Source organism: Tasmannia lanceolata, unplaced genomic scaffold (genome assembly GCF_043159265.1).
Source record: "Tasmannia lanceolata isolate RefF3 unplaced genomic scaffold, GAP_Taslan_0.1 ptg000013l, whole genome shotgun sequence".
Classification (NCBI taxonomy): Eukaryota; Viridiplantae; Streptophyta; class Magnoliopsida; order Canellales; family Winteraceae; genus Tasmannia; species Tasmannia lanceolata.
In genome coordinates, this window is record NW_027518690.1 from 5,239,347 (window position 1) to 5,383,525 (window position 144,179).

The 144,179-nt window shown below is 39.6% G+C and overlaps 7 protein-coding genes, 2 long non-coding RNA genes, 1 other non-coding gene and 7 pseudogenes across 16 annotated transcripts; 7 read left to right on the forward strand and 10 right to left on the reverse strand.

Annotated features, from left to right (window-relative positions):
- Nucleotides 1-879: 879 nt before the first annotated feature.
- LOC143890618 (nuclear pore complex protein NUP96 pseudogene) lies at nucleotides 880-5,936 on the reverse strand (annotated as a pseudogene).
- An 8,502-nt stretch (nucleotides 5,937-14,438) lies between these two features.
- Nucleotides 14,439-19,496, reverse strand: LOC143890620 (nuclear pore complex protein NUP96 pseudogene; annotated as a pseudogene).
- A 3,140-nt stretch (nucleotides 19,497-22,636) lies between these two features.
- On the reverse strand, nucleotides 22,637-24,736 carry LOC143889593 (uncharacterized). Its single transcript, XR_013254862.1, has 3 exons — nucleotides 24,604-24,736; nucleotides 23,391-23,699; nucleotides 22,637-23,188 (listed from the first exon to the last, which is right to left on the reverse strand). It is a non-coding gene; the product is annotated as an uncharacterized LOC143889593 (long non-coding RNA).
- Nucleotides 24,737-28,886: 4,150 nt separating this feature from the next.
- On the reverse strand, nucleotides 28,887-34,173 carry LOC143889592 (alanine--glyoxylate aminotransferase 2 homolog 1, mitochondrial-like; annotated as a pseudogene). The gene is made up of 9 exons (XR_013254861.1): nucleotides 33,671-34,173; nucleotides 32,714-32,944; nucleotides 31,948-32,111; nucleotides 31,217-31,385; nucleotides 30,895-31,075; nucleotides 30,290-30,514; nucleotides 29,536-29,649; nucleotides 29,339-29,425; nucleotides 28,887-29,139 (listed from the first exon to the last, which is right to left on the reverse strand). The product of XR_013254861.1 is annotated as an alanine--glyoxylate aminotransferase 2 homolog 1, mitochondrial-like (transcript).
- Nucleotides 34,174-36,289: 2,116 nt separating this feature from the next.
- On the reverse strand, nucleotides 36,290-48,887 carry LOC143889594 (phosphopantothenate--cysteine ligase 2-like). 3 transcript variants are annotated; one of them, XM_077393857.1, is made up of 11 exons: nucleotides 48,732-48,868; nucleotides 48,167-48,458; nucleotides 47,808-47,964; nucleotides 47,269-47,392; nucleotides 47,137-47,181; nucleotides 46,937-47,022; nucleotides 45,529-45,581; nucleotides 45,321-45,380; nucleotides 39,395-39,517; nucleotides 37,946-38,065; nucleotides 36,290-36,763 (listed from the first exon to the last, which is right to left on the reverse strand). In XM_077393857.1, exons 2-11 carry the CDS (start codon nucleotides 48,167-48,169, stop codon nucleotides 36,518-36,520), a joined length of 1,017 nt encoding a protein of 338 aa, XP_077249972.1. In that variant the 5' UTR covers nucleotides 48,170-48,458; nucleotides 48,732-48,868; the 3' UTR covers nucleotides 36,290-36,517. The 3 variants fall into 3 exon arrangements, with proteins under 3 accessions (XP_077249972.1, XP_077249974.1, XP_077249973.1); XM_077393859.1 differs by having other exon boundaries at nucleotides 39,395-39,496; nucleotides 48,732-48,866; XM_077393858.1 differs by lacking the exon at nucleotides 48,167-48,458 and having other exon boundaries at nucleotides 48,732-48,887.
- A 594-nt stretch (nucleotides 48,888-49,481) lies between these two features.
- On the forward strand, nucleotides 49,482-49,553 carry TRNAW-CCA (transfer RNA tryptophan (anticodon CCA)). The gene has a single exon. It is a non-coding gene; the product is annotated as a tRNA-Trp (tRNA).
- Nucleotides 49,554-56,038: 6,485 nt separating this feature from the next.
- On the forward strand, nucleotides 56,039-66,869 carry LOC143889595 (Mitochondrial transcription termination factor family protein). Of its 4 annotated transcripts, none has more exons than XR_013254864.1 (3): nucleotides 56,039-56,138; nucleotides 62,782-62,896; nucleotides 66,378-66,869. XR_013254864.1 is itself a non-coding variant. In XM_077393860.1 (2 exons), coding segments are annotated over exons 1-2 (1,551 nt in total). In that variant the 5' UTR covers nucleotides 56,050-56,227; the 3' UTR covers nucleotides 66,379-66,869. The 4 variants fall into 4 exon arrangements, 2 of the variants coding, with proteins under 2 accessions (XP_077249976.1, XP_077249975.1); XR_013254863.1 differs by having other exon boundaries at nucleotides 56,049-57,777; XM_077393860.1 differs by lacking the exon at nucleotides 62,782-62,896 and having other exon boundaries at nucleotides 56,050-57,777.
- A 2,840-nt stretch (nucleotides 66,870-69,709) lies between these two features.
- Nucleotides 69,710-71,117, forward strand: LOC143890621 (malonyl-coenzyme A:anthocyanin 3-O-glucoside-6''-O-malonyltransferase pseudogene; annotated as a pseudogene).
- A 3,928-nt stretch (nucleotides 71,118-75,045) lies between these two features.
- On the reverse strand, nucleotides 75,046-76,047 carry LOC143889596 (ATP synthase delta chain, chloroplastic-like). Its single transcript, XM_077393862.1, has one exon. It carries the CDS (start codon nucleotides 75,971-75,973, stop codon nucleotides 75,224-75,226), a length of 750 nt encoding a protein of 249 aa, XP_077249977.1. The 5' UTR covers nucleotides 75,974-76,047; the 3' UTR covers nucleotides 75,046-75,223.
- Nucleotides 76,048-79,863: 3,816 nt separating this feature from the next.
- On the reverse strand, nucleotides 79,864-82,203 carry LOC143890622 (malonyl-coenzyme A:anthocyanin 3-O-glucoside-6''-O-malonyltransferase-like; annotated as a pseudogene).
- A 3,810-nt stretch (nucleotides 82,204-86,013) lies between these two features.
- Nucleotides 86,014-87,624, forward strand: LOC143890623 (malonyl-coenzyme:anthocyanin 5-O-glucoside-6'''-O-malonyltransferase-like; annotated as a pseudogene).
- A 3,108-nt stretch (nucleotides 87,625-90,732) lies between these two features.
- LOC143889375 (malonyl-coenzyme A:anthocyanin 3-O-glucoside-6''-O-malonyltransferase-like) lies at nucleotides 90,733-92,082 on the reverse strand. Its single transcript, XM_077393541.1, has one exon. It carries the CDS (start codon nucleotides 92,080-92,082, stop codon nucleotides 90,733-90,735), a length of 1,350 nt encoding a protein of 449 aa, XP_077249656.1.
- A 9,140-nt stretch (nucleotides 92,083-101,222) lies between these two features.
- LOC143890624 (malonyl-coenzyme A:anthocyanin 3-O-glucoside-6''-O-malonyltransferase-like) lies at nucleotides 101,223-102,584 on the reverse strand. Its single transcript, XM_077395324.1, has one exon. It carries the CDS (start codon nucleotides 102,582-102,584, stop codon nucleotides 101,223-101,225), a length of 1,362 nt encoding a protein of 453 aa, XP_077251439.1.
- Nucleotides 102,585-104,856: 2,272 nt separating this feature from the next.
- LOC143890625 (malonyl-coenzyme A:anthocyanin 3-O-glucoside-6''-O-malonyltransferase pseudogene) lies at nucleotides 104,857-106,195 on the reverse strand (annotated as a pseudogene).
- A 19,021-nt stretch (nucleotides 106,196-125,216) lies between these two features.
- On the forward strand, nucleotides 125,217-126,801 carry LOC143890715 (uncharacterized). The gene has a single exon (XM_077395396.1). It carries the CDS (start codon nucleotides 125,314-125,316, stop codon nucleotides 126,454-126,456), a length of 1,143 nt encoding a protein of 380 aa, XP_077251511.1. The 5' UTR covers nucleotides 125,217-125,313; the 3' UTR covers nucleotides 126,457-126,801.
- Nucleotides 126,802-129,875: 3,074 nt separating this feature from the next.
- Nucleotides 129,876-137,405, forward strand: LOC143889597 (uncharacterized). Its single transcript, XR_013254865.1, has 3 exons — nucleotides 129,876-131,618; nucleotides 135,859-136,293; nucleotides 137,023-137,405. It is a non-coding gene; the product is annotated as an uncharacterized LOC143889597 (long non-coding RNA).
- A 1,541-nt stretch (nucleotides 137,406-138,946) lies between these two features.
- On the forward strand, nucleotides 138,947-140,092 carry LOC143890627 (uncharacterized). The gene has a single exon (XM_077395325.1). The coding sequence runs from the start codon at nucleotides 138,947-138,949 to the stop codon at nucleotides 140,090-140,092; it is 1,146 nt and encodes a 381-aa protein (XP_077251440.1).
- The last annotated feature ends 4,087 nt before the right edge of the window (nucleotides 140,093-144,179 follow it).

Consider the following 144,179-nt stretch of genomic DNA (forward strand, 5'->3'; position numbering starts at 1 on the left):
TATCTACACATATGTGTAGGAACCGTTTTCTCATATATATATATATTCTCAGATATATATATATATATATATATGAGGAATGATAGATACAAGGGAGCCCTTGCATAAAGAGCCGCAAAAGGGCTCTTGATTGGATCCACGTTATCAAATGCAACTAATTTTATGTTTTCAATTGATTTTAAAATGTAACTTAAAATGACGTTGATCCAATGAAAGGCTCTTTTGCTGCTCTTTATGCAAGGGCTCCCTTGTATGTATCATTGCTCTCTCTCTCTCTCTCTCTCTCTCTCTCTCTCTCTATATATATATATATATACTTTTTTAAGCTTAAAATCTTGGGTTGAGTCGGGTCAGGTTTGGGTTGGCAAAAAGAGTTTCTCAGCTCAGGTTGAACCTCGTCGGGTTGGAACTCAAGTCGGGTTCGGGTTGAGCAAATATTTCATCGGGTCAGGTTCAAGTTGGCCTCAACCCGACCCGAGTTGCACCCCTAGTGTGTCCGTGTTTTTTTTTTTTGCCGACTATCTCAGTCGAGGGATCTTTTCCCTTGTTTTAATAAAATTGCTTTACCATCCCCCCAAAAAAAAAAAAGTGAATCTTCCCATTAAAGATATAGTTATTACAATTCCAAAAAAACTCTTGCCATGATAGCTAATTGACATAGGGTATCCCCACTCGAATTTTTAGGGTGGGACTATTCCCTACGCGCACCCATAAACCACGCGCGCATCGGGTACGCGCACCCATAAACCAGGCGCGCATCGGGTAAGCAGATTTGAACTCGTCAATGGGCCCGGGGAGCATACCCATGACTTTAAGCCAAAGAGCCGCACTCCTGCGGGTTCACTTTTGCAGCCTCTTTTCCAAGAGAAAAGTGGTATTTCATTCTTCTGTCATGCCAAAATATTTGTCCACTGAGTCAGGTGCAGTTTGTCCATAACCATTAAGCTTTAGTAGTTCCCAACCTATCTCAACATTAAATTTAAATACCCAACACTTTCAAGGCAGCTGAAAAGGTTATCCGGGTTCGGTAAATTACTAAATAATGTTGAAGTCATTATTGCTGCATGTTGAAATATTAGTTTATTAAATAATTCAGTTTACTAACTAAAACATCTTGTACCTACAGGAAACAATATACAAAGATTTAGGCTCTGTTCACTTGCCTTCTTGAGAAAGGAAAGGAGAAGAAAGTAAGCCAAATTTTCCTGTAATTGGACATGATTTGACATTTTCCGCCGTTCACTTGTTTTCTCAGGAAAGCGGAATTACACAGGTGAAAAATATAAATAATGACGTAGAAAACCAACTTTCTTGCACTTTTCCTCTAAATTTTCTCACCAAAAGGATGGAAAAATCACTTTCATGAGAAAACCACTTTGCCTACATACTTTCTTTTCCTTTTTCGGCCAAGTGAACAACGGAATTTTCTCACAGTTTCTTTTCCTTTCTTTTCCAGTATTCCACGTCAGATTCTTTCCCTTTCTTTTCTTTTCCTGCAGCTAGAAAACAAGTGAACAGATTTTTATCATATAATGGCATATCCTTGCTTCCACCACAGCTTTTTATGCTCCAATAAGAACAATAGCGAGTGTTTTTTCTTGAAGAACCATGATAGAGGGATCTTAGATCTTTTGGAATGGTGGGTTAAGCCTTTTATGTGTTATTGTACACTAGAATCTCTTCGGTTGGAAGGAGATCTCTTCGCCTGGTTACTATTCTGATTTTACATCTAAATTCATTTGTTTCTCCCCAAGTTGCTCCATCCATCCTAGATGATATGCATGTTTGGAACTACAACTCATAAAGAAGAATTAAGAACTGATTTTTCAATTTCCTTCACAATTGATCTGTTCACAACAAACTAATTTTTCTTTTACCTTTTTTTGCAGGAATGCAGGCATCATGCGTAGATGAGAAAGCACTAAACATAGTTTTAAGAACCCCAAAGGCTTTCTCTTCATTAGCATGGAGAAGCATAAGATAATATGCGAAGTCAAATCGATCACCTTGGCTCCATTCCGGGGCCCCTTCAAGTGGGCCCTCATCAATGTAAACTGGGACTGGATATGGAGCTCGTCTTTCGTCGAGAAGCTGCTGATAAGTCTGAATAATTACAGGCAATGGAGTATCAGGTGGTAGTTGATACCACATTAATAATCCTAAGTACCGTTTCCAATCAAGTTCTGAATTATGAAGGGCACCTTGAATATTACCAGCGAGTAACTCATATAATTTCAACCTATCTTTCTCAATGAAGTTAAAGTCCATTTCATTCATTCTCCACAGTTCGAGCTGCCGTCCCACGTCAGACCGATTAACCATCGACCCGCCTGCTTGACTTAGCAAACAAGCCATTCTAACATCTCCTCTAGATGCCGCCAATTCCACGGCCGCGTCCAGCTGTCGTCCACTCATGAGTAAAAATATTTGTTTTAAATCATTAGACTCATTTAAACAGCTTGCCTCTTGTTGTACACGGTGGCAAACACTCTCTTGCAACCAATAACTGAACTCCGCTCTGCGAACAAAAGGGTATGCCTCTGGGTCTATGTCTAAAAAATCATCCTTATTGTCGTGCATCATATCCTCTTCGTCATCAAGGTCTGTAGGTTTCAAGTGATTGTTTATTTCCTTTTCTGAAAAGAGAACCTTTATCAACTCCCAAACCGTGACTTGGTGCATCAAAAGCATACGAGCAGATGTGGATAGCCCAGAAATGTCGAGCTGGCTCTCAACAATCCCAACATAACCCCGGCAAATCTCTGAAAGCATTAAGCGATTGGATAAAAGCTTTCGAAGCTTTAATTTGAAGGACCCAACTTCAACATCTAAGGTTTCATGGTTTATTGACTTGTGGAGACTCAACGTAGAAGCAAAACATGAATTAACAAGCTCCTCTTTTACTCTGTTATTTTGATCTCTAGCCACTCTGTCAATCGCAACTTTTTCTATATTTATCACAGAAGAGAGTCCATTTCCCATATTCGTACTGCCTACAGGTGTACCAGAATGAACAAGGACACCATTTGGTCCCCATCCAACACGAAATGACCTTCCCATGAACAGACCAGCATCAACTATGTTATTAGAATGGCTATTAGATATAGGAGTCTCATGCTTTAAGTCCAGTTTGAAACCTTCAACTTTAGTTGTTCTCAGTGGCAAGCCATTGTGTTGCCCGGTCATGAGAATGGTTCCTGGTGGACTCAAGTCAGAACTGTTTGTATTGTATTCAAGCAAAGCTTGCGGTGATATCCGCATAGGAGACGGACTAAACTTATTGCTAGAATTCCGAGAAGAATACTGTAAAGCAGGCCTATGAGCTATACTTTTCGTATTCGAGCTGGTATCTTTCCTAATATACTCCTTACCAAAGGATTGCTTCTCATGTGAAAAAGGACCATCAATATCTTCATCCTCCTCCTCCTCCTCCATGGGAAACATTAACATTCTCATTTCATGCATTTTGACAGGATCAAGGCCAAGATGAGCGGGAAGAGAGTGAGATAAAACATTTCCCGTGGGACCCGGTTGAGGTTCCTCATCAACGTCCACTTCCTCAACGCCACCTGGCACTGCAGGCTGCTGAACCACAGCATCATCCATGACAATATCATCTTCATCATCTTCGCTCAATCCAAATCGGCTGAAATGGCGAACCACGAATTTCCATTCACCATTTGATGCATTAAACGAAATAAAATTGGCACCCTGTTTTTTCGTGCTGCTCCTCAATTTCTTCACTAGCTTATTAAGTTTCGCTCCATCGGAAACTGAAAACCTTATTTGAAGTATCAAAGTCACTTCGGCAGCCTTGTTAAGACCCTGACCAATTACAGGCTTGTTGCCTTCATCTGTGTATACTGTGATGTCGTGTCTATTGAACTTGACAATCTGATCTAAGTCCAACCATCTAACATCGGTTTCTCCCAAAAATTTAACATACCCATAACCCACCCTTCCAACCGTAAAATTTGGAACTCTTTGGCAATAATTTTGTTCAATTAGCTCTCCAGCAGCAAGCTCTTTCAGAGAAGGTTTCATAAAATAACCAGGAGAACGCAAAACAGGTAATGAAGCTTTTAAGTCGTGTGAATGTGAATCCACATTAAGACAAATCTTCCTTTTCTTGAACTGAGATGTCATGTTAAAATCGGGTGTGCCCTCATCAAAGTCATTCCAAGAGCAATCGTGGCCTCTAATACTATGGAGCTCATACTTGAATCCTAATCACAAAGAATCATTTTGAATGAATAATTAGTAACATAAACAGATGAAACTCTAAACACCAAATTTCAATAGCTGAATTAAGGGGAAAAAAAAGCCTAACCAAACCTTTCTGCCATTAATTCAGAATTTCATGGTGCAAAACAAATTATTACAAGAGAAACAAATAGTAAATTTCTTCTTGCAGTTCATCAAACACAATTGTTAAAACAGACGACAGCAGTACAAATTTGAAACCTGCGTAATTATTTTTTTTATTCCATGGAAGCAATGCAAAAGTATCAAATGAATCAAAGTCAAATAGATTCGTTTTGAATTATGCAAATTGGAAAACAGAATGTGACGAGTTAGGAGTTTCGGAGTGTCATATCAAGCAAAAAAGTAAAAACCCGTCTCAAAACTAAGATCTTTTTACAAAAAAAAAAAAAAAAACCTACAACAAATGCGAGTGCAGACAGATAGACCCTAAGGCCCTCTTTGGATGGCAAGAATTTTGGGGAAAAGTTTGGAAAGGAAAAATATTTCTAAACCATATCTAACAAAAGGTAAGAAACTAGAACCCCTTCTCAAAACTAAGATCTTCTTATGAAAATCAAAAACCCTAAATCAAATGCGGACAGACAAACCCTAAGGCCCAAATTGGATGGCAAGAATTTCGAGGGAAAGTTTGGAAAGGAAAAATATATCTAAAATTTCCTACATTTAAGATAATTGGAACAATCCCTACTCAAATTTTATTCAGAGGGACTTATAATTTATGATAATATTCTCCAAATTAACCTAAATCATATCATTTTTCTCTAAATCATGGAAAGAAAGAAAAAATCTTAAGAAATTTTTTCATCAGAAATGTTTTTCTTGCAATCCAAACAGGGGGGGTAAAAGATAGCCTAAACCCTAATAGTGGGCAGAACTCCAAAAGCCATTGAGAACGAAACAGAATGCAAAGATCTCCAGTAATACAGCTCAAAATCGTGGAAAGAAAAAAAAATTCTCAAGAAAGTTTTTCCAACGGAAATATTTTTCTTGCAATCCAAACAAGGGGTAAAAGATAGCATAAACCCTAATAATAGTGGGGGCAGAACTCAAAAGGCCATTGAGATTGAAATAGAATACAAAGATAACAAGAAATGAAGAAGAAATTTCATGGAAATGAAAAGTAAAGTAGAAATCGATCGTAGCATTTCATATAAAACATGAAAAATTCAAATGCGAAATTAAAACAGCGAGAACTTTGTAAAGAGATTGAAGATTTACCAGATGGAGAGAGTGTAGAAACTGATGCCATTGACAAAACGAGGTGAAAGATAATGAGAAATTTAGGGGTTTAGGGTTTTGGGTTTTAGAAAGGGAAAATCCCCAAGAGCTGAAAAAAAAAAAAAACAGGAGGGAGAGGCAAAGAAAGAGCTTTGAAGAGCTGAAAAATGGAGCCAAAAAAAAAACCCTAATAAATGGAGCCAAAACAAAACAAGGAAAAAATCGAGAGAACCTTTAGAGCATTCTTTGAGCATTGCGTATATCTCATCATCACTGTGATTTTCAGCGATCTCTTTTATACTTTGGATCGTTTTTCTGACGCTGTTTGGAATGGAAACCCTAAAACCAGAGCTCATGTTTGGGGAGAGAATAAAAGAGGGCAGATTTTGGGGGTTTTGAATTGATTTTAAAGCAGAGTGGAGAAAAAAGAAGAGGGGAGCAGATTAGCAGAAGAAAGACTGAAGACAAATTTCCTCTAAGAGTTGGGGTTTTTTGGTAATTTTCCATTTATCTTTTATAGTTCTATTAATTTTGGGAAATGATATTTTAGAATTCAAGTTTTTAGTTTGAAAACAGTGTAAAAAAAAAAGATCTGCTACTCCGGGTCCGCTTCTTCTCTTGTGTCTTAGCTACAATTTTGAAGAAAACTCGGATTCTAAAATCTGACTATCTTAAGGGCCGTTTGGATACGTGGATTTTAGAATCTAGGTTTTTAGTTTAAAAACAGTATAAAAGAGGGTTCATGATCAAGCTTATGTATGCTCTCCTGACAACGTTTCTTGGATATTAAGTGAGAAATTCAGGTTTTATAAATCTCTCTTGCATCTTGAGATTTCTAGAGCCTGGAAATATGGGAGGATCTACTACTCTCTTACTGATGGAAAGAAGGGCGAGAGGTCAAAAGCAAGTAAAAAACAATGGCTTGTCCGCTTCTTCTCTTGTCTCTTAGCTACAATTTTGAAGAAATCCCGGATTCTTAGGGTGTGTTTGGATATAGGGATTTTGTTTCTTGAAATTTTTTTCCCTCAGCCCATGTTTGTTTTTTTATTTTGAGAATGGATTCTTGGTCCAAAACTGATTCTTGGCAAACAAAAAGGGGGTGTTTGGGTCACATTTGTAGAATCATTTTTGGACTTAAATGGAACCTACATCCTAACTAAGATGCACATTGATATTGATAGGATGTATATTTGATTTGAATCCCAGATTGATTCTAAACTGAGAACCAAATGTCCATATCTGCCACTGATCACTTTTGGACTCAAATTTGATTCTCAAGATAAACAAACAAACAGGTGAATGATATCTACGAGACCATGTTTTGATAGTAGGACGAAATCACCTTTTGTTTTACTCCTTTTTAACCAAACTATCACAATTCCTTAAAAAGTCCTCCCTATATAATTAGGGAAGTGTAAAATAACAGTTGTTAGCCTTGCCGTCTTCGCCAACTAACAGAAATTAGAGGATTCCAGTGTCCCCTATGGTATGCGCCTTTGGATTGTCTGAAATTTTGGATAAGATTTTGAAGAGTGATAATTTGAGAAGTCGAAGATTTCTTATAGTTGATCATTTGTGCAATGTTATCAGAAGCATGATAGATGATAGACCATATTTTTATTCATTGCAGGTTAGCTAGCGAGGTGTAGATATGCGTATTAGCTCCCTTTGACATCCTGGGTCTTTCCTCTTAGATTGGAAGAGCTAGTTGAAAGTTAGGTGTTAGCCCCCTTAGCCAAAAGAAGAAAAAGACCTTTTGGAACTTGGTCTTTTTAGCTACTCTATGGGCTAATGGAAAGAACTCGAGAATAATCGAGTGTTTAAGGGTAAAGTTAAAGGCTCTCAAATCATTTAGGCCCTTTTCGTTTGAGATTATGACAACCGATGGTGAGCCCCCATTATTTTTTACTCCAACAATCGGTTTGGGGGCTCACCATCGCCCATCGGTTACTATAATCTCAAACGAACAGGGCCTTAAAGGTGATTATGCTCATCGATAGATGGATGAGAATGATTAATTGCTTCAGAGTTTTGTGTCCGGCTACACCCTTAGATGTTTCTGGAAGAACATACGCACCAACGTAGAATGGCTGGCTAGAAAAGATGTGATCAGAACTAGAGAGGAGCTATTTTATCATCTTCTTCATTGAACCCTTGACATTGTATTCTTAATTAGTTATTTTTTTGTGTGCACTTGAGTAGCAATGTTTTTACTGTGTGTGTGTAATTGGGGTGCAACTTGGGCGGGCTCAACCCGAACCCGACGGGTTCAACCTAATAAGAAGTCGGGTTGGGTTTTCTCAACCCGGGTTGAGTTCGGGTTAGGGGTGTAAACGAGCCGAGCCGAGCCTGGCCAGGCTCGGCTCGGCTCGTTAAGCTCACAAGTGAGGCTCGGCTCGGTCAGGCTCGCGAGCCTTACCGAGCTCGGGTTATATTATGTTCACACCCCTCATCTTCCCTGGACAGCCCTACTAGTGTAATTTGACTACTTTTTTTACAATATGGGGGGTGGTCCTAGTAACAAATGGGGTTCCAAAAATGAAGTGACATATTTTGCTCCCCCCTTTCACTCCATGGACAACCCTTTTAATGTATATATTAATATATAATATATATATTTAAATATATTAAATTCTTAACGAGCCTTAACGAGCCGAGCCGAGCCTGGCCTAACTCGGGCTCGGCTCGTTAAGGATTCGAGCCGAGCTCGAGCGAGCTTCAGAGCCCGAGCCAAAATTGACACCCTTAGTTCGGGTTGAGGGCTTTGGTAACCCGACCTGAGTGAACCCGACATTTTTAATATATTTTTTTATTTTTAAGCTTAAAATCCCAGGTCGGGTTCGGGTTGGCAAAAAGGGTTTCTCGGGTCGGGTTGAACCTCATCGGGTTGGAACTCAAGTCGGGTCGGGTTCAGGTTGAGCAAATGGTTCCCCGGGTCGGGTTCAAGTTGGCCTCAACCCGACCCGAGTTGCACCCCTAGTGTATCTGTGTTTTTTTTAGCCAACTACCTCAGTCGAGGGATCTTTTCCCTTGTTTTAATAAAAATTGCTTTACCATCCCAAAAAAAAAAAACAAGGTGAATCTTCCCATTAAAGATATAGTTATTACAATTCCCAAAAAAGCTCTTGCCATGGTAGCTAATTGACATAGGGTATCCCCACTCCAATTTTTAGGGTGGGACTATTCCCTAAGCGCACCCATAAACCACGCGCATCGGGTAAGGACAGGGGATTTGAACTTAAGCACAGGGGATTTGAACTCGCGTCAATGGGTCCAGGGAGCATACCCATGACTTTAAGCCAAAGAGCCACACCCCTGCGGGTTCACTTCTGCAGCCTCTTTTCCAAGAGAAAAGTGGCATTTCATTCTTCTGTCATGCCAAAATATTTGTCCACTGAGTCAGGTGCAGTTTGTCCATAACCATTAAGCTTTAGTAGTTCCCAACCTATCTCAACATTAAATTTAAATACCCAACACTTTCAAGGCAGCTGTAAAGGTTATCCGGGTTCAGTAAATTACTAAATAATGTTGAAGTCATTATAGCTGCATGTTGAAATATTAGTTTATTAAATAATTCAGCTTACTGACTAAAACATCTTGTACCTCCGGGAAACAATATACAAAGATTTAGATTTTTATCATATAATGGCATATCCTTGCTTCCACCACAGCTTTTTATGCTCCAATAAGAACAATAGTAAGTGTTTTTTTCTTGAAGAACCATGATAGAGGGATCTTAGATCTTTTGGAATGGTGGGGTAAGCCTTTTATGTGTTATTGTACACTAGAATCTCTTCGGTTGGAAGGAGATCTCGTTGCCTGGTTACTATTCTGATTTCACATCTAAATTCATTTGTCTCTCCCCAAGTTGCTCCATCCATCCTAGATGATATGCATGTTTGGAACTACATCTCATAAAGAAGAATTAAGAACTGATTTTTCAATTTCCTTCACAATTGATCTGTTCACAACAAACTAATTTTTCTTTTACCTTTTTTTGCAGGAATGCAGGCCATTTATTTCCAAGAACCAGTTCTTTGTTTGATCCCATGGCTACAAATCCAACTCGTCTTTCGACTCCCAGTCCCAATAGGCCAATTCTCACATACCTGAGAGGGCATAATCCAAGGCATCTACAAGGAAATCTGCATTGTACAGAAATAAGTCATGTCCAAAGCACATTTTATATCAATTGAATCTAAAACACTGTCCTAGCGATCTCAACTTAGTACATTCCTCCTTTGCACTTTGGGTTTAACAATGATAGATATAAGGGGCTCACACTTCTGTTAAGCACCTTATGTAGCACAGGGAAACGGTAATTTTATAGAGAGTGACAGAGTGCACCTGCATCATCTTTGGTGAAGCACATGGTGGTTTTATTCTGAACACATTTCCATGTAGCCCACCTTTCCCAACCAACACTCCCAGATATTTAATCAGGATTAGATATGTTAAGGAAAACACCAAAAGAATAAGGGCAAAAAAAGGAAAGTATTAAATGAGAACGCAGTAAATTTCACCCATATCTTATACTCTTACCTTTCAGTTTCTCAAACAAAACAGCTGTTTCAACCTTGGCAGGTGTCTTATCTTTCCTATCAGTGACAAGTTCTATCCCCACCATTAAGCCCCTGCCTCTCACATCTCCTATGACTGAAAAAGGGTAAAAAAAATGAAGTGCTCAAGAAATCCATAAGGGTAAATCAACCCAATGATGCATTACTACATTGGGTTGTATCTTATAAGCATTGCTAACAACTCTAGGAAAAAAAATTAAGAATTGATGGATACTAAATGTTTCTATACTCAACTCAACTCAACTAAGCCTTTGCCCCAAACTAGTTGGGGTTGGCTAAACTAAATGTTTCTATGCATAAAATAATTTAAGAACTGATGGATACTAAGCATTGCTACCCACAAGAATCTCATCATTCATTGCACTATAGAGCTAAACTAATAGGTTAAGCACTTTAAAGTTTAAAGTATAGGGAAATTTCAGTAAATTGTAGAAGACAAACAAGAAATAAAATGTGTTTTATCTATCTTAATACATGGCTATTCAAGATCAAATACTCAACAACTAAGCTTGAATGTATCCAAATCTAAGGCCCTGTTTGTTTTGGATATTTAGAACCGATTGCGAGTCCAAAACTGATTGTTGGACTCAAAACCGATTATGTCACCTATAAGAAAAAAAAAGTCAAATGAAAAAAAGTCCAGTGTGAAGGTCAGTTTATCTAAAAGGGTCAAAAGACCAGTGTTTAAAAACTTCTTGACTCGGCAAGGAACTCACCCGAGTCGACTCCTTTTTACCTCAGCCGCATTCCGCGTTGCACCACATCCGCATTCCGCGTTTTGCCCTACAGAGTCAATAAACTCCTTTGACTCTCCCGAGTTATGACCATGTAAACCGTGTCAACCGCATTCTTTGCCGCATCCGTGCCGAGTCGACAAGGATTTTTCTTGGCCGCGTTCCGCGTCAAATCCGCATTTTTAAACACTGCAAAAGACTAATAAGTCAACAGGAGATGCCAAAGGTCAAAGATGTTTACTTTCATATTTTTGCTGAAGATCTCTTAAACGCCCAATTAAGTGGGACCCAACATCGGCACAATGTAATTGCCGCTTCTCCTTGTCAAGAACCTTGAGCACTGCAAGTCCTCCAGCAGAACAGACCGGGTTCCCACCAAACTATCACAATTAAGTAGGACGAAATCACCTTTTGTTTTACTCCTTTTTAACCAAACTATCACAATTCCTTAAAAAGTCCTCCCTATATAATTAGGGAAGTGTAAAATAACAGTTGTTAGCCTTGCCGTCTTCGCCAACTAACAGAAATTAGAGGATTCCAGTGTCCCCTATGGTATGCGCCTTCGGATTGTCTGAAACTTTGGATAAGATTTTGAAGAGTGATAATTTGAGAAGTCGAAGATTTCTTATAGTTGATCATTTGTGCAATGTGATCATAAGCATGATAGATGATAGACCGTATTTTTATTCATTGCAGGTTAGCTAGGGAGGTGTAGAGATGCGTATTAGCTCCCTTTGACATCTTGGGTCTTTCCTCTTAGACTGGAAGAGATAGTTGAAAGTTAGGTATTAGCCCCTTAGCCAAAAGAAGAAAAAGACCTTTTGGTCTTTTTAGCTACTCTATGGGCTAATTGAAAGAACTCGAGAATAATCGAGTGTTTAAGGATAAAGTTAAAGGCTCTCAAATCATTTAGGCCCTTTTCGTTTGAGATTATGACAACCGATGGTGAGCCCCCATTATTTTTTACTCCAACAATCGGTTTGGGGGCTCACCATCGGTTACCATAATCTCGAACGAACAGGGCCTTAAAGGTGATTATGCTCACCGTTAGATGGATGAGAATGGATTAATTGCTTCAGAGTTTTGTGTCCGGCTACACCCTTGGATGTTTCTGGAAGAACATACGCACCAACGTAGAATGGCTGGCTAGAAAAGATGTGATCAGGACTAGAGAGGAGCTATTTGATCATCTTCTTCATTGATCCCTTGACATTGTATTCTTAATTAGTTGTTTTTGTGTGCACTCGAGTAGCAATGTTTTTACTGTGTGGGTGGGTGTGTAACAGGGGTGCAACTTGGGAGGGCTCAACCCGACCGACGGGTTCAACCTAATAAAAAGTCGGGTTGGGTTTTCTCAACCCGGGTTGAGGGCTTCGGCAACCCGACCCAAGTGAACCCGACATTTTTAATATATATACATGAGGAAAAGGATTGTACGCTCGAGTGCCCAATCACATGGGTCCCACATTTTTTGTGGTAATCCAAAGCATTCATTTGCAAGGCATAGATAGGGTGTGTACCAAAAATTAGCTCCAATGAATCAGCCTATCCCCTCCAAAAGTGGAGGGAAAAAATGGGCAGATTTGTGGACACACAGTGTCTGTCCATTTTGACCTCTACAAATGGATGGATTAAGATGATCCTATGGAGCTAATTTTTGGTACACACCCCATCTATGTAAGGGCCTTTCAAATGAATGTTTTGGATCGTGCTAACAAACTGGGCCCACATGTGATTGGGCACTCGAGCGTACCATAAGCTTGGTAGACTCGAGCGTACAATCATTTTCCTATATATATATATATATATATATATATATATATATATATATAGAGGAAAGTGTTTCTACTCGGCCGAGTAGAAAAGCTTATCTACTCCACCCTTTAAAAAGTACAGTGGGCCCACACATTGTGGATGATCCAAAGCATTCATTTGATAGGTCTTAACATAGATAGGGTGTGCCCAAAAAATCAGCACCAAAGGGTCATCCTAGCCCTTCGTTTTGTTGGGCCTTGTAGAAACAGAATGGACGCATCTTACACAGTACGTTTATATGCGTCCATTCTGTTTCTACAAGGCCCAACAAAACGAAGGGCTAGGATGACCCTTTGGTGCTGATTTTTTGGGCACACCCTATCTATGTTAAGACCTATCAAATGAATGCTTTGGATCATCCACAATGTGTGGGCCCACTGTACTTTTTAAAGGGAGGAGTAGATAAGCTTATCTACTCGGCCGAGTAGAAACACTTTCCTCATATATATATATATATATATATATATATATATATATATATATATATATATATATATATATATATATATATATATATAGAGAGAGAGAGAGAGAGAGAGAGAGAGAAAACGGTTCCTACACATATGTGTAGAGAGTTCTCTACACACTAGCTTAAAATAAAGTGGGGGCCCACATTGTTTGGGTGATCCAAGCCATCCATTTTAAAGGCCCTCACATAGATAGGGTGTCTACAAAAAATCAGATCCATAAGATCATCCCAACCCTACGATTTGTGGAGGTAAAATGGATGTCTTTAAACCTTCACAAATTAGTCTATTTTTTGCCTCCACAGTTTGAATGGTTAGGATGATCCTATGGATCTGATTATTTGTGGACACCTTATCTATGTGAGGGCCTTAAAAATGAATGGTTTGGATCACCCAAATAATGTGGCCCCCATTGTATTTTAATCTGGTGTGTAGATAACTTATCTACACATATGTGTAGGAACCGTTTTCTCATATATATATATATTCTCATATATATATATATATATATATATATATATATATATATATATATATATATATATATATATATGAGGAATGATAGATACAAGGGAGCCCTTGCATAAAGAGCCGCAAAAGGGCTCTTGATTGGATCCACGTTATCAAATGCAACTAATTTTATGTTTTCAATTGATTTTAAAATGTAACTTAAAATGACGTTGATCCAATGAAAGGCTCTTTTGCTGCTCTTTATGCAAGGGCTCCCTTGTATGTATCATTGCTCTCTCTCTCTCTCTCTCTCTCTCTCTCTCTCTATATATATATATATATATACTTTTTTAAGCTTAAAATCTTGGGTTGAGTCGGGTCAGGTTTGGGTTGGCAAAAAGAGTTTCTCAGCTCAGGTTGAACCTCGTCGGGTTGGAACTCAAGTCGGGTTCGGGTTGAGCAAATATTTCATCGGGTCAGGTTCAAGTTGGCCTCAACCCGACCCGAGTTGCACCCCTAGTGTGTCCGTGTTTTTTTTTTTTGCCGACTATCTCAGTCGAGGGATCTTTTCCCTTGTTTTAATAAAATTGCTTTACCATCCCCCCAAAAAAAAAAAAGTGAATCTTCCCATTAAAGATATAGTTATTACAATTCCAAAAAAACTCTTGCCATGATAGCTAATTGACATAGGGTATCCCCACTCGAATTTTTAGGGTGGGACTATTCCCTACGCGCACCCATAAACCACGCGCGCATCGGGTACGCGCACCCATAAACCAGGCGCGCATCGGGTAAGCAGATTTGAACTCGTCAATGGGCCCGGGGAGCATACCCATGACTTTAAGCCAAAGAGCCGCACTCCTGCGGGTTCACTTTTGCAGCCTCTTTTCCAAGAGAAAAGTGGTATTTCATTCTTCTGTCATGCCAAAATATTTGTCCACTGAGTCAGGTGCAGTTTGTCCATAACCATTAAGCTTTAGTAGTTCCCAACCTATCTCAACATTAAATTTAAATACCCAACACTTTCAAGGCAGCTGAAAAGGTTATCCGGGTTCGGTAAATTACTAAATAATGTTGAAGTCATTATTGCTGCATGTTGAAATATTAGTTTATTAAATAATTCAGTTTACTAACTAAAACATCTTGTACCTACAGGAAACAATATACAAAGATTTAGGCTCTGTTCACTTGCCTTCTTGAGAAAGGAAAGGAGAAGAAAGTAAGCCAAATTTTCCTGTAATTGGACATGATTTGACATTTTCCGCCGTTCACTTGTTTTCTCAGGAAAGCGGAATTACACAGGTGAAAAATATAAATAATGACGTAGAAAACCAACTTTCTTGCACTTTTCCTCTAAATTTTCTCACCAAAAGGATGGAAAAATCACTTTCATGAGAAAACCACTTTGCCTACATACTTTCTTTTCCTTTTTCGGCCAAGTGAACAACGGAATTTTCTCACAGTTTCTTTTCCTTTCTTTTCCAGTATTCCACGTCAGATTCTTTCCCTTTCTTTTCTTTTCCTGCAGCTAGAAAACAAGTGAACAGATTTTTATCATATAATGGCATATCCTTGCTTCCACCACAGCTTTTTATGCTCCAATAAGAACAATAGCGAGTGTTTTTTCTTGAAGAACCATGATAGAGGGATCTTAGATCTTTTGGAATGGTGGGTTAAGCCTTTTATGTGTTATTGTACACTAGAATCTCTTCGGTTGGAAGGAGATCTCTTCGCCTGGTTACTATTCTGATTTTACATCTAAATTCATTTGTTTCTCCCCAAGTTGCTCCATCCATCCTAGATGATATGCATGTTTGGAACTACAACTCATAAAGAAGAATTAAGAACTGATTTTTCAATTTCCTTCACAATTGATCTGTTCACAACAAACTAATTTTTCTTTTACCTTTTTTTGCAGGAATGCAGGCATCATGCGTAGATGAGAAAGCACTAAACATAGTTTTAAGAACCCCAAAGGCTTTCTCTTCATTAGCATGGAGAAGCATAAGATAATATGCGAAGTCAAATCGATCACCTTGGCTCCATTCCGGGGCCCCTTCAAGTGGGCCCTCATCAATGTAAACTGGGACTGGATATGGAGCTCGTCTTTCGTCGAGAAGCTGCTGATAAGTCTGAATAATTACAGGCAATGGAGTATCAGGTGGTAGTTGATACCACATTAATAATCCTAAGTACCGTTTCCAATCAAGTTCTGAATTATGAAGGGCACCTTGAATATTACCAGCGAGTAACTCATATAATTTCAACCTATCTTTCTCAATGAAGTTAAAGTCCATTTCATTCATTCTCCACAGTTCGAGCTGCCGTCCCACGTCAGACCGATTAACCATCGACCCGCCTGCTTGACTTAGCAAACAAGCCATTCTAACATCTCCTCTAGATGCCGCCAATTCCACGGCCGCGTCCAGCTGTCGTCCACTCATGAGTAAAAATATTTGTTTTAAATCATTAGACTCATTTAAACAGCTTGCCTCTTGTTGTACACGGTGGCAAACACTCTCTTGCAACCAATAACTGAACTCCGCTCTGCGAACAAAAGGGTATGCCTCTGGGTCTATGTCTAAAAAATCATCCTTATTGTCGTGCATCATATCCTCTTCGTCATCAAGGTCTGTAGGTTTCAAGTGATTGTTTATTTCCTTTTCTGAAAAGAGAACCTTTATCAACTCCCAAACCGTGACTTGGTGCATCAAAAGCATACGAGCAGATGTGGATAGCCCAGAAATGTCGAGCTGGCTCTCAACAATCCCAACATAACCCCGGCAAATCTCTGAAAGCATTAAGCGATTGGATAAAAGCTTTCGAAGCTTTAATTTGAAGGACCCAACTTCAACATCTAAGGTTTCATGGTTTATTGACTTGTGGAGACTCAACGTAGAAGCAAAACATGAATTAACAAGCTCCTCTTTTACTCTGTTATTTTGATCTCTAGCCACTCTGTCAATCGCAACTTTTTCTATATTTATCACAGAAGAGAGTCCATTTCCCATATTCGTACTGCCTACAGGTGTACCAGAATGAACAAGGACACCATTTGGTCCCCATCCAACACGAAATGACCTTCCCATGAACAGACCAGCATCAACTATGTTATTAGAATGGCTATTAGATATAGGAGTCTCATGCTTTAAGTCCAGTTTGAAACCTTCAACTTTAGTTGTTCTCAGTGGCAAGCCATTGTGTTGCCCGGTCATGAGAATGGTTCCTGGTGGACTCAAGTCAGAACTGTTTGTATTGTATTCAAGCAAAGCTTGCGGTGATATCCGCATAGGAGACGGACTAAACTTATTGCTAGAATTCCGAGAAGAATACTGTAAAGCAGGCCTATGAGCTATACTTTTCGTATTCGAGCTGGTATCTTTCCTAATATACTCCTTACCAAAGGATTGCTTCTCATGTGAAAAAGGACCATCAATATCTTCATCCTCCTCCTCCTCCTCCATGGGAAACATTAACATTCTCATTTCATGCATTTTGACAGGATCAAGGCCAAGATGAGCGGGAAGAGAGTGAGATAAAACATTTCCCGTGGGACCCGGTTGAGGTTCCTCATCAACGTCCACTTCCTCAACGCCACCTGGCACTGCAGGCTGCTGAACCACAGCATCATCCATGACAATATCATCTTCATCATCTTCGCTCAATCCAAATCGGCTGAAATGGCGAACCACGAATTTCCATTCACCATTTGATGCATTAAACGAAATAAAATTGGCACCCTGTTTTTTCGTGCTGCTCCTCAATTTCTTCACTAGCTTATTAAGTTTCGCTCCATCGGAAACTGAAAACCTTATTTGAAGTATCAAAGTCACTTCGGCAGCCTTGTTAAGACCCTGACCAATTACAGGCTTGTTGCCTTCATCTGTGTATACTGTGATGTCGTGTCTATTGAACTTGACAATCTGATCTAAGTCCAACCATCTAACATCGGTTTCTCCCAAAAATTTAACATACCCATAACCCACCCTTCCAACCGTAAAATTTGGAACTCTTTGGCAATAATTTTGTTCAATTAGCTCTCCAGCAGCAAGCTCTTTCAGAGAAGGTTTCATAAAATAACCAGGAGAACGCAAAACAGGTAATGAAGCTTTTAAGTCGTGTGAATGTGAATCCACATTAAGACAAATCTTCCTTTTCTTGAACTGAGATGTCATGTTAAAATCGGGTGTGCCCTCATCAAAGTCATTCCAAGAGCAATCGTGGCCTCTAATACTATGGAGCTCATACTTGAATCCTAATCACAAAGAATCATTTTGAATGAATAATTAGTAACATAAACAGATGAAACTCTAAACACCAAATTTCAATAGCTGAATTAAGGGGAAAAAAAAGCCTAACCAAACCTTTCTGCCATTAATTCAGAATTTCATGGTGCAAAACAAATTATTACAAGAGAAACAAATAGTAAATTTCTTCTTGCAGTTCATCAAACACAATTGTTAAAACAGACGACAGCAGTACAAATTTGAAACCTGCGTAATTATTTTTTTTATTCCATGGAAGCAATGCAAAAGTATCAAATGAATCAAAGTCAAATAGATTCGTTTTGAATTATGCAAATTGGAAAACAGAATGTGACGAGTTAGGAGTTTCGGAGTGTCATATCAAGCAAAAAAGTAAAAACCCGTCTCAAAACTAAGATCTTTTTACAAAAAAAAAAAAAAAAACCTACAACAAATGCGAGTGCAGACAGATAGACCCTAAGGCCCTCTTTGGATGGCAAGAATTTTGGGGAAAAGTTTGGAAAGGAAAAATATTTCTAAACCATATCTAACAAAAGGTAAGAAACTAGAACCCCTTCTCAAAACTAAGATCTTCTTATGAAAATCAAAAACCCTAAATCAAATGCGGACAGACAAACCCTAAGGCCCAAATTGGATGGCAAGAATTTCGAGGGAAAGTTTGGAAAGGAAAAATATATCTAAAATTTCCTACATTTAAGATAATTGGAACAATCCCTACTCAAATTTTATTCAGAGGGACTTATAATTTATGATAATATTCTCCAAATTAACCTAAATCATATCATTTTTCTCTAAATCATGGAAAGAAAGAAAAAATCTTAAGAAATTTTTTCATCAGAAATGTTTTTCTTGCAATCCAAACAGGGGGGGTAAAAGATAGCCTAAACCCTAATAGTGGGCAGAACTCCAAAAGCCATTGAGAACGAAACAGAATGCAAAGATCTCCAGTAATACAGCTCAAAATCGTGGAAAGAAAAAAAAATTCTCAAGAAAGTTTTTCCAACGGAAATATTTTTCTTGCAATCCAAACAAGGGGTAAAAGATAGCATAAACCCTAATAATAGTGGGGGCAGAACTCAAAAGGCCATTGAGATTGAAATAGAATACAAAGATAACAAGAAATGAAGAAGAAATTTCATGGAAATGAAAAGTAAAGTAGAAATCGATCGTAGCATTTCATATAAAACATGAAAAATTCAAATGCGAAATTAAAACAGCGAGAACTTTGTAAAGAGATTGAAGATTTACCAGATGGAGAGAGTGTAGAAACTGATGCCATTGACAAAACGAGGTGAAAGATAATGAGAAATTTAGGGGTTTAGGGTTTTGGGTTTTAGAAAGGGAAAATCCCCAAGAGCTGAAAAAAAAAAAAAACAGGAGGGAGAGGCAAAGAAAGAGCTTTGAAGAGCTGAAAAATGGAGCCAAAAAAAAAACCCTAATAAATGGAGCCAAAACAAAACAAGGAAAAAATCGAGAGAACCTTTAGAGCATTCTTTGAGCATTGCGTATATCTCATCATCACTGTGATTTTCAGCGATCTCTTTTATACTTTGGATCGTTTTTCTGACGCTGTTTGGAATGGAAACCCTAAAACCAGAGCTCATGTTTGGGGAGAGAATAAAAGAGGGCAGATTTTGGGGGTTTTGAATTGATTTTAAAGCAGAGTGGAGAAAAAAGAAGAGGGGAGCAGATTAGCAGAAGAAAGACTGAAGACAAATTTCCTCTAAGAGTTGGGGTTTTTTGGTAATTTTCCATTTATCTTTTATAGTTCTATTAATTTTGGGAAATGATATTTTAGAATTCAAGTTTTTAGTTTGAAAACAGTGTAAAAAAAAAAGATCTGCTACTCCGGGTCCGCTTCTTCTCTTGTGTCTTAGCTACAATTTTGAAGAAAACTCGGATTCTAAAATCTGACTATCTTAAGGGCCGTTTGGATACGTGGATTTTAGAATCTAGGTTTTTAGTTTAAAAACAGTATAAAAGAGGGTTCATGATCAAGCTTATGTATGCTCTCCTGACAACGTTTCTTGGATATTAAGTGAGAAATTCAGGTTTTATAAATCTCTCTTGCATCTTGAGATTTCTAGAGCCTGGAAATATGGGAGGATCTACTACTCTCTTACTGATGGAAAGAAGGGCGAGAGGTCAAAAGCAAGTAAAAAACAATGGCTTGTCCGCTTCTTCTCTTGTCTCTTAGCTACAATTTTGAAGAAATCCCGGATTCTTAGGGTGTGTTTGGATATAGGGATTTTGTTTCTTGAAATTTTTTTCCCTCAGCCCATGTTTGTTTTTTTATTTTGAGAATGGATTCTTGGTCCAAAACTGATTCTTGGCAAACAAAAAGGGGGTGTTTGGGTCACATTTGTAGAATCATTTTTGGACTTAAATGGAACCTACATCCTAACTAAGATGCACATTGATATTGATAGGATGTATATTTGATTTGAATCCCAGATTGATTCTAAACTGAGAACCAAATGTCCATATCTGCCACTGATCACTTTTGGACTCAAATTTGATTCTCAAGATAAACAAACAAACAGGTGAATGATATCTACGAGACCATGTTTTGATAGTAGGACGAAATCACCTTTTGTTTTACTCCTTTTTAACCAAACTATCACAATTCCTTAAAAAGTCCTCCCTATATAATTAGGGAAGTGTAAAATAACAGTTGTTAGCCTTGCCGTCTTCGCCAACTAACAGAAATTAGAGGATTCCAGTGTCCCCTATGGTATGCGCCTTTGGATTGTCTGAAATTTTGGATAAGATTTTGAAGAGTGATAATTTGAGAAGTCGAAGATTTCTTATAGTTGATCATTTGTGCAATGTTATCAGAAGCATGATAGATGATAGACCATATTTTTATTCATTGCAGGTTAGCTAGCGAGGTGTAGATATGCGTATTAGCTCCCTTTGACATCCTGGGTCTTTCCTCTTAGATTGGAAGAGCTAGTTGAAAGTTAGGTGTTAGCCCCCTTAGCCAAAAGAAGAAAAAGACCTTTTGGAACTTGGTCTTTTTAGCTACTCTATGGGCTAATGGAAAGAACTCGAGAATAATCGAGTGTTTAAGGGTAAAGTTAAAGGCTCTCAAATCATTTAGGCCCTTTTCGTTTGAGATTATGACAACCGATGGTGAGCCCCCATTATTTTTTACTCCAACAATCGGTTTGGGGGCTCACCATCGCCCATCGGTTACTATAATCTCAAACGAACAGGGCCTTAAAGGTGATTATGCTCATCGATAGATGGATGAGAATGATTAATTGCTTCAGAGTTTTGTGTCCGGCTACACCCTTAGATGTTTCTGGAAGAACATACGCACCAACGTAGAATGGCTGGCTAGAAAAGATGTGATCAGAACTAGAGAGGAGCTATTTTATCATCTTCTTCATTGAACCCTTGACATTGTATTCTTAATTAGTTATTTTTTTGTGTGCACTTGAGTAGCAATGTTTTTACTGTGTGTGTGTAATTGGGGTGCAACTTGGGCGGGCTCAACCCGAACCCGACGGGTTCAACCTAATAAGAAGTCGGGTTGGGTTTTCTCAACCCGGGTTGAGTTCGGGTTAGGGGTGTAAACGAGCCGAGCCGAGCCTGGCCAGGCTCGGCTCGGCTCGTTAAGCTCACAAGTGAGGCTCGGCTCGGTCAGGCTCGCGAGCCTTACCGAGCTCGGGTTATATTATGTTCACACCCCTCATCTTCCCTGGACAGCCCTACTAGTGTAATTTGACTACTTTTTTTACAATATGGGGGGTGGTCCTAGTAACAAATGGGGTTCCAAAAATGAAGTGACATATTTTGCTCCCCCCTTTCACTCCATGGACAACCCTTTTAATGTATATATTAATATATAATATATATATTTAAATATATTAAATTCTTAACGAGCCTTAACGAGCCGAGCCGAGCCTGGCCTAACTCGGGCTCGGCTCGTTAAGGATTCGAGCCGAGCTCGAGCGAGCTTCAGAGCCCGAGCCAAAATTGACACCCTTAGTTCGGGTTGAGGGCTTTGGTAACCCGACCTGAGTGAACCCGACATTTTTAATATATTTTTTTATTTTTAAGCTTAAAATCCCAGGTCGGGTTCGGGTTGGCAAAAAGGGTTTCTCGGGTCGGGTTGAACCTCATCGGGTTGGAACTCAAGTCGGGTCGGGTTCAGGTTGAGCAAATGGTTCCCCGGGTCGGGTTCAAGTTGGCCTCAACCCGACCCGAGTTGCACCCCTAGTGTATCTGTGTTTTTTTTAGCCAACTACCTCAGTCGAGGGATCTTTTCCCTTGTTTTAATAAAAATTGCTTTACCATCCCAAAAAAAAAAAACAAGGTGAATCTTCCCATTAAAGATATAGTTATTACAATTCCCAAAAAAGCTCTTGCCATGGTAGCTAATTGACATAGGGTATCCCCACTCCAATTTTTAGGGTGGGACTATTCCCTAAGCGCACCCATAAACCACGCGCATCGGGTAAGGACAGGGGATTTGAACTTAAGCACAGGGGATTTGAACTCGCGTCAATGGGTCCAGGGAGCATACCCATGACTTTAAGCCAAAGAGCCACACCCCTGCGGGTTCACTTCTGCAGCCTCTTTTCCAAGAGAAAAGTGGCATTTCATTCTTCTGTCATGCCAAAATATTTGTCCACTGAGTCAGGTGCAGTTTGTCCATAACCATTAAGCTTTAGTAGTTCCCAACCTATCTCAACATTAAATTTAAATACCCAACACTTTCAAGGCAGCTGTAAAGGTTATCCGGGTTCAGTAAATTACTAAATAATGTTGAAGTCATTATAGCTGCATGTTGAAATATTAGTTTATTAAATAATTCAGCTTACTGACTAAAACATCTTGTACCTCCGGGAAACAATATACAAAGATTTAGATTTTTATCATATAATGGCATATCCTTGCTTCCACCACAGCTTTTTATGCTCCAATAAGAACAATAGTAAGTGTTTTTTTCTTGAAGAACCATGATAGAGGGATCTTAGATCTTTTGGAATGGTGGGGTAAGCCTTTTATGTGTTATTGTACACTAGAATCTCTTCGGTTGGAAGGAGATCTCGTTGCCTGGTTACTATTCTGATTTCACATCTAAATTCATTTGTCTCTCCCCAAGTTGCTCCATCCATCCTAGATGATATGCATGTTTGGAACTACATCTCATAAAGAAGAATTAAGAACTGATTTTTCAATTTCCTTCACAATTGATCTGTTCACAACAAACTAATTTTTCTTTTACCTTTTTTTGCAGGAATGCAGGCCATTTATTTCCAAGAACCAGTTCTTTGTTTGATCCCATGGCTACAAATCCAACTCGTCTTTCGACTCCCAGTCCCAATAGGCCAATTCTCACATACCTGAGAGGGCATAATCCAAGGCATCTACAAGGAAATCTGCATTGTACAGAAATAAGTCATGTCCAAAGCACATTTTATATCAATTGAATCTAAAACACTGTCCTAGCGATCTCAACTTAGTACATTCCTCCTTTGCACTTTGGGTTTAACAATGATAGATATAAGGGGCTCACACTTCTGTTAAGCACCTTATGTAGCACAGGGAAACGGTAATTTTATAGAGAGTGACAGAGTGCACCTGCATCATCTTTGGTGAAGCACATGGTGGTTTTATTCTGAACACATTTCCATGTAGCCCACCTTTCCCAACCAACACTCCCAGATATTTAATCAGGATTAGATATGTTAAGGAAAACACCAAAAGAATAAGGGCAAAAAAAGGAAAGTATTAAATGAGAACGCAGTAAATTTCACCCATATCTTATACTCTTACCTTTCAGTTTCTCAAACAAAACAGCTGTTTCAACCTTGGCAGGTGTCTTATCTTTCCTATCAGTGACAAGTTCTATCCCCACCATTAAGCCCCTGCCTCTCACATCTCCTATGACTGAAAAAGGGTAAAAAAAATGAAGTGCTCAAGAAATCCATAAGGGTAAATCAACCCAATGATGCATTACTACATTGGGTTGTATCTTATAAGCATTGCTAACAACTCTAGGAAAAAAAATTAAGAATTGATGGATACTAAATGTTTCTATACTCAACTCAACTCAACTCAACTAAGCCTTTGCCCCAAACTAGTTGGGGTTGGCTAAACTAAATGTTTCTATGCATAAAATAATTTAAGAACTGATGGATACTAAGCATTGCTACCCACAAGAATCTCATCATTCATTGCACTATAGAGCTAAACTAATAGGTTAAGCACTTTAAAGTTTAAAGTATAGGGAAATTTCAGTAAATTGTAGAAGACAAACAAGAAATAAAATGTGTTTTATCTATCTTAATACATGGCTATTCAAGATCAAATACTCAACAACTAAGCTTGAATGTATCCAAATCTAAGGCCCTGTTTGTTTTGGATATTTAGAACCGATTGCGAGTCCAAAACTGATTGTTGGACTCAAAACCGATTATGTCACCTATAAGAAAAAAAAAGTCAAATGAAAAAAAGTCCAGTGTGAAGGTCAGTTTATCTAAAAGGGTCAAAAGACCAGTGTTTAAAAACTTCTTGACTCGGCAAGGAACTCACCCGAGTCGACTCCTTTTTACCTCAGCCGCATTCCGCGTTGCACCACATCCGCATTCCGCGTTTTGCCCTACAGAGTCAATAAACTCCTTTGACTCTCCCGAGTTATGACCATGTAAACCGTGTCAACCGCATTCTTTGCCGCATCCGTGCCGAGTCGACAAGGATTTTTCTTGGCCGCGTTCCGCGTCAAATCCGCATTTTTAAACACTGCAAAAGACTAATAAGTCAACAGGAGATGCCAAAGGTCAAAGATGTTTACTTTCATATTTTTGCTGAAGATCTCTTAAACGCCCAATTAAGTGGGACCCAACATCGGCACAATGTAATTGCCGCTTCTCCTTGTCAAGAACCTTGAGCACTGCAAGTCCTCCAGCAGAACAGACCGGGTTCCCACCAAACTATCACAATTAAGTAGGACGAAATCACCTTTTGTTTTACTCCTTTTTAACCAAACTATCACAATTCCTTAAAAAGTCCTCCCTATATAATTAGGGAAGTGTAAAATAACAGTTGTTAGCCTTGCCGTCTTCGCCAACTAACAGAAATTAGAGGATTCCAGTGTCCCCTATGGTATGCGCCTTCGGATTGTCTGAAACTTTGGATAAGATTTTGAAGAGTGATAATTTGAGAAGTCGAAGATTTCTTATAGTTGATCATTTGTGCAATGTGATCATAAGCATGATAGATGATAGACCGTATTTTTATTCATTGCAGGTTAGCTAGGGAGGTGTAGAGATGCGTATTAGCTCCCTTTGACATCTTGGGTCTTTCCTCTTAGACTGGAAGAGATAGTTGAAAGTTAGGTATTAGCCCCTTAGCCAAAAGAAGAAAAAGACCTTTTGGTCTTTTTAGCTACTCTATGGGCTAATTGAAAGAACTCGAGAATAATCGAGTGTTTAAGGATAAAGTTAAAGGCTCTCAAATCATTTAGGCCCTTTTCGTTTGAGATTATGACAACCGATGGTGAGCCCCCATTATTTTTTACTCCAACAATCGGTTTGGGGGCTCACCATCGGTTACCATAATCTCGAACGAACAGGGCCTTAAAGGTGATTATGCTCACCGTTAGATGGATGAGAATGGATTAATTGCTTCAGAGTTTTGTGTCCGGCTACACCCTTGGATGTTTCTGGAAGAACATACGCACCAACGTAGAATGGCTGGCTAGAAAAGATGTGATCAGGACTAGAGAGGAGCTATTTGATCATCTTCTTCATTGATCCCTTGACATTGTATTCTTAATTAGTTGTTTTTGTGTGCACTCGAGTAGCAATGTTTTTACTGTGTGGGTGGGTGTGTAACAGGGGTGCAACTTGGGAGGGCTCAACCCGACCGACGGGTTCAACCTAATAAAAAGTCGGGTTGGGTTTTCTCAACCCGGGTTGAGGGCTTCGGCAACCCGACCCAAGTGAACCCGACATTTTTAATATATATACATGAGGAAAAGGATTGTACGCTCGAGTGCCCAATCACATGGGTCCCACATTTTTTGTGGTAATCCAAAGCATTCATTTGCAAGGCATAGATAGGGTGTGTACCAAAAATTAGCTCCAATGAATCAGCCTATCCCCTCCAAAAGTGGAGGGAAAAAATGGGCAGATTTGTGGACACACAGTGTCTGTCCATTTTGACCTCTACAAATGGATGGATTAAGATGATCCTATGGAGCTAATTTTTGGTACACACCCCATCTATGTAAGGGCCTTTCAAATGAATGTTTTGGATCGTGCTAACAAACTGGGCCCACATGTGATTGGGCACTCGAGCGTACCATAAGCTTGGTAGACTCGAGCGTACAATCATTTTCCTATATATATATATATATATATATATATATATATATATATATATATATAGAGGAAAGTGTTTCTACTCGGCCGAGTAGAAAAGCTTATCTACTCCACCCTTTAAAAAGTACAGTGGGCCCACACATTGTGGATGATCCAAAGCATTCATTTGATAGGTCTTAACATAGATAGGGTGTGCCCAAAAAATCAGCACCAAAGGGTCATCCTAGCCCTTCGTTTTGTTGGGCCTTGTAGAAACAGAATGGACGCATCTTACACAGTACGTTTATATGCGTCCATTCTGTTTCTACAAGGCCCAACAAAACGAAGGGCTAGGATGACCCTTTGGTGCTGATTTTTTGGGCACACCCTATCTATGTTAAGACCTATCAAATGAATGCTTTGGATCATCCACAATGTGTGGGCCCACTGTACTTTTTAAAGGGAGGAGTAGATAAGCTTATCTACTCGGCCGAGTAGAAACACTTTCCTCATATGTATATATATATATATATATATATATATATATATATATAGAGAGAGAGAGAGAGAGAGAGAGAGAAAACGGTTCCTACACATATGTGTAGAGAGTTCTCTACACACTAGCTTAAAATAAAGTGGGGGCCCACATTGTTTGGGTGATCCAAGCCATCCATTTTAAAGGCCCTCACATAGATAGGGTGTCTACAAAAAATCAGATCCATAAGATCATCCCAACCCTACGATTTGTGGAGGTAAAATGGATGTCTTTAAACCTTCACAAATTAGTCTATTTTTTGCCTCCACAGTTTGAATGGTTAGGATGATCCTATGGATCTGATTATTTGTGGACACCTTATCTATGTGAGGGCCTTAAAAATGAATGGTTTGGATCACCCAAATAATGTGGCCCCCATTGTATTTTAATCTGGTGTGTAGATAACTTATCTACACATATGTGTAGGAACCGTTTTCTCATATATATATATATTCTCATATATATATATATATATATATATATATATATATATATATATATATATATATATATATATATATATGAGGAATGATAGATACAAGGGAGCCCTTGCATAAAGAGCCGCAAAAGGGCTCTTGATTGGATCCACGTTATCAAATGCAACTAATTTTATGTTTTCAATTGATTTTAAAATGTAACTTAAAATGACGTTGATCCAATGAAAGGCTCTTTTGCTGCTCTTTATGCAAGGGCTCCCTTGTATGTATCATTGCTCTCTCTCTCTCTCTCTCTCTCTCTATATATATATATATATATATATATATATATATATATACTTTTTTAAGCTTAAAATCTTGGGTTGAGTCGGGTCAGGTTCGGGTTGGCAAAAAGAGTTTCTCAGCTCAGGTTGAACCTCGTCGGGTTGGAACTCAAGTCGGGTTCGGGTTGAGCAAATATTTCATCGGGTCAGGTTCAAGTTGGCCTCAACCCGACCCGAGTTGCACCCCTAGTGTGTCCGTGTTTTTTTTTTTTGCCGACTATCTCAGTCGAGGGATCTTTTCCCTTGTTTTAATAAAATTGCTTTACCATCCCCCCAAAAAAAAAAAAGTGAATCTTCCCATTAAAGATATAGTTATTACAATTCCCAAAAAAACTCTTGCCATGATAGCTAATTGACATAGGGTATCCCCACTCGAATTTTTAGGGTGGGACTATTCCCTACGCGCACCCATAAACCACGCGCGCATCGGGTACGCGCACCCATAAACCAGGCGCGCATCGGGTAAGCAGATTTGAACTCGTCAATGGGCCCGGGGAGCATACCCATGACTTTAAGCCAAAGAGCCGCACTCCTGCGGGTTCACTTTTGCAGCCTCTTTTCCAAGAGAAAAGTGGTATTTCATTCTTCTGTCATGCCAAAATATTTGTCCACTGAGTCAGGTGCAGTTTGTCCATAACCATTAAGCTTTAGTAGTTCCCAACCTATCTCAACATTAAATTTAAATACCCAACACTTTCAAGGCAGCTGAAAAGGTTATCCGGGTTCAGTAAATTACTAAATAATGTTGAAGTCATTATTGCTGCATGTTGAAATATTAGTTTATTAAATAATTCAGTTTACTAACTAAAACATCTTGTACCTACAGGAAACAATATACAAAGATTTAGGCTCTGTTCACTTGCCTTCTTGAGAAAGGAAAGGAGAAGAAAGTAAGCCAAATTTTCCTGTAATTGGACATGATTTGACATTTTCCGCCGTTCACTTGTTTTCTCAGGAAAGCGGAATTACACAGGTGAAAAATATAAATAATGACGTAGAAAACCAACTTTCTTGCACTTTTCCTCTAAATTTTCTCACCAAAAGGATGGAAAAATCACTTTCCTGAGAAAACCACTTTGCCTACATACTTTCTTTTCCTTTTTCGGCCAAGTGAACAACGGAATTTTCTCACAGTTTCTTTTCCTTTCTTTTCCAGTATTCCACGTCAGATTCTTTCCCTTTCTTTTCTTTTCCTGCAGCTAGAAAACAAGTGAACAGATTTTTATCATATAATGGCATATCCTTGCTTCCACCACAGCTTTTTATGCTCCAATAAGAACAATAGCGAGTGTTTTTTCTTGAAGAACCATGATAGAGGGATCTTAGATCTTTTGGAATGGTGGGTTAAGCCTTTTATGTGTTATTGTACACTAGAATCTCTTCGGTTGGAAGGAGATCTCTTCGCCTGGTTACTATTCTGATTTTACATCTAAACTCATTTGTTTCTCCCCAAGTTGCTCCATCCATCCTAGATGATATGCATGTTTGGAACTACAACTCATAAAGAAGAATTAAGAACTGATTTTTCAATTTCCTTCACAATTGATCTGTTCACAACAAACTAATTTTTCTTTTACCTTTTTTTGCAGGAATGCAGGCCATTTATTTCCAAGAACCAGTTCTTTGTTTGATCCCATGGCTACGAATCCAACTCGCCTTTTGACTCCCAGTCCCAATAGGCCAATTCTCACATAACTGAGAGGGCATAATCCAAGGCATCTACAAGGAAATCTGCATTGTACAGAAATAAGTCATGTCCAAAGCACATTTTATATCAATTGAATCTAAAACACTGTCCTAGCGATCTCAACTTAGTACATTCCTCCTTTGCACTTTGGGTTTAACAATGATAGATATAAGGGCTCACACTTGTGTTAAGCACCTTATGTAGCACAGGGAAACGGTAATTTTATAGAGTGAGAGAGTGCACCTGCATCATCTTTGGTGAAGCACATGGGTGGTTTTATTCTGAACACATTTCCATGTAGCCCACCTTTCCCAACCAACACTCCCAGATCTTCAATCAGGATTAGATATGTTAAGGAAAACACCAAAAGAATAAGGGCAAAAAAAGGAAAGTATTAAATGAGAACGCAGTAAATTTCACCCATATCTTATACTCTTTACCTTTCAGTTTCTCAAACAAAACAGCTGTTTCAACCTTGGCAGGTGTCTTATCTTTCCTATCAGTGACAAGTTCTATCCCCACCATTAAGCCCCTGCCTCTCACATCTCCTATGACTGAAAAAGGGTAAAAAAAATGAAGTGCTCAAGAAATCCGTAAGGGTAAATCAACCCAATGATGCATTACTACATTGGGTTGTATCTTATAAGCATTGCTAACAACTCTAGGAAAAAAAATTAAGAATTGATGGATACTAAATGTTTCTATACTCAACTCAACTCAACTAAGCCTTTGCCCCAAACTAGTTGGGGTCGGCTAAACTAAATGTTTCTATGCATAAAATAATTTAAGAACTGATGGATACTAAGCATTGCTACCCATAAGAATCTCATCATTCATTGCACTATACAGCTAAACTAATAGGTTAAGCACTTTAAAGTTTAAAGTATAGGGAAATTTCAGTAAATTGTAGAAGACAAACAAGAAATAAAATGTGTTTTATCTATCTTAATACAGGGCTATTCAATATCAAATACTCAACAACTAAGCTTGAATGTATCCAAATCTAAGCCCCTGTTTGTTTTGGATATTTAGAACCGATTGCGAGTCCAAAACTGATTGTTGGACTCAAAACCAATTATATCACCTATAAGAAAAAAAAAGTCAAATGAAAAGTCCAGTGTGAAGGTCAGTTTATCTAAAAGGGTCAAAAGACTAATAAGTCAACAGGAGATGCCAAAGGTCAAAGATGTTTACTTTCATATTTTTGCTGAAGATCTCTTAAACGCCCAATTAAGTGAGACCCAACATCGACACAATGTAATTGCCGCTTCTCCTTGTCAAGAACCTTGAGCACTGCAAGTCCTCCAGCAGAACAGACCGGGTTCCCACCAAAAGTGTTAAACTGGATTTTTTGGGCCATCACATGTGCTATCTCTGGGGTTGTCACCACCGCTCCTAATGGTAATCCATTTCCAATACACAACACATCCACAGTTCTGATGAAATGATCATGATTTTACATTTCAGGCCGAAATTTCCACCGAAGTTTCGGATTCGGGCTGGGACCAATTCCAAAAGTACATAATCCGAAATTTGGGTGAAATCCGAAATCTATAAGATTTTCCACCAAAATTGCAGAAATACCGAAATTTCGGCCTAAATTTCCAAAAGTTCCACCGAAATCTTGTAGAATACGGAAAATGTTTTCCAAAATTTTACATGATTTTGGCCGAAACCGAAATTTCGGTTGTGGCCAAAACGGACATTTAAAACCATGGAAATGATATTAAAATCTATATGTGCCTTTGAAGGAAACTAACGATTTAATGATATGGATGGCTATGGAGGTGAAAGGGAGACCTTTGCCATTGTGACTATGTCAGGAATGACACCCTGTGTTTCAAATCCCCAATAATGGCCTCCTGTTCGACCAAATCCGCTTTGCACTTCATCAGCAATGCAGACACCACCGGCCTTACGTACAATATCATATAACAATTTCAAGTATCCAGGGGCCAATTCGACTGCTCCTCCAACTCCCTAAAAATTATCAAAATAATAAAATGCCTTTTCACAAAAAAAAGAAAAAAAAGAAAGAAAAAAGAAAAAGTATTGTCCTTATATGGGGTTAGCAAACACTAAAAGTAGACCTCCAGTATGAAAATATTTAGAAACTCAGACCTGAATGGTTTCTGCAATAAAGCCTGCGACTTTTCCAGAAGTACCAAAGTCAATGTGATCTTGTAAATATTTGGCATAATGAATGGATTCAGAACCAAATACTCCACGATATGGATCTGGATTCACAACATGATGAATTTCACCCTGCAGAAGTTTAGGGAAAATATCGCTGAGATGATATGGACATAACAAAATTATTGTCTTTCAAAGTGTTTTCGTAAATTTCCCCACTTAATTTGATCTAAATACACAAAATGGTTGTGATATGAAAATTGACAAAAGTACTTCTTCCATAGAGTTTTCATTTTCCTGGCTTCAACAAAGTTCTTATCCATCAAAAGAAAAGTTCTTTAACTTAAATAGCAAAAAATAGAAAGGAACACCTTTTTTTAATTCAAACTAGGCACCATAAACATGTATTTGAATGGAAACATCATGGAAGCCTATGTTGGATGTACAGGTGAGATACAATGACTGGGCAGAGAAAAATATCACTGGCAATAAAATTAAATTGATTTACTTGAAATACAGGCGGATAATCTAGTTGTCAACTTAGCAAAACACCATGCACTTGAGAAGTGACAACAGAAAAGTATAAATTTCATACATGCATCTCAGAAACTCAAACTAAGCAACAATCTTGTGCCCAATTTGTAAACGTCATGCTTATTTATACTAAAGTTTGATTATATGGAAAGAGATCCTAAAAAGGTCCTATTTTATACACCAACCTGAGGTATTTCCAAGTATTTAGGGCAGTGAGTCCTATTGTTCCAGCACTTCCACCATGATATGCATTTCTTAAGGCAGCCATACCAAGATTACCACTATACAGTCGAGCCATCAGCATTGCCAATTCATTTGCTTCTGTTCCAGAATTGACAAAATATACAACCTGCATTTTCACCAAGGTGCATTACGAGTAGCATATAAGTGTCATCTAAAGAGAAAGAATCCATCATAACAGTACTTTTACATCCGAGTAAATGTAAGCCCACATAGTAGTAAAAATAACAGAAAAGAGAAGCAGCTAGAAATTATGCAACAACAATCACAATCTAGGGGTGCATATTGGGTCAGGTCGGGACAGTCGGGTTGAACTTTTGCTAAAAAATGAGTTGGAATCGACCCAAACCTGGCCTGATTTTATGGTAAAAGATCAACCTGAATTCCCAAAAATCGTCCCGAGATGCACCCTATCACAATCTGGAATGGATTTCTCTAATTCAAATGGAAATAACTAACATAAATAATCTATGATCTGCACGGTAAAAGAGGGCTGCTCAGACCATTCTACAGGACAAACATATGTCAATCATACAATTATATTGAATTGAAACAAAACCATCCAACAACACCTCATACACAATTTTTTTGAAAATCAGCACAAACTAATGTCATAAATGCACATATGAAATGGTATGATCTTAACAAGTTAAGGCATTTTAAGATTCCATATCCAGCATCACAAAGTACGGAAAATGTAAAGAGTAATACCTTTAGGTTTCCAGGCATTTTTTATGCCAATGCTTCGGCAAATTCGGCGATTGCATGGTGTAAGTATATGGTCGTAGTATGCTGGAGAAGCTTGGTTTGCTCCATAACAGCATTCAACACATCTGGGTGACAATGTCCACAAGATACAGTAACAATTCCTGCAAAAGCATCGAGGTAACGCCTTCCATTCTCATCGAATAGATATTGCATCTTGCCCTCAACAATATTGAGCTGAACACAAAAACATAGGATAAAAAATCAACTTTGGAATCAAATTGTGTCGAGTATTCTGGTTGCAAATCATTTCCTTACGTCGTTCTTAAAATGGCGATCAAAACAGAAGTAAAGATCATTAAAAAGACAATATTTTAGTGACAATGAAACAGAGAAGCACACATTGACTGCTCTAAATCGAAGATCCAATTGTAAATTGAGTAAAACAGAATCTTTAAACACCTAGAAACCCTGTGCAAATGCTCCTTGAAGAACCTAGACTAAAGATCAAAATAATGAAAAATCTAAAATGACAAAACAATGGAGAAATTTGAAGTTAAGAAATTCGATAGTGGCAATCCCAGCAAGAACATTGTGCCACGAATGCAACCATTCGCCTCAAGAACTCCAAAAATTCACCACATTTTTCATCAAAGAACCTAATGTGCAAAGAATAAGATACTAAATATCTAAAAATCCATCAAAGTAATCTTGCAAGACGAATTTTGAAATTAGAAATTTAAAAAAGAGATTTTTAAGGCACTAATTCAATCCCCCAACTTGGAAGCTCAAAACCCAGTATATAAAACCAATAAAACCACCAAAAAATAACCTTTTCTCGATTATTTCACACTTTTGACCTAATTTCAAAACCCTAACTCTCATAATCCTAAACCCTAGGTCTCCAAATCCTACTACTCTGGGAGAATCTAGAGTTAAAAAAATATGGGAAAGACAATATACCGGTTTCTGATAGTAATAGAACAGAGATGGGCCAAGAAATTTCTTCCTTTTCTCAAGAATCTCATCCCCAAAAGGTCCTTTATAGGGTTTTGGTTGATAATCAAAAGGAGGAAGTTTCGGAGCCGAAGAAAATCGATGACAAAGGAACTGCCCAAACCTTTCTTTTAATTCGAAGCTTCTCTTCAAGAGATTTCTCTGTAGAAACATGATTGATTGAGGACAAGTTATGAAGAAAATTTAGGGTTTTTCTCCCTTTTTCTCTAAACAGTAAACACTGCTCTCTCTTCTTTTTTTCTGGGCTCGGAGCTTTTGAGAAAAATGAGACATATTTCGCGCCCTTTTTATAGGATTTTCCCCTTTTTTTGTAAAGGTCTGATGCTAGACAAGAAAATGTGTTTTTTTTTAAGAGGAAGAAAGATTCGAACTGAAATATTGAATTTGTTATGGTGGAATTCATGTTTTTTTAAGGTACTTCCTTCCTGGTTGAAATCTTTCCAAATCAACGAATAGCAAGGATCTTCCATCAGAGTTTCTTAGAGTAGGGGTGTAAGTACTAAGTAGTCGAGAGGGAGAAGTCAAGGATTTACCTGAAATTTACCTAGTTGAATAGTGGTAAGCATGGTTTTAAATTTCGACCGAAATCCAATATTTCGGGTCTATGTGGAGACCGAAACCGAAATCGGGTATACCCGAAAAGTTACAAAATTTCGGACGAAATTTTGAAATTTCGTTTTTCCCAAAATTTCTTCCGGAATTTAAAAAATCTCTATTTTTTTTATTATTTAATAGTTTCATGAAATAGCCGAAATTTTGGCTGAGATAAAATTTAGTTTAATGTATTTTGTCGGATTTCAACCGAAATTTCGAAGGGTGAGCACCGAAACACATTCCGAAACTGAAATTTGAAACCATGGTAGTAAGCACTGTTTGATTGTCAACCTTGTGGATAGTGGTAGGGAGTGTCATTACCAATAGAGAGAGTGAGAGAAGACGGAGGTGTACATCTCAGTTGTTTCATGTCCTTTTTTGTGAAATTTTAAAATCACAATGGCAAAGCATGTTGTAGTAGCATCAACACGGGCTTGATTAGGGTGCAATTATGCTTAATTTTTTTATTTTTTGGTGGAGTTTTAAGCCTCAAACCTGGTCAGGTTCGGGTCGAATCCAATTTATTTTCAATCAAAAACTCAAACAAACAGCACCCAAGTTGCACCTTGGTTTAATGCAACCGTCTCTGAATTCTATGGGAAACGATAGGAAGCACCCCAATATGCAACTTGCCTTCATAGCAGTTCCCAGATAACAATTTTATGTGAGTCTGCTTCTCCCAGTGTAAGCTATAACATGTTGTGCTTTATAAGCTCAACCCAACGGTTCCAACCTTACCCAAGTTGCACCCAAGAAACCTATCCCAACCTTACCCAAGTTGCACCCAAGAAACCCATCATTGATCATTTGAGAGTAGTTGAGACTTGAGAGTATCTCGACGAATATGCATTGTAACCCAATTTGTTAGTGTTTTACTATAAACTTATGTGATCATAACTCATATATGTGTAACCCTTTTTCCAGGGAAACTTTTTATTAGAATTTTTTCTTGGCCCTGCTTGGATTACAGGATTTTTATGAGAAAGTTTGGAAAGGAAAAAAAGTTTCTAAAATTTCTTGCTTTTCTCTCTCTCTCTCTCTCTCTCTCTCTCTCTCTCTCACACACACACACACACACACACACACACACACACACACACAAACAGGATAACTTGAACCAGCCCTATTCATTTTTTCATTTGTAGGACCTTCAATTTACCATGCCATCCCTCTAAATTAACCACAGTAATATCATTTACCTCTAAATTGTAGAAAGAAAGAAAAAATCCCAATTTTTTTTATATCAGAAATATTTTTCTTGCAATCCAAACATGGCTTATAGTGAATCATTTTTACACCTCATGCATGGCATGGGTGTGGCTGTCATTCTACAACACATGTTCTGATAAAGTGAGACCCATCATTTTACACCAGGCATAGTATGGGTGGGCCCTACCATTTTACACGCCATGTTTTATATATGGTACGGCCCACCATCACAGCCAAAACCGATGTATATGGCACGGCCCACAACCATTTTACACTTCATATGGCACGGCCCATCTCCACCCAAATCCCTGCATAGGGTGGGAATCCACCATTTCACACCATGTTTTAATAAGATGGGTCCCACCAACTCCACTAAAACTCCTGGTTCGAGTGGGGCCCACCCTTTACCTCATGTTTTGGTGGGGTGGGTTCCACGATCTCCAACCAAGCCAATACACAGGATGGAGCCCATCATTTTACACCTCATGTTTGATGGCAAATCCAAGGAGAAATGTCATTGTCTTGCAATAAGAACATCCGTAGAAGAGTGTCCAATAGAGCCTCCTATGGTGTGGAAGGAGAATTTCCTTACCCACAATATGGAAGGTGGCAACTTTAATGACATGCTATATTGAGGCTCTCGACTCTTATCAACTTATTCATGATCAAATGTAACATTGCAGACAGGAAACCAAAGGGTTTTATACACATTTTATGAACTACTAGAAAGATCAAAAGGAAATAAAAAGAGAGATCCAAATCTTCTGAAAATAAATTTTGCAATTATTTGAAGAAGAATGTACTATTCTTGAGAATCATCTTCTCATACAAAATCATTTTGTTTGTTGGAAGCAAGCAAAAAGTGATTTGTGGGAGTCATGAGAGATGACCCACAAAATCTTTTTATGTGTAAAGTTTAGAATGATGAAGACTTGTTGGGAACTTTTTTAAGTATCCTAAAAATACATTTACTGTCTTACCTATGGCTGCTCACTTAGAACTTTCATGCCTGGATTGTTCAATGTACGCCACATGTTTCTTTACTAGAAGGTCGATAAGTGGTTTCTCCACCTCCTCAAGCTGGTTTTCTCTATGTACAGTAATCTCTCCATTCCTTGTAACTACTATAACTTCCTCTTTACGTGTAGAGAGCTCATTGGCTACAACCACATGCATGTTGTACTTTGTCAGAGCCATGCTCGCTTTCTTCAATAGAATCTTCTGATCTGTCTCCAGCTGAGAAGACAAGTAGAGTCAATTTCTCAGTACTCTCATAAACAACATTTGGATAAAGGTGAGAATTAGATGAATGTAACAAAAAATTAGGTTTCAGAAATATATTTCTAACTTTTGAAGTATTCTTATATCCCTTTGATAGTGTTTCTTTTATTTCTTAAACCACCAGTAGCTTCTTTAATTGTGGGGCATAGTTCATAACTGACATACTATTGCTAAAGCAAAAATAACCATTGGAGCTGATATAAGAAAAAAACCACTCTTCATTTCTGAAGTTAAAAACCTTGTGAAGAAAATACTCTGAACTTTATCATTGCTAGGTTAAATCAATCAACCCCAATATTTGTAGGTGTTCTTTTGGAGTGGTGGAATGACATCTTCTGAATATCGATATCTTTCAAGAACTGAGATTTCCTTATTTAATTATTTCAAGAAGATGTACAATAATTAGTAGATGCACCCATACGATTTCCTGTGTTATTTTCTTTAGTTTCTTAGTTCCAGGCAAGCATACAGAAATTTCTCCAAAGGGAACCCAGGTCGGGCGGGGATTGGTGGATCAGGGACTCCCAAGGAGAACTGCTCTAGTTTCATACTACGGACTTGCGACTCAAATGAAGTGGAAGCTCGTGCACTACAATGGAGATTGTGGTGGTTTGCAAATCATGGTGGTGGCCAATTAATAATAGAAGGTGACTCGTCCAATGTTATATATTGGGCCACCAACAAGGCCATAGGCCCCTGGGCGATTGCGGGCGTTGTGGCGGAAATTAGAGATCTTGTTGCTTCCTTATGACCGAAATTTCAGCATATTTGTCGGTCAGCCAATGGAGAAGCCGACAAATTAGCTAAAGATGGAGCTGATAGAGATGAGATAGTCATTGTCCAGTTGGAGCATCTTTGGAATTGGGGAATGCCTAGAGGTTATCACAATCTCTCCTCTTGACTGTTGGTGGGTAATCTTGTAATGTGGTATGATGTAAAGACTATTACTCTAGTGGGACACCTTATCCATTTGATGTAATAGATTTTTCATTATTAATAAATTTTTCACCTTTCAAAAGAAAAAAAAATCTTAACGTCATATTAAACTGAGCAAATTCTCCTTCACCAAATCTATATGCAGTTCAAGCATAACATATACATGTCTCTAGATTATAGCAGAGTATGATGATGACACACCTTGAATGAAATGCAAAAGGCGGTGGGAGCCCATACTTCCCTCAGCACAGAGAGCATTTTTGGCACTGGGGCAAGTCGCATATCTAGAGGTCCAGTTGCAGACTGGATCTTGTGTTCTGCCTGCATAATTTTGTGCTCGTTAACAAGGCACTGTTGTAAAACCAGCTAAATAAATTAAGTTTCACCAATTCACTTCCTAATAAATCAATGTTAACCTTAGCCACCCTAGTTAAATGCTTCTCAGCCAACTTGATCACATGGGTTATATATCACACACACACAAAAGGGCGGCCCAGTGCACAAGGATCCCGCCATTGCGGGGTCTGGGGAGGGCTAGATGTACGCAGCCTTACCCCTGCTTTGCAGAGAGGCTGTGTCCGTTACTCGAACCCGTGACCACAAGGTCACAATGGAGCAACCTTACTGTTGCGCTAAGGCTTGCCCTCTGTTATATATCACACAAATATGAAAATGAATATTCAAACAGGCAACAAAACTATAGAACTGATTAAGGCTACACATTTTATCTTGCGAAGGCTATAACACTTCAAAATGTACCTCAATGAGTCCAAGGTGTCCAAACTTGCATTATCATATGAAAGACTTGCATTTTTAACCTTTTTCATTTTTCATGGAATGAACTGACCCTCCAACCGAAAATCTCTCTACCTTTTTTTTTTTTTAGAATTGCCTGTACCAATCCTAGAAACCTCAACCTAAAAGGTTTAAGAAACGTTCCAACCCATCGCGGCAAAGGACAGAATCGGTTCTATCTACCTTTTATTAAGAGACAAACCTTCCAACAACATTTTTTTCATATGAATCCTACTTCAAAAAGCGTGAGCAGAAAGAGGTTTTTGCCCTTTACGAAAGGCATGAAGGATCCTGATCATATGTCAAAGGAAAAGAGGTAGTAGTTTCTATTATCTATAATCCTTGTTTACATCTATGGATGAGACTAACTAGATCGAGATGCGTCATGGTTTCCAGTTTGAACAGAAACGAACCTAGGATGCGTGAAAACACTCACAGAAAGCCCAACATTTCGAGAGAAAAAATAGCAATGTTCGAAAATCTGAGATACATTATATTTTGTCCATTTGGGGATGGGAAATGGAAGTCTCTGTAATCTACTTGTGCAGCAAGTCAGAAGGGATATATTCATTATTCTGAAAAGTAACTTGGTATTTATGGTTAGTCTCCAAAAACAAGGTTATTTTCATGGCTTCAGGAAAATCAACAACAATGTAAATCACCAAAACTAGCATAATTATACTATGAACCTGGTACGGCATCTAATCATAATGTTCTCAACCAGAAACTACTACCAAGTTCCACAAAATTATACAAGGAACTTTGTATTTTGCATTAAAACCTGCCACTATCAAAATTAACAGATAAGCTCGTTTCTATTACAGTCAAGATGGAAAGTAGATATAACATTATTACCATGCTCTCCCAAGGAACATAGAAGTCAGATACTGCGGCAGCAAGATAAAACATCCCACGTGACCCAAGATCTCTCATTGATATTGCAACAATCTGTAGAATCTGCTGACAACAAAATGAAACCTAAAAATTTTGTCAAAAAAAAAAAAAAAAAAACCAAAACAAAATGAACAACTTTCATTGCTGTGAGTGGGAATATTTTATTGATATATAAAATTATTATTTAAAGATGTCTGGGAGATTCATGCAAAGTTGCAAAAACCCTAAAAAGGGAAACATAAAACTGTGATAAGGAGGAAAATTTTGCACAATCAGAAAAACAATGGCTTGGGCATCTGGTCAAATTGATGCATCAAATTCAAGGAAAACAATACGAAAATGATGTGCACACCCACATATAACAAGGAGATGAGTGTGCCAAAACCATTAAAAGATAAAAATAGAAATGGAAATGCCCCCCATGAAATGATATGGGAGCCCCATGTATTGGTATAGGTCTAAAAATTGCAGCAATGACAGCTGATAACTACAATTTTAGGATGGGACTTTGAAGTTCCGACATCTAGTGAAGTTCAGAAGTTATGCTTTCATTTTTATTTTTTTGAAAGATGACAATTTTATTGATACTAAAGATACATTGGGGACTAGAGGACCAGATAAAACCAAAGGAGAAAATCTACTAATTCTTCCGCTATAGTAAGGACCACCTTCCATACATTCCAGACCTGCCGAGTAACTAGGTTACTTCCCTACTATCTAGGATCACAGCCCAGGGAGCCTTCACCCCTCGCCCAAAAAAACCATAGCACTATCCCAAGGCCTCCAAAATCTCGAATCCAACGAAAAGTGCCATATTTGGGGCCTCTCATGCAAGGCTATCCTCAAAACAGACTTGTCATCACCATTTAGATAGTCATTTAATTTGGTGATCTAGACAAGCCATCCAAACCGAAAGAGATTCATCCATGCTATGTTGAATCTGAGACTCTAGCAGATATACAACTCCGGGAATTAGGATCAGGACTCCCAGAGGGTCGCTGATAACCAGACCATCCACCACCATACAGCAACCCACTGCCTTAATGAGGAGCTGATTGTGTCTCCATCCAACCCATAATCCGAACCCCAAATCCCTAGCGAAATCCCAAAACAAAAGAGAGAGGGAGAGCTGAGTATTTAGGGAAGCTGGTCTTCCCGAGTCCTCGAGGGAAGCCATTCCTATTTCGATAGTGATCCTTTCTTCAAAACTAGATAGAGAGGACCTTTTAATAGCAAAACCAAAGACTATAGAGCCTTGGAACCTCCGCTCCTAGAGAAAAGTGCTTTGAGTCTGACAATACGCCTCCCTAGCTACCAATGAAAATAAATCACTACATCCAACTACTATTAATTATCATAGTCGTTTTCAACCCCGGGAACCCCAGCTATGGATTTAGTTATAGATAGATCCAAGCCTATGAGGCCTAGAATAGAATTTTAGGAGCCAAAACAATCTGCTAAATTTCTTCTTTACACCCGGTGTGGAGCCCAAGAAAGTGCTTATTTTATTCATAATAATATTCTTGCGAACTTAAACCCCTGACTGGGAAGATTGAATCATTGTAAGAACCACCAGGGGCACGATTGGCGAAATTCTTCCTGGCAAATGGAGCATGCTTCCGCCTAATGTGAGGCATAGGTTTCTTAGGACTCACCAACAGACCCAAGTAATCCTCATTCCTCTGTGCAGGTCCCATCATGCCTTTTTCGGGAATAGCTAACGGCTCAATCTCAGGCCCCCCAACAAGGAAATTTGAATTTGAATTTGAAATCCCAATGGGGCCTAACGGCTCATCAGGCAAGGGCCTTGAGATCGCCGGAGGCCGATCCACCGCTAAGGAGGAACCTGATTCCTGGATGGCTGATTCAGGGGTTTCCTTCGAGAGCTCAACCCCAATGGGATAGTACTGGTCAAAATTTTTGAGCTTTACACCAAAATTAGGGAAGAGCCAGCGAGGGGCTAGAATCTTAGCCGAAACGAAAGTCATACAGTTCTGATGATTGCCCTCCATCTTAGTTTCTACAACCTTACCAAAGAGGCCCCCTTAATGCCTACATCGTAGAAATAGCCTAGGCATGTAGAGGGATGCCATAAAAACGAACCCAAAGGGCCTCCTCTCCTTAAATAAATTCCTTTTTCCATGGTGATAGGGAGAGAAGATGTGTGTTCAAGGCTGCAGATCCCTTATCAAGGATTTGTGAGGCCTGCAATTCTGAGTCAAACATAAAAAGAACATCGTCCTTTGCCAGTAAAGAAGGGCAATGCAACGACGGGAGTTCCCAGGACACTTGTGCCCATTTCCACAGACCCTGCAAACTCTCATTATGGTTTTTCTTTTTCCCGATCAAGCAGGATATGAGGGAACCTAATCGCACATCTACTTCCTTACCGGAGATAGATAAAGTTGGAGCCGCTGAGTTTTTGTTGCGATAAATTGTACCCGAGTCAAGCCAATGGTTATTTTCATCATCCTTAGATTGTGCCCTAGAAGATCGAGGAATCCATTTTGATGATGATCTGGTCGAATGACACCAGCGACAATCAACCCGCCATTTATAGTTTAGGTATTGACAAGGGAAGCAAAACCATGCCCCAAGTCTTTTATCTTGGACATGTTGGGGTCTCCCTAAAGATACTCCTTTCCCACCCCAAGGAGGCAGAGGGGAGGAAGTCGATCTAGCCTGAGAGCATCTTCTCTTTCCTCGCTCCATTTGGATGCAACCAAATGTCTTCCCTTTTTACCCTTAGAAGTTATGCTTTCATATTAATAGCATACCCAAAAAAACTCTCAGATAGTGACATTTGTAACCAAATTCATACTAGTTTTTACAGAAAAGACCTGCATACCTTGCTGTCAATACAAAGTAAAGCACATCTAATAGAAACCTAAATACAAGGAATCATTTAGCCTATATGATGTCCCAGATATGTTAGTTTCCCTCACTATTAGTCTATTAGTAATACCCCCCCCCCCCCCCCCCCCCAACACACACACCCACTCGCCCGCCCGCCCACATCTAAAAGGGCCTACATAGTGTGCAACTGAACTATCTGAACACCATCGGAATGGGAGCAGAGCCTTGAAAATCAGCAAGAACTAGATCAAGATATATAACTGGTAGATAGATGCCTTCTAGGTTTAGATGATGTAACATAATAAATAATCAGGAAAATGTATTGCAAGCAAATCTTTCCTTCCATAGTTCTGGAGATGTTTTAACCTCTGATTTTCATCCAATTTAGTAAAATACACTTCGGATGCTTATAGGAGGTGGTGATAACTGGTAAGAGTTAGTGTAGGCTCTTTGGGTAAGTGGAAAGATACTATGGGGTTCTATAGCAGAATGAGTGAGCTAACATTAGGTGCCGCTCCAGGGACTGTAGGATCATCCATGCATGTCAGGGCTAAAGAGCATAACTAAAAAGTCATTACAAAAACAAACTTTTGATTAGGTCTGCTAGAAAAATGTTCAAGAATTCAAGAGGATTAATATTTAGTACAACTAGGCAAGGATCACCTGTAAATTTAGGACTTAAATTTCTATCATCATGAATCATCAGGCTAAAAATTAGTAAAGAGGGAGGCTATGATTGAAAAGAACAACACAAAAAACTTAATGGAAAGGGAATATGATGAATCATAACGCAATCAAATTGTGACATTGACACCGGATTGTAAACAAGAGCCTACTTATAACCTATGTCACAAACATCTCCAATATTTTCAAAATATAGCGATTTTATCGTGATATTTTGATTAAATGACAAAATCCTGAAATAATCCCAATAATTACAAAATATAGCAATATTTTAATTTGCTGCGATAGTATCACGATATTTTTACGAATATTTTTTTATATTTTTTTGAATATATATATATATATAGAGAGAGAGAGAGAAAGAGAGAGAGAGAGAGAGAGAGAGAGAGAGAGAGAAAGAGAGAGAGAGAGAGAGAGAGAGAGAGAGAGAGGAGAGTGTTGGTGAGCTTAAGCGCCCCAATCACATGGGTCCCACATTTTCTGTGGTGATCCAAACCATTCATTTGCAAGGCCCTATCATAGATAGGGTGTGTACCAAAAATCAGCTCCATAGGATCATCCTAACCCCTCCATTTGTGGGGGACAAAAATGGGCAGATTTGTGGACAAATAATGTCTGTCCATTTTGACCTCCACAAATGGATGGGTTAGGATGATCCTATGGAGCTGATTTTTGGTACACACCCCATCTATGCAATGGCCTTTCAAATGAATGCTTTGGATCATCCTAACAAAGTAGGCCCCAATGTGATTGGGCGCTTAAGCTCACCAAAAGTTTGGTGAGCTCAACACTTTCCTCATATATATATATATATATATATATATATATATATATATATATATATATATGAGAAAATGGTTTCTACACACAAGTGTACATAAGTTATCTACACACTAGCTTAAAATACAGTGGGGGCCCACATTGTTTGGGTGATCCAAAGCATTCATTTGATGGGCCCTCACATAGATAGGGTGTCCACAAAAAATCAGATCCATAGGATCATCCCAACGCTACGATTTGTAGAGGTAAAATGGATGTCTTTAAACCTTCACCAATTAGTCAATTTTTTGCCTCCATAGTTCGAATGGGTAGGATGATCCTATGGATCTGATTTTTTGAGGACACCCTATCTATGTGAGGGCCTTAAAAATGAATGGTTTGGATCCCCAAATAATGTGGGCCCCCATTGTATTTTAACCTAGTGTGTAGATAACTTATCTACACAAGTGTGTAGGAACCGCTCTCTCTCTCTCTCTCTCTCTCTCTCTCTCTCTCTCTATATATATATATATATATATATATATATATATATATATATATAAGGAATGATAGATACAAGGGAGCCCTTGCATAAAGAGCCGCAAAAGGGCTCTTGATTGGATCCACGTCATCAAATGTAACTGCTTTTACTTTTTCAATTGATTTTAAAATGTAACTGAAAATGACGTGGATCCAATGAAAGGCCCTTTTGCAGCTCTTTATGCAAGGGCTCCCTTCTATCTATCATTGCTCATATATATATATATATATATATATATATATATATATATATATATATAATATATGAGAAAACGGTTCCTACACATATGTGTAGAGAGTTCTCTACACACTAGCTTAAAATATAGTGGGGGCCCACATTGTATGGGTGATCCAAGCCATCCATTTTAAAGGCCATCACATAGATAGGGTGTCTACAAAAAATCAGATCCATAGGATCATCCCAACCCTACGATTTGTGGAGGTAAAATGGATGTCTTTAAACCTTTACAAATTAGTCCATTTTTTGCCTCCACAGTTCGAATGGTTAGGATGATCCTATGGATCTGATTTTTTGTGGACACCCTATCTATGTGAGGGCCTTAAAACTGAATGGTTTGGATCACCCAAATAATGTGGCCCCCACTGTATTTTAAGCTAGTGTGTAGATAACTTATCTACACATATGTGTAGGAACCGTTTTCTCTAAATATATATATATTGCTGATTTGTCGTGGACACCCTATCTATGTGAGGACCATTCAAATGAATGGTTTGGATCACCCAAACAATGTGGGCCCCCACTGTATTTTTAGCTAGTGTGTAGGTAACTTACCTACACAAGTGTGTAGAAACACTTTCCTCATATATATATATATATATATATATATTTTTTATTTTTTTTTTATTTTATTTAATTTTTTTTATTTAATTTTTTTTTAAACTATTTTTATTTATCGTTTTTCCCGATACAAACCCGAAAAAATAAAAAAGATTAACATATCCCGAGATTTTCCCTTGCCGAGAAATTCCCAAGAATGATATTTGTGACATAACTTATAAGTTGCAGCATGAGTAAAGTTTTACAAACCTGAAGGTACTCGAAAATAGTGGTAAATGGAAGTTTCAGCAAGAGACCTTCTTTCACTGCCTGCAGTAGAAGAAATCCCCGTGGTTACTCACTCTTCCAAGAAACAATTTAAGTCCAAAGAACTAAAGAATTTAAGAGCTAAAAAAGTCTTAAAATGAAATAAAACTATAGAGCTAAAGATAAAGAATATCAATGTAGTGGCCCATACAGCATGATGATATCCAATAGCCCTTTTCAATGTCTCGGCGTGTTGCTGGCGCACTGCGATCCCAGACAAAGTCCAATTAGAATCATGGACAAGTACACATGGAGAACGATGAGAACAATAGTAAGTAGAAGAAAATCTAAAACCTTTACGAATGAAAAAAGATGTAGAAGAAAATGCTGATCTAAGAAGCAGAAATAAAAAAAAACAAAATGTATTGAAACTTTTTTTCATAGAGTACATATGTCCAAATCAACAATCTCGGACGTTTAAAGACAGGAAACATTTGTTTTACTCTATATGAATGTAAAATTTGGAGTATACAAATTATATGGAATCAAAATACATACATGATCCAACCCTATTTAACAATGACACACCATATTTTGTAAATTACCTTGTTAAATACACATCAACATGGTTATTCAGACAACTACAATCTAAAAAACAGAAATAAAAAAGAACAAAATGTATGGAAACTTTTTTTCATAGAGTACATATGTCCAAATAGACAATCTCAGACGTTTAAAGACAGGAAACATATGTTTTACTCTATATGAATGTAAAATTTGGAGTACGCAAATTATATGGAATCAAAATAACATACATGATCCAACCCTATTTAACAATGACACACCATATTTTGTAAGTTATCGTGTTAAATACACATCAACATGGTTATTCAGACAACTGTAATTTCTGTTTTTTTTTTTTTTTTTCCTGTTTTCATGCATTGATAACCTTTTGTACTTTGATCCATTTCTACAAATCTATGGATGTTTTAGTTTTTTATACTTATAAATTTGCTCATAGTATTTTTTGTATAACAAACATATCTCCTATGGAAGTTTGTACATGTTAGTAATTCTGCGTTGCCAACTCAGGTTACATAGACCCAACAAACAAAGCAATAAATGGCATGAATACAATAAAATTTAAATTTCGTCAAAAAAAAAAAAACAATTTAAATCCGCTAGCATTCACAAGAAAGAAAAAATAAAAAACAAGAAATTCACAAAAGCCATCCCAAGCCTACTTTCCATTTGGATAAGAGTAAAGCTAGGGAAACCAGTTTTGCAACCGAGCAGGAGACCGAACAAATGGGTTGTTGCCACTACAATACAAGTGAAGTACAGCCAGTCCTTTTGTTTGAGAAAATCACAAAAAGGTGATTTTTTCTGCACACATGGCACAGTCTCGTTGTTGGTTTCTCCCATCAATCTTACTCTCAGTTACCATATCATTTTTTAAGATGTTTGCTACAACAGTTTTTTCATCATCTATGAATTTAAGGTACCCATCATGAATGTCAATAAAGCATGAGGATTCAGAAGAAGGTCAGCACTCACATTTACTTCTGAATGATAATACTGTTTAAAGAATTAATGCATAATTAGTAAAATCTACAAACCTTGAATATTTGAATCCTCTGCAAGCTCAAAACACTCAAGCAATGATTCATCAGGAAGCAAACTACAATAAGGCTGGCATGTTCCCCTATAGATACAAAGCATTATGATTAATAAATGACAGTGACCGGTACTAAAAAAATTCCCTCACATCAAGTAACCTTTTAACACACAACGAACACAATATGGATTAGCATTTCACCGTCGATGGAGAAAGATAACTGCATATCCTGCCTTCACAAAATACCTGCAAGATTCACCATCAATTAACTTTGTTGCAAGCCATTTCCAAAAGGCTCACAGGAATATCTAATAAGAAGTAAAGAAAATGTACTCTGTAGATGCCGCTCCTCTGTGGCCCGAGCTAAAGTTATCAAGATATCTTACACAACGTTGTTCCAGAGGAACAGTGGTACCGCCAGATGTCACGCAAACAACCCCAATAGGTCTCCCCTTCCCTGATAAAATCTCAAAACAATTACGCCCTATTTGGATTGCAAGAACAACATTTCTGACGGGATTTTGTTTCTCTAAATTTTTTATCTTTCCACAATTTAGAGGGAAATAATATGATTATAGTTAATTTAGAGGGATGTCATAAGAAATTGATGGTCCCTCTGAACAAAAATTGAATAGGCTTGGCTCAAGTTCTCTTTTTTCATGTATAAATAAAGTAGAAAATTTTTCCTTTTCCAAACTATTCCAGAAAAATCCTGCAATCACGAGCACCCACCATGAGCTAATAAAAAATGAGACAGGCAAAGAATTTTAAAAGACGAGTGACCAAATACTTGTTGATACATATTAAATCAATAAATTTAATAAGATTATCCCATTATATATATATATATATATATATAATTGCCTACTTGCCTGACGATTGCACATTCTGATTAATAAATTCCTTCACTTTCTTGGAGACATCCAAACGATCTCTTAGAGGCGGAGCCGAATCAAAGAAGGATTTAAATTCAGCACCTATTGTTTCCTGAGGAGCGTCTGATCCATTTCTTGAATCCATGGAGAAGGCCTAAAATACAACCATGTCAGAACTTCACATTTTAAAAAAAAAATGGTGCCAATTACTAAACCCACAAAAAAAAAACTCATCCAAGGAATTAAACACTAAGAATGTGACCTAGGCATCAGAAACCCAGGACATGACAATAACTAAAGTCCACAAAATTCATACCATTCAGTATTTAAATGAAAAATAAAAGAGAAAATACTACCATTGACTGGTGTCCAAGAACACCAAAATAACGCCAGGGCGGTACGCATGATGTCAGTCAGAGAAAGAAAAAACAAGGTTAATCAATTAACAACATAAAATAAATAGGTTACTCAGAAGCACAAAAATCAAGTTCTAAACTTGCAATGAATCAGAAAACCAAAAATAAAATAAAATACAAAACTGAAGAAACATGGGCATTCCTCACTGTTTTGATTATCCTTTATAGAAAAACTCTTCTAAATAATATTAATCAGAACGATCAAGATCCAAGAAATGTTCATGCTTATATCCTGTCAGATCAACAATATATCAAATTAAACTTCATCCTACAACAAAAACAATAGAAATTAAAAAAAAAAACATGGGTCAGACATCAATAAACCCCAAGACTAAAACCTTAGGTCTTGTACCTAAATCTTCCCAAATACCCAATTGAAAAACGATGTGTAAAAGAAAGACAATAATTCACCAAAAACCCAGAAAAAATTCACAAAAGGATAACAAAATCAAGGCACTAAGAAGATGAAGCGACTCAATTCTATGAAGAAATTTCAAGTTCTTACCTACAAGACTGCAGAAATCTGCAACAAATCTCTCAGAGACGGTGTGGACACAAAGGATGAGGGTTTCAAGAGTTTATAGCCGTCGGTTGCCATCAATTTTGTTTTGGGTGTTGCATTGCTCTTGGACACTCTTCTGCAAAATTACCAAACACTCTTATTAATGGGAAGTGATATTTACGCCCCTTTTGATCACCAGGACACCCAGCGTCAGTGTATCAATGGCCAAAAGGGAGCTAATGTACTTTATGTCAGAAAATCCACTGGCTTTGATTGCAAAGTACACTGGCAAATGGGTGTCCTGGTGATAAAAGGGGCGTAAATATCATTTCCCTTATTAATTTGTATAGGATATTTAATGGTTATAGATAGATAAATATAAATTTATAAGGTATTTAATAGTTGGAAGAAACCCCATCCAACATGATGTGTAAAATGAGGAGCTCCACCTTAGGCATGAACTTGGGTGAAAAGATCGTGGGACCCACCCCATAAAATGGGCCCCACCTGATTCATGGATTCGGGTGGAAATGGCGGGACCCACCCTATCAAAACATTGTGTAAAATGGTGGTGGCCCCATCCATACATGGATTTGCGTGGAGATAGTGGGCCCTACTATCAAAATCATGACAGACTTGCTATCCCATAGAGATCAGTACATATCACGTTTATCACGTATATTTTCTAATGGACGGTTGAGATTACCTTTGTTAAGAAAATATAGATTTTATGGATAGAGAAAATCAATAAATGGATCCGTGGCGCAATGGTAGCGCGTCTGACTCCAGATCAGAAGGTTGCGTGTTCGATTCACGTCGGGTTCAAACTACTACTCATTTACTCTTTTTTGTTAACGGCACTACTCATTTTGTTAAAACGCTTTATTATTAAGGTGAGGATGCCTAATCTAGGGTGGCAATATCAACCCACTTTGTCTAAATATGCACCGTTTTTAATGGTAGAAAGGTGATGGACCCCAGGTAATAAATGGTGGGCCCCATAGAACAAAATCCACTTTGACCCAACAACACTGGTTCACATTTTAAACGGCATTTTGCTAATTATGTTCTTCCTTTGAGATAGTTACTGTTTACATAGTTAGATTATATTGGGCCATACTTACATTAGTAAACAAGAGGAAGTCTAGACTGAAAGGAGCCCTTGCAAAAAAGAGGTGAAAGGGCTCCCCCATTGGCTGCACAACACCATCATGTTTGAATTCCTTTTTGGCAATAGGAGAGCCCTTTCACCTCTTTTTTGTAAGGGCTCCCTTCAGTCTAGAACTCCTCAGTAAACAATACCAACAAAACATTACACTCTCTATTTTAATTGCTAGGATTATCCGCCTAAACAGATCGATAATTTTAAAGTGAACAGTATAAATCCTAAGAACACAACAAAGTATCTACCATCCTACTTATAATCATGTTAAAGATCATAGCAAAACTTGTTTTGATGCTCCTTTTGTTTCTTTCCTTGTCCTTTCTTCTTTTTCCTTTTTTTTAGCTCCATTAATTCTTACTTGTTCATTCTCTTTCGATTCTCCTTCCTCATTTTCCTCTTCCTTCTTTGCATTTTTTAATGGTGGTTTTGAGACTTTCGGCGATAGAGAGCGAAGCTCAACCTCTTTATGACTCTTCCACTTAATCCTCTTGACAACCTTTGACAAATAGTAAGTTTCGCCCTTCATCACCACCACCATCGACTTGCAATCTGTAAGCACTTCTTCCACACCTGAAATGAAACATAAATCCCTTCTTTCAAAACTTGGACTCAGATAATAACTCAATCATGGTTAAAGGGAGTCAACTCGGGCGATTCAATGATTGATAAGCTAATTTTTCATTAACTCTGGCAAGTGAAAATAATTTTTCATAGACTTGGTAAGGAAAGACTTGAGCTAGTTCCAGGGGCGGAGCTACATGTAGCATAAGGGGGCAGCTGCCTGTTGAGTTGGGCCAAACTCCTTAATAGGCCCAACTCAATTGGGCCAGCCTTATGTATAACCTTCCCCCCCTTATGTATAAATCTTGGCTCCGCCATTGGCTAGTTCCAACTTCCAAGTAAAAGGGAGTCAACTCGAACAAGTTGAAGTTTGATTAAGGGAGTTTTTAAACAATTCAAAAACCAAACCCTACATTTGTATATGAAATTTGGGTAGAAAAGAAGGAACATATAGATCAAATTAAATGAGAGGAATGCTCGAGTACGGCAAACTACATTTTGATACAAAACAACCCACATTAAATGAATGGTTCAGATCAAATGAGGGTGGGACCCACTGTATTGTAGCCCTGCTATGCTTGATGTTAATGCGGTCAGGCAAACACACATTAGAGATGCAAATATCCTTCACTTAACATGGGTGGAAGTAGTGGGAGCTATCACTAAAATTGAAATAACTATCGACATTAAGCGATGGGACCCATTTATTGCGCTAATGAAAAGGCACAAGATAATCCTTCAGGTGTTGATCGTAAATGGACGGCTAGGATCGTTTGGCTAGCAAGTTTGTTTGTATTGTGGGTCCATCATTTGGCGGGCCCCAAAAAACAATTCAAACAAGTCATGAACTCCTAACCTTTGAGTCCTCTCAAGTATCTCTTCACCTTCCTTGGGCAGTCTTCACAATGCACGTAGACTCTCAGCATAATTTCCCCCTACAGATTTTCCTTCATTTCCTCTTCTTTTTCTCTTACCTCTCTTTCTAATTCTCCTTTTTTTCAATTCAATTTTCTTCTGCTTCCTGAAAGAAAGGAAATCAGACAACAGTGAAAAGAGGATTGATCCAACTACGAGGGATGATTTAGTGAGGCACGCCTGCATAGCCTTTATGTGGGCCCCACTTTTGATCAATCGAAATCTCTCGCTTAGTTTTGGCCCTATCCTGGATCAATTTCAAGTCATTCATCTAGTGGGGTCCACCTTGCAGACTATTTTTGGATTGCAGGAATGTTCTATAAAAAATTGGAAGGGAAAAACTTTTCAAAATTTTTAAACAATAGTTTGATTAAATATGAAAAAAGCGAGTTGAACCGCCATAATTCAAGTTTTATTTATATGGAACTTTAACTTATAATGGGGTTTTTATGTGTTGCCCGCACGTCAAGTCCCGTGCGGGCAGTACCACCCTTGATATTTCATCCGACAACAGTAGATCAAACATCAAGGGTGGTACTTTTATCGTACCACCCGCTCGGGCACCATATAATTTCTCCTTATAAGGGTATCCCTAAAAATTTTCAGTTCCCTCTAAATTGAAGAAAAAGAAATCCTATGAAGAGTTTTTTTCCCAAGGAATTTTTTTTCCCGCAATCCAAATGGGTCCTGTCCTGTTTTTATTGCAGGAAAATATTTCTAGCATAAGAAAAGTTCTTTGAAAATTTTTATTCTGTCCATGATTTAGAGGAAAATGACATGGTTATGGTTCATTTAGAAGGATATCATCATAAACTAACTGCTGCCCTTCTAAATAAAACTCTAACCATCATTTTGTTTCATATGTAATCAAACAAAGGAAAAAAAAGAAATTCTGGGAAAAATATTTCCTTTTGAAACTTTTTTAGAATATTCTTGCAATCCAAACAGGGCCTAAAGAGAAGCCCACTAATCAAATGGTTAGGATCATCCAATGAGATGAGATTTTTGATGCAGAAACAAGCCAAAAAATGGCCCACCGGATGAACAGTCAGGATGACCAAGAAGTGAATGGGCCCCACTTATACATTTAGCAAATTTAACAAGAAATAACCCCTACACATAAAATCATACATGAACTGTCAATATCAATGCCATGAGAAAATGTAATTTAAGTACATACTTCTTATAGCAGCCTCAACATTTCAATTCCTCCTAAACCGATCAATATTTTTAATGAGAATAGTGCAAACCCTAACAACACAACAAAGCATCGAGCACCCTACTTATATTCATATTGAAGTTCACAACATAACTTGCTCTAAGCCTCCTTTTGCTTGTTTCCTTGTCCCTTCTTCTTCTTCTTATTTTAGCTCCGAGTTTACTATGAACTCTTAGTTGTTCATTCTCTCTCTTTTTCGCCTTTTCTTAATTTTCTCTCTTTCTTCTTTGAATCTTTGGATGTTGGTTTCGAGCCTTTCCGTGACAGAGATATAATCACCACCTCTCCCTGGCACTTCATCATAATTCTCTCCGCAACCTTCAATAGATAGTCAGTTTCACCCTTCATCACCACAACCAACGTTCTGTAATCTGTTAGCATGTCTTCCACACCTGAAGCATAGACCCATTGTTTCAAAACTTAGGACTCACTCAGTCACGGTTAAAGGGAGTCGACTCGGGCCACTCAATAGTTGATGCATCAAATTTTCATTATTTCTGACAAGCCAAAGGATTTTCATTAAATTTGATAAGCCAGAGGATCTAGATCTAGCTACAACGGGAACTCTAATTCCAATTTCGAATAAAGGTCTAGTTATATTTGGTTGGAAATGGTCTTTCATAGGCTCTCCAATTACTGGAATGACTAAAGTACCCATACCCATGTTGAAATGACATCAAAGCCAAACAACAAAGAGTAAAATAACCAGAGGAAAATGTTATCAGCACTACTGTATTTTGATGAGGGCACTTCTCACTTTATTAGAAGTACGGTATGGCCCACACCATATGATGATCCAAACCGTCCATTAGTTGGGCCACAGCCTAAATAGGTTGGGTCCCAAAAATCATTTCTATAGGTTCATTCTCACCCTCGGATCTGAATGCTAGAAGGTTGATCCTAACCCTCTATAGATCGGAGGGTTAGGATCAACCTATGGAAATAATTTTTGGTGCACAACCTATTTGGGATGTGGCCCATTTAATGGAGGGTTTGAATCATCCTATGGTGCGGACCATAACATTCTTTTAATAGAGTGAGGAGTGCCCTCAACAAAATACAGTAGTGCTGAAAACATTTCCCTAACCAAACTACCTATAATAAAGGGAAATGAAATAGAAGGACATGAAAGACTACCAAAATGACCAACCTACCCTACTTATGCAAGTAAACTAATGAGACAAATGACCCTACACTAATGGAGCAACGTCGGATGCCGATCGGACAAGGGATGCACACGGCAACACTCGTACTCATTCAAGAACTTGACCAAAGTAAAAGAGAAACAACTAGAACAAGTTGAAGATCGATTAACTGAGTTTTTAAACAATTCAAAAGCCAAGGATATGAAATTTGAGAAAGAGGAGGAGCATGTAGACCAAGTACAAGAAATGCTTGAGTAGGGTCGACTACATTTTAATACAAAACAAACCATGTCAAATGAATGGTGGGTGGGATCTAGAGGCACACACACATACACACTCTAGAGAAGCAAATATCCTTCACTTAACATTGGTATAAGTAGTTGGACCCATCCCTAACATCGATAACTACCTACATGTTAGGCGATGGAACCCATTACTTGCACCAATGGAAAGACACAGATTAATCCATCTAGTGTGGATCATAAATGGACGGCTAGAATCGTTTAGTTGGCAAGTTTCTTTGTATTGTGGGCCCATCATTTGGCGGGCCCAATTAAAATTCAAAAAAACCAAGAACGCCTAACCTTCGAGTCCTCTTAAGTATCTCTTCACATTCCCTTGGCAATCTTTGCAATGCACGTGGACTCTCAACACAATTTCCCCCACCATAGTTTCCTTCATTTCCTCTATTTCTTTTCTTTTCCCTCTCTCTCTCTTTCTTCTTTTTTCGCTTCCATTTTCTTCTGCTTCTAAAAAAAACAAAAATCAGGATTTCAATTTCATGCAACAGTGAAAAGAGAATTGATCCAACTATGAGGGATGAATCAATGAGGCATGCTTTCATGACCTTTATGTGGACCCCACTTTTGATTGATTGAAATCTCATGTGGATCAATTCTAGGCCATTCATCTAGTGGGCCCACCGTAGCAAATATTTTCCACTATCTCCCCCGCCGTAGCCAATATTTTCCAGGTTCTGTTTGGATTGCAAGAATTTTCTAGGGAAGTTAAGAAAAGAAAAACTTCTCCAAAATTTAATGTTTTTACATTTTTCGGTTACATATGAAAAAAGTGACTTTAACCAGGGTCTTTCAGGTTTTATTTACAAGGGCTCTAAATTGTAAAAAAAAAATCCTTAGAAATTTTTTTCCTCAAGAAACGTTTTTCCTGCAATCCAAACAGAGAATTTCCAAATTGTGAGTAAGTGTTTCATTGAAAATTACACAACTCTCCATATCTATTGAGACCTTGTTTGGATTGCAAGAAAGATATTTCTGGCAGGAAAAAAAAATAAAATTCTTTGTGAACTTTTATTCTGTCCATCATTTGGAGAGAAATGATATGGTTATGGCTCATTTAGAAGGGTGTCATCATAAATTGAATGCCCCCTAAATAAAACTTGAACCGCATTGGTTCAAATTATTATTTTTCATATGTAATCAAACAATGGAAAAGCAGAAAATTCTGGAAAACTTTTTCCTTTTAAAACCTTTTGAGAAAATTCCTTGCAATCCAAACTGGGCCTGAAGCCCACTAATCAAATGGTTAGGATAATCCAATGAGGTGAGATTTTTGATGCACAAACAATCCAGAACATGGCCCACCAGATGAACAATCAGGATGACCCAACTGAATGGGCCCCACTTTAACATTTATCAAATTAAACAAAATAACCCCTATACATAAAATCATATATGAATCAAAACTGTCAATATCAATTCCATGAGAAAATGTAATTTATAAATGCATACTTCTTATAGCAGCTTTAATAAGAAAACTTGAAAATAAAATAAAAATCAAAGGTATAGTAATTTCTACCAGAACTCTTCAGAGCTTAGATGTTCACCAAACTGGGAGAAAACCAAACACTTTATAAAGACGTGCCCTCTGCCACCAATCCTCCAAGTCCAAACCTCAAAGGTTTAAGTGACTTGACCTTTGTTGTAATTGGGTTACCCATACCCTAAAATTACTGACTTTTGCTTCACACCACTTGAAATAAGATTATGGCCAAAAGAAACAATTCATAGCACATTGAAAGAGTGTCTGTTTCCTTCACTCAAAACAAAAGGGAACAGGGTTGCCAAGCCCTCCAAAAAGAATAGAAAATAGAGTTACCCCTTCCCATATGGTTTCCAACACTGAAAAATAACCTATTAAACTTGGGTTATACATCCCCCAAAAAGAACTGGGTTTAAATTCCCATTGCCTGTAATGTTTGGCAACCATGAAAATTCTTTCCTTAGTTAATTAAGTAATGGGTAAAGCAACAAACTCATACCATATTGAAATAGGCTTCTTGAGACTTACACCATATAAACTCTCTTATTTCTAAACCATTAACCCAAAAAAACAGAGAAAAAAGAAAGAGAGAATCAGGGTTTACAAAAGACAAGAAAACAGAGGTACCACACTACCTCTCTCTCTCTCTCTCTGATCTTATTATCTTTCTTTATTTCCATTTCCTCCTCTGCAACTTTCTAGGGTATCTGAAATGAACTTTCTACTCCGTAGAAAACCCCCAAATATCTTCTCAAAACTCATTATCTCCACAAAAATCTCTCCAAAACATGTGCCAACCTCACCATTTACCGAATCCTTCCAAAACCCACAACTCCCATGGATCAAAACACCCCAAACAACCCAAATTTCAAACCCTAGGCCTCAAAATCATACCTTTTCTACTCAATCAAGCAAATTCCCCGAATATGAAATGCCCACAGTCACTTGGGGTGTAATCCAAGGCCGAAAGGAGAAATTAGTCTCTCGTGTAATCATTTGTGATTATTTAAAGAGCTTAGGAATAATCCCAGATGAACTACAACACTTAGAATTACCATCCACCATTGAAGTTATGAAAGAAAGGGTTGAGTTCCTTCAGAAATTAGGTCTAACAATTGACGATATGAATGAATACCCATTAATTTTAGGTTGTAGTATGAGAAAAAACATAATTCCAGTCTTGGGTTATTTGGAAAAAATTGGAATTCAAAGGTCTAAGCTTGGAGAATTTGTGAAAAACTACCCACAAGTTCTACATGCCAGTGTTGTTGTTGAACTTGTTCCTGTTGTGAGATTTTTACGCGGGCTCGATGTGGAGAAACAAGACATTGGTTATGTGTTGCAAAAATACCCAGAGCTTTTAGGGTTTAAACTCGAGGGGACGATGAGTACTTCGGTCGCTTATCTCGTTAGTATTGGTGTTAACCCAAGAGATATTGGTCCCATGGTTACACAATACCCTTATTTTCTTGGCATGAGGGTGGGGACTACAATCAAGCCCATTGTTGATTACTTGGTTAAATTAGGGCTTCCAAAGAAGGTTTTGGCTCGGATGTTCGAGAAGCGAGCTTATGTTCTTGGGTACGATTTTGAAGAGACGATAAAACCAAATGTTGATACTTTGATTAGTTTTGGAGTTCAGAGGGATTCGATTGCATCGGTTATTGCTCAATACCCTCAAATTCTTGGGCTGCCTTTGAAGGCAAAATTGTCTACTCAACAGTATTTTTTTAACTTAAAGCTTAAGATTGATCCCGAAGGATTTGCTCGGGTTATAGAGAGGATGCCTCAGATAGTTAGCCTTAACCAGAGTGTGATTCTGAAGCCTGTTGAGTTTCTTCGAGGGCGAGGTATATCACCTGATGATGTGGCGAAGATGGTTGTTAAATGTCCTCAATTGGTTGCTCTTAGAGTGGAACTTATGAAGAACAGTTTTTACTTTTTCAAAAGTGAGATGAAAAGGCCGATCCAAGAGCTTATGGAGTTCCCGGAGTATTTCACATATAGTTTGGAGTCTAGGATCAAGCCACGGTATCAGAAGTTATCAAGCAAGGGAGTTCCGTGTAGTTTGGCTTGGTTCCTTAATTGTAGTGATCAGAGGTTTGAAGAGAGGTTGCAAGCTGATTTGATTGAAATGGAGAGTGTTGGGCCATCATTCCTTATGGGTGGGAAGTTAGAGCTACCCGGGACTGAGGTTGTGTCAGAGGAGGAGGAGGATGAGAGTGAAGATGAAGTGCTCTATAGACGAACTGTTTCTCTTTAGTAAGACATGTCTTCAAAGTTTTCATAGACCCTGATGAAATTGAAATTAATTAATTGTTATTTTTCTTTCTATCATTTTTTGGGTTCCTTTCTGCTTTATGTGAGCTTGAAGATTGAAATATTGGGCGAATGATACTTAAATGCAGCTTATACTTCCCCAACTTCGCTGGTGAATTCTTTTTAAAATGCATGTCTTCTGCTATAAATTTAGTGATGGAGCTTTCTGCTAAGTATAATGTTAATGTATGTTGTAATGGCGCCCAGAAATATAGTAACATTGAAATTTCAAATGTCACTTACATTTCATACAATTGTTAATTGTATTTTAGTGGATGCTCAAATTCTAACATGTAAATTGGGAAACGCCATATGGCATCTGACCTTTAGATGCTTTAAATCCTACCATGTAAAAACAACATCTTCCACAACATGGAAAGGAGGTATTTAACCTTTAGATAGTATTTTGCATAAGTATCTGGTCAATATATGGGAATGAGGTTTTCATCCCCTGATCTCAAACTTGATTTATATTTAAAGAAGTCAATTGTACAGTACATGTATATTGCTTCTTACGATTGGGTCATCCGTCACTTTGCCATGAATATCACGGCCTCTATAGGATAGCTTGTTTGAAGGAGGGCTGATTGCTATAAGACAAGGGTATGTAGGGATGTTTGGAGTTGGGTGTGTTGCCACAACCTTAAGGAAAGGGAGATTGGGTCCTCGATTAAGCTTCTTGATAGGTTAGAGATTGTTTGTGTTGTTTATTGCGTTGGATAGGAGGATTTGTACTATGGACCCGAATGGCCTATTCTCTGTCCGATTCGTTTTTTTTGCTTGTCAAAGGTCCCTCGACCATCCTTACGGTGGCCGAAGGTGTTGGTCTCGTGTGGTGTCATAATCTTAAGGAGGAGGATATTGAGTCCTTGATTAAGTTTCTTGCTCGGTTATAGAGTGTTTTTGTTGTCTCTTGCGTTGGATAGGATGATTTGGACAGGGGACTTGAACTGCCTATTTCTTTTTCAGTTGCTTGTCGAAGGGCCCTCGGTCATCCTTTTTGGGGTCAAAGGTGTGATTCTCGTGCCTGTCATTCGCCCCTTTGCCATTGATATCAAAGCCTCTATAGGATAGCTTGTATGAACGAGGGTCGATTGCTATAAGACAAGTGTGGGTAGGGGGCGTAAGGCTGTTTGGAGTTGGGTGTATCATCATAACCTTAAGGAAGAGGAGATTGGGTCCTTTATTAAGCTTCTTGATAGGTTAGAGATTGTTTGTGTCGTCTATTCCATTGTTTAGGAGGATTTGGACTATGGACCTGAATTTCCTATTTTCCATCTGATTTGTGTTTTGTTGCTTTTCCAAGGGCCCTCGAGGCCTCGACCATCCTTTCGGTGGTCAAAGGTGTGGTTCTAGTGTGTCGTCATAACCTTAAGGAGGAGGAGATTGTCCTCATTGATTAAGCTTCTTGGTAGGTTAGAGTGTTTGTGTCGTCTATTGTGTTGGATAGGAAGATTTGGACAGGGGACCTGAACTGCCTATTTCTTTTTCATTTGCTTGTCCAAGGGCCCCTCGGGCATCCTTTCTGTGGTCCAAGGTGGGTCGTGTCTTCATTCCCTGCTCCATAACATAAGAGAAGATGGGCCTCATTGTTTACTCGCGCTTCTTCTTTATGTGATGATTTCACTATAAGAGAACGAGTTGGCACTTGGTCAACTGGTGCATTCTTTGCAAGAAGTATAAAGAATTGTGTAACCACATTCTCATTCATTGTGATACAATTCGGGCTGTGGTACCAACATCTTTTGGATTCTCCCTTCCTCCTTTTAAGTCCTCCTTGGAGGTTGGTACTGTGTGCATCTTAGCTACAAAGGGTGAATATTATGTAGTCTGGCCCCTTTTGCATTTGCTTGGGTTCTATGGCAGAGCAAAACAGAACCTCTCGGGGAAGGAGAACGTAGTTACAAAGGGTGAATATTATGTAGTCTGGCCCCTTTTGCATTTGCTTGGGTTCTATGGCAGAGCAAAACAGAACCTCTCGGGGAAGGAGAATGTAGTTCGCTGGATTGTTAGGGAGTTCAAATGTCTTCTGTCTTTGCTCTAGCATGAATTCCGAGTTCAGAGGATATTCCACTCAGGACCTGTTTCACAAGCGAGACTGCATCATTCACCAAAAAACCAGGAAAGAGGTCTGCCGCTCTGCCCCAAGTGGAGTCCCCCACCCCACCCCCAAAATCTAAACATGTTCATGCTCAATTTCAAGGGGGCTTCTTTTGGTAATCCGAGGCTAGCTTGAATAGGTGGAGTAATCATAAATCACAAGCGTGATGTTTCTGTCTTATACCGGTCCAATTTGATGGACCAACTCCAATGGTACAGAGGAGTGCCAATGTTGTTCATGGGTGTCTCCTCTTTGTGGAGGGCCATTCTTGCACTGTTATTTCCATTAACTTTTTTTTTGGTAGTGGATCAACATAGGCTATTATCCATGCGTTTCATGAGTTAATTGGAAAAAATGCACTCCTTGCATTTTCTCTTTCCACTATTTACGGTCTAGTTGAAGCCTTTAGGGTTTGTTTGGTGTATAATCAAGTTTTATTTTGTGTGCATAGTGCACACCCAAACGGACCCTTAAGGATTGTATCTATAATAGGTATCTTTCTCCTTGTAGTTTTTCGTTCATTGACACTTACCCATTGCTTGGAATGTAATGTTTGATATTGGAAACGTGTGATTGCGTACTGTACATAAAGAACAGGATGAGAATTACCAAAAGGAATTTCTTGATGATTACAGTTTTCCCAGTTTGTACATTCACAGTAACATTTACAGAAAAGGCAGGAGTGGTATTGAATAGACCAAAGCCGTCTCAACACATCTATTGTTTTTGTTTGTTTCAGATGAGGCACCCTTACGATAATAATATAGTTTCTTCAAATGAACATATAAAAAAAAGGGCGGCCCAGTGCACGTGGTTCCCGCCATTGCGGGGCCTGGGGAGGGCTAGATGTACGCAGCCTGACCCATGATTTGCAGAGAGGCTGTTTCCGTGACTCGAACCTGTGGCCACCAAGTCACAATGGAGCAACCTTACCGTTGCGCCAAGGTTTCGGTTTTGTTTGGGTCCCTACCGAAATCGGAAAAAAAATCGATTTTGGTGGGACCCAACCAAAACTGAAACCGCAATTTAAATCCATAGGACTTTAATTTCAAACATATGCAAACAATACAGTAGTTTTTTTTTTTTTTTTTTTGTCATTATAAGGAATCCTTGGCCTTCCCCATCAGTCCGGGCTTTTGGGCGAACTGGTTAAGATCCTTACATGACAAAAAAGAAAGAAAGAAAACTACTCTATTGTTTGCATATGTTTGAAATGAAAGTCTTTGATGGTTTCATGCTTTGTTTTATTTTGTGGCTGTTTATGACTTTATGTTGTTGTCCATAAGGGAAAGAAACCTACTCCCTACTATGGATTTAAATTTCGGTTTCGGTTTTGGTTGGGTCCCTACTGAAATCGGTTTTTTTTTTCTTTCAAATTTCGGTCATTTCGGCCGAAATTGTACGAAATCCAAACCAAAATCCGAAATTTTCAGATTTCGGTCCCAACCAAAATTTAAAACCATTCTCTCTACCCTTATAGAAAAGAAAGGGTGGCCAGTGCACAAGGCTCCTGCCATTGCAGGGTCTGGGGAGGGCTAGATGTACGCAGCCTTACCCCTGCTTTGCAGAGAGGCTGTTTCCGTGACTCGAACCCGTGACCACCAGGTCACAATGAAGCAACCTTACAGTTTCGCCAAGGCTCGCATGTAGCATAATGGTAGTGATTCATGCTCATGGTCCCTCTTTTGAGGGCCATGGCCCAACCAAATAAAAGAAAGGAAAATAAAATAAAATTGGATGATCATTAGGATAATTGGACCCTGGGACATTGAGGCATGCCATATTTACAGCGGGGCACACCTAATGAATGGTTTGGATCCCAATACAAGCTGTCATGCGCACAGCAGATATATTTTTGTACACAGAAAATCTCCTCCTAAGCAATTGATCTGTAGGTAAGTATTACACTGCATTACAGTTACCTAATTGAAAGTTTAAAACATAAAAGCACCACCATGTACATAACCCACTGCCTGCAATACCAAATTTTGTTAGATATTTGAAAGTAAATTTTTTAGATAAACCGGGTAGCTAAGTGTAGGTTGTTTTAGTTCTTGTTTAGTTGTTTGGATACCTCAAAAATTTATTTTCATATAATCTTGTATTAGAATGGTTTTGAAGTTAAATGTGATTATTTGTAAATAATGATTATAACAGTTTTGAAAATCCGATAGTTAATGGCTTCCAAAGTGGCCTCAATGTCCTGTTTCCAAATAAGATTAACTTAACATAAGTTAATTTGGAAATAAGGACCGATTTTGATGGGATCCAAAGAGACCCTTAGTCTATAATAGCTGCCAATTTTTTGCATCTCCTTCCTACAAAAAAGATGAAATCTACTTGTAGCACTTCCACATCAAGGAAGAAATCCTCTCCTCCTTGACTATTATCTAATTGCTAATTCTTGCCATAAAAAAAAAATCTAATTGCTAATTCTTCTAGCTTTGGTTTATTGACTTTATTTAGTCTGTTCATTCTCTTTCAATATTTTCCTGGATAATTTGTTATCATCACTTCATTGCTGCTGCCATTATCTCTCCCTTATGTTGGTTGTAGGTTCCTGTTCCTCTTTGACCTCCACAGTCATATGGTATCCTAGGCACAAATTTTCTACAATTGGTTCATTGGTGCTCTATTATTACAGCATTTTCTCTTTCAGGCGTGGCTCCTGATCATTTGATTTTTTTCCCTTTTTATATAATTTCCAATGTTTGTAGCCTATGTATATTAGTATTTTTTTGATGGGTAAGCTGGGGTTTGGCCAGACCCCTATCGCCTTAACCATGCTAAGAACCCACCCACACTTTAAAAAAAGGTACTTTATAGATTCTGGCTCTGTTTTGCAGAGGGGGCAGAATTGGTGGAGGCTTCTTCCTAAGAATTCAAGGCAATCTTTCTTGCTTAGCTTCCCTTGGATGGCTTGCCAGGCTCCAGAATTCCACCCCTCCCATCTCCAATGAGGTAGCAGATAAATGGTTTTGCTTCATCTCGAATCTTCAATATGAGGCTTTGCCAGCATGTTTATGGTCCATATGTTATTTTTCTTTTAAGTATTTTTCTGAACCCATTCCTACCATAAATCTTGGTTGTTTCTAAGGAGGTGCCAAAGTTGCTTCAACTTGGAGACAAGTTTGCACTAGCAAAGAGAAGGTGAGTAATTGGCAGCGTACCTTTGGAGAACAGAGTTGAGATTTGACCTCCTTTGCAATGCATCACCAAGGGTTATGGATAGCATCTCCATAACCAAACAGAAAAGAAGGGGGGGGGGGAGTGGATCTCCTTGTTGGAGGCCGTTTGAGGAATGGTAGTGACCTCGGGAAGTGCCATTGATGAGAATCGAGAAAGAGGGTTTGTTGATGCATTCTGCAATCCACAAGCACCAGGCATTGTTGAAACCTTGATTTTGCATGAATAATAGAAAAGCCTCGCGTTTTTTTTTTGAAATGGGAAAAGCATCACGGTTTACGTTGTCAAATGCTTTTGGTAGGTCCACTTTGATTCACATCATCGGATGAGAGGCTGGGAGGTGGAAATTATGAAGCAGATCATGGGTGAGTAAGATATTGGCATGGATTTGCCTGCCCTTTATGAAGGCCAATTGGTTTGGTCTGACAAGCTGGCCAATGACTTCCTTGAGTCTAGAGGCCATGATCTTTGTTATGGTTTTGCAGAGGAAATTGCACAAAGAAATTGGTCTGAATTTGTCCGGGGATGTGCCATCCATTCCTTTGGGGATAAGGGCTCTGAAGTTTGAATTTACAAATGACAACATTTGCCCTTCTTGAAATTTTTTTGTATGGCTTAGATGACATCCTCACCTATGAGGTACCAGAACCATTTGAAAAATTCATCGTTGAAACCATTGGGGCCTAAAGCTGTGGCATCATTTGCCTGCATCATGGCATCTTTTATCTCTTCTTTGCTTAGTGGTCACGATATGCTAGCTTCTTGTTTAGTAGTTAGCTTTCGGTTGGGTTATGGTATGCCATCCTTACATGCTTTGTGATTGTTAAGGAGCCCTGTGAAATATGAGACAATTATATCTGAGATTTCTTCTTGATTGGAGGTGGTGAATTTGAATAGGAAAAATCCATTTGCAAGGGCAAAGAGTTGGATCTCCCCCCAAGAGCTTCCATTTACTCATGAGCTGTTTTTTTTTTTAAAAATAAAATAAAATTAATGATTTCATTCCAATAAATCAAAAACTTGCAAGAAATGCTTACGGGGACGAGACATCCCCATTACAAGAGATCATTGGAATGAACCAAAAAAGAACACAGTTATGATGCAGCACATTTATTAGGAGTTATGACCCTCGCCCAACGCCGGTCCGATTATGGACACACGCGTGGTGATAAGACGGGTCCCCTCTTTCGCTAGTCCGTCCGCCAAAACATTAGCCCTTCTCCTCCTATGGCATATCTGCAGTTTAATTATTCGGATCAATCTCAAATTTCATCCAGCATGTGTACAAGCCGCCACGGGCCCGAGCACCATGGGGGTGCTTTGAGGGCCACGAAGTAGGGTCTCCGCCCAATGAGGTACCCTACCAGGCAATTAGCCCATTTCTTCTTGGATTCATTGAAGTTTTCTTCCTTAAAATACGCTTTCCCTTGTTCTTCGTCATCTCTGGAAGGTTTGATGTACTCTAGTTTGGAGAGGCTGGGGCTTTCTGTGTTCTTGTTGAACAGTTGGCTCCATTTCCTCTGCATCCCTTCATGGTTTTGGTTCTCTCGCAGTTCACTCATGCTTTGTTTTGTGTTTGTCTCTATCTTTGACTGTTTTTCGTTTTCGGTTTTCCTCCTGGCCTTGATTCCCCTTTCCTTTCCCTACAAGCTTTCCCTCTCGGTTCAAACTTACCATTTGGTGGGCAAAGCCATTCCCGCTTAGAATTTTGAATTTCTCAGCCTTCGCCAGGCGGGAGTTTACGGTGGGGCCTGCTCTTTGGTTTGAGTTGTTTATGCTGTCTAGAGACACCATTTTTCTCCACTCAGGTGTTAGGTCTAGGAGGGGACGGTATTGACTGTCCTGAAGATTTCCTTTTTTATTAATGTTGTCTGGCCCTTGTCCTAGAGATTCAGCGCTGCCTTCCTTTCTATTGATTTGCATTTGGGAAGGTAAATTTCCTTTTTCGGGTGGGCATCAGTTTCTTCCAATGTTTTTCCTGAAATAGAAGTCTCCTTCAACCTCTCGCCTGTGGTACTCTGCACGACAGTTTTCTATGTATATTTTTAATAGGCCAGTTTAATGAAATGCTTGTGTATGATGCTTGCAGGTTCACTTAGTCATTCTAACCATGATGAGCTCTGGTCTCCAAATGGCAAATGGTATGAATGTGGGTGCAGTTAAGTGGTCAAGCCTCCTTGAATGGAGTGAAATTATGTGATTCTGAAACCCACCTACGAGCTCACAGAAATAGGTTTCTTATTTTATTTGTGATTGGGCTTTGTTTGGCTTACGCATTGTTATTGTTTGACTGCATGAAGAAACACCTGGATGTGTTATTGGCTCTGTGATTTGAAGCGTATGAAATTGGTTATACCTTGTCTTAGTTTTTAGCTGTTAATGTGGTGAACAATTGAATGGTCACTAGTAGTTGTTAATGTTGTGAGACAATTGAATGGTCACATCCAAATGTAGGTCCTGTTCGTTTAAGATTGTGACAACCGATTGAGAGCCCCAAACCGATTATTGGGGCTCACAATCAGTTGTCACAATCTAAAAGGGCCCTCTAAAAGGAACAAGGGCCGTAGGGTTGTTTCAAAATCTTTGGAAATAAGTTGTACAATATACTTCCCCGGGTCTTTTCCCACTTCTTTGTTGGTTATCTGTGCATTGCATGAGCATCCCTTTGCTTTGCTTCGACCGATTTTTCTTGTTTCTTCTCTTATTTTATGGTATACGTTTGTTTCAGATTGTAATAATCCTGAGTTATGTTTTAGTTGGGATAGTAAATTGTTCTGTATTTATTAGGTCATGTTTTGTATAACCCTTGGCTGGCTTGAGTAAATATTATATCCACTGTTTATTGCTTTGCCTTTTTTAATTTAATTTTATTATTTTTCTTTGGTTTATGTAAGATGGTCTTGGTTTGATAGTTTTTTGTTTGGGTTTTATCTTCTATAATATGTTCATGTGGTTTGCCTTTTTTAATTTAATTTTATTATTTTTCTTTGGTTTATGTTCTTGGTTTGATATTTTTTGTTTGGGTTTTATCTTCTATAATATGTTCATGTGCTATGGTGTCCATTGTATTGTTTGTGTTTTTTTTCTTTTTCTGCTATCATTACCAATCTCTATTCTCTCTCTAGGGCATTAAGAACCTGGTAAAATTTTCTTTCCTGGGCTATTTACTTCTTTTCTTTTGTTCTATTTTATATGTTTCCAGTTTGGTCATGGGAATATTCTTGACTAATTTTATCTTATGGTCTGTTTCCCATAGAATTATTGTTGGAGGTTGGCGACGCACAATTTGATGACTCTGAGGCGTTATCCTCTATGACCAGTCATTGAAGTATGAATGCCTGTTAATTGGTGATGATGGATGATCCAACGATAAAATCTCGTGTAGGATGGTGCACACAAGAAACCTATATTAATCCACAGGTCAGTACACAAGGGCTTTTATATGAAAGCTTAGAGGGGAGAATATTTCTAAGGGAAAATACTTCTAAAAAAGTGGATAATGAGCTCCTAAATGCAATGTTACTAAATACTGCTTGCAATTGCTAAAGAATGGGACTGGATGGCTGTAAGAAATACACCCTCAATTCCCCCATTTATCTCCTAAACTTCTGTACTTTTACATGCCTCCATTTTGTTCAATGTCAAAGCCATTGTAAGCTGACTGTTTTCTTCTAACATTTTCTTACAGTTTACAGTCCCAAGTATTCAACTGGTAATCTTGCTTCTTGCATATTTATGTTTTTTGTGATGTTGTTGGCAATGTGGATGACTTCACATGGATGTGAAGCTGCTGATTTGGACTGTGTATCTAGTGGAATCTAACCGTCCATCTTGTGCGAACGGTTTATAGAAGTATGATCACTTAGACCAAATGATACTAACCATTTGTGATGGGGACCATCCTAAGGTCCAAGTTTTAATTTTTAAGTGCCTCTTAAGTCCCTTTGAAGTAATACTAGGGGTATCATCGTCTTTTCCTATCAAAATGACTTAATTTATTTTAGTTATGAGTGTTTTAAATAGGTCCCACACATATATTATGGTAATTTAAGTGGGAGCAAGTCTTTAAGTCTTTATAAATGGGTAGTTTAGTCCTTAGGGTTTTTTATGTGTTTGATATAAATACTTTATGTAGGGTCTGTGAAAAAAGAACACTACATTCATTTGCTATTTGATATTGAGAGCTGCTTGGAGAAAAATGTTTCATCTTCTTCTTCTTTGGTGAGATGCTAAGGATTCTTTGGTGAGATGCCAAAGAAATTTTACACATTAAAAAAATTTCCAGCCTTAGAAAAATCATTCAAACTCATCCATGCCTTATGTCCCTTTCATTTTATCCCAAAATTAATTTTACGCCACAGGATCCTTCGCTTCCCGGCATTTTCTGTAGTAGTCCAAACCTATCCCTACCCCATAGAAATATTTTGCCAATCTAATCACTTGTTTTAGGACCTAAACCCTTAGTTTTCACCCATCCATTTCATTCACCACATTCTACACCATCCTGACATGAATCGGCAACGTCTTGGCCTGTGTCTGCACTCCTAGAAAGCTACCCAAAAGCCCTATTTGAATCGCAAAATCTTCCTCAGAGGCATATTGCTATTGTTTTGAGAACTTTTTAGATTTTGCATGTTTAGTTTTGGTATCAGAGCCAAGTATTAGTCCTTCCTTAGATCGTCCTGCATAAGATTTGGTATAAGAGAGCTACATATCCAGACATTTCCTTCGATCACCCTCCATCAGATTTGGTATCAAATCTCGGGTTGGAAACATGTGTAGATGCAATGTGAATTGAGTATTTGAGTTATTGGAAAGCATAAACGCCATATTTGAAGGGTTGCTATCTCACTTGGATAAAACAAGACCTCGCCTTTTGATAATGTTGGAAGCCGTTTTTGCTAAACGCTTCCGTCTGATAAAAGCACCTTTTAACAAGAGGATCGCCAGGCATGATCATGCGGATCATATTTACTAAGATTTTCATGCACATCCTCTAGCCTTGAAGACTCCACAGGTTGTACATAGTCAAGACTTGACCAAAAAACAAGTTCGATTTTTTAGGGTTTCGTTCTTCCATCTTCTCCCGGCGATTTTTAGGGTTTCTTGTTCTTCCATCTTCACGCTTCAAGCTCCACGGATCCAACGATTTTGTTCAGTGTTTCAAGTATGTTTATCCCTCTTTCTGTCCCAATCTTTCCCTCTTTCTCTCTCAATCTCTCCTTCCCTCTTTATCTTCAATCTTTTTTTTTTTAATTATCAGCTTTCTCTTTCAATCTTTCTCTCTCAATCTCCTCTGCGGCTCTGCCTTTGCACAGATGGAAAGGTCTTTTTAGGTGCAAACGTGACGCTAAACGTAGGGGATGTCAACACACACAGAATGTGAACGACACGTTGACACGCACAAAATGTGAACGACTGTCAGGGTTGACAGACCGTCCGACTCATGCTAAACAACAAAACAGACGCAAACGAAATGCCAGTGCATGGGATAGTGAATTAAAGAGACAGACTCACCTGGGAAGATGCATTCACTGCTTGCTTAGGGTGTGTTCGGCAAGGCATTCTTAGCCGTATAACGAGGCGAGAAACTGATTGATGAGATCTAGGAAGCGACGGATTGATGAGATCTAGGAAGCGACTCTGAGTCGCTCCGCAAAATCCCATTTTTTTATGGTGTAAAGAGCGCAAAAGTGGGAAAATTTAGAAACGGACTCGTGATGGGTACTGAACAAGATTCTAGGGATTTCGATTTTTTTGCATTATCCACCCCTAAAAAATAGGCGGAAGTCATTATCTAAATGGTTGCTGAACACACTCTTAATTGGGAGGAGCTACAGCTACGGAAAAGTAAAAAGTGCAACTGCTAGAAAGTAAAGATAAAAATGCTAATACATATTTGGATTTGGTTATGGGACCTCTTCCTTGGAGACAGACTTCTCCTTATATAGCTTTATTCGGGAACTTTTTGGTAACTACCCATGACCGGGATCCCTTATTCTCACGTCCTTCATCATCTAAGTGGTCATCATCCCCCTTCCTTCTATTGGCAACTGTTATGCCACATCTTTGAACTTATCAAACCAAACAGTTTCTTGGTAATTCGGTCCTCGGTTGCTTCAATAATGAACATACACTGGAGGGGATATTCTAATAACTGCCCATCTTCCAATGCCTGGACATATGCACATCCATTCCAAATGAGCTGGCCCTTGATAACTCGGTCTTCTATGACCGACTAAATTAAAAATGTGTCTAAGCAGCTTCAAATTGAGCTGGCACTTGATAACTCGGTCTTCTATGACCGACTAAATTAAAAATGTGTGTAAACAGCTTCGTTCTATCGGCTTCTACTCTGAATGTCTGGTGTTTCCAAATAGTTCGGCACCACGTGGTGGGCCCTGGGCATTTTGTTTATTTCACCGGCGATGGTATTTTGGACAGATTCATATCAGACCTCTCCATGCTATAATTCGGATGCATCAAAAGCTTGGATCAGATACCAAGAGTGGTACCTTTATCCTACTACCTTTTGGTGTTAGTAAGGCCCTTCATCATGTAATTTCTCAGGGATTGGAGATGTAATTTTCGAGGATAGATTGAACCAAACCAATCGGTTCGTTTAAACCAAACTTCTCTCTCTCTCTCTCTCTCTCTGAGACACACACAACACACAATGAAAGTGCTGGAGCAGATACGAGCTTCTCCCCCACCTGACTCGGTCACCAACAGCTCAGTTCTCCTCACGTTTTTCGACGTGTTATGGATTAAAAATCAACCCATCCAACGCCTCTTCTTTTATCAGTATCCCCACTCTACAGCCCACTTCCTAAACACCCACCTTCCCAACCTTAAACACTCCCTTTCACTCTCTCTCCAACTTTTCTACCCCCATTCCGGACACCTCACTCGCTCTCCCGAAACAGGCCAACACAAGATCCGTTACATTAATGGCGACTCGGTCCCATTAACTATCGCCGAGTCAGATGCCAATTTCCATCGACTCACCACAAACCTTCCCCGAGACGTAACAGAATTCCACCACCTAATCCCTCCTCTACCCACGTCCGACGACATTGAAAAAATGCCGATGCCAATGCTAGCCTTGCAAGTCACCCTATTCCCTAACTTCGGTATCTGTATCGGGATATCGATACACTACGCAGTGGCCGATGGGAGGACCTCGACCCATTTCATGAAGTCATGGGCGTCCATTTGTAGGGCTGGTGGAGACCTCTCCATTATTACCTCGCCCCCGATCATCGACAGGACCGTGGCTGAAACTCTCGAAGAGATCAAGAGAAAGATGTTCATGGAAATTGAAAAACCGAAAGTCAATAATAGCTGGGAGGGGCAAATGGTGAAGAATACCAAGAATGCGGACATGATTCTAGCCACGTTCGTGCTGGCTCGGGTCGACCTCAAGAAACTCAGACAATGGATCATGGCCCGAGTCGAACCGAAGTTGAAGTCTTCCCAATACTACTCATCATTCGTGCTAACCTGTACCTATGTGTGGATTTGCTTACTCAAAGTTCAAAAGGTTGTCACGGACTGCCGGGCTCGCTTGGTCCCACCGCTGCCCTCTGCATATTTCGGGAACTGTGTCGGCATATGTTTCGCCGAGGCAAAAGGGAGCGATTTGAGTGGAGAGAACGGGTTGGTGGTGAGATCTGAAGTGCTCAGGAGAGCGATTAGTGGAATGGAGGATGGAGTTCTAAAAGGTGCCGAGCTTTGGGCTCATAAATATATATCTTTGTTGGGAGAGTCACTGCTATCCGTGGTTGGTTCGCCCAAGTTTCGTATGTACGAGATCGATTTCGGGTGGGGTATGCTGAAGAAGATGGAGAAGATACCGATAGAGGGAAGGGATGCAGTATCACTTGCAGCAAGTAGTGACGGAGAAGGTGGGATTGAGATTGGTTTGGCTCTACCAAAACATGAAATACTTCAGTTTGCTTCTCTCTTTGAGGAAGGGCTCAAGTTTCTTAATTAGGAGTTCCAGTTGCACCACACTTTGATATCCACAACCTCTTAAATGGTTGTGTTGCGCGCAATTAAATTTGAACCTTCTGGTTTGATATTGTTTACACCCGATTTGGGTTTTATCGGTCAACAAGTTACTGTCCAGGTAGACTAGGTCAATAGAATTATGTGCCACGCTTGGCACTTAATGGATATATAGGGAAACATGCATGACCCAAAATGGTATGAGTGGATAGTTGTTGAGATGTCTGGTAAAGTGTTCATCCTAAAAGAGACAATCGGTCAAATGTGGCCGAATCAACACGATACTATATGTTTGAATAACTCAAAGACATGGCATGGTTGTTGCCAGTGGTGGGAAGGTGGAAGACAGCCCACCCTGGACTATGGAGGACGTGAAAATAAGGTAACCCATCATGGGTAGTTACCAAAAAGTTTCCCTCCAAAAAGAGTGTGGAGTAATGATGAGCAGTTACCCGAATAAAGAGATATAAGGAGGCATCCCTCTCCAAGGAAGAGGTCCCAGAACAAAAAATCCAAACATGTATTAGAATTTTATCTTATCTTTACTTTCGAGTACCTGTACCTTTTACTTTTCCGTAGCTATAGCAATACTCGGATTAAGGAAGCAATGGATTCATCTTCCCCGGTGAGACTCTCTCTTTAGTTCGTTTTATCCCTCGCACTGACGCTGAGTTTGTACTTGTTTTGTCTCTTGGTTTGAGTCGGACGGTCTGTCGACCCTGAGGGTCTTCCACGCCCTGTGTATGCAAGGTTTTAAATTTCGATCAAAATCCGAAATTGAAATTGGGTTAACTCGAAACGTTACTTTATTTCGACCGGAATTTCGTTTTCCTGAAATTTCGGTCCGAAATTTTAGGAAAGATCACGTTAAAAAACTATTTTCTATTCATGATTTAATATTTCCCTGAAATTTTGGGTGAAATTACCGAAATTTCAGGGAAGATAAAATCAAGTTTTTTTTTTTTTGTTGTTGCTTTCGTCGGATTTCGAACGAAATTTCAGAAAAATTTCGGTTTCGGTGAAGACCGAAACACATTCCGAAACCGAAATTTAAAACCTTGTGTGTATGGGGCACCCCTCCCTTTTACTCTCAAGATTCCTTTTGTTTCGTTCTTGCATGCATAAGTAGTTAAACACCGCGCTTCCCATATAAAAAGTCCTTTCCATCAGTGCAAAGGGAGTGGTTGGCATGTTCGGAGGAGGAAATAGAAAGAGGGGTTTTGCTTTGGGGAAAGATAGAGCACCTGGCCCTAATGCATTATGTATGGGGGTTTTCCAACATTTTTAGGGGTATGTAAAAGATGATATCCTTTGATTCTTCAAGGAATTCTATGATGGGCTAGTCTTGGATAAGGGGACAAGAGCTACGTTTGTTGCCCTTGTTTCTAAGGTGAAAGGTAGAGTAAATATATCATACTATCATCCAATCAGCTTGGTAGGTTGTCTATATAAAGTATTAGCCAAAGTACTTGCGGAAAGACTAAAAACTGTTTTGCCAGAAATTATCTCTCCTTCTCAGTATGCTTTCATTCATGAAAGGAAAATCTTGGATTGCTCTCTGATTGCAATTGATGCGATAAATGAAGAAAGAAGGACTAGTGTGCAAATTGGATATGGAGAAGGCCTATGATATGATTGAATGAGGTCGCCTAGATTATCTACAAGGTAGGATGGGGCTTGGCTTAAGATGGAGATCTTGGATGTGGAGATGTGTTTCTTCGGCTTGGTTCTCGATCCTTATTAATGGATTCCCATTTTGATTTTTTAAATTCACCTTGCCTCAGAGGGGGTTGATTGAAGGATTCAAAGTGGGTAGCGGAGGTGTCGAGGTTTCTCACTTGCAATTTGCCGATGACACGATACTATTTAGCTCTCCTAACTTGTTGAAGATTATGAACCTCAAGACTATATTAAGATGCTATGAACTTTGGCATAGATCTAACTTCCACAAATCGAGAGTGTTTGGTATTTGCATGGATTTGGAAAGGATTCAAGGGTTGGATGGGGTATTGGGTTATAGAGTGGACTCCTTCCCTTCTTATCTTGGCCTCCCTCTTGGACCGCGAAGACTGAAAAAAGAGTGCTGGAATCCCATAGTGGAGAGAATTGAGAAAATTATTATCATAATTGAGAAAATTCAAAGAAGGTTTCTATGGGGAGGGTGTCAGATGAAAAGCGAGGACTTCCCTTGGTTAGTTGATCAGAAGACTATAAACCTGTCAAGGGGGCGGGTCTTGGTATTAGAAAAATAAAGAAAGTAAACCAAGCTTTCCTAGGCAAATGGCTTTGGAGATTTGGTGAGGAGGAATATCGATTGTGGTCCTAGGTGATTGTAAGTACGGGTCGGCTGCTGGGCATTAGAGTCAGAGGATATCTTTAGGCGGTCTGGAGTGACTTTATGGCGCGATGTAATGTAATCCAAGTACAAATTCCTCCTAGTAGTAAGATTCAGAGGGGATCGAGTGAGATTCTGGCTAGATAAGTGGTGTTCTCCTTCCTTTCAAGGAAGTCTTTCCTGAGCTGTTTTCTTTTTTTTTGGGCAGTTGATAAAGAGGTGCTGGTTTGTGATTATTTTGAGCCTAAAGATAATAGGGTAATTTGGAAGCCTATTTTTAGACTTAGCTTTTTTTATTTGGAAATTGAGAATGTGGGTCGTTTCATGGAAATTCTTGAAGGGTGCTACATAAAAAGAAGTGGATCGGATAAAATGGTTTGGATCTGGAACTCAGAGGGGGCATTCTTTGCAAAATCACTCTACCTCCACCTAGGCCCCTTCCAAAGTTGCCAAAGTGTGGGCCATCCAAACTCCTCCGAGGGTATGTGTATTTGGCTGGGCTATATTGAAAGAATTCAGACGATCGACTTCTTGAGAGCTCGGAAGATGTTGATTATTGACCATCGTGCTCTATGCATTGATGCGGGGGAATCGATATACTACTTTCCCGCTAAGCTCCTGGAATTGTTAGAGAGTTAGTCCAAAGTTCCTTGGAAGAAAAAAGGAAGATCTTATGGAATGTATCCTTCCTAGCGACCGTATGGGTTTTATGGAAAGAGCGTCATGCACGGGTTTTTAAAGATTATTCCAAGAGTTTGCAATTTCTTTATCATAAGGTGACTGCTTCCACAATATCTTGGGTGAGTACTGTTCCTAGCTTTAGATTTGTTTCAACTTACGATCTTTGGTTTGGATGGAAGGAGATTTTGTTGTGATTCTGCGTGGGAGTCGAAGATAATCCAAGATTGGGAACCCCCTTCGATCAGATTCTTTGAGCTAAACTTTGATGGCTCTGGCTTGGGTAATCCATGACCTTCTGGTATTGGGGGCGTTCTTAGAGATGATGGGGGGTTGGTTCGGCAGATGCGAGTGAATCTGAAGTGCGAGCGGTTCACCATGGAATTAAATTGTTTGAAAATGTCGACCTAACTAAAGTGGTGGTAGAAGGAGACTCTTGTAGTGTGATTAGATGGCTTAAGGAGTCTCACTCGCATTCTAGGCATTTTGCTTCCTTCCCTGATGAGATCCACGGGAGAGTGTGTGGAGCCAATTTATCTTTCTGTCATGTCCACCATCGGCCAATACGGTGGCCAATTCTCTAGCTAGAGCTGGGGTGTTGTGGGATGAGGTTTGATTTCTTTCCCCCTTGATTCCTGTTTTGTGAGTGCCTTTGATTTCTCTTGCCCCTCCTGGGTTTGTACTTATTTGTTCTTCTTATTCCTTGTATAGAATTCTCGGTCTTTTATTTCTTGGAATGAATTTTTTTACTATTCAGAAAAGAAAGGAATGCTAGACCCAAGGGTTCCCTTGCAAAAATGAGGGGAAAGGCAGCCCGGCCCATAATTCCAATCACAGAACAAAGGGTAAATGACCATTTTAGCCCTGTTACAGGAGCACATTTTGCATTTGATGAAGAAACTTAAATAACCATTTTACCCCTGCTTCAGGGGCAATTTTCCCATTTCAATAAGAAAGAACACCCCCTTCTTACAAACATTCCCCACCCTTCCATTCCAAACCCTTACCATTTGACAAAACCTCAAACAATTACAGAGATAAAGGGCGAAGAAATCCTCACCGTTCGATCCGGACAGATCTCAAACAGCAAGGGAAACATCACTGAAATCCAACCGTCCAGCGATCTCATCAAGCTGCTTCTTAACACTCATATCAATCAATTTCGATCCAGAACCCCCATACCTGATCGTAAATCCAGCCACAAGAGAAGGATCAATCACAGTCTTAATCCTCACATTATTCGCTCCGGTAAGTCTCTGAACTCCTTGTGCGATCTGAGCTAAATGTTGAGAATCTAACTTCACAACAGATGTTACAATCGCAAGCTCAGTATTCGTAATCTTATTATAAACCACTTCAAATTCCTTCACAATCTCTTTAATCAGATCTACTCTCTTCATATCCACCACGATATTCAAAAAATTCACAGTATGAGGTTGTAATTTTGATGATTTTGCGATCTCGTCGATAACTTCCAGTTTTTTCTCGTTACTGATTGTTGGATTCAGGAAAAAATTATAGATCTGAGAGTCGGAAAATATTTTCTCGATTTTTTCCATGTCTGAACTCGTTGTTTCTAGAGTTCCGTTCGATTTTGCCACGTCGGAAAGTGCTGTCGCGTAGCTCGCCGCCGGCGAGTCTATCATCGTGGCGCCGGTGGCTCCGCGGCCGGATCTGGTTTTTCCGGCGAGTTTTTTGAGCTTGAGGGAGGGGAATTTGCCAGAGAATGAGGAACGGAGGGAGATTTGGGAGAGGGATTTGGTCGGAATTCTTGCCGGCGGGAAGAATTTTGCCTGAAATGCGATCGGAGATTGTTGGAGAGTCGCCATTTTTTCTTTTTTTTCCAGCGGAGAGCGAGCGAAGGAGGGTTTCGATGTTTTCGTTTTAGAAGGGTTAATGAGGATAGAGGGTAATGATTTTGAAGAGGGGAATGATTGGACGGTAGAGATTAACTACCTTATCTGATAGCTTTGAGAGGTAGCCTCTCGTTTTGGAGGGAATGGGAGTCTGCCACGTGGAGGATGATGTTTATAATTTGGGAAATGTGATCAGCAGTCAGCACTACCGTATTTTGATGATCGCACTCCTCACTTTATTAAAAGTACGGTATGGCCCCACCATACGATGATCCAAACTGTCAATAAGATGGGCCACAGCTTAAGTAGGTTGTGCCCCAAAAATCATTTCCGTAGGTTGATCCTAATTCTAACATTCAGAATGTTAGGGTTAGGAGAATGTTAGGGTTAGGATCAACCTATGGAAATGATTTTTGGGGCACAACCTATCTGAGCTGGGGCCCATCCAATGGATCCTATGGTGCTTTTAATACACTGAGGAGTGTCATCATCAAAATACAATAGTGCTGATAACATTTCCCAAAATTCTCCCAGGGTTTACACGGTGTTATGGTCCCGTATTTTTCAAAAAGTACTGTATGGATGACATCATATGATAATCCAAACCGTACATGTGATGGGAACACAACGTGAACAGGTTGTCTCCTAAAAATCATTTTCATAGGATGATCCTAGCCTGCTGATCTATAGAGGTTTCCATATGCAGTTCATCTATAGACCGGAGGCTTGGGATCGTCCTATAGAGATGATATTGTGGGCACAACCTATTTACATTGTGGTCCATCACATCGACGATTAGTCCCATGTTTTTCAAAAAATACTGTACGGACCACAAATACTTTTTGAAAATATCATTTCTATCGGATGATCCCAACCCTGTGATCTATTGAGGAACTGCATATTATGGAAACCTCTATAGATCCGAGGGTTAGGATTATCCTATGGAAATGATTTTTGGGCAACAACCTATTTACGTTGTGTTCCATCACATGGACGATTTGGGTCAACCTATGATGTGGTCACTACAATACTTTTTGAGGCCTTGTTTATTTTGATTTTGAGAATGGATTGTGAGTCCATATTTGATTATTGGACTCAAATTTATGTCTCATTTTGATACAATGTGAAACATATCACAATCAACCTTATTGGTGCTTAATGGATAAACAAGAAAAGGTAAAGATAACAACCAAAAGAGATTATCCTAATCTAATTGATGGCACTGTCATTGGCAAGCCATAGCACATGGATGTTGCAATTACCACAACAAATTCTAACCATTTCAGGAAAAAAAAAAACTTCCTAATGTTATTGAGTTTAACTTACCTCAATTGCCTAATCTAGCACTATAAGATCCACTATAAGATCCAATGGTCAGAGGAACTGTCATAAAGTTGGAGCTTTAATAATTAATATTGTTTGTGGCTGCATATTGTATTAGGTATTATAAAGTACTAGTTGCAGATCCGTGCGATGCACAGGGCGAGGAAAAAAAAATGCTTAAAAGCTATTTTCATTCTAATTATGGGAATATTATTTATTAGTTTTAAAAAGTGAATCCAAAGACAGGTATATATATTTCCATGATTTGGGGTATAACTTGGGTTAAATTTCAAATTATGAGAAATCAAAGAAAATCAGGTTAACAAAACCAAATAATCCAAAAGGGCAAATTGCTTTTGGATTGAAATAGAGAGGAAAAAAGGGTTAAATTTGCTTTTAAAGAGAAGGTCTGAAGGCATTCAAGTAATTTAAAAGTGAAATTTAATCAGTTTTATATAGAACGACACATATCACAGTAACGGAGGACAAACAAACCAAATAATTTTTCGAAGTAGAACGCCAGAACCATATATCCCGAAACTAAAACAATAAATTATGCAAAGGAAGAAAGATTAATGTTTTATGTATTTTTTTTACAGTTTGGTTACATGCTTACAACACAGTGGTGTTAGTTGGTTTTTCGTTGTAGTTGATGTTCGTATTCGAGATAGAAACAGAGTGATGTAACCTAATCCGACTCAAAATCGTCTAGGCCCAGCCGATCTGAAACAAAATAATCAGAATTTCATTTAGAAAAAAAAGAAACAAATTACACATAGGAGTAAATTAATTAATAACAATAAAAAAGGAAAAAAATCCCCAACCTCCTTTACCCAAAATAGTAGATACTGATTGTGTAAACAAAGGGAAAGAAAAAACCCCATCAACATAATAAAAAAGAGCCGACCCCCTTTACCCAAAATAGATGATATTGAAAAAGTAAAAGAAAAAAGAAAAAAAATCTCTAACACCATTACTGAAAGAAATGAAGATATCACAAAAGAAGGGAAAAAAACACAGGTATGAAAATGTTAGATAGAATAAAAAAACACGGAAGAATAATAATAAAATGGAAATGACAATACAAACATAAGCCTACTGAAATCCAGAGCTTTGCAAAGGATGATTGGGGCAACAACATGATAAAAAGAAAGCAAAGTTCCAACAAACATATCGCAGCCCATGTATATGGATGTAACCCATCACCACCACCATAAAAAAACACTCATATGAAGAATTCATCTTCAAATTTGAAAGACAATCTCAACGTTAGTGATATATTTAGTTGGCAACTCCAATCGGTCAAACCCATTCACCTAAATCTCAAAATTCAAGAAGAAAATGATCAAAAGAATCTCAAAATCCAAAATTCACACTGAATTTCATGAAATATTAGATAGCCTAGACCATCTTTGGAAACAGTATAAAACTTAATCCAAGGAATTTAAAAAATATTAACAGAAATAAGCAAACAAAAGGCTTACATCTAGAGTAAAACCCATATAGATTAGAGTAATAGCTTGCTCTTGGTGACATACCATCTATGATGATATCGCCCTGACGGCTTTTGGGATGTCTTGAGCATCGACGATATGCCTGAACAATGGTAACATCTCATTCAATCATTTGATGCGCGTCAAATAAAATCATACTCATATATATATAATGAGAAGAAGAAAATGAAATAGATGAAAGCAATGGATGGAAACCCAATTACTCTCACACCTTGAAACAAACATGCAGACCAAAAGAAGAACACAAACAATTCACTTTTCTTGATTGGGACCCGGTGGGTAATAGGCATTCCTAACATAGATTTTGCACTTTCATCTTTGAGTCACAATTCAAGAGGTAGGAAAAAAAAAGCAAATGCTCGCCTACTTGCAAATTGGGATAAACTACTACTTGCATCATCAAAACATCAACACAGATCAGAAGTCCTCTTTAGCAAAAAAAAAGAAAAAAAAGATGACTGGATTTGAGATGAATATCACATCCCAATAAGCAGAAAAAAGAAGAAGAAGTTAGAACAAAGTTAGCTTTCCGCCATTAAAAAAAAGAAGTTAGCTTTCTCATTGCATAGACAACCAGGGAAAAGAAGGGAAACAAATAGATACTACAAACAAATATATTTGAGAGAAATTGAAAGGCAATAAAATAAAGGCGCAACCCATTTCCAAGGGAAAAAAAACCAGAATCCAATTCATCTACCTTATATCCAAGTTCAGCACTCATTATGAAGCATAAAGATCAGAGTAGTAGCTTCCTGTTTTTGACGGACCATTGATGATTATTCTCGCTGACAGCTTTGGGGACGTTTCTAATATCGACGAAGAATATTTCATATATATGTACTTTGAACAACATTAGTATTTGCCTACATGTACTTCAAGCATTGTTCCCTAAGAAAGTACTCTCTTATAACTTAGATTACTGATTTTTTATATTAAATAATAAGAGTAAGAGAGTATAAACTGCCACCATAAGAATGATAGTTCCTAGTCCAAGCGAAAACATATAAGACATTACAAATTTATGGAGCATTAATTATTAAAGCCGAAACTGTATTTCAAACAAATAGGAGGTAAACCTATAGGAGATATCCATGTCCTATGTCCTCAAATGATTTTCCTTTGATAAATAAGGACTCCTTCAAGTAAGTGAAATACTTGCCTTTCCTGGACAAGTTGAAAACAAGAAGGTTTGCATATACCAAAGAACAGTGCAACTCCAACACTTAATTAAGAAACTTCAGACCTTCCTCAAAGAGAGAAGTAAAATGAAGCATTTCGTGTTTTGGTAGAGCAAGACCAATCTCAATCCCACCTTCTTTGTCTCTGCTCTCTGCAAGTGATACCGCATTCTCTATCGATATCATCTCCACCTTCTTGGGCCTACCCCACCCGAAATCTATCTCGTACATATGAAATTTCGGTGAACCGGCCACCGTTACGAGCGACTCGCCCAACAAAGACAAATATTTCTGAGCCCAAAGCTCTGCGTCTTTCAAAACTCCATCCTCGATTCCACGAATCGCTCTCCTTATCACTTCAGATCCCATCACCAACCCATTCTCTCCACCCAAATCCCTTGCATTTGCCTCGGCAAAACATACGCCGATACAATTCCCGAAATATGTAGAGGGCAGCCGTGGGTCCAAGCGGCCCCAAAATCCATGGCAAAAACGAAATTGAGTCTTTTGTCCCAGACAACCTTCCCAACTTTGAGTAGGCAAATCCAGACATACACACAGGTTAGCACGAATGACGAGTAATAGGAGGGCTTCCAACTCGGTTCGACTCGGGCCATGACCCCATTGCCTGAGTTTCTCAAGGTCAACCCGAGTTAGCACGAACGTGGCTAGAACTATGTCCACATCCTTATTCTTCTTCTCCATTTGCCCCTCTTGGCTATTTGGGTGTTTATATTTTTCCACCTCTATGAAGAACTTTCTATGTCTCTTCGAGACTTGCAGGCACCGTCCTGTCGATGATGGGGGTCGATGTAATAACCGAGAGATCTCTGCCAGCCTTAAAAATGGACGCCCAGGATTTCATGAAATCTGTCGAGGTGCTCCCCTCTGCTGCTCCGTGGTGTATCGACATTCCAATACATATGCCAGAATTGGGGAATATGGTGACTTGTAAGGCTAGTATAGGTGTTTTTTTAATGTCAGATGTGGGCAGATGAGGGACTAGATGATGGAATTCTGTTACGTTTCGGTAAAGGTTTGTGGTGAGTCGATGGAAATCAGCATCCGACTCAGCGATGGTTAATGGGACTGAGTCGCCATTGATGTAACGGATTTCCTGGTTGCCTATTTGTAGAGAGAGAGAGAGAGAGAGAGAGAGAGAGAGAGAGAGAGAGAGACAATTGTCCGGCAAGAGGGTAGAACAGTTGGAGAGAGAGTGAGAGGGAGAGGGAGTGTTTAATGTTGGGAAGGTGGGTGTTTAGGAAGTGAGTTGTGGGGTGGGGATATTGGTAAAAGAAGAGGCGTTGGACAGGTTTACTGTTATATATTATATTACAATAATGTAATTGGTGTTATTAATTATATTATATTACAATAATATATTTTGAAGGGAAAAGGAAATTTTTTTGAGACTTGTGCAAGTTCCCTCCATTAATTTGAAGGGAAAAATCAAAGTCTTGAAAGTTGTGCAAAGTTCCCTCCATCTTTTTCATTTGGAATCTTTTCAAATGCTTTGGTGGGAAGTATTTGAAATTTGGTGAATCCCAAATGGAGATTTGGGCTTCAAACCCCTTCACTGCTTCATCTATAAATAAGAGATGGTTTCACTCATCTCGTTCAAGTTCTTTGGAGCTCTTTTTCTTTGAGAGAGCACCATGAAAGAACTTCAAGTAATAGAGAAGAAGAAGTTTTCTGTTAAACGGCTATATTTGAAGAGATACGTCCCTCTTCTTTAGAAGGGTGTGAGTCTCTTCATGAGAGGGTGTCTTAGCACCGATTTCAGAGTCTATAAAAAGACTCGATCCGAGTTTGCTAATTATCTTCTTCTTAAATCGTTTTCTTCTCTCTTTTATATACGTTAAAATTTTTTCTGAGTGGGTTCTGATTCGTGAGAATACAGGAAGTGCAGTCCTGTTAAAATTCTTGGTGTTGGGCATTGTATCCTGGAGATAGAATTTCAAGAGTCCATCTGCATCTATACGTGGGACATTACTATCTTAAAGATAGCTTCATGGAAGTGCCTTGCCCAAATTAAGTCTTTTGTTCTATTTTCTGCATTCTGTTCTGTCTTATCATTATCTACAACAGGTACCCAGTACCAAAACATGTCCAAAAAGGCGAGGAGGACCGATTTGTCACTGACCGAGTTAGGTGGTGGAGAAATTTGAATCTGCTCGAGCACTTTCATTCTCTGTGTTTGTGTGTGTGTGTGTGTGAGAGAGAGAGAGAGAGAGAGAGAGAGAGAGAGGCTTGAGAAAAATAGGGAGGGGTGAGGGTTTTATGCAAGAGGTGTCTTTATTGAAGGGACGTGCAACAGGAGGAAATAAAATTTATAGGCTCCGGGAGGGGCTATTTGGGTACACACATATCTAAGTGCGAATCCTTCTATTGTATTTGTTACAATTCTATTCCACTACGTGGGATGTTCCTTATAAAAAAAAATGGGAGAATATATCACTTCCCGATCTGCATATCCAATTCCGAGGTTTTCCAAAATAAAATGAATAAGGGGAGGTACTCTTTCTCTCTCTTATCTCCCTAAAAAAGAGAAGAGGAGATCTCAATATCTCCCGGTCCACTTTTTAAGATGCTGCTGTTTGGATCAAATATCAAGGGTGGTACCACCTTCACGTGACTTGACGGTCTGGCATCATATAATTTCTCTATTTTATTTGTGTAGAGTTTTCTAAGAGGAACTAATTAATCTTATCTTATATTTTAATGAGGGCTGCTTAAAAAGGGATTTGATTGGAAAATAAAGCCCAGATCATAACACAAGCGCAAGAAGACAAGCAAGTTAGCGTTGAATCACCACTAAATGAAAACAAAGGCACCTACTGTCATGTGCGACTATCCCCCAAATCTTACAAGATCCACGATCCCTAAAAAATGGGAAATGGCCAGTTACGAAATGCTTTTAGTGCTAAGATGTAAGGGAAACATGTCCACCATCAAACAATTCAAAGGCAGCTAACACTTGAGAAAAGTTGTCCAAAGTCACTACTTTAAAGGAGCCCATCACCCTAACCAAAGACTCTCTACCCATTCTTCCAAATAAGGGTGTCAATTTTGGCTCGGGCTCGAAAAAAGCTCGGCTCGAGCTCGGCTCGAATCCTTAACGAGCTGAGCCGAGCCGAGCCGGCTCACCAGGCTCGTTAAGCTTAACGAGCCGAGCCCAATTTAGGCCAGGCTCGGCTCGGCTCGGCTCGGCTCGTTAAGGCTCGTTAAGAATTTAATATATTTAAATATATATATTATATATTAATTTATACATTAAAAAGGTTGTCCAGGGAGTGTAAGGGGGGGCAAAATATGTCACTTCATTTTTGGAACCCCATTTGTTACTAGGACCACCCCCCATAGTGTAAAAAAAGTAGTCAAATTACACTAGTAGGGCTATCCAGGGAAGATGAGGGGTGTGAACAGAATATAACCCGAGCTCGGTAAGGTTCGCGAGCCTGGCCGAGCCTGACCGAGCCGAGCCTGGTTCGAGCCCGAACCGAGCCCGAGCCTAGCTTTTGAGCTTAACGAGCCGAGCCGAGCCTGGCCAAGCTCGGCTCGGCTCGGCTCGTTTACACCCCTACTTCCAAACCATACATAAGACCCACCTAAAACGAAACCAAAGGGAAGCCAAAAACAAAACATGGCTTCTTTGGCAGTCGAGAAGCCTCATGTAGTGTTGGTTCCTTTCCCTGCAAGCGAAGTAGGGTTTTGATGTTTGTGTATCATTGGTAAATTTGTCTATCTACGGCCAATTTGAGGAAATTTTGAAAATATTGAAAAAAAAATAGGAAAAAAATTGAAAATAAATAAATAAAAATGCCACAAAAAATGTTACTCATATTCTGTAAGAAATTATTAACAAATACTTATCTTATAAAAAATAATAAAAGTAGCAGTATCTCATAGGAAATTATCAAAATATTAGTCTCGTGAAGACTGATAAGATAGGAATATTTTATTGATGAATTTTAGATAAAGACAAAAAAAATGTAGAATAGAATGGGAAGTAATATATTCACCTCACTTTCTTCGTGGGGCCATCCCCTAGAGGAATGTTTGTGACAGCTCTTTTAGAGCAGAACCACTCCTAATGGCTTGTTCCATGGGTATAAATAGAGAGAAGAACATTCATTTACCCAATACGACAAAGTAGTGGTTTTTCCAATGTCCATAAGTCGTACAACTCACTCATCCTAAGGAGGCATGGTTTTAAATTTCAACCGAAATCTGAAATTTCGGACCGAAAACACACATACCCGAAACAAGCTTTTATTTTGGCCGAAATTTCGATACAAATTTCGCTTATCCCGAAATTTAAAGGATTTCACCCGAAAGTCTAATTTTTTTTAAAATTATTTAATATCTTTTCGAAATTTCGGCTGAAATTCTATACAAGATAAAATAGGCGTTATGTTGATTTCGTCATATTTCGTCCCAAATTTTGAAATTTCGGCCTGAGCAAGCAATATGTTAGGAAGTCAGCGGATTGAGAGGCCGACCATCTTGCTCGAGCATGAGTAGCTAGTGGTTTTCGATTTTCTTTCCCCCTTAAGGTCTCTTTGTAATTGCTTCTTCCGCCTTTTCTCTCTCTTTTTTGCCGTCATGACCGCCTTGGTCACGGCCTAGCTGCGCTCGAGCACAGAACCAGGGGTGTGGGGCCATTGGGGGGGGGGGGGGGGGGGGGGGTTGATCCTAACCGAAGCATCACATAACTAAACCGAAATAACCGACCAAATTCGGTTCCATCGGTTATTTCGGGTTTAACAGTATAGTGAACAGCCCTAGCTATTTGGCAACCATGAAAAGTTATTCCTTGGTATACTCATGGGCCAAATTGGTATATTTGGCAACCATAAAAAAATCCTTAAAAACTAGTGAAAAAACAATCCCTATTGCTTGTTTACAAACGGTTGGAAAGATTTTGTTTTGATCATAGAGTTATAGTGTGGAGGGATGTATGCTAGATTATTTTATCTTTTTATAGTTTGCTTTTATAACACGCCGTCAGAGTTAGTTAACTATTATGTATTATGTAGGGCTGCAACTCGGGTTGGGCGGGTCGGGTTTTGGAGAACCCAACCCTACCCAAGAAATATCTCGGGTCGGGTTGGGTTGGGTTTTTTTCGGAAAACCCACGATTCCCAAGCCCGGCCCTACCCATGATAAATCTCGGGCCGGGTCGGGTCAGGTTGGGTTTCTTCACGTTGACGCAATTTTTTAAGGAAAATTCTTGTTTGGCAAGGCAACTCAACTCATAGATGTAGAAATTACACTCACAGTACACTTGAATCAAACAATGATGTAATTACACTCACATTACACTTGAATCAAACAATGCTGTAATCAAACAATGTTGTAATTGCAATCAAACAATGCTGAATCAAACACTTGAATCAACTCAACTCATAGAAGCAGAAATTACACTCACATACAATAACAGTGGGTGCGTGGGTTTTCACTTTTAACTTTTAACTAACAATAGAAAAAAATGTACATACTATAACTTATGTAACTCGGGTCGGGTCGGGTCGGGCCCCTTCAAACCCGGCTCGACCCGAGATTCATGCGGGCTTTTGAATGCTCAACCCGGCTCGACCCGAAACCCATGAAACCTGAACCCAACCCAGGTTATTTTCGGGTCGGGTCGGGTAAAACCCGGCTCGAGATGCAGCCCTAGTATTATGAGCTCACTCCAGCTACAAATCAAAAGAAAACAAATAGAGAAGGATTTGGTGTTTATTGCAACCACATTGGGAAAAGGACTTAAAGCTTTTTCCCAATGTAAAGTGCACATGGGAGGGAACCCATACAATTTCCTTGTTCACTACACGGATCCATAGACATCCCGTAATTAGATAAGCTGATATTATGTGCACGCATAGGATCCCCCCCACCATAGTATATAAATAGTATTTGGTCGTGCTTAGGTTTTGGTAATAGAAAAGCTTCCATACCTTTTGCCTATTTTTCTGACTTAGTCATTAGTCCTCTCTCCATGGCTCCAACTCACACAATGCAAGTGCTCGAGAAGATTCAAGTGTCCCCCCCACCCGGCTCGGTCACTGATAATTCCGTCCTTTTCACCTTCTTCGACGTCCAATGGCTAAAATTAGCCCGAGCCCCCGTCCAACGGCTCTTCTTTTATCAATATCCCTACCCCAGTACTCACTTCCTACACACCCACCTTCCTAACCTTGAACACTCCCTCTCACTCTCCCTCTAACTCTTCTACCCTCTCGCCGGGCACATAACTCACTCTACGAAAACAGGTGACCACGAGATCAGTTACATGAATGGTGACTCGGTCCCATTAACCATTGCTGAGTCGGATGCCGATTTCCATCTACTCACCACAAACCTAGCCCGAAAAGTAACCGAATTCCATCATCTAGTCCCCCTCTATCCATGTCTGACGCGGAAAAAATTCCCATACTAGCCTTGCAAGTCACCCTATTCCCCAACTCTGGCATCTGTATTGGGATGTCTATAAACCACGTAGTGGCTGATGGGAGCAGCTCTATCCATTTCATGAAATCTTGGGCGTCCATTTGTAGGGCTGGAGGAGGCCTCTCCCTTATTACATCGGTCCCGATCATTGACAGGACCTTCGATGCAAGTTTCGAAGAGACCGAGAGAAAGATCTACATGGAAATGGAAAAAGTGAATGTCGATGAGAAAATGGGGGAATCGAAACTGGAAAAGACTGAGGACCCAGACGTGGTTCGAGCTACATTCTTGCTAGCTCGAGCCGACCTAAAGAGTCTCCGGTAGCGGGTCATGGACCGAGTCGAACCGAGTTGGGAACCCTCCCATTACTCCTCATTCGTGCTAACCTGTGCTTATGTGTGGATTTGCCTAGTGAAAGTTCGTAAGGTCGTCGGGGACAAAAGAGTCCATTTTGCTTTTGCTGTGGATTGCAGGGCCCGCTTGGACCCACCCCTGCCCCTTGCATATTTTGGGAACTGTATAGGCTTCGTTTGGTTGGAAGTAAAAAAAATTCCATTGAATTTTTGTGGAAAAAGAGGGGAGACAAGGGAGGGGACAAGCATTTATTAGACAAATATGGCATTATGAGTGGAGAGAGAGGGAAGAGATAGAAAGAGAGAGAGAGCACAATTTCCTAGAAAATTACATGAGAGACTTCCAAGGTAATGCTGATGTCACCTCCCTTTTTCGACAAAAATCCAATGGAATTTTGTTTTTTACTAACAACCAAACGAAGCATATAGGAATTTGTTTCGCCGAGGCAAATGCAAGCGATTTGGGTGGAGAGAACGGGTTAATGGTGGGATCGGAGGCGATTCGAAGAGCAATTCATGGAATGGAGAAAAATGTTTTGAAAGGTGCCGAGCTTTGGATTCCGAAGTGTTTTGCTTTGTCGGGCGAATTGGCCGTCAGCGTGGCCGGTTCACTGAGATTTCGTGTCTACGAGACTGATTTCGGACGGGGTAGGGCGAAGAAGGTGGAGGTGATATCGATAGAGGGAACGGGTGCAATGTCACTTGCAGAGAGCAGAGACAAAGAAGGGGTTGAGATTGGGTTGGCTTTACCAAGGCATGAAATGCTTCAGTTTGCTTCTCTCTTTGAGGGGGGTCTCGTGATTTGAACTTAATTATCAACTTTTGGTTTTGATATCCACAACCTTATTGTTGTTCTGTAGGAAAGACCAATGTTTAATGTTGTTTTTCGAAGAACAGACTTATTTTGCAAGAACATGCACTTATTGAGAGGCCAAAAGTCACTTTACCGGATGTGACTATTCATATCCGGGACCTCCTTTCGCATTTCAATGAATGGCGCATCACCCATATATGGCGAGAAGGTAACTCTGCTGCTGACCTCCTTTCCCAAAGATCATTCCCATGGAAAGGTTGCCCCTCCCAAGTGCTGTTTGCTCCCCCTTTTCTTCTCTCGGCCGTTGACGAAGACCGAAATGGAACTCTGTTTTTAAGATTGTAAGCATCGGTTGCAAGTTTCATTTGTTCTTGTTTTGGGATTTTCCTCCCTTTGTTTTGGCTCTTAAGGCCCTCCTGATGTTCTTGTTTATTCATCTATGAACCTGGTAGGGGTCTTGCCTAACCCCAGCTAACCCATTAGAAAAAAAAAGAAAAAAAGTCACTTAATCGAATAGAACCTCCCAGCACTAAATAAGTACATCATATATTATTAAGAGTTGTATATATATAAAAATTTGTTACGGTATTAATTCCATTGACAATGATGATAGTTTTACTAATGCCACTCAATATATCCAAAACGGTTTTTTTGTCTCAATTTATGTATGCTCGGGATATTCTAGCATGTGCTCCCACGATGGCTAGCTTGCAAATCTATTTCTACTCCAATGAGTGTCCGAACAAAACATACTGAGATTGATTACATTTTGTGCGTGAGATGGTCACCATTGGATCCTTAATCGCTAAATTTGTTAAATTATGACTAGGTAAATATATCCTAGGAAAATCCATACATACACGTAATTTACCTTGAATAACGAGTAATTGGACGGCTTCCAACTCGGGTCAAGACCCACTGCCATAGTCTCTTGAGGCCGGCCCGAGCCAGCACGAACATGGCTAGATGTATCGATCGACATCCGGCCGATACATCTGCCGGAGTTGTGGAATATGGTGACTTGCAAGGCTAGTATGAGTATTTTCTCATTGTCCGAAGTTGGTAGAGGAAATAATATTTGGTTGACTTAGAAGGCTAGTATGGGGCAACAAGTTTTTGTTATAGAAGTCACGTTCTAGCATGTGGAAATAACATTTATTTACAGTGTGTGCACCACGAGGAAATGATATTTATATACCGAAGGAGATGCAATGTGTGTACATGCCGATGGTCCAAATTACAATGGGAGGGTGTCAAAACCCTGCCCATTTGACCAAATAAAAAATCAATAGTCTTCTTTTGATGATCTGTAAAAAAACATAAAATACCCTTGAAGCTCGGTGATTTCTTTTAATAGGGTGTGGGAATATCATTTCTACATATATTAGCATTTTTGGATGCATGGGTGTAAAATAATGGGCTCTTCGGTGTGTACCAAAAATGAAATGATGGACTCTTGCCTACCCTAAAGTAATGGCCCCACATTTTTTGGGGATCCAAAGCATTCATTTGGAAGGCCCTTCCATGGATAGGGTGTGTACCAAAAATGAGATAAGGGAGAACCCGTCATTTTTAGGGTAGGCAAATAAAAGGGAGTGGAAATGCTAAAAAGGGGGGTTGGAATATCGTTTCCCCTATATCAAATAATGAAATCTAACTTATATGGAAGTGCCTGAATTTATGGGTGCCAACTTGCTTAATAATAATAGGAAATACCATTTTCACACATATTGGATAGTATATGTGTCACACCCGCCGGTCACCCGCAAATTCAAACAGTTGTTTATTTTGAAGAGAATTTATATGATGGGTGGTCGTGAAAACACGTGAAGTCTAAAAAAGTAGGTACAGCCCACTTTTTTTGATGATCCAAACCGTTCATCTGTTTGGGCACAACGTAAATAGGTTGTACCCCAAAAATCATTTCCACAAGATGATCCTAGTCCTCCGATCTGAACTGATCTGAATATGAAGATTTCCAAAAATCATTTATGGAATCTTCTACAGATCGGTTGGAAATCTTCATATTCAGATCAGTTCAGATCGGAGGGCTAGGATCATCCTATGGAAATGATTTTTTGGGCACAACCTATTTACGTTGTGCCCAAACAGATGAACGGTTTGGATCATAAAAAAAAGTGGGTTGTACCTAGTTTTTTTGGACTTCACGTGTTTTCACGGCCACCCATCATATAAATTCTCTATTTTGAAAAATGTTATCACTGAATTTTGATTAGGGGGGTATGGCCGGCACCGTGGGATGATCCAAACCGTCCATTAGATGGCCCACAGCCTAAATAGGTTGTGCCCCAAAAATCATTTCAATAGGTTGATCCTAACCCTCCGATCTATAGAGGGTTACGATCAAAGTGATGAACCCTCTAACATTCAAATCGGAGGGTTGGGATCAACCTATGGTGCTAGCCACAACCTATTTATATTCTATGGTGCCAACCATAACCTATTCAGTCATCAAACTCTCAAAAAATAGATTAGCATGACAAAATCACCATCGTTTGCATTAGAAAAAAAAGCCATCTAACTAGATTAGCATAACAAAATCACCACCATTAAAAAAGCCAAGTGACCTGCGGGTGTCCGCGGGTTGACCCGACCCGACCCGTGTTTTTGCGGGTTGGGTCACCCGCGGGTTAGTTTTGACGGGTCACTAAAACTCAGACCCGTGCCGGCAAATTTGCGGGTGGGTCGGGTCGACCCGCGGGCACGGGTCGCGTTTGCCAGGTCTAGTCCCAAGGTCGGACTGGGTCCACATGCCATGTGTTTATAGGTGGGCAGATTTTACCCCTAACACTGATATATCTCTGAAGCTATAGCGTTTTTCTTTATCTTTCCAGTGAGGAGGATCAGTTTTTCATAAACTCAATCACACTGGATCTGGCATCAGAAATCTAGTCCTGGATCATTTCCTTTTACAAAAGTCCCATAAGATAAATGCTACATCTGATATTTGCCAACAAAGTAAGTGCATGGTTTTACAAAAACAAGGTAAAACAAAGTCTATTGCTACAACTTGAAAACAACAAGAAGATTGTGGATATCAAATCCTAAGCTTCATATTTAAGTACAAACCTCTTCATATTTAAGTGCAAACCTTGAGACCTTCCTCAAAGAGACTAGCAAACTGAACCATTTCATGCTTTGGTAGAACCACCCCAACCTCAAGCCCTCCTTCTTGGTCCCTACTCTCTGCAAGTGACATTGCACCCGTTCCCTCTATCGATATCACCTCCACCTTCTTCGGCCTACCCCATCCAAAATCAGTATCATAGACCCGAAATCTCGGCGAACCCGCCACCGATATGACCAACTCACCCGATAAAGATAAAAATTTCGGTATCCAAAGCTCTGCACCTTTCAAAACATTGTCCTCCATTCCACGAATCGCTCTCCTAATCGCCTCTGATCCCACTACCAACCCGTTCTCTCCATTCAAATCGCTCCCATTTGACTCAGCAAAACATGCCCCGATACAATTCCCTAAATATCCAGAACCCAGAGGTGGGTCTAAGCGGGCTCTGAAATCCATAGCAAGAACGAAATGGACTCGTTTTTCTCCCACTACCTTTCGAACTTTGACTAGGCAAATCCACACATACGTGCAGGTTAGAACAAAGGACGAGTATTGGGAGGGTTCCCAACTCGGGTCAACTCGGGCCGAGACCCACTGCTTGAGACTCTCGAGGTCGGCCCGAGTTAGAACAAACGTAGCCCGAACCACGTCTTGAGTCTTCTTCACCTTCAATCCCTCCAAGCTCTTGTCCACTTTCACTTTTTCCATCTCTACGAAGAACTTTCTCTTGATCTCTTCGAGACCTTTAGCCACCGTCCTGTCGATGATCGGGAGCGATTTAATAAACGAGAGATCTCCGCCTGCCCTACAAATGGACGCCCAAGATTTCATGAAATGGATAGAGCTGCACCCATCTGCCCCTACATGGTGTAACGACATTCCTATACAAATCCCGGAGTTGGGGAATATGGTGACTTGCAAGGCTAGTAGGGGCATTTTTTCGGGGTCGGGTGTGGGTAGAGGAGGGACTAGATGATGGAATTCTGTTACATCTCGAGGTAGGTTAGGGGTGAGTCGATGGAAATTGGCATCTGACTCGGCTATGGTTAATGGGACTGAGTCACCATTGATGTAACGGATCTCGTGGTCGCCTGTTTCGGGAGAGCGAGTGACGTGCCCGGCAAGAGGGTAGAAGAGTTGGAGAGAGAGTGAGAGGGAGTGTTTAAGGTTGGGAAGGTCGGTGTGTAGGAAGTGAGTTGTGGAGTGGGGATATTGGTAAAAGAAGAGGCGTTGGACTGGGGGTACTTTTAACCATTGGACGTCGAATATGGTGAGAGGGAGTGAGTTGTCCATGACTGAGTCGGGTGGGGGAGATAGTCTAATCTGCTCTAGCATTTGGACTGTGGGAGCCGAAGCCATTTCTGTGTGTGTGTGTGTGTGAGAGAGAGAGAGAGAGAGAGAGAGAGAGAGAGAGAGGACTTAATAAAAGTAAGGAGAAGGTGGGACTTACGGGGAAAGAGGAGAGAGATAGGGAGTCGATTTATCACTGCCCAAACAATTAAAATGGGGAAACAATATTCATATGCTACGGGATATGTCATGTGCAGTATCCGTGCATCCAATTTTTTTTGGGCAACGACAAATTCACACCCTCTTTAGGATAATTCGCACCACTTAAAAGCAGAGTATTATCTTACAGGGGTTGTGGAATTCATCATTATGATAATTTTTGGGAAGCGTTTTTTTTCATTCATCCACCGTCACTGTATATTTACAATAGATCCCTGTTTTGAAGGGATATAGCTACAAATGATTGGGCTAAATTACAAAGAGCTTATCTAGAGGTCAAAATCATTGAATATCTAATTTATTTATTTTTCTTTTTTTTTAATGATTAAGCTGGGGTTAGGCAGGACCCCTACCAGATATCATTGATAAGAAAAAGAAAATTACTAATGGGGGCACTAAAAGCCAGTAGGAAGGGGCTAATCGCCCAACAACAAAAACAGCAAACATAAAATTACCAAAATTAAGGATACATCAGTTATGTGCGATAGTAGATCTTTCCCTCTCTGTCTTCCTGGAGGATCTCAAGAAGGGCTGAGGGATTTAGTCAAGTTGTGTGGTGGTTCCCTTGCAGACACAATCCCTCTTGGAGAGGAAGTCAGCAGCTCTATTCCCTTCTCTCCAAGAGTGAGAAATGTGCCATTTTCTGAACAGCGAAAGGGCCACAGAAAGCTTTTATGTCAAGTTTTTCTTTTTCCAAGGAGTTTTGGCTCTACCTTTGACAGCATCTACAACAAATTTTGAGTCAGACTCAATCCAAATCTGATCAAGACCCATCACTCTAGCCATGGCAACACCTTTTTCAATCGCTAGCATCTCCAACTCGTAAATTGGTTCAGATTCTACATTAACAGATAACATGGCCTGAATTAAGGACGCATCTGTATTAAGTTTATGTTCTCCTTCAACTGGTTTGTCCCAGGTGCAGCATTTGGAGGTGCAGAGTTGCCCAGAGAATCTGTTTCCGAAGTTTTTGGTAATTGTGATGTCCCTTTCAGTGTGCTCACTACTCAGCTGAAGGCTGTTTACCTTTTGTCTTGTGGTCAAGAGTATGTCATTTAGGATATACTTCTTATGGGCTGATTTTGTTGGAAAAAACTGAGGGTACTGTTGTTGATAGAATACAGAAACTTGTTGCTTTAAGGCGTGATATCACTTTCCTTAAGACAAGATTCGCCCCCACTAGTAGTGTGCAAAGGGGATCCTCGAATTGCCTCCAAGATACAATGAAGCCTAGTAGGGAAGACCTACTAATGTTTGATGACGCGTAGCACTGGCGGAATCAAACCCAAAATGCCCTTTCGAAATTTCAAGCCTTAGAGAAATTTCTAGATACTGTTTCTGCAGAAAAACAGTATCTAGAACAGTAAACAAAAGAAAAACAGTATGTAGAAATACTTGGGGATTTTGTAGGAGTGTAGAAGAGAGTGTAAAAACTGTCAGACGTTGCGTACGTGTGAAGTGCAAAGTGCGCCTAAAAAAACGCCAATAAAGCGCCACTATGCGCCCTATAGCTCATTGCCCACACGCGCGCGTGCGTGAACGGTGCGTTGCACCGTCCCGCGGGTCCAATCATGGGTTCAACCCAATGTGCAATCAACAAGTATTAGAAAAGTGTAGTGCTTTATAAGCCCTTCTCTCTCCTTTCTCTCATCCGGTACGGGACTATCTTTTCAACTACACTTCTACATCTTTTTGTAAAAGCAAATCTTTCCAAGAAAACATTTTCTTTTTCCCAAACGCTTTTGATAAAACATTTTCCAAAACACTAAAACATGCAAAATACATGATTTTGAAAATCCAAAATCACTAACAGATTTTTGTGCAAAAATTCTAGTATTTCTTTCAGCCCAGATTTTATGGACAACCGCAGTGAAGGCGAACTTGATGGTGATTGCAGGTTGGCTATCGCCCAAGAAACGCTCTCTAACCTATTTTTCTTCTTCCGTGATACTTTTGAGAGGTTTTCTCCTAATGCCAATTCTCCAAAGGATGGATCGCCAGAGCCATGCAGAGAAACTACATTGGAGAAGATATGGTTAATGCTTTCTGGTTCAGCCTTGCAAAGGATACAAGTAGAGTCAACTTGTAGACCCATAGCAATTAGGCCATCCTTAGTGCTGAGCTTGTTTTGGAGGGCCTTCCAAGCAGTTGATGAAAACATAGGAACAAAGCCTTTCATCCAGACTGTTTTTGCCCAAGGGACCTTCGAGGAGTGATCACTGATAGTATTCCATCCACTCTTAGTTGAGTAGCTTCCATCAATAGTATGCATCCAGATTGGAATGTTGCCTGATTCACTTGTAAATAGTGTTTCCATGAGAAAGTTTTTTTCTTCGGAGAGGGATGGATTATCCAGACAAGGGTGCCAAGTTCCGTTGGTATAGATCTGGGATAGCCAGGTGATTGAGCTTAGGGAACTGTCAGTGCAATTTCTGGGTATGAGATGGGCAAGAGTTCCTTTTGGATGCCACGACTGATTCCAAAAATCAATGTTCCTGCTATCCCCAATCTGGTAGCAGCAGTGTTGCCGCATAATGTCTCTTGCTTTAAAGATATTTCTTGCCCTCCAGGATGGTTTAGATGGCATAGGAATTGTCCAGATGTTTCTGTTTCTAATGTACTTGTAATGAAAGCAGTTACACCATAAAGAGTTGTTGCAATTGAGAATATTCCACAAAAGCTTGAGTTGAAGGGCCTTGTTTACATCTTTTAATTTCCTGATTCCCATTCCCCCTTCACATAATGGCTTGCAGAAGCGAGACCATCCTCCAGAGTGGAATTTTCTAGATTCTTTGTTCCCCCAAATGAAGTCTCTCAGTGTCTTCAAGGATTCTCATCGGGAGGCTGAAAGCCGAGGACCAGTAGATTTGGAAAGCTGAAAGTACTGTCTTCACAAGCTCACATCTGCCAGCTTGCGAAAGGCTTTTGCTACTCCAAGAATTGATCCTGTTTCTAATTTTGCAAAGGAGGGGAATGCAATCTTGAGCTGATAGCCTTGAGGAGATGAGAGGGACACCCAGATATCGTATCGGGAGATTTCCCTCCTTAAATTCGAGAATGTTAAGGATATCTCTTCTTGTGCTAGCTCGAGTTCCAGAGAAGAAGACTTCACTTTTGTCCACATTTGCTTGAAGGCCAGAGGCTTCACTGAATTTCTTGAGACAATCTTTTAATCCAGTAGCTGTAGCAATGTTTGCTTCAGAAAAAAACATCAAATCATCAGCGAATAAAAGGTGGGTAATTGAGAGATTGCCTCTAGAGAAAGGGGTGGAAATCAGGTTTTCTTGTAGGGGTTTTTCAAGGTTTATGGATAACATTTCCATGGCAATACAGAAGAGAAAGGAGGAAAGGGGGTCTCCTTGCCTCAGACCGTTTGAAGAGGAGAAGTAACCTTGGGGAGAGCCATTGACAAGAACCGAAAAATGAGGAGTTGAGATGCATTCATTTATCCAATTGATCCAGACTCTACTAAATCCTTGCATATGCATGAATTCAAGTAAGGCTTTTCCTATTGACATTATCAAAGGCTTTGGCTAAGTCAATTTTTAAGCACATGGAAGGGACTTTACAAGGGATATGGAATTTATGAAGGAGATCTTGGGTAAGGAGAATGTTTTCATGAATATTTCTGGCCTTTATGAAAGCTGATTGAGATGGGTTTACAAGAGAGGAGATGACATTTCTGAGTCTTCCAGCTAGGATTGAGGTAATGGTTTTGTATAGGAAATTACATAAAGAAATTGGTCTGAACTGCTGGGGGGTAATGACATCGGGACTTTTGGGAACAAGAGCTATGAATGTAGCATTTACGGCACTTAAGAGCTTACCAGATTTAAAGAAGTTTTGCACTGCTTTCACAAAATCAGGGCCAAGGATGTACCAGAAGGATTTGAAGAAGGAGGCATTGAAACCATCAGGGCCAGGGGCTTTGTCGCCATTGGCTTCCCATACAATATCACGAATTTCTTCCTCACTAACTGGTTTGCAGAGAGTGTTGGCTTCCTCTGGAGTTAGAATTTTCAGAGGGTCAGAGATGTTGTTCCCAGGCTGGATCCCATTATTGAGGATTTTTTCAAAATGAGAGACAAGAGTTGAGGAGATCTCTCTAGGATTAGTTAGAACATCACCATCAGCGGCATGCTTCAGAGCCATAATATGATTTCTGTTCAGTCTGGATTTGAGAGAATTGTAGAAGAATTTTGTGTTGGAGTCTCCTAACTTGAGCCATTGGACTTTGCCCTTTTGCCTGTAGAAAGACTCCTCCATTGCAGCCAAATTAAGAAGTTTCTGGCTGAGAACTCCTTCCCTTTCAGCTAGTTCAGCATTTGTGGGGTCTGAATGTAACATCACTTGGACGTCAGAGAGTTCTTTCCGCACCAGTGGGGTTTTTACGTCAATTCGACCAAACACATTTTCATTCCAGGCTCGAATATGGTTCTTCACAATCTTCAATTTCTGGGTGAATTGATACATATGATTGCCTATTATCTCCGTGGCCCAAGCCCTTTCAACAATTCGGTATAATGATGCGTCCTCTAGCCACATGTTGAGGAACCTAAAAGGTTTAGGCCCCTGAGGAGTGTCGGGGTTGAGAGCAATTGTGATAGGGCAGTGATTAGAGATGCCGGGGGGGGGGGGGGGGGGGAGAGGAAATTTGCATAGGATTGGGGGTGCTCCTGAAGCCAGAGTTCATTCACCATTGCCCTGTCTAGTTTTGCTTCTTTCCTAGCTTCTCCTTTGAATATCTAATCTTAGCAACATCCTAAAATATCTTGTACAGCTGTAATCTTGAGAAATGATATCACACAGTTCATATGCATTGGGAAGAGCATTGTCTCTTTTTCCTACACGATTTGGTTGGTTGGAATTAATGCCACATATCTCTCCTTTGTTTTCTACAAGTAAAAATGCACGTGCATGCATTTAAAATTGTATAGACCACATCATAGGTTGATCTAAATCGTCCATGTGATGGAACACAACATCAATAGGTTGTGCCCGTAAAATCATTTCTATAGGCTGATCTTAGCCCTGCAATCTATAGAGGTTTCCATGATTGTTGTTCCTCTTAAGGTGCCCATAATTCGTCAATATTTTTACAATTGTCATGCATTTATCATCATTTCTGTAACATGACCCGCACATAGTGAATAAGGAAAAGTAGTTTTTTCGTCATCGTTAGGGGTGCAACTTGGATGTCAACCCGATCGGGTCGGGCTAACCCGATTTGATATTGTACCAATTGTTGATCACCTCAACTCAAGCCGGGTTGTTTTGGATTTTGAGAACCAATAGTGAGTCACCAATAATCAGTTTTTAACTCACAATCGGTTTTCAAAATCCAAACCAAACATGGACTAATAATTAACAAACGAAAATATTATCCGTACTACTATATTTTGATGATCACACTCGTCACTTTATTCAAGTATGGTATGGCCCGCACCATAGGATTATCCAAACCGTCCATTGTGGATTGTGGAGACTATTTCAATGTTGAAAAAGAAAAACACAAATATACAGAACTTCTTCAGATGGAACCCAAATTCGGATTTCGGGTCGGGTCGGGTTGCCCGACAGCCCAACCAGACCCAACCCGATTTCCAATTGGGGTTGATTTTTCGCAACCCAACCCAACCCGATTTGCGAAAAGCTTAGCCTGACCCAACCCAAATTCGGGTTGAACCCGACCTACGTGGGAACATCCAAGTAACAACAACGGTTTGAAATTATATATACTGCTAATGTCCTCACTACCATATTTTATAATGGCACTAGTCACCGTATTTTGATGATCACAGTCCTCACTCTATTAAAATGTACGGTATGGCCCGTATCCTGTGTCGGTACTTTTCGTATGTAGATTACGATTTTACCCTGAAATAATTTCTCATAGAGATAGATGTTAGATATCAGCAAAGGGGTTTAATGGTAAAAGAGTAATGCGGACGTGTAAATCCCAGATAAAAAGAAAAGAAATTTCTTTTGGATGGGCCACTTCCTACATAGGTTGTGCCCCAAAAATAATTTTCATAGGTTGATCTGAACCCTCCGATCTGTAGAGGATTATAGGTTGATCTAAACCGTCCATGTGATGGAACACAACATCAATCGGTTGTGCCCGTAAAACCATTTCCACAGGTTGATCTTAGCCCTCCAATCGATATAGGCTGATCGTAGCCCTCCAATCGATAGAGGTTTCCATAATTATTGTTCCTCTTCAGGTGCCCGGAATCCATCAATATTTTGCAAGTGTCCTGCATGAGTAATATAAATTAGTCCTTTCGTCATTGTCATATATCTTTGCCTCTTCTTGATAGTTTTTTGCCTTAATTGTCATAGACAGGTACCCTGTGTTGGTACTTTTCGTATGTAGATTACGGTTTTACCCTCAAATAATTTCTCATAGAGTAGATTTCAGCAAAGGGCTTAGTGGTAAAAGAGTAATGCTCTGTATAAAAAAGGTGGGACACGAAATAACGCCAAATGACACAAATGCCCTTACATGTGGGATACAATTGGAATTATGGCAGTGGGACACAAGCGGAAATAACGGCAAAGGGTGGAACACATTAACCCATCATTTTGCCTTTATATATAGCCTTTATTTATTTATATATAGTAGTTAAGTTATTATTATTATTATATTATTATTATTATATATTATTATTATTATTATTAAAGTTAATTAATTAATTAATTAATTAATTATTATTAAAGTTAATTAATTATTATTATTATTATTAAAGTTAATTAATAATTATTATTATTATTATAAGTTATTTTATTATTAGGGAAAATTACATTTACACCCCCTCTAGATTCTGACACATCCACTTCCACCCCTATAGTTTAAAATGTGACAAATACACCCCTGTAGTTTCAATTTGTTTAAGGTAGGCCCCCTCAGCTGAAGGTTCGTCCATAGATTGAAGGGTTAGGATGATCCGATGGAGCTGATTTTTTGGGCACACCCTATCTATGTCAGGACCCATCAAATGAACGCTTTGGATCATCCAAACAATGTGGGCCCACATTATTTGGATGATTTTTTGGTAGTGTTTGGATTCGGGTATGGGCCCACATTATTTGGATGATCCAAAGCGTTCATTTGATGGGTCCTGACATAGATAGGGTGTGCCCAAAAAATCAGCTCCATCGGATCATCCTAACCCTTCAATCTATGGACGAACCTTTAGCTGAGGGGCAAACCTTAAACAAATTGAAACTACAGGGGTGTATTTGTCACGTTTTAAACTATAGGGGTGGAAGTGGATATGTCAGAAACTAGAGGGGGTGTAAATGTAATTATCCCTTATTATTATTATTATTATTATTAGAAGTAGTTAGATTGGATAGATTAGATTAGATTTTCTTTATTCAAGAACAAACGAGCGTTGACACTTTCTCTTTATCCTTTAACCAATTCACTCCTTTTCACACACTGACCCATAACCTCTGTGTTTAACGGGTTCTTAGCTAATTCACTAGATTTTCGAAAACAGATCCAGTCTTAGAGAGGATGCAGGCTCTTGAAGTATAAATGATTAAATAACACCAACCCTATGAGCTGTTGCAGGTTCTTGGGTTCAAATGAACAACTCCTTAATATTAAAGGTCCAAGTATATTGTGAACCCAAAAGAAGGCCCAGTACGGCCAACCTAAAAAGAAAGAGAGGCCAGACTTGAGGGGAGAGTGTTTATAAACAATTAAATAACACCATTTAACTCTTTTTTTGAAAAGGGCAACAGAATATATATATATATATATATATATATATATATATATATATATATATATATATATATATATATATATATATATATGTAAAAACAGAACCGAGGTGGTCTTGAAGGAACAAAGATAATACAAAGATAACACCATTTAACTCTAACAGCTTAAGCTTTTGGAGCTTGTAATTGGCTGTTCATGTTAGAATGTATTCCATTAGATCTAGAAAGATCTTACGGTTGGATCATTATAGTGGTAGGTTAGGAAATTATTTTAACAATGTATTTTTGGATTTCAAACACAAGTAATAGGAAGTTTTTGTAGATATAGGCATAGTTTTAAATTTCGTTTTCAGTACCTCATCGACGAAATTTCAAAATTTCGGTCGAAATGGACGAAATAAACAAAAATATTTTATTTATTACAAAATTTCGTCTGAAATTATCGAAATTTCAGGAAAATAATAGAAAATTAAAAAAATCGTGATTTTTGGTCGAAATTTCAGGAAAAAAAAATTTCGGACGAAATAAAGTAACGTTTCGGGTATTTGTGATTTAGGTGTTTGTCTCGACTGAAATCCGAAATTTCGGTCCAAAATTTTGAATTTCGGTCGAAATTTAAAACCATGGTTATAGGCAGGTTTTTTAAATGGTAAAGAAATGAAATAGAAAGAATAAAAATCGAGGGTAGATCCAGCGATCAAGGTGATCAAACTAAAACGACGATCTTCTAACATGACAAAAAGCAATGGATGATCCCTCTACCCTATCCATGATCTCATCAAAACTGGATCGATCTTTTGCTAATTTTTAGTAGCAACTCATCACTAGTTTCCAGGATTTTATTTCTTGATTTTTGAGATTTCACCCTCTTCTCCACTTGGAGACACCAATTTATCATGAAAACAAATTCCTGGAAGCCAAAATTGGTCCTCTTTCTTGTCTTTTTATTAATACACTTGTCCCAACGGAGAAATTATATGATGAGTGCATGTGAAGTCCAGTATTTTTACAACGGTTGCGCCCACTTCTTAGGATGATCCATACATTTCATTTGGCGGGCCCACAACGTAAATAGGCTGTACCCCATAAATCATCTCCATACGATGATCCTAACCCTCCATGTAGAAAAAAAGAAAAAGAAATAGACGCAATAATTATGTCCCATAAAATTTCTATTTGTAATTTCATAAATTAACCCGTGAAATAAACGCTAGTAGTGTGAATATCAAAACCGAAGACTAGTAAACTGTTAAAAGTTAAGTAAGAACCTTGAGACCCTCCTCAAAGACAGAAGTAAACTGAAGCATTTCACCTTTGGGTAGAGCAAATCCAATCTCAATCCCACCTTCTTCATCTTTACTCTCTACAATTGCCATAATACCAGTTTTATCTATAGGTATCATCTCCACCTTCTTAGGCTTACCCCATCCAAAATCCGTCTCGTATATACCAAACCTATGTGAAAAGGCCACATGAAGTACTAACTCACCCAACAAAGACATAAATCTAGGCTTCCATAACTCGGCCCCATTTAGCACATCCTCCTCCATTTCACGTATAGCTCTCTTAATAACTTCACACCCCACCACTAACCCATTCTCCCCACTCAACTCGTCTGAGTTCGACTCGGCGAAACATCCTCTAGTACAGTTCCCGAAGTACTCGGCCGGTAATGGTGGGTCCAGGCGGGCCCTACAATCCGCAATGAACGAAAAATAGACCCTTTTGTGTCCCGCCACCTTTCGAACTTTGACTAGGCAAACCCACATATATGCGCACGTTAGCACGAACGACGAGTAGTAGGACGATTTCTGACTCAGTTCAACTCGGTCCAGACTCAGTTCGACTCGGGACCCGACCCACTTCCTGAGTTTGTCTAGGTCAGACCGAGTCAGAATTAACGTGCTTTGAACTGCGTCCGCACTTTGAGATAACTTAACTTTTATTTGCTCCATAATTGTGTTTGTATTCAGTTTTGCAATTTCTATGAAGAAATTTTGCTCTTTGTGTTTGAGAGTTGGAACCAGGGTCCTGTCTATGACTGGGAGGGATGTAATAAGAGAGAGATCACCTCTAGATTTGAAAATGGACGCCCAGGATTTAAGGAAATGGGTCAAGCTTCTTCCCTCGGTTACTGCATGATTCATAGAGATTCCAATACAAAGACCAGAGTTTGGAAATATGGTGACTTGCAAGGATAGTAGGGGCATTTTTTCAGGGTTGGAAGTGGGGAGAGGAGGGATTAGAGGGTCAAACTGAGTTGCAACTCGGGCGTGGTTTGCAGTGAGTTGGTGGAATGCAGAGTCTGACTCGGCGATGGTTAATGGGACTGAGTCACCGTCGATGTAACGGATTTCGTAATCGTTTGTTTTGGGGGAGCGAGTGAGGTGCCCGGCGAGAGGGTGGAAGAGTTGGAGGGAGAGGGAGAGGGAGTGTTTAAAGTTGGGAAGGAGTGTTTGGAGGAAGTGAGTTGTAGGGTGGGGAAGTGAGTAAAAGAGGAGGAGTTGGACGTGGGGTACTTCGGAGAAGATAACGTCAAAGAAGGTGAGGGGGAGGATGGTGTCGGGGACAGAGCTGGGCGGCGGCGAGACTCGAGTTTGGTCGAGGACTTTCACCATGTGGGGAGTTTCCATGGGGAGAGAGAGAGAAGAAGAAGAAGAAGAAGTTTAGATTGCTGGAATCTGGAATCGGTATCGGTATCCGATTCCAATTAAGGCAATTCTTATGTTTAGTTTCGTTAACAAATTGGAATTGGAAACGATACTTAACTCGGATTGGAAAAAACAATGGAGAGAGAGAGAGAAGAAGAAGAAGAAGAAGAAGACAAATAAAAATAATCAGGTATGGAGGATTTTATAGCATAGGGACCTAAATATTTTTTTTATATAGAAGGAAATGATATTTCCACTCCACTTTGGTTGTCTTTTCCTAAGAATGACAACATTGCTGCTTTTTTCTGTTTTTCTTTTCCTGAATATAAAGTGTTTTTATGAGAAAAGACAAATAAAAGGAGGTGGAAATGTTGGAGAAGAGGGTGTAAATATCATTCCTTATTAAAATGCCACATGTTTAAAATAGTAACTACTGTTGTTGAAGAAAGATAATGGCATGGTAACATCTAACTAGCTTAAACATGCAGAAACGTTTTAATGAAAATCAATTAATGTGCTTTGAATGTTTGACACCGTGAAAACACGTGGGACTTTGGATTGCCGGAATCAAGCATTGGAATCGGCATCTCATTTAGTTTCCACCTGATTCCCATATTTGGTTAGAAAAATAATGAAGGGAATATTGGGGATGGAATTGACACCAATGCCGAATTCGAAGGGGAAAATGCTGGAATCTATTTGTTTCTCTAATACATGGTATTCTTATTCCACCCCAGTACGAATGAAGTTTCGATTGGAAATTTTTTAATTTAATTTACATTCCTTTTAGAATTGGAATAGAAACTGGAATGGGATTATGATTATTATTCTTGATTCCGACAATCGAAACGCATAACTTTCCATAAATCTATCTCTCTGTCTCAGTTTTGCATTCCTCTTATAAATAAGTTGGGGTTTTGTAATCTCGTTATAAATAAGTTGGAGTTTTGTACACACTCTCTCTCTCTCTCTCCTTTTACTGTTTTCTGTAAGGGCTATTAATGGTCCTATTATATCTCTTAAAAAGAAAACACCCTTTGTCTTTCAATTATACTTTGATTCTATAGGAGTTTTTATATGGTGTAAGTGTTGGGTTTTTCGCCGATGAAAACCCGCTTTAATTACGAAACAAATAAATATGTGGATTTAAATAACCAAATAATCAAGAGAGCAATCACACAAAAGAACACAAAGATTTACGTGGAAAACCCTCCAGCGAAGAGGGCAAAACCACTGGGCGAATTCGACAAAATATCCACTAATCAAATAAGTAATACAACGTCTTTCTCTCAAGTTTTTACTCGAAACTTGAGCCAATACAAGAAATAAGGGAGATAAAATGTTACCTTGTTGCGAACAACAAAACCCACTTTCTCACCAAAAATTACCCACTTCGATTTTCAAGTCGAAGAAACCCAAATCCTCACGAAGTCTCCGCGCAACGAGAGAATCCAATGACGCGGTGAAAATTTCAACGAAGAACGCTCCAAAACCTTGGTTTTGATCCCACACAAAACCTTCAAAAAGAGCACCCAAGAAAAATCCTAGTTTTCTTCTTCTTCTTCTTCTCCTCTCTCTCTCTCTCTCTCTCTCTATCCTATTTTTCTTCTCACGTTATTACTTTTTTAGCATTTTTTTATTTCTGTTTTCACAAACATAATACAACATGCACAAATCTTGAATTGCATTTTCAACACCAAACCTCTTAACCTCAGATACCACTTGCTGAGCCCAATTTGATGGATCAATTATTGAATATTGTGATCATAAGAGCAAGGTAAGGGAGCTTGGGAGATACATGGCCAAAGGGCACATGTGGAGCTCCACTAAAATCACAAATAAAATACCAACATAAAATTACGTTTATAAATCAAAACAACTTACAAGTGACTTGGTGTTATTTTCCCTTTTTCTTAGAATCTCAACACTTCTTCTCCCTTAACCTTTACCCTCAAAGCTTACCCTTGAAGCTTCTCTTTAAATTTACAATCTCCACACAAATCGCTTCACACTTACATATCCAAGACAATCCATAAATAGCAAAATATTAAACACCTTGTTGTAGGCTCCATGGGTCCTTTCGGTATCCTAAGCTACATCATTGGAACTCACTGGTGGCTTGTAGTCCCCATGGGTCCTTTAGGTATCCTAATCTACACATAGGAACTCCCCAGTGGCTCTTTGATAATTCAGCCTAGACATTAAGAACTTTAGAAAACATACAATGACTTAGATTTTCCACACTAAAGAACCTTGAGACCCTCCTCAAAGAGAGAAGCAAACTGAAGCATTTCATGTTTTGGTAGAGCCACCCCAACCTCAATCCCACCTTCTTCGCCTCTGCTTTCTGCAATATATATTGCACCCGTTTCCTTTATCGATATCATATCCACTTTATTTGGCCTACCCCATCCAAAATCAATGTCATAGACGCGAAATCTCGGCGAACCAGCCACGGATACAACCAACTCGCTCGATAAAGATAAAAATTTCTGAAGAGAAAGCTGGGTAACTTCCAGAACTTCCTCCCCCATTTCAGAGATCGCTCTCCTGATCGCTTCGGATCCCACCACCAACCCATTCTCTCCACACAAATCGCTCGAGTTTGCCTCGGTGAAACATGGGCCGAGACAGTTCCCAAAATATGCAGAGGGCAGCGGTGGGTCCAGGCGGGCCCTACAATCCATGGCAAAAACAAAATAGACTCTTTTATCCTCCACAACCTTTCGAGCTTTGACTAGGCAAATCCACACATATGCACAAGTTATCACAAACGACGAGTAATAGGACTGCTTCCAACTAGGTTCGACTCGGGCTAAGACCCACTGCCTAAGTCCCTCCACATCATCCCGGGCCAGCTCGAACGTGGCTAGAACCACGTCTACATTATCGGTCTTCTTCACCTTCAAGTCCTCTGTGCTTGGGTTGCATTCCACTTTTTCCATGTCCATCAAGAACTTTCTCTTGATACATTCGAGACTTGCATCCATTGTCCTGTCCATGATCGGGAGCGATCTAATAAGCGAGAGGTCTCCGGCGGCCCCACAAATGGACGACCATGATTTCATGAAATGAATTGAGCTGTTCCCATCGGCTGCCGCATGGTGTATCGACTTTCCAATACATATGCCCGAGTTGGGGAATAGGGTGACTTGTAAGGCTAGTATGGGCATTTTATTAGTGTCGGAATTGGGAGGAGGAGGGAGTAGGTGATGGAATTCTGTTACGTCTCGGGCGAGGTTTGTGGTGAGTCGATGGAAATCGGCATCTGACTCGGCGATGGTTAATTGGACTGAGTCGCCATTGATGTAACAGATCTCGTGGTCGCCTGTTGACGGAGATCGAATCAGGTGTCCGGCGAGAGGGTAGAAGAGTTGGAGAGAGAGTGAGAGAGAGTGTTTAAGGTTGGGAAGGAGGGTGCGTAGGAAGTGGGTTTTGGGGTGCGCATATTGGTAGAAGAAGAGGGATTGAGCTGGGGGTGAGTTTAACCATTGGACGTCGAAAAAAGTGAGAACGATTGAGTTGTCAGTGACCGAGCCAGGTGGGGGTGAAACTCTAATATGCTCGAGCACTTGCATTGTGTATATATATATATATATATATATATATATATATATATATATATATATATATATATAGAGAGAGAGAGAGAGAGAGAGAGAGAGAGAGAGAGAGAGGGGCGTGGTTTGGGTTGGGGGAGGAAGAAGAGGACTTTAGATTAATAAGCATAAGGTTTGAACAAGTAGGCTTTTTGTTTAATGAGGCGTGCTAGCACGATGAAATAATATTTACATACTGCGGGAGATGAGATGTGTCCAGGCTGTTTAGTGAACATGAATGCTTGTTCTGGTGTCCCCTGTCATGTGGAGGTGGGGCGCACTTTGTTTGGTAAGAGCATTTGTATATTCACCGTATTTGCCTGTTGCATTAAACCATTCTATCTCATGTTGACTCTAATTATTCCATCTTATGTTGACTAATTTTTTGTTGCATTCGCCTCTATTCAAGAACAAGAGATGTATTCTCTTTCTATCTCTTCCCCCTCTCTATACGTAATAGCTAGTATTTGTCCTACCGGCTACACTTAACCTTTAGATGGAGGGGTGAAAGAAGCGTAAAAGGGCTCCAGCAAAACACGTCCATAGAAAACATTAACTTATTTTCTTTTGAATTGTAGCAATTATATTAAAAGAAGACTGAGGGTGTCCCCCTTACAACACAGAAAAATAAAACAAACTATGGTAATACAATTAGGGCGGGAGAAAATCATAGAGTTCTAAAGCCTGCAGCGATACGCCAACTTTTGCTAACTTATCTGCTACGTCATTAGCAGAGCGCCTCACATGATTAAAAGTTACCGGCCGCCCCTGTAAGATATCTGTAATCTCGTCAAAGAATTTAAGAAAGCGCCACGGGGGAGTCCGAGGTCCCCTGAGCCATCTTATAACATTCAGCGAGTCACCCTCCACAACACAGCTGTCTGATATTTCCCTAACCAAGCTTACAATGCCTTGATGCGCTGCCCTTACCTCAGCCTCATTCGAATCCGCTATGCCTAGTGGGCCAGAAAAAGCCTTCAGGACGACACTGTTGCTATCTCGTAATACTCCACCAATCCCTGCAGGGCCTGGGTTGCCCAAGCTTGAACCATCAAAATTTAATTTAAAGTGCCCTTCTTGAGGAGGGTTCCAATGCTGAATGGATACCTGCTGAACTTCCTTGCTATGGCACACTACCGTCCACCCTTCCCACAGTTCAAATGCCGAGACGAAACGGAATAACGGCAGGGCTCTAGCCCAGGAGATAGTAAGCGAAATGACCTTAATAAATAAAAAGAACGGAGATTTAGCTTTCCCATCAAAGATCCGAGAGTTCTTTTCTGTCCATATTACCCATAAAACCGCCATTAAGGATAGCCACCACAACCTCTTTCCCTTGCTTCCCCAAGGTATACATCCCCAGCAGGCAAACAGATCTTGCAAACATGAAGGGAACACCCATATGATGCCAAATCGGCCTAAAAGCCTCCCCCAAATCTCCCTTACTACTCGACAGTGTATGAAAATGTGATCTACCGACTCCCCTGATGCAAGGCATAAAGTACAGTGATCGACAATCAGCATGTGCCTTTGACGCAGGAAGTCCACTGTTTGTATTCGATTCCTTAATGCCGCCTTTGTTTTCCACACCTTTGCTACCAGATGATTAACCTCAAAAGGCACCAAACTATTATAAAAAGACTTTACCGAGAAGCTGCCTGAAGACGTTGCTGCCCACAACCGTTTGTCTTTCCCAGAGACACTAACATAATTCTGCTCCAGAATCTGAAATAAGTTCGTCACCGATGGCAATTCGCGGTCAAAGAAATTCCGACGGAAAGGAGGCTGCCATATAACTTTTCCTCCAACGTATTCAAAACAATCTTTCACATAGAGATACTTATCCGCTGCAACTAGAAAAAGATCCGGGAATAGGGCTTGGAGCGGTACAGCCGAACACCACCGCATGGGCCAGAAAGATATCCGCTCGCCGAAGTACACACGATACGTGATTTCACGTTCAAATAGCGGTAAGAGGCTGAGGATATCCCGCCAAATCGTCACCCCCGGTTTGTTGAAGATATTCAAAGAAATCCATTCACCTGGAGCAACACCATATTTACCTGAGATTACTCTAGCCCATAGTCTTGACTTCTCTTCACCAAACCTCCATAACCATTTACCCATCAGTGCTTGATTGACCTGCTTGATCCTCCGAATACCTAGGCCTCCCCCTTGAAGGGGCATACACACCGATTCCCAACTCACTAGCGCCATGACCCGCTGCGACGCTAAACCCCCCCACAAAAATCGTCGTTGAATCTGTTCAATGCGCTTGACCACAGACACCGGGCATTTGAATAATGATAGCTGATAAATGGGTATATTGGCCAAAGCAGCTTTGATCAAGGTTAACCTGCCACCTTTAGATAATAAGTTCATCTTCCATGTATCAAGCCTTCGCTCAATTCGATCCACAATGTGATCCCATGCACATTTTCGAGGTCGACCTATTCCCAGAGGCAATCCCAGGTAAGAGGCAGGCAAACTCTGCAAGGAACATCCCATAATAGTCGCTAGATCGGAAGCACCTTCGGCGGACATATTCAAAGCGTAGAGACGAGATTTTGAGAAGTTGGAACGAAGACCTGTCACTAACTCATAGCACCGAAGAATAGCCTTAAGATTAAGAATCTTTAAGTCCTGGGTAGAACTAAAGAGTAAAGTATCGTCCGCGAATTGCAAATGCGAGACCTGAAACCCAGACTCGCTACAATCTACCCCGGAAATCAACCCCTCCATTCGACCTTTCTTCAACAGCACGCTGAGGGCTTCCGCTATAATGACAAATAGAAAGGGAGAGAGAGGATCCCCCTGTCTTAATCCTCGAGACGATTGGAAGAACCCGTGTGCAGAGCCATTAATCAGAATTGAAAAGTGAGCTGAAGATAGACAACTACGGATCCACCCACACCATGTTCTCCCGAAACCCATTCTTTGTAAGAGGTAGTCCAGACACTGTCAATCCACCCTGTCATACGCTTTTTCCATGTCTAGCTTACAGATAATACCTTGCTTCCCTGACTTTGCCATGTTATCCACCATTTCATTGGCTACCATCGAGCAGTCTAAAATTTGTCGCTGGGCAACAAAAGCACATTGATTCTCTGAGATGATAAAGGGGAGGACCCTCTTGAGCCGGTCCGCCAACACTTTAGACAAGAGCTTATATAAACAACCTACCAAACTGATAGGCCGAAACTCGGAAATCTTCACTGCTCCCTTAACTTTGGGGATGAGAGCAAGAAAGGTGGCACCTGTTCCCCGATCCAGCTTCAACCCAGCATGGAACGCTTGAAAGAAGGCCATGACATCTCCCTTTACGTACTCCCAACAATCCTGAAAAAAAGCAAGACAGAAACCGTCCGGCCCCGGCGCTTTGTCACGATGCATGGAGAACACCCCTTTCTCCACCTCTTCAGCCAAAAAGGGGCCTTCAAGCCCCGAGCGACTAGAAGCATCAAGCGAGGTAAAGCTCACCGCATCCAATGTAGGTTGTAAAATATCTTCTGCTGAATATAACTGCCGGTAGTAGTCCAGAATTTCCTTAGTAATCGCCTCTTTATGATCCGAAAGGGTACCCTGCACTTCTAAAACCTCAATCATATTATTCCGCCTCCGTGCACTGGCTATGTTATGAAAGTAAGCAGTATTTTTATCTCCTTGCTTTAGCCAACTAACTCGGGACTTCTGTCTCCATAAAATTTCTTCCTGGAGGAGGCATCCTTTATGTTCCTCCTTAATTTTTCCCAACTCATGCAACTCATCCTCTGAAGCTGACCGCGCTTCATCGGCCAATGATAAGACCCGCATTCGATTTTGTAGCCAAGATTGGCGATCGCGGAGAGCCTCTTTTCAGAGAGAGTCCCACTCTATGAGTCTTTTTTTCACATAACGAAGTTTAGCCCCTACGACCCAATCGGCTGCCCCTTCCACTTTATGTGATTCCCACCATCCGCCCATCCGCTCAATCATGTGAGGAATTTCTAACCATCCTAATTGAAATCGAAAAGGTGATGGACCCCATGAATCCAGTCGTGGATCCAGAACTATCGGGCAATGATCAGACACTGAATGTACAATCGCCTTCTGACACACTGACGGGAACAAGGAAAGCCAGCCATTGCAGAACAAGAAGCGATCTAAACAGCTTTTCTGGGAGTTTCTGGACCAAGAGAATTTAGCCCCCATTAGTGGAATATCGAGGAGTTCAGATTCAGCAATGAAATCGGAAAACTCTAACATATGTTGGGAAATTCTGCGACACCCTTGTCTTTCTTCTACCCATCTGATTTCATTAAAGTCGCCCCCTAAGCACCATGGATGTCCCCATTTACCCCTGATCAATAGAAGTTCTGACCACAACTGTTGCTTCGCTGATCGGAGTGTTGGACCATAGATGCCTGAAAAGGTAAGAACTTTTTGTGTGCTCATCTGACCAAGAACTATTGACACTGAGAACTGGCCTACCCAGGAATCCTGAATCACCCATTTGGATTGATCCCACATCACTAGAATGCCTCCTGCTGCCCCTACAGCGGCCAAAGAGAGCCACTCCCAATTGGAGTTGCCGCCTAGACTTCGGATCAAAGCACTATTTGCCACCCCCATTTTTGTTTCTTGAATACAAACTATATCCGGCTTATGTCGTTTCACTAAGTCTTTAGCCTGTGCCTTCTTCTCCAGAGACCCCAGCCCGTTAACATTCCAAGAAAGAATCAGCATGGGCGAACAGACGACCTTTGAGCACTTACCCGCGGACTCATCCGACTGGAACCTCTCGCATGGCGAACTCCTTTTTTAAAGACAGGAGATTTATCATAATTGACATCCGATTTCAACTTGGATAGTTCTCGCAGCATCTTCCTGACTCCTTCGACGCTGGAAGGATCAGAAAAGGTTCTGTGATCCATTTCACGACGCTCCGCCACTCTGAACATAGAGCGCAATTGGTCTTCCGGCCCGGAGTATGATAAGCCCAGAACTCTGCTAGTTGAAATTATATGATTCACAAAAATTTCCAAAATTTCTGATTGAGGATCTACCCATGAGAGAGGAGTGATATTCTCCTCCACGCTCAAAACTAAAGCTAAGTTGTCACTTACGAATTCCTCATTTGAATCCGGAACTCCGCCACCATCAACGCCTTCCACCGAAAACTTCCAACTCCCAGATGTAGAAGGATCGGACAGCAGATTGTCATGACAGACATCGATTAATCCTTGGGTGGAGGTATCACCCCGATCTTGGCTGCAGCAAATGTTTTTGCCCGATACCACACCCCGTTGGGCCTCCTCATAGATTGAAAGCACACAAGATGAATTAACGATAGCTGGGCAAGCTACACCGACCGGGTCCACCACTTCCCTCCGAAGCAAAAGGTCACCGTCCTGTATTCCGTCAACCAGATGATCCACAGAGGAAACACCTACGGTAGCCTCCGCCAAGTTGACCAAGAGATGAGATTTTTCTCCTTCGTGAATTCCTTCTATGAAAGGATCAAAAGAGGAGACACCAGCGAAAGCCTCCGCTAAGTTGACCATGAGTCGAGGGTTTTCTTTTTCTCGCCAATCACCGAGACGAAGAGAACGGGATTGCGAAATGAGCGAGAGATCCCTCAGACCCGATACTTGTAGAGTAGGTGAAAATGGGCTATGGACTATTGCAGAAAAGCCCACCAGCTGGGCCATGACCGAAGGAAAGGTTTTGAAGGGCGAGAGCTCAAAGTTATCTACATCAGACAGGCCCACCACCTTTGACTGAAAAGGATGGTCCCATAGCTGCTGACGCCCTTGATCCAACGGATAGGGCGAGTCCATTTGAATGAAGGGAGAGATGAGAGCCTGGGAAGTTGAACCGGGAAAGCTGTTTGTCTTCCGACTACATGCAGTCTCCCCATCCGCCACGTATTTCTGACAGAGAAGACTAGCCGCATTTTGTCTTGGTCCCTTCCCCTTTGCAAGCCTGCTTACGCTAACCCTCGCACCTAATTCCACGTCAACAGTAGGAGAACTAAAGGACGAAGCGTGCTTTAGACACTTCACGCCTTGAGGACTAACCTGCGCCCTCTTCTTCTCCGACCACTTCTTACCGGAAAAACCAAGATTTTCCGGCCAGTTTCGAGAAACTTCAGATGCCGGTACAACTCGTTGTAGCGGAGTAGTAGGATTTCTTGAGGCCGACACCCAATGCACCAACTCATCGATGTAAACTGGTAAACGCAGACCTAGCCATGTGAGTAGAAAGAGAAACCCACTTCTTTTCCGGGAATCGCTAATGAAAGTGAAGGAAGTAAAAAAGTGCAAGTGGTTGATTGACAAACTATTATGGTAAGCACAGGGGTTTGAGTAAGGAAATCCGATAAATAGAAACTGCTATGCCCGCCGGCACCCACCCGACGGGGTGCCCTCAAGCGGTGGAAGGCGTTGGAAGACCGCGTTAAAGACAAGGCACGGGTTATATGAATGTGCAGCAGGTGAAGAAGGCTAGGCAGCAGACTGTTAATGCGGAGATTTCGTAAGAATAGACTATCTATGAAATGCGGCATTCTCGGGAGGTGGAACTGGAACCGGGTATTTCATTGTTGGATTTCAAGGGGTCGCCTCTGTTTTTTTTTTTCTTGATTTTCATTTTCACTTTCAATTTTTTTTTTATGAATTATTAAAGGTATATGCATGAGACACAATCTACTAATGGATTTGATCTACTTCAGATACCCTACTATATAATGGTCTCCAGAAGCTGAAGAAGTCATTAGGAAAATGGAAGCTTTCTCATACCCTCTACCTTCATCACAGGAATCAGCTGTTGCTAGCACTCTACCGATACGACACTATTTTCCGAAAATTTTCCACCAACCATGCTTGAGGAGGGAGTCTATCAATCGACCACCAGGAGTACGTAAAGTTCCCGGGGAATTTATCCTTCCATGCACATATCTCTGTGAAAGGAGTATCCGAAGCATTCATCCATCGACGTCGGCAATCTACCACGAAGGCTTCCGGAGAGGAGGTTATAGCCACCTCCCCAGGAGCTACCTGAAATATCTCAAACTCGGCTGAAGTGCCCGAAACACCTTTTAACCACATCTTGAGCTGATAGTGATCCGTCATAGATTTTGTGGCAAGGTTACCCCAAAAGGTACTGTGTAAATCAAATCTAGAGCCCAGCTCAATGGATGCAGCCCATATTTCCTCCGGGCACTCAAAGATATTCGCCGACTCCTTCGAGCCGATTTCAATAGCAACCGACTCACACTGAGGCCCGGGAGCCTCGCTAAGGTGCCTCTGCGGGCCCCCCGTCACCCTCTGCTCCGGAAGATTCGGCGTAAGCTTCGACTGCACAAAACTGGGTAACCTGGACAAAAGGGGACGCTGTCCACCACCTGGGAGATTAATGTCGAATCCAGACCAGACTTTCCTACATCTGTAGCATTCCGGTCGTCGGCGGAAGTTGACAAATCTGCATTTGGAGCAACGCCAATCCCCCAAATTACTAGCTTTCCTCTTATCAAGTACTCGTTGGAGCCGCTCTTCACGGCGGCTCTTTTTCAGATGCCACCTGCCATCTGAGGATCGCTTGTCAACGGGAATCCGACTACCAATATCAGGGTAGAAGTGAAAACGATTCCACTCCGATCCACTAGAGCGCATATTCTTCGTGAATTCCTCCATACTACCCTCCTAGGAGTCCCGACTACAACCACTACACAATGTGCAGACCCCTGTCTCCGTCAACTTCCGAGGATGGCACAGGAGAAGAAGAAGAATTTGATGGGGAGGAAGAGACAGAAACCGAAACAGAGTATGATGAACCAGATGTTTACACAGTTGAATGCTCGGCCTCAGAAACAGAAAGCGTCGGCACCGAGGGAGACGAAGAGATGGAAGAAGGAGAAGAAGGAGAAGAAGAAGATGGAGAAGAAGAAGAAGGTCAAGAGACGGTAGAAACGGACAACGACGAAGTAGAGCCACCTGACAACAGAGAAGGAGAGACGAACCCGTCCATAATGCCCAACAGACGGGGGACCCGCCGGAGACGGAGCCCAACTCCCGTGGATCCCTACTTTGAAGCTTTTCTGCAATCCTTAACGAACCCAACTCCTCCCCCAACAACGAGTCCGGTTAGAGACAACAGGTTTCCGGAGCCCCTGTTCTTCTTGGCTACCTCGTCGGACGACGAGAACTCATCGGCGGCTGATTAATTCCTTGCGTATAACCAGCTATTACTATATAAGATAGAAAACATTAACTTATAACCAATGAAATTTAACTAATCTAAGATGACTACAGTCAATTAGGCCGCCATTCCCAATGGCAATAAGAGTCTGGTCACCCTCATCAATGGGAAAAAGTCAATTTATTTTACAATGGAAGTAATTCAGAAAGGCATGTTATATTTATGAGAATCCTGCAGTACTTTGTTTCTGATTCCAGAAATATTTTAGGGAAATGATAAATACACCCCTTTTCATTACTTGGAACACCCAGCTACAGTGTATCTATGACTGAAAAGGTGCCGATGTGCTTCACATTTGAAGGAATGAAGTGACCTGATTGCCATGTACAATGCCAGTGTATCAATGACTGAAAAGGTGCCGATGTGCTTCACATTTGAAGCAATGAAGTGACCTGATTGCCATGTACAATGCAGTTGGGTGTCCCAAGTGATGAAAAGGAGGCGCATTTATCATTTCCCATATTACATCAAGGTGTCTATAACAATGATATAGTTATTTGTAATTCTTATTGTTTCATGGACTCAACAATTCAGCCATGCCTGGTTGCCACGTACAATGCAGCTGGGTGTCCCAAGTGATGAAAAGGGTGCATTTATCATTTCCTATATTATATCAAGGTGTCTATAACAATGAGGGATATAGTTATTTGTGATTCTTATTGTTTCATGGACTCAACAATTCAGCCATGGCAGAGAGTAGATCAACCTCTTATCAGAAATTCAAAGAGAATTTCCCTGGGGTGAAGAGACTAAGTATAATGAAACATAGGCAGCAACCCATGAGGGATATATACATCCTATTGTATACATTTAAAGCCACTACCAAATAGATCTATCGACTAAAGCATGAGGTTTGCACAACATGTAAACAAATGTTATCAGGATCTGAACTTCAGATCTTATCATCTACAGGTTCGAGAAAATACAGCAAACAAGGATGAGTTGTCCCTGATAAAAAAAAGGACATCTAAAAGAAAGAAACATCCATAGGACGGACAACAACAGTGCCAAAATATAGCAACTACAACAATGTTGCACAAAGAAAATAACCCAACAAGGAATAAAACGGCAGCAGAAGAAAGGTACATTATAAGGCCTTCCCACACACAAACGAAAATCACCACTCGTAAGAAAGACCCTTCTCTCTCTCCTCTACCTAATACATCCGCCAATTCATTGGCCAATCGTAGAGTGTGAAGAGAAGACACAAAGACATCCCAGAAATGTTGAGCATTTCTATAATGTATCTCGCTATTAACCATGGCACCGAGATAGTCTTTGCCCAGATGATCATGTTAGTCAAATCACCAATACTAGCTGGACAAACAAATCTTCTTTGAATATAAGAAGGCCCTCAAGCAATGCCATGAACTCTGTTTCATTAGAGTTTGCCAAACCAACTAGCCAGAAGAATATACCTTGAACAATGCTATCTAAATTTTCAAACACATCCCCAATCAAATTGGGCCAGGGTTTCCTTGAGAGCTCCCATCAAATTCAATTTTAAGGAATTAGGAGGAGGTGGGGTTCATTTTGGCTCCTATGTGGCCCTTGGCACTCTGTTGGTTACTTACTTCCACCCATCTCAAAATATAATTAACTTGCAACCCCCAAAATGCTCCCAATATTTCTTCCAATAAAATTTGCCTTACTTTAAAATCCTCTGATTTCAGTCCACCCAAATATGCCTATAGATAACCGCAGGGATGGAGGAAGAATTCCATCGACGGGCATTATTAAAAAACTATTCTAATCTATGACGTCAAAAAAGATCAGCAAAAGGTTACCTTCCAAAGAATTTTCTCATTTGTACCTAGAGAACTCAATTTCCTACTTAGTCGTACACGTATCAACTACTTTTGGAAAGCCCAAGATCTCTTGAAACACAATCAAATTCCTCCCAAAATCTTAGGGCTTCTCACAACGGAGAAAGTGATAGTTCAAGGATCCCTTTTTCCTTTTTGAAAATAATGAGGAATATCAGATAGTAGCAACAATACAACAGATAGAATAATGGGGTTCAAGGGTTCTTTAAAGTCACACAACTAGTGACCAAAAGTCGCATGCATAGGAATGTCATACACTGACTACTTCTAATCTATAGAAGTAGATAAAAGTAGAGGCTTCAAGCGATGCCTTTGGATGTTTCCCATGATTCCTTCTTTATAAGAGAAAGAAAACAAATCTACTAGTGTAAACCCATTAACAAACTAACCTCATCGATGAAGAGCAACTACAGTAGTAGATAATATCAATCTGAACTTCTTCATGTCAGATTATCGATCATGTGGCGTCATTTTTAACAGTACCAGTTCGACTTTGGAATCTATTAACAAGAACAATAGAAACTAAAAAGACCTCCATTGAAGTAATTATTATCCGTTTGATATGGATAGAAGGTCAACACACACCAAAAAAGAGAGAATGAGCAAATAGACAAGCTTGTACTTGTGCAGTTTGTAACTTTAAGGCTAATAAAATATACCCATATCAATTGGCAACTTCAAGATGCTGAAGTTTTGCTTTAAAAGTAAAATGGGTTTCATTACATTTAATTGAATGACATGATTTCGTAATTATCTCAACTGCAGTGATGATTGCATAATTAACAAGAAATTAGAATCAAAGCTTACCATCCTTCTAGTTGTATCTCAGGAAACCAAGAAAGAAAGCCCCAACAGAGGGACAATTTGGATTAGATGTCTCCGATTACCCTCAGTTTACCAATCAGTAGATCAAAACTTAAATATCAAACAGCCATATTTGAAGAAATTAGGCACCAAATGGGCAGAAAAGTAGCATTTTAACATCCAATACTTGGGTTGGTTCTCAAGAATATGACTGATCCCATTCCATGGAAAATTTCAATCCTTAAAATGACTTATTTTCTACTACTTGCAGCTTCCATGATACGAATGTAACCCTTATAGACATCCGGAGACTCATATTTATACGGAAGCACATATAACTCCAAGAACTGATTCTCTGAAAAGCACACAACTGTATATAGGGAGGGTTTCTTCTTGAATAAATTCTTTGACTCCAATTGCGTGAGAACCACATGCCGAGGAACAATCCTGCATTCCAAACTGTACATTAGCAACTGGGGGCATCGTGAAATGTAGGAAGGCTGGTATTGGAGCTCTTTCATGAAGAAATCCAAGCCCTTTCGGATCTTCGCCTCTGATAATGCCAAAATTTTAGGTTGATTACAAAATGCACTCACTATATCCGACTTAGTCCACCCAAAACTCTCTAAGATCCGAAATTTAGAGTCCATCGTCGATTTACTGAGCGAGGCAATTAGCATCAAATGCCTGGACAAACATTCCTGACCCTGGTGAGAGACCCAATCCTTCAACCCGATCAATGACACCCTTGAGCCAACTAGGGTTCAGCAGAAGGATTCTTGATCTCTTTTAAATGAATTTCTTGATGTTCTCATCAGAGAAGCCATGGTTCTTTAGAAATGAAATGTTGGATCCCATTCTTTCCTTGATTGGCCCATTTAGTATCCAACCTGAATTTTTGAGCGCTCTGATTATGCATTCATTGCTGTGAAGATGTGATCGGAGTAAATCGATGGTAGGTAAGATAACAGACTTTAAACTTCTCCCAAAAATAAATCTATTCTTAACAATCAACATGGCAAGATCAGACCCAGATAAGCCCAAATTTTGAAATACCCTAATTTTGGGTTCTAGGGTTTTCTCTACACTGGAAGCAAGCAAACTGGGTCTCCAAGATAAGAGAAATCTGATTTGGGTATCTTCGAAACCTATTCGTTGGAAGAAACTGATGACAGAATCCGGATTTTTAAGGGACTTTATGTGAGTAAGCTCAGCAGATGTGGTGTTTGCTTTATCTATTGAAAACCCACATCTGTTTACAACATAATCGGCCATGAATGGGGTTTTGGGAGATGGGTTTTTTGTGATAGCAGTTGAAAATAAAAGGAAACGTTGGAAATGGTGAAGATAGAGGACATTATTGCGTACCTGGAAATAAAGAGCGTTGGACATTTGGGAAGGAGAATGGGGTTGCAGAGATTGAGGTTGTCTACGTTAAGGAGGAGCACAATCTCTTTTGAACTTGCGAAGGACGTATCGACGCACGAGAATTGAGCCGTAGGGATTGAGGGTTTATAGGTTTAAGAAAAGAACAGCCTCGGTCGGGTCGGGTCGGGTCGGATCGGGTTGGCCTCAACCCAATCCGACCCGACCCGAGTTGCACCCCTACCGAAAATGATGTGGATCTAATCCAGGGCCCTTTTGCTCTTTATGCAAGGGCACCCTTGTATCTGTCATTCATCTGTAAATGGATATTATCAAAGGGGGGCTCTTTTACCTTTCTATTTGCAAGGGCGAATGTGAGTAGCATTCCTCTTTTTTTTATAATAAATAATCTTCCATATTGATGATTCTAAGGCCATGTTTGATTGTTCTGCAACCATGAGTTTTTTTTCATGATAAATTTGGTTTCTCAATTGGGGAGAGACAATGGGAGGACAGATTTAAGACTGATAGCGAGGTGCTGATTGATATGCTCGAAGACAATAAAGACCTCCCTTGGTCCATAACTTCATCTCGCAGGAGCTTCATATTCTCTTTCTTGAGTTAAAGCTGAAGATGTTTCATCAATATAGAGAGGCCAATCAAGTTCCCGACCTATTGGCCAACTATGCCCGTGATATGAGATATAATAATGCAGGCACTGGAGGGATCTTCCTACTAAAGCTTGGGGTGCTGTAAGATGTGATGTATTGGATGTTCCAAGTTTTCAATGCAAGTAATTCTAATATACCTATGGAATCTGAGGTAAGACGGGTCGTCCCCCTCTCATTTGTTTTTACTCTGTCAATAAAATTTAAGGTGCTTGCCCGGGCCCCTAGATAAATGTCGGGTTTAAAAGAAATACTTTAAGAAAACTCCACAATGGGTGAATCTTATCCTTCTCCATCTTTAGATCGAGATTGGAAGGTGATGGAGAGTGAGAGCCCCCCTTGATACCACAGTTTGACAATGATAATCTTCACCTTTTGAAAATTTAGCTCGATTTGAAGGTAGGAGCTACTAGAGGTAAGGCTAATTTCAAAAAAAAAAAAAAAAAGCTCCCAGAAGTAGATGATATTTTCACCCCCTCTGAATTACGCATTCACCCCCTTATAACGTGAACAGTGGGCAACTCTAACTCTTTATGACGTCAAAATCACGTTAAAAGGGGGGTGAATGCATACTACAAAGGGGGTGAAAACATCATCGCCCCTACAATAAATAGAAAAACACACACCCAAAACGTTCGTAGCTCTAAAAATGGGCTAGAGGTTAGACTTTCACTATGAAAACCCAAGGTTTTACTAATATTTCTTTTTTTTCATTAAACCTGGGAAGAGCCATTAATGAGATATTTCAGCTGATATACAAGCACTGACACATTCCAATTGAATTTAACCAGCAAAATAAAATCCTAGTCACTTACAAAGTACTGAAAATTTCCATGCAAATTCAATGTGGATACAGAAGAATGAAGTATAGGAAGGGTGGTTAAATAGGGTGTGTTAAAACAGCCTTTCAAGTATCTACAACTCTTCCCTTGTTTCTCACAACATATTTACAACTCTTATCACTGGTTTCGTCCATGTCTCTTTCTATCTTCTCCTGGGTCTGACTCTATCTTGTTAGAAATCTTGCAATCGCCGATGAGCCCATCTTAGATTGCTCAATCACCACAACCGCTTTGACGACCCTGCAAACAATTAATCAGGATTAGACAGCAAACAATACTGATTGAAAACCAAAGATGCATTCCAATCAAAGCTATTTTAGGGCCGTCGGTAATCCAAGATTGACCCAACATATGGATGGTTTAGAATTTAGATCAATAACCAAGCCGTCTACACACAATAGGAAGGGAAATATCTAAAGCAAACCTGGGAAAGTTTATAGTTTCACCATAACACAAACGTAATACAAGCAAATCAGATAAATCGTCCATCTTATGAAATAGATTCAACAACAACGCCCATATTCCACAGCTTGGCTATGCATCAGCCTTCTCAGCAATGGAAGAAAATACAAAAGAGTCGCCCATTCTCTTAAACTAACCACAACTGTAACATCTGAACAACAAGAGACATTTAAAACAAATTGGATGGTCTAGAACATGGCAGTCACCCACTCTCTTCAACAACAAGCAACATTAAGTTGCCGTTTGGATACGCGGAATTTAGAATCTTGGATTTCCTCAAAATCATAGATGGGAGACGAGAGAAGACCAGCCATCGTTTTTTGATTTCTCGCCCTTCTTTCCGTCGGCAAAAGAGTAGGAGATCATCCCATGTTTCCAGGTTTTAGAAATCTGAGGATGAGGGAGAGACTTATAAAACCTGGATTTCTTACTAAAAATCCAAGATTCTAAAGAGAAGCGAAACAGACGGTCTCCTTCTTCTCTTGTCTCCCATCCAGGATTTTGAGGAAATCAAAGATTCTAAAATCCACGTCCAAACGGCCTCTAAGGGTGGTGGAAGAACCAGAGCCTACGTACTGATAACCAAGAGAACCGAAGTTCACTCAAAGAACCTCAGAAAATTTAAATAAAGGTTTAAGAGCATGAAACATTCCAAAAACAAACTTTGCAAATTAAAAGTACAATTCCAAAGTAGCATCCCTCTAAATGCACTACTGGTCGAGCTCATCCATCCTCGTGACTGCACAACGGTGCCAGTTTGTTTGTAACAACAATATCCAGCTGTGCTAATCTACAATCTCTTTCCTCTTTCTTGTAGACACATAGTGCGCAATTTCAGCACAGTAGTCCTGTCATGCATCATCAAGACATCAACAGTTCACGCTGTTTGACATTGTGCACCACGAATTTCTTGAAACCATTAGGAAGGTAGTGTTGAGTCCTCTTATCCAACCCGTATCCAATAGTGGTCATCAAAGTAACTCCCTTAAGCTTCCTTTTTTTTTATAAAGATAATGAAATTCCATTCACAAGAATGAATAGTACGACAGGGACAAGATGTCCCCAGAATCGGTCAGAAATACCGAACAACCAAGGAAAAACAAAGCGTAAAATCACATCCGAGCAGATATGTGTGTTTCGCAAAACATGTGATCCCGGAAAACACCCTCTTTGGCTAAAGAATCCGCCACAGAATTCGCCGTTCTCCTCCTGTGTACAATAGAAGGGTGTAAAATTCTCACCAAATTCTGAATCTCATCAATCTTGGGGGCAAGCCGCCATGGTCCACGTCTCTGATTGGACGTCCAGGCCACAGTGTTGGAGGAGTCACCTTCAACAATCAAAGGTCCAAGGTTGTTATCCTTATACCACTTCAAGCCGAACAAAAGTGCAGAGAACTCCCTTAAGCTTCCTCCTTACACGAGAATCAACAAAAAGAGATAAATGAGCTAGTAGTTAAGCTTGCACAGTTGCGCTTGTGCAGTTTGTGACTTGCAAGGCTAATAAAATACACCCATATCAAATTATCAATTGGAAACTTCAAGATGCTGAAGCTTTGCTTTAAAAGTTAAACGGGTTTCATTCATTTAATTGAATGACATGATTACATAATTATCTCAACTAATGTGATGATTGCATAATGAACCAAGGAATTAGAATCAAAGCTTACCATCCTTCTAGGTGGATCTCAGCATACCAAGAAAGAAAGGCCTAAAAGAGAAAAACAATCTGGATCATCTGTCTCCTGCTACCCTTAGTTACCATTCACAAGATCAAAACTTAAACATCAAAAACCCATCTGCATCAAGAAATTAGGCACCAAATGGGCAGAAAGTAGCATTTTCACCAACCAGTACTTGGGTTGGTTAAATTAAACATCAAACACACATCTGTATCAAGAAATTCGGCAACAAATGGGAAGAAAAGTAGCATTTACACGAGAAACCAGTACTTGGGTTGGTTAAAGTAAACATCAAACACCCATCTGTATCAAAAAATTAGGCACCAAATGGGCAGAAAAGAAGCATCTTCAAGCATATGAATGACACCATTCATTGGAAAATTTCAAACCTTAAAATGACTTATTTTATACTTCTGTTGCAGCTTCGATTCTATGGATGTAACCCTTATAAATATCGGGAGACTCATCTTTATAAGGAAGCACATATGCCTCCAAGAACCGATTCTCCGAAAGGAAAACAACTGTATATAGGCAGACATTCTTCTTGAGCAAATTCTTAGACTTCAATTGCGCGAGAACCACATGCCGAGGAACAATCCTGCATTCCAAACTGAACATCAGAAAGTAGGGGCGTTGGGAAATATAAGAAGCCTCGTAATCGAGTTCCCTCATAAAGAAATGCAAGCCCTTTCGGATCTTTGCCTCTGATAGGGCCAGAATAAAAGGTTGACTACAAAATGCAGTCACTATATCCGATTTAGTCCACCCAAAACTCTCGAACACACGAAATTTGAAGTCTACCATATACTTACTGAGGGAGACAACTACATCAAATGCATACACAAACATTCCTGACCCTCGAGAGAGACCGAATCCTTCAACCCGATCAATGACATCCTTAACCCAACAAGGCTTGTGCAAAAGGACTCTTGGTCTCTGTAAGAGGAATTTCTTGATATTCTCATCAGAAAAACCATGGTTCTTTAGAAATGAAACATTGGGTATCATTCTTTCCTTGACTGGCCCACTAAGGATCCAACCTGACTTTTTGAGGGCTTTGATTATGCATTCATCACTGTGAAGATATGATCGGAGAAATTCGATCGAAGGTAAGATAAAAGACTTTAAACTTCTTTGGAAAATAAATCGATTCTTAACAATCAACATGCTAAGATCAGACCCAGATAGGCCCATATTTTGAAATACCTTAACTTTGGGTTCTAAGGTATTCTCTACACTGGCAGTAAGCAATTTGGGTCTCCAAGATATGAGAAATCTGATTTGGGTATCTTCGAAACCGATTCGTTCGAAGAAACTGATGACAGATTCCGGTTTTCTGGGGGATTTAAGGTGAGTAAGCTCAGCAGATGTAGTGTTTGCTTTATCTATTGAAAACCCACATCTGTTTACAAGATAATCGGCCATGAATGGGGTTTTGGGAGTTGGGTTTTTTGTAATAGCAGTTGAAAATAGAAGGAAACGTCTGAGATGGTGAAAATAGAGGATGTTATTGTGGACATGGTAATAAAGAGAGTTTGACATTTAGACAGGAATATGGAGTTGCAGAGATTGAGGGTTTCTAGGGTTTTAGACGAGAAGAACAGAACTTTCGAAAATAAATAAAATTGGAATATTTTTTCCATTGATTTTTTTTTTTTTTTTTTCAAAAATAAAAATTTTGTAGGTTTTTCCAGGAAAAGTGCAATCCTAGTAGATCCTGGAATTGTATTTCTATGAATTCTCTATTTCTGCCCCTGTTCTTTGTTCATTTTAGATTGTGACAACATATTGTGGGCCCAAATCGATTATCAAAATCAAAAGAGAAGTAAGTCCATAATTGGTTATTGGACTCCAAATGAAATGTAAATTTGAGTTTAATAATCAGTTTTGGACTCATAATCAGTTCTCAAAATTCAAAAAAACAGAGAAAAAATTATTTTAAGAATTGATTGTGAGAGTCCAAACTGATTATTGGGCTCAAAATTTCTCTTGGGTCCACTTTGTTTGAAGATCCATACAGTTCATTTGTTGGGTCACTACATAGATAGGTCTTGCCTCAAAAATCATTTCGATGGGATAATCCTAACTATTCTATATCTAGAGAGTTCTATATCGTGTCTTCTAGTACGAGGGTTAGGATCATCCAATAAAGATGATTTATGGGACACAACTTATGATCTAATATTGGAAGTATCAGATCCTTTTTTTGTCGTCGGGTGACCAAACGGATCAACTAATGGATGCTCTTGTTGTTGCAAGGTTAGTGTAATGGTTTTAAATTTCGACCGAAATCCGACCGAAACCGAAATTGGAAATTTCACGAAATTCCAAATTTCGGTAATTTCGGTCCGAAATTTCAATTAAATGCCATTTTTTATTATTAAAAAATTGTCACAAAATTTCGGTCCGAAATTTCAAGCCAAAATACCAAATTTCGGATTTTTGTGGGGTCCGAAATCGATACCGAAACCGAAATTTAAAACCGTAAGTTGTAAGTTGTAACCTTTCGTTGGATTTTTCTGAAACGATAATACCTCACAGATTTTTAAAAGAAATAGCAAGGATTATTTTTAACTAAACCCAATTTGTAAAGAGTGAGCCCTTAAACTTCTCATAGTCATCCCTTTTATATTAGGTTAAGATCTTGGGATAATTACATTTACACCCCCTCTAGTTTCTGACACATCCACTTCAACTCCTATAGTTTAAAAAGTGACAAAGACATCCCCTCTAGTTTTGTTTTGTTTAAGGTTTGCCCCCTCAGCTGAAGGTTGGTCCATAGATTGAAGGGTTAGGATGATCCGATGGAGCTGATTTTTCGGGCACACCCTATCTATGTCAGGACCCATCAAATGAACGCTTTGGATCATCCAAATAATGTGGGCCCATACCCGAATCCAAAGCTAAAAAATCAGCTCCATCGGATCATCCTAACCCTTCAATCTATGGACGAACCTTCAGCTCAGGGGCAAACCTTAAACAAAAACGAAACTAGAGGGGATGTCTTTGTCCTTTTTAAACTATAGGGGTTGAAGTGGATGTGTCAGAAACTAGAGGAGGTGTAAATGTAATTATCCAAGATCTTTTGATGCCTTTATTACAAAAGCAGAGCAAGGTAGTGCGGCTATCATTTTCCTTCTGTATTTCAATAGATTTGGAGGTATCAGCCATAGCCATTCTGAGCTTTTTGCAAGTCTCTTCCCCTCTCAAAATGTCTAACCTTGTTTCTTACCAAAATGTCTACAAAAATCTCCTCCATAATATCCCCAAAAGTTTCCTTAGATTTTCCACTGTTATAGCTGAAAACCCACATCCCACAACCAATTTCATGGTCGATTACCTTATAAACAGATTAGGGTTTTCAAAAGAGAAAGCAACCACTGCATCTACAGATCTCACTAGCATAAAATCCCTCAAAAAACCAGACTCTGTCCTCAATTTCCTCAAACAAACCGGTCTCGACGATACCCAAATCAAATCTCTCATCTCTTGGAGACCCAAATTGCTTGCTTCCAATGTAGAAAAAACCCTACCACCCAAAATTAGGGTTCTTCAAGACCTAGGCTTATCTGGGTCTGATCTTACTGAGCTGATTCTTAAAAACCCTTACATTTTCGTGAGATGTGTAAAGTCCCATATCACTCCTTCCATCAGTTTCCTCCAATCTGTTCTCCAAAACGACGATGACGTAATCAAAATCCTCAAGAAATCTAAATGGGTTTTGTCTGGACAGAGGAAAAGAATGCGATCCAATTTATTAGTTCTTCAGAATAGTGGTGTTTGTGATGAAAGAATCAAGAAATTCATCATAAAAAACCCTAGATACCTTATGCAAAAGCCTAATTGGATCAAGAATGTCATTGATCTAGTCGAATTTAAATTCGGTATCTCGTCTCGATCGGGGATGTTTCTATACGCAATCGATACCATTGGATCGCTTAGTAATTCAACGTTGGATTCAAAAATTCAAATTTTTGAGAGCTTTGGTTGGACGAAATCGGATATAGAGACCGCATTTCGAACTCTTCCTTACATTTTAGGATTGTCTGAGGGGAAGATTCAAAAGGGGTTGAGTTTCTTGATGAATGAGCTTAATTACGAGCCTTCGTACATTGCTCATCGACCTAAGATTTTGATGTTCAATTTGGAGACTAAGGTTGTTCCTCGGCATTTGGTTTTCAATGCCTTGAAGACGAAGAAATTGTTGAACAAGAATCCCTCCCTATATACAGTTGTGTGTATGACTGAGAATAAGTTCTTGCAGAGCTTTGTAAATCCATATAAAAATGAGGCTCCTGAAGTGTGTGAAGCTTACATTAGTAGTATGGAAGCTGCAACCAGAAGTAGAAAATAAGACATATAGTTCCAATGCTTGAGAACCAACCTATTTTCTGGATTGGGGTAAGGGTGCTACCTTTCTGTCTATTTGGTGCTGAATTAATTCAAATGGGTGTTTTATGATTACATTTTTGTATGTTATGGACAAGGGTCTCACTTGGGTTAGCCAGAGAAATGCAATTGAAATCGTTCTTCAATGTATGAGCTTTGTTTCTCTATGTGGGTAAGCTGGGTCCAACTTGAAGGATGATGACCTTTGATTCTGGTTATGTGTTATTATGTAAGAATCACTGCAAGAAGTGTATGAAATCATGTCATGTTTCCAATTAAGGGCATGTTTGGGCCGTTTTCAAATGGTGCTTTTTTTCTTTTTTCTTTTTGAAAATATGGAAATTTTGAGCTGAAATGCATTCAGCTAATGTTCTGTAAGTTGACAAAATTGAGCAAACTTCATGTACTGAGGACAGAGACCTAGTTAGAATCAGATCTTGAATTTTCATTGCAAATATGTCCAATCTGATCATAAGAATTTCACAGATTATGCCAGGCCGAAGATATCAATTGAATCCTAGAATCCTGCAGAGAATTTCATCTTAAATCTCAGAACCAAGCCATCTGAATCAATCTCGGGTTTTTGCCAATTCCAATTTTGGCATGAACTTAAAACAGGCCAGATCTATGTCTCATGTATGGACATATTGTTCTACTTCTAATGTTTTAAATTGCTTATTTTACTTGCATTAGAAGCTATCATGCATCTGTATATTCCACTCCACAACAAACTTGAGACACACATCAATGTTCTTTGATTCTTTGAAGCAAAGACTCAACCACCAACGTTTCGTGCAACTATTTGCACAGCCAATGATGCTCTCTGTTTATTCAATTAAAGTGCTTATGAGATGATACATATAGATGAAATCAATGCAAATTCCTATCAAATAGCTTTTAACCGTGGATGTTGAAGTGCAAGGATTAATAAGCATGGTACAATCTCCTACTTTGAGTTTCCTTATTCTGAGGTTATCCTTTAAGTGCTTCTCATCACAGTAAGCACAAGGATCAATTCCATGTAAAACAATAGCTCTCAGGAAGATTATTGGGCTTAACTCTTGAGTTGAATCCATGCTTATGCTCTGTTTGATTGAATACCCCAATGAATGTGAAAGTCGTAAGCTTTGAGCACTTCGGCTAACACAAAGCTTAAGAAGCCCATCCTCTTGTTTCAGGTAAATAATCTTGAAGTCCAAATGCAGATTGAATCCTTTATTTAGAATTTGGCCAACTCCCAAGTTACTTGAGAAAAGGATCTCGGTGACCAATTACTAGGTTACACTAGTGCAGATTCTTTGAAATTTGGGATCCAATTTCAGCAACCGCCTACTTTGATAAATTTTTTCCTCTATTGTGAGCAAACCAAACAACAAAGAAAAATTACTAGAAAAATGATGGAAAGCAATTTTTAGGTCCTGTTTGGATTGAACTTGAACTTCCCCCATTCAATTTTTATTTAGAAGGACCTTCAATTTATGATGATTTCCCTCTAAATTAACCATTTTCCATATCAATTCCCTCTAGATTGTAAGGACCTCTAAATTAACCATTTTCATATTAATTCCCTGCAAATTTGAAGGAAAATGATATTGTGACCGAGAGTAAGATTGATGGGAGAGCAATGAGTGTGCCATGTGGGCCAAAAAATGTACTTCTTGTTGATTTTCCTAAACCTAAGGGCTGGCTTACATCACTTGTGATGTTGAGGTGAGGACCCATTTATTTGTTCCCTGCTCGGTCTTACCCTTGGTCTTGCTAGCTTAATCAAATTGGAAAGGAAAATTTTTCTTGAGAAAAAGTTGTCAGAAATGCTTTTCTTGCAATCCAAACCATAAGGCCACATTTGGATACCCATAAGATTTAGATTCGGACTTCTCACATTTGCAGTTAAGATTTAGAACTGGATCAAATCCTTAGATTTCCAAATCAGCTACAACAGTTTTAAAAAAAATTCAATTTTCAAATATGTGCTGCAAGACATTATTTGAAAATCCATATTTGTGACAATTACCTTCACCGCGCAGCTCCTCGACCTTGCTGCAGCAGAGACGTGGCAATTATGTTCACTGCGCAGCTCCTCGACCTTGCTGCAGCAGAGACATCTCTCTCGTACAGCATGAGGATGAGGATGATTGATGTATTTTGTATCCAAAACTCAAATCCAAATACGTAAAAATAAGGTTTCTGAATATGGCCTAAGAGAATTATAACCATAATTGACATCCACGGATTTTTTTTTCCATGGAATATTGTTTTATCAAAGGGTGGGGAAAGGCACAAGGAGGGGGTGTCTGCGTCTGCGTGGGAGAGGGCATGAGTTAGGAGAGGGTGAAAAATAGCTGAAGAAAGAGGAAAAAAATAGACTTTTAGCTAATCCTATTTTTTTCTAGCCACTTCCTATCATCTGCTCACTTATGCCTCTGAATTATCTCTCTCTACCCCTCTTTCAAAAATTGGTAAGCAAATAATATTTCATGAGAAAAAAGGTTTCTTTGCAGCCAAACTTGGCCTAAATGGGATGGAATTGAATTACGATGGTGCCATATGCTACATTTAGCCTGTGGGACTGTGGGTCATACACTTGACATTTGAGTGATTCTATCGCTCTCCCTACTCCTCTTTCAAAAAACAATAGTCTCTTCTTGTCCCTAAACCTAGAAACTAGGGCTGCAGCTCGGGTCGGGCGGGTCGGGTTTTGGAGAACCCAACCCTACCCGAGAAATATCTCAGGTCGGGTTGGGTCGGGTTTCTTTTCGGAAAACCCATGATTCCTAAACCCGGCCCTACCCATGATAAATCTCAGGTCGGGTCGGGTTTCTTTTCGGAAAACCCATGATTCCCAAACCCGGCCCTACCCATGATAAATCTCGGGTCGGGTCGGGTCGGGTTTTTTCATGTTGACGCAATTTTTTAAGGAAAATTCTTGTTTGGCAAGGCAACTCAACTCATAGAAGTAGAAATTACAATCACATTACACTTGAATCAAACAATGATGTAATTACACTCACATTACACTTGAATCAAACAATGTTGTAATTACAATCAAACAATGCTGAATCAAACACTTGAATCAACTCAACTCATAGAAGCATAAATTACACTCACATACAATAAAAGTGGGTGCGTGGGTTTTCACTTTTAACTAACAATAGAAAAAAATGTACATACTATAACTTATGTAACTCGGGTCGGGTCGGGCCCCTTCAAACCCGGCTCGACCCGAGATTCATGCGGGCTTTTGAATGCTCAACCCGGCTCGACCCGAAACCCATGAAACCTGAACCCAACCCAAGCTATTTTCGGGTCGGGTCAATGCGGTCGGGTAAAACCCGGCACGAGTTGCAGCCCTACTAGAAACCCTTAATTCGACCCATCAAAAAAAATAAAAAATAGAAACTAGTTTCGAAAGTTGAAAAGGGGCTATTCTTCTCCTTTAAAACCCTAGAAACCCTCAATCTCTGCAACTCCATTCACCCATCACAATGTCCTACGCCCTTTCTTACCATGTCCGCAATAACATCCTCTATTTTCACCATTTCAGACGTTTCCTTCTATTTTCAACTGCTATTACAAAAAACCCACCTCCCCAAACCCTATTCATGGCCGATTATCTTGTGAACAGATGTGGGTTTTCAATAGAGAAAGCAAACGCTGCAGCTGCAGAGCTTACCCACATGAAATCTCTCAGAAATCCAGAATCTGTCATCAGTTTCTTCGAACGAATCGGTCTCGAACATACCCAAATCAGATTTCTCATATCTTGGAGACCCAGATGGCTGAATACCAGTGTAGAAAATACCCTAGAATCAAAAGTTAAGGTATTTCAAAATATGGGCTTATACGGGTCTGATCTTACCATGTTGATTGTTAAGAATCGATTTATTTTCCAAAGAAGTTTAAACTCTTTTATCTTACCTTCCATTGATTCTCTTCGATCAGTTCTTCACAGTGATGAATGCATAATCCAAGCGTTCAAAAAGTCAGGTTGGATCCTGAGTGGACCAATCAAGGAAAGAATTATACCCAACATTTCATTTTTAAAGAAGCATGGTTTTTCTGATGAGAACTGTTAACTTACCAACTTCTCCAAAAGCTTAAGTTAGTGGAGAAAGGCGTTATTTATCTTTTATACTTTAACACTCCCCCGCACGTGTGGCCCACTTGGCAAACACGTGGCACATGTGGTCCCACTTTGGGCCGACCATCACATGTGGATTTTTGCTATCCAGGAGGTTTGAACTGGAGACCTTTGGCTCTGATACCATGTTAACTTACCAACTTCTCCAAAAGCTTAAGTTAGTGGAGAAAGGCATTATTTATCTTTTATACTTTAACAAGAACATCAAGAAATTCATCGTACATAGACCCAGAGTCCTTTGTCAGCAGTCTAGTTGGCTCAAGGATGTCATTGATCGGATTGAAAAAGGATTCGGTCTCTCACAGGGGTCAACAATGTTTGTCCATGCATTTTATGTCAATGCCTCTCTCAGTAGGCAGAAGGTGGACTCCAAGTTTAGAATCTTCGAGAGTTTTGGGTGGACAAAGTCCCATATACTGACTGCATTTTGTAATCAACCTTATGTTCTGGGACTTTCAGAGGCGAAGATCCGAAAGGGTTTGGATTTCTTCATGAAGGAGCTCCATTATGAGCCTTCCTACATTTCCCGATCCCCCCAGTTTCTAATGTACAGCTTGGAATGCAGGATTATTCCTCGGCATGTGGTTCTCACGCAATTGAAGTCGAAGAATTTCCTCAAGAAGAATATCTGCCTATATACAGTTGTTGGTCTTTCAGAGAATCGGTTCTTGGAGGCATATGTCCTTCCGTATGAAGATGAGTTTCCCGATGTGTATAATGGTTACGTTCGTAGAATGGAAGCTGCAAGCACAAGTAGAAAATGCTATAAGTTAACCAACCCAAGTACTGGTTTCTGGTGAAAATGCTACTTTTCTGCCGATTTGGTGCCTAATTTCTTGATACAGATGGGTGTTTGAAGTTTAAGTTAACCAACACAGGGATTGGATTCTGGTGAAAATGCTACTTTTCTCCCCATTTGGTGCCTAAGATAGGTGTTTGAAAGGCATCTAATCCAACTTCTTCTCCTATTGGTGTTTTCTTTCTTGGTAAGCTGAGATCCAAGCAGAAGGATGGTAAGCTTTGATTCTAATTTGTTGTTACTTATGCGAGCATCATTAATAGGTTTTAAAATCAAACTGCTACTGTTACAATTGGCACACATGATTGATAATATGACAGAAAGAAAGAAGTTCAAACTGATAGTATGAACTACTACAGTTGCTTTACTTCAACACCGGGTTAGTTTGTGGATGTGTCTTCTCAAATTGATTTGGTTTCTCTCATAAAAAAAAGAATCATGGGATGTATCAGAGGTGTCACTTGAAGCCTCTACTTTTATCCACATCTCTATGATCTCATCTCTGACAGGCATATCCACTCTCTGAATCACCAGTCGGAACTCGCTCGAGTCGACTCTCTTTTACCTTGGCCGCGTTCTGCGGTGCACTGCATCTGCATTCCGCGTTTTGCCTCCCTTGCCTCTCCCAAGTTATGACCACGTCAACCACATTCTTGGCTGTGTCCGCACCGAGTCAACAAGGATTTTTCTTGGCCGTGATCCGCGTCACATCCTCATTTTTAAACACTGATTGATACAGGTATGACAAAGTTGGAAATTGAGATCTGCAAGTGCAAATGGGAAAAATTCTTTGGAAGGTCACCTTTTGCTGATTTTTTTTTTTTAAAGTTTAGAGAGTAGAATAGGATTTTTATTATGTCCATCGACGAATTCTTGCTCCATCCTTGCGGTTATCCGTACGCATATTTGGGGGCAAAGAAATGAGTAGATTTTCATGGTAAGTCAAAATATATTGGAAGAACGATTATGGGCATCAAGATCTCCATTTCCAATGGGCTGGCACCAAGATATCCTTTTAGGGGTTGCTATTCAATGATATTTTGAGATGGGTGGAAGTAGCCATCAGAATTCCAAGGGCCGCATAGGAGCGACGTTTAGCACTTACCCCGACTAATTCCATAAAATTGAATTTGATGTGAGATCTTGAGTCAACCCTGATCCGATAAAATTGGGAATGTGTTTAGAAATTCAGTATGTAGTGTTCAAGGTATTCTTCTGGCCAATTGGAAGGGCAGACTGGTCAAGCTGATCTTTGGGCATTGCTTGAGGGCCTTATTATCTATTCAAGGAAGACCGCTTTGTCCTGATTGTTGTTGAAGGTGATTCAAATAAGTTGATCAACTGGGCAAAGATGCTACCCTCAGGATCGTGGCGAATAGAGAGATCAGAGATACATTATAAAACTGCACAACATTTGCCTGGATGTTTGTCATTTACGCTCCAAGATTGGCCAACAAATTGGAGGATGGATTAGCTAGATAAGGGGAGGAAAGGATGACTCTTACGACTGGTGCTTTTCTTTTCTTGGTGGGGAGGCATTAAAACTTCCTTGCTGATGCTGCCGTTTTATTTCTTGCTGGGGTATTTTCTTCTTGCAGAATAATTGTAGTTGTTGGATTTTGCTGTTGTTGTTGTCCACTTTTCTGATGCTTTTTTCTTTTAGTTATCCTATTCCGATCAGCGACAACTCGTCCCTATTTGCTGTATTTTCTCCACCTTGAATAGAATCCATTTTCTGTTATAGTTAAAGATGTATGATGGCTCCTCTCAAACCTACGGATGATAGAATCTAAAGTTCAGATCCTCATCATTTGTTTAAATTTAGTACAAATTTCATCCTTAAGTCGAGAGCATGCTTTTAAATTTCATTCGAAACAAAACGACTGAAATATTTTGGTTTCGGCCAAGGCCGAAACAAAATTTGCATGAAATCTTCTTTTTTTTTACAATATTTCGGCGAAATTTCACCGATTTACCCTTTTTTACAAAATTTCCACCGAAATTTATGAAATTTCCACTGAAATCACTGAAATTGCCACTGAAACTTTAGATATTTCGGTGGAAAATTAAAAAGCGTGCCTCATATGTTGCTTCCTATGTTTCATTAAACTTGTTCCTTGTGCTTTAGGGGAATTCATTCAGAATTTTTATAAGAGTTTGATCTGGCTCTCAGCCATGGTTGAATTGATGAGTTCATGAAGCAACAAGAATCACAGTGAATTATATCATTGTTACAGATACTTTGATGCAACATTTCTGGAATCACAAACAGTCTTAGAATTCTAAAAAAATAAAACATGACTTCTGAATTAGTTTTTTTAATGACAACTTCTGAATTACTTCCTTGGTAAAATGCAGATGTTCCACGTTGACTTTGTGATAAGTTGGCCTGCTCCCATTGATAAGGGTGAAAGTACTCTACCCTTGCCTATAATCTTGGATGGGACTTTCAAACTTTTGAGGATCAACAAACCTGCTCTCTTGCTTGCAGATTTGTTAAGAGGGTGGAATAATGTATGCCCACTTGGATTAATAGTCCTCTATTTATTGAAGTTAGTAATCTACCCCAATAATAATCAGGCACTCATATGGATTATTAGCGATCAAAACTCTTAATCTGGTCATTTTGGTGATATATGTTCAAAAACTTATAATTGACCAAATGTTTCGAGGCATCCAACTTGTTGTGCAGATGTCTGGTATTTGTCTGGTATTCTGGCATTATACAAAACCCTGGCAAACTAGTGTGTGCGACGCACATGCGGGTCGAGCATTTCTATAATGTAGTGGGTATTTCGGTAAATTTCTTGATGTAGTGCCATTGATATATAGACACACATATAAGCCACATGTTAGGGTTATGGATAGCAATGTTTTCATTCTGCTCTCGTGACCAAGGAGGAGAGATTTGTAACCCTAAACCGAAATAGTGAAACTATTCTCCTGTGGACATGGGCACAATGCCGAACCACGTAAATCTTGTCTACTTGCAGTGCCTGATTTTGTTTCTCACTTTCTCTTTTGATGTTTGTTGCAAATCGTGTTTGATCCTTATTCGAGATTGAGAAAGTATTTCTCAGTTTTTTCCTACATAACTGGTGGCTTCCAAATAGACAAGTAACTAATGATACTAATACTATCGCCAATAGAATTTAGATGTACCAAAGAATATATGAACATTTCAATTGTAAAAGTAAGGGATCGAGAGTTTCAAACAACATGAATGGAAAACTGGGATCCAACTTAAAGGATGATAACCAGAAGTTTGTAGGCAGGAAAAAATGGTGTTAATGGACATACCAAATAAGAAAGAAGCCCAATTCCATATCCCACGGACAGCCTTCCAACGTGGAGCGACCAAGCAGGCTTTCATATTTAGTATAGACGTGTATACAATTAGAGAAAAGGTTAAAAGTTATTGGGAGCATTTCTTGTGGGTGCTTTCCAAACTGCCTCTATTTCCAACCTGGTTAGCATTTCTTGCGGGTGCTTTACAAACTGCCTCTATTTCCAACCTGGTGGCTACATAGTGTTGGAATCTATCTCACTTGACACATCTTCTTTCACTAATTTGCCAATTCACTGCACATGGTCTTGACTAGGGGTGTAAACGAGCCGAGCAGAGCCGAGCTTGGCCAGGCTCGGCTCGGCTCGTTAAGCTCACAAGTGAGGCTCGGCTCGGGCTCGGGCTCGGCTCAGTCAGGCTCGCGAGCCTTACCGAGCTCGGGTTATATTATGTTCACACCCCTCATCTTCCCTGGACAGCCCTACTAGTGTAATTTGACTACTTTTTTTACACTATGGGGGGTGGTCCTAGTAACAAATGGGGTTCCAAAAATGAAGTGACATATTAAATTCTTAACGAGCCTTAACGAGCCGAGCCGAGCCTGGCCTAACTCGGGCTCGGCTCGTTAAGGATTCGAGCCGAGCTCGAGCGAGCTTCCGAGCCCGAGCCAAAATTGACACCCTTAGTCTTGACTTCATCCAAATTGTTGAAACCATTTTTTTTTAAACTTGTAAATTGTAAAGCTTTGAATGCCCTATCTTCGTTCCTGCTTTATTGATTTTCAGATGTCTTGTTATGCATGCATTTTCAATGGATCTTTTGTTTATGCATTGAGTTGTTGATCAGATTGTGTCCTCTCATGAATGATCACCTAATTCTAGCTGTTTGATGGGTATTGTTGATTGAAAATAAATTCATTTCCTTAGAGAAACTACGTGTATGTTTTTGCAATATGAATGATCTTGCTGCTCTTGTGTAAGAACGTCATGTTAATATCTATAGTTCTGTTCATCTAGAAAACCGCAAAAAGCCCATTTTGAAATGGCTTAGTACTTGAGTAGCACAACTACCTCCATTGTCATCTACAATCACAAATCCTAACTCTCACAATCTTCTCTGATTCTCTTCTTCCATTCAACAGGTACGACAACAAGAACATAACCCATCCGCCTTGACATCTGTAATTTCAGAAACCTATCTCCCTGTCCATTCTCTGCTGTCATTGATGGGCCAAACTGTTCTTCCCATACAAACAAATGGTGGAGAAGATTCAAACTACCGGGGCCTCTTCCTTGATTCAATCACAAATCCTAACTCTCACAATCTTCTCTGATTCTCTTCTTCCATTCAACAGATACGACACCAAGAACATAACCCATCCGCCTTGACATCTGTAATTTCAGAAACCTGTCTCCCTGTCCATTCTGTGCTGTCATTGATGGGCCAAACTGTTCTTCCCATACAACAAATGGTGGAGAAGATTCAAACTACCGGCACCTCTTCCTTGATTCAACAAGCAACATACTCTCTTACAGTGGGTCTTGTGCAAAGGAGACAACTTTTGATTTCCTTTCCGGTGCGTCCTTTGATCCTTAAATCTCTTCTGCACTTTTGGATTTGGGTTCTTCTGGTTGCTTCTCACTGGTTTCCTTTTTTAGGGGTCTGCCAATTTTTTTATGCTTCATGTTCTGAGCATTTCTGTTCGTCCATTTGATTATCTTAATGTTGTACGCATATATGATTTGTCCTTGACATTCACAACTTACTCAAACCAGTGGAAATACCACGTCTATTTTATCTGTTTTACATACTTGCAAAATGTGCTCAATACACTTTCTTCCTATATAAACTCCTGATTTACTTAAAACCTAGTACTCAGTTCTTACAAAAGGTAGTAGTAATTTACTCCAAAAAGGGAACCCAGAGATACCTACATTTCATCGCAGGGTTAACTTTTGCATGAAAAAGAAAGAAAACCCACAAACTAGTTGTTTTAAGTAATAATGTAGCTTACACAGGGATACCCTTTTTTTTGGCTGTTGATTGTTTGCAAGCATAAGCATTTTCAGCAACTGGAGGCACTGTAATTTCTGCCTATTGAATGTGGACATTCAACATGCTTAGTTTTCTAGCAGGGCAGTAGAGGCCTGTTCAATTAGATTGTTAGGACTTTGAGACTTGATATTTGAAAGAAGCTCCATGTGATTAGCTTACATATGAAATCCATTAGTGCAATAATCACCAGATTCAGTGATTTTTCTCTATAAACTTATTCTGCATAATTGATTTGTGTCAATATCTTCAGCACCGTTTAAGCTTTTGATGAATCTCGTCAAGTCTCAACCAGTGCAGAAGGTGCAGATAAAATTATTGCAGGGGTAGATGCAGTCAGGTACGTGGATGAGAGATTATCGTGTATCAGAGTACTAAATTAGCAGTATCGGCATAGAGGAGAAAAACTGCAAGACTAGAGTTGCCAAAGTAACAGTTGATTTAACTAGTCATTCATTGTAATAAGGGAAGTGTATAGTTGGCTCAGAGTAATAAGTCCTGCTAACAGCTCAAAGGGTATTTTAGTCATTTAATTTAACCTTATTGTAAGATGTACCATAATCACTTATGAAATGGTGTTAGAACACTCATTTTGTCTTGACTTATTATTTTAATAAGTGATACATAACAGATTATTATTCCAAATAATAAGTGATGCTTAACAAGGAAAACAAAAACTAAATTCAAAATAGACCCTTTAGTCCATCACTTTCATGATAAATAAGTGTCTCTTGGGGGTGGGGTTGGTATTTGAGAGGGGCGAATTTATCATGAAAATAAATTCATGGTAGCCAAATCGGCCCCTAGTTTTCCTTGTTTTTCAAGCCACTTCATATCATCTCCTCATTTATGCCTATGAATTCTCTCCCTTCTCCACTCCCCTACCCTTCCCTTCTCTCAAATTGGTATGCTAATATTCCATTTTTAAAATAAAAAAATTCTTGGTTGCCAAATTTGGCCTACGCTTCTCAAAAGGGATGGAATTGAATTAACAGGGTGCTACATCATGTAGATGACTTGACTTGGAAAATTAAGCCAACAAATATTCTTTACTATTTGATTGATTTCTTGCAAAACAAAATTTTGCAGGTATCTAAGGAAGAGAAGAAAATTATGGGCTAGGATGGAAATTTTCTTTGAAAAACATGGAAACTTTTTTATTTTAGGAAAAAAAAAATCCATAGAAAATACTTTCCAAGAGAAAATTTTCCAAGAATATCTTTCCCCACACCTAAAATTTATGCTCTGTTTGGTTCTCTTTTTTTGAGAAAAATAGCAAGGAATGTGGAACCCTCAAAATTTGCTGGATGAATTTCTTCGAATCGAAGAAAAAATGGGAGAAATTCTCAGGCAAAATCCTTTTTTCCCGTAATTGTCATTAGTTTCTAGTTTTCATTGTAGTTTTTTTTCGTAATTGTCATATGTTAGTACATTGGATTTTTTTCGTAATTTTCCTACTTTGCTTCCATTGTTCAGTAATTTTTCATTTAAAACTTACTTTTTTGCTATTTTATGTTTTTGCTAGCAACCTTTGCACCGCACTCCTGCCGATCTTTACACAACGGATGGGCAAATTCCTATACAAAAAAAAAAGGGAAATGTTATCAGCACTATTGTTTTTTTATGAGGGCATTCCTCACTTTATTAAAAGTACGGTATGGCCCACACCATAGGATAATCCAAACCGTTCATTAGATGGGCCATAGCCTAAATAGGTTATGCCCCAAAAATCATTTCATAGGCTGATCTTAACCCTCTAATCTGAATGTTAGAGGGTTAGATCAACCTATGGAAATAATTTTGGAGCATAACCTATTTAGGCTATGGCCCATCGGTTTGGATCATCCTATGGTGCGGGCCATACCGTACTTTTAATAAAGTGAGGATTGCCCTCGTAAAAAAAACAGCAGTGCTGATAACATTTTCCAAAAAACATTTTAAAAAAGACGGCAAAACACTCCTTCACATCTCCTGAAGCAACCAAACACCATCCAGGAGATTTGCTCTCAATCTCCCCCGACTGATTTCCTTTTGAGTTGCTTTTAATCTCTCTTTCACTTCTTCTTCTCCAAATCCTCCAAACATCTACCAGCATCCAAAAGTTTCGAAAGTTGAAAGAAGCCGTTCTTGTCCCATAGAAACCCTCATTCTATCTGCAACTCCATTTTCCTATCCAAATGTCTTACGCCCTTTCTAACCATGTCCGCAACAACATCGTCTATCTCTACCATTTTAAACCTTTCCTTCTATTTTCAACCGCTATAACAAAAACCCCAACTCCCAAAACCCCCTTCATGGCCGATTATCTTGTGAACAGATGTGGGTTTTCAATAGAGAAAGCAAATGCTGCATCTGCGGAGCTTACTCATATAAAGTCCCTTAGAAATCCAGAATCTGTAATCAGTTTCTTCGAACGAATCGGTGTCGAAGATACCCAAATCAGATTTCTCATATCCTGGAGACCCAAATTGCTTATTACCAGCATAGAGAAAACCCTAGAACCCAAAGTTAGGGTATTTCAAAATATGGGCCTATCTGGGTCTGATCTTACCATGTTCATTATTAAGAATCGATTTATTTTTAACAGAAGTTTAAAGTCTTTTATCTTACCTTCCATTGATTTTCTCCGATCACTTGTTCATAGTGATGAATGCATAATCAAAGTGCTCAAAAAGTTGGGTTCTTACCTGAATGGGCCAATCAAGAAAAGAATGGTTCCCAACATTTCATTTCTAAAGAACCATAGTTTCTCTGATGAGAAAATCAAGAAATTCCTCTTACATAGACCCATAGTCTTTTTGTTCAAGCCTAGTTTGTTAAAGGATGCAATTGATCGGATTGAAGATGAATTTGGTCTTTCCCAGGGGTCAGGAAGGTTTGTCTATGCATTTTTTGCAATCGTGTCGCTCAGTAAGCGAACAGTGGACTCCAAGTTTAGGATCTTTGAGAGTTTTGGGTGGACAAAGTCGGATATAGTGACTGCATTTTGTAATCAACCTTATGTTCTAGCACTTTCAGAGGCGAAAATCCGAAAGGGTTTGGATTTCTTCATGAAGGAGCTCCATTACGAGCCTTCCTACATTTCCCGATCCCCCCAGTTTCTAATGTACAGCTTGGAATGCAGGATTATTCCTCGGCATGTGGTACTCACGCAATTGAAGTCGAAGAATTTGCTCAAGAAGAATATCTGCCTATGTACAGTTGTTAGCCTTTCAGAGAGTCGGTTCTTGGAGGCGTATGTGCTTCCGTATAAAGATGAGTCTCCTGATGTGTATAAGGGTTACATCCATAGCATGGAAGATGCAAGCAGAATTAGAAGTTAAGTCATTTTAAAGTTTTGAAAATTTCCAAGGAATGGGACCATTCATATCCTTGAGAACCAAACCAAGTACTGGATTCTGGTGAGAATGATTCTTTTCTGCCCATTTGGTGCCTAATTTCTTGATTTGTAAACTGAGGTTAGCGGGGGACATCTAATCCAAATTGTTCTTTTCTGTTTGGGCTTTCCTTCTTGGTATCTTGAGATCCAACTAGAAGGATGGTAAGCTTTTATTTTATTTTGTTGTTTTTCATGCAAGCATCACTGTAGTCGAGAAGATTATGAAACCATGTCATTCAATTAAATGAAATGAAATGAAATGAAATGAAATGAAACTCATTTTACTTTTAAAGCAAAGCTACATCATCTCGAAATTCCCAATTGATGTGGGTATATTTTATTAGCCTTGTATGTTTCAAACAACACAAGTACAAGCTTTACTATCAGTTCAATCTCTGTTTTCTTTTTTTGGTGTATGTTGACCTTTTTTACCTCTCAAGTGGATGACAATGCCTTCAGTGGAGGTATTTGTGGTTTCTATTGTCCTCATTAATAGGTTTCAAATTCGAACTGCTACTGTTACCATTAACATGCAAGCAGAGGAAGTGAGAGGCTTTGCATCCATCCTCGGGTGTGAACAGAATGAGTTAGCAATTACCTATCTAGGCCTACCATTAGGATATGGAGTACCTAGTGCGGCATTATAGAGCCCGGTAGTGGAAAGGATGGGAAGAAAATTAGCTTCATGGAAGAAACAATATCTCTCTTTCGGCGGAAGAATCACGTTGATACAAGCTGCTCTATCCTACCTACCAGTGTACTTCATGTCGTTGTCTATTATCCCAGCATCAATATCTAAGCAAATTGAAAGGTTGCAAAGGGATTTCCTTTGGCAAGGGGGAGGAAGGGAAGAAGAAGCTCAAACACTTAATGAATTGGAGAAAAGCTTGTAGATTGAAGAAACAGGGTGGATTAAGAATTGGGAACATCAAATTGAAGAACAAGACTCTACTAGGTAAGTGGCTATGGAGATTTGGAGAAGAGAAAGGTTCCTTATAACACAAAATAATAGAGGAAAAATATGGGCATGGTTGGGGGGAGTAGGAGCTTTAGGCAAAGGCTCGGGTACATGGAAGTCTAACTGTGAGGCCAGACCGGCGTACTTACCCTTCGTTAGGTTTAGGGTGGGGAGTGGGGAGTGGGGATGGGACAAGGTTTTGGGTAGACCCGGGGTTAGGTGAGTCTCTTTCGCCATGCATTTCCAAGCCTATACTTTTTAGCAACCCAGAGGGAGGCAAAGGTGAGAGGATGGGATGAGAGGGTAGTCTGGACCATTGAGATGAGAGGGTAGTCTGGACCATTGAGTTTAGACTTAACCTTAAAGACAACGAAATAGAGTGCTTAAGTAACCTCCTGTCACGTCTTTATTCTTGCTACTGTTCTTCTAAATGCTCAGACCGTAGGGTGTGGACAGCGACCCGGCTGGCTCATTCTCGGTCCAACTTTTTTTTTCTATAGCTTTGCTTCTCCTCTTAGAAGAGACTCGGTATGCATGGGTGTGGAAATCCAAGGCCCTGCCTAGGGTGGTGGCCTTTGCATGGATAGTAGTGAGGAAAAAGATCAACAAGTGCAACCAGTTGAAAAGAAGGAAATTGTGTCTTGCAAGCCCGTTGCATACCAAGTATGGATGTGTATCATAAAGAGCTTCGGATTATCCTGGCCTCTCCTAAGTTCAGCAAGCAAATCATATTGGAGTGGCGTGGAGGGCCTTCGACGAGGTGGGTCAAGTGGTGTGGCGATTGGTTCCATACGTGATTCTTATAAACTGGAAACTGACAATGGCTGACAGAAAGAGAAAAAAGACTAGTGACACCAAAATAATCTCCTCTCCCCTTCGGGTGAGCAAATGGAATTTTAACAAAAGTTCGAAGTGTAACCCAGGTCGAGCGGGGTTGACAGAAGTTCAATGGGTAACCCAGGTCGAGTGGGGATCGGTGGTCTAATTCGAGACTACAACAATCGAAAACTAATGTTATTCTTAGGATTGATAGGGATTTGTGACGCAAACGAAGCCGAGGCAAAGGCTCTGTTATGGAGGCTGAGAAGGTATCCATCAAATGGCTGGGATCCCTTGATCGTTGAGGTGATTCAGCCAATGTTATATGTTAGGCTAGCAATCTGGACCGTGGAAGACGGCTTCTATAATCGATGAGATTAGAGATCTAATTGAAGTGATTGCACCAAATGTCCAGCATAAGCGCTGGTCAACAAATGAAGATTCTGATGAATTGGCCAATGCCGGAGCAGATATGAAGGATCTGCAAGTAACGGTAGATGGCAGTGAGCCTATCACGTATGTAAAAGGACAAGGTATGGCTAACATTCTTATTGTGGCATTATATCTTGATGATCTTATTTTTACTGGTCATAATGAACAGATGATATTTATAAATCAGTTCAAGAAAAATATGATGAGAAAATATGATATGAATGACTTGGGCTTGATGCATTACTTTCTTGGAATTGAAGTAGACCAAAAGGAACATGGTATATTCATTTCACAAATAAGACATTCTGAAAATTTGCTCAAAAAATTCAGAATGTTGGGTTGTAAGCCTGTCAATACGCCTTTTAGTAATAAATGAAAGACATTAGAAAGAAGTTGGTACTCAAAAGGTAGATAAAATATGTATAGAAGCTTGGTTGGAAGTTTGTTATATCTTTACTACAACTAGGCCTGACATCAGGTATGCTGGAAGCTTGGTCTCAAGGTACATGCAAAATCCATCTGATATTCATTATGGTATTGCTGAACGAATTTTGAGATATCTGAAGAATCTAAGTTTATCAGATTTACATATAGTGATTTCGGATTATGGTATAAGCTCATCTGAAGAATCTAAGTTTATCAGATTTACAGATAGTGATTGGGCAGGAGGATCAATTGATGATATGAAAAGTACTTCGGGATACATATTTTCTCTTGGATTAGGTGCTTTTTCATTGTCATCAAAGAAACAAAGTACTGTTGCTCAGTGATTAGCAGAAGCAGAATTTATGGCATCATCAAGCGCAAGTGAAGTGATTTGGTTAAGGTGAATACTTGAAGATTTGGGCCATCAACGAGAAAAGGCAACCACAATTTTCTCTGACAACAAGTCTGCCATTGCAATTACCAAAAATCCAGTATTTCATAATAGGACAATGCACATTTCTATAAAGCATCATTTTATCCGTGAATCTGCGATAAATGTGGAGTCTGCGATAAATTTGAAGTTGGGCAATGATATTTTCACCCCCTGCAGCATTCGCCCCCCTTTTAACGTGATTTGGTTTGAAAATGTCATCGCCCTTTGAATTTTTGCAAATCAAATTCACAATAGCCTTACCAAAGGAGAAATTCTTCTAATTCCGAGAAATGCTTGGAGAGTTATGGAGAAAACACATTAAGGGGGAATGTTCAAAGTTAAATGTCCTTTCTAGAGTTTTCCTTTGTTTCTTGGAAATATGTTATGAGGTAATGTCTTTTCTAGATATTTCTAGTGTGTTGGAAATGAGTGACTTGTAAGTCTAATAGACTAAGTGATGCTGCACCGTGAAGAGAAATTGAGGAAAGAGGAGAGAAATAGACGAAAGCGAATAGAATTAGAAGAATAGGGGAAGAAGAGAATAGAAGGAGAATAATCCAATGAAGCAGGAGGCGCAATCCGTCTGAAGCAATCCTGATGGCTAATGTTCGAGACAGCAATGAAAGTGATCTGAAAGGCTGGCGGCGGAATATGGAAGAAAGCATCCATGCAAAATCATCAAAATACAAGCCTTTCGTGAGAATCAGGGAAGTTGGGAAGATGGCAACGTACTCATCCTGGATCAGCGTGATCGGCAAAATAGCTATGGGTGGTACCAATCAGGGAACATCCTCCACATAATCAACATCAACTGGTAGCTCAGTAGGCGTAGGAGAATCAACATGAAAGTCATCCGATGGTATCTCATCAGGCTCAGTAGAATCAATAATAAAATCAGCGTCTATGACTGAAGCTGGGGCAGTGATGTCAGGCTGATGGACCTCATGATCAATCTGCGAAACA

Excerpts from the sequence above, each read along its gene's own strand:
- LOC143889596 (XM_077393862.1), bottom strand. The coding sequence starts at position 75,973 with ATGGCGACTCTCCAACAATCTCCGATCGCATTTCAGGCAAAATTCTTC.
- LOC143889594 (XM_077393857.1), bottom strand. Across the intron at positions 47,393-47,807 it reads TCAGAATGTGCAATCGTCAG|GGAAGGGGAGACCTATTGGG; the intron begins GCAAGTAGGCAA and ends AGATTTTATCAG. Across the intron at positions 45,381-45,528 it reads CTATTGGATATCATCATGCT|GCAGTGAAAGAAGGTCTCTT; the intron begins GTATGGGCCACT and ends CTTCTACTGCAG.
- LOC143889375 (XM_077393541.1), bottom strand. The coding sequence starts at position 92,082 with ATGGCTTCGGCTCCCACAGTCCAAATGCTAGAGCAGATTAGACTATCT.
- LOC143890624 (XM_077395324.1), bottom strand. The coding sequence starts at position 102,584 with ATGGTGAAAGTCCTCGACCAAACTCGAGTCTCGCCGCCGCCCAGCTCT.
- LOC143890627 (XM_077395325.1), top strand. The coding sequence starts at position 138,947 with ATGTCTTACGCCCTTTCTAACCATGTCCGCAACAACATCGTCTATCTC.
- LOC143890715 (XM_077395396.1), top strand. The coding sequence starts at position 125,314 with ATGTCTAACCTTGTTTCTTACCAAAATGTCTACAAAAATCTCCTCCAT.
- LOC143889595 (XM_077393861.1), top strand. The coding sequence starts at position 56,228 with ATGAACTTTCTACTCCGTAGAAAACCCCCAAATATCTTCTCAAAACTC.